The sequence below is a fragment of the Amblyomma americanum genome, chromosome 7 (assembly GCF_052857255.1).
Source record: "Amblyomma americanum isolate KBUSLIRL-KWMA chromosome 7, ASM5285725v1, whole genome shotgun sequence".
Classification (NCBI taxonomy): domain Eukaryota; kingdom Metazoa; phylum Arthropoda; class Arachnida; order Ixodida; family Ixodidae; genus Amblyomma; species Amblyomma americanum.
In genome coordinates, this window is record NC_135503.1 from 104,540,424 (window position 1) to 104,662,708 (window position 122,285).

The window sequence follows — 122,285 nt, forward strand, 5'->3', positions numbered from 1 at the left end:
AATCGTGTTCTCCGTTCATTTTTTCTGCTTGCCCCTAAATGGTTCTGCGCAGCTTGCCGCAAAGGGTTCACAATACAGGGTGTATTTTTTAGCTGCACCAAATTTTCACAAGAAGATGGCTCACGACACCACACTCATTTATGTAGCAGTTAGCTTACAGTGAATGATGGATCATCCACTCAATAAACGGGTGTTTGTGCACTTAGGCGGCTAACTCACAAAGCTAACTTAACTTTTTAATGTTGCGATAGGGAAAATAGGAGGGAAGCCTGGCCATGCACGTGTTTCTCTGTGAAATGAAAGGAAACATATTATTCCGAGTTCCACAGGTGAAAATTATTCAACCTACCCACCCTTAAAATATATTGCGACGGCAGAATAGCACCTCGACTTCACGGAAGAAGGCATTCTCAAGGTATCATATTGTCACTTTTCAACTGAATTTGATACCTTGAGATTCCTAGCATGCAAAGAAATTTCGGAGTGCAGATTTTTTATTAGTTTAAACAAAGACGCTAGACTCCACAACAATAGCTACAAAAAATATTCAAACTGCTGCCCATCTATAGCGACACACATCATTATTGCACCACGCACAGATCGTACTAACAGTTTTATGATCCCCGGCTGAATGACGGCACAAGCGGCAACAATCCCCCACTCAGTCCAGCTGCAACTAAACTTTTCGGCCCGAAAAAAAAAAAAGGTTCTTCTAATACTATGTCAAAAGAGAACCTTAAAACAGCAGATGGAATTAGTATTGATGTGAGCGCGTCTGCAACTTCTCTCAAAAATTGTTCTTCGAGCCGAAGCTCGAAAAAAGGCGCGCCGTTGTCAAGCCGCCTCCGTCGAAACGTGGCCGCCGCGGCCGTGTTCGAACACGGAACTCCGGCTCAGTAAGCGAGCACCCTGACCACTGAGCCACAACTGACGCCGTAAGAAGAGAAATAAAGGAGAGGGGAATACACGGTGATAGCGCCCGCAATTTCACAATGCCGCATCAGGACTGAAGGCGGAGACATCGAACTCCTAGTCGCTCTTTTGCCGACCAGTTTCGGATTGAAGAGAGTTGCGGAGGGGAAATAATTACGCCTCAAGAACCCGCAACATTTTTTTATTCCTTTTGTCTCACGCTCCCGCTAGTGCTTGCGAAGGTTTACCTTCAATTTCCCTATTGCAAAATTCATTTTAAAGTCGATATTTAAAATTTTAATTTAAGAAGTTTGGTTAAAGCCGCCTCATTATGGAAGTACCCGTTTTCAATTGGCTAACTGAAGAAAAAAGGTGGTAATGTGAGAGGTCTTTCATGAAAATTTGGTACATCTAAAAAGAAGAGACACTGCATGAGCTTCAGCCTTGTGCGGAAAATTCTCAGTAGTAACCGAAGGCGATAAAAAGCAGGCTGTTCGCACCTATATGTGTACGCCGTGACTGAAAGATATTGAAATTATGTGTCAAGCGATTTTCATGTAAGAAACGCTGGCAGTACGAACCGAGTACTGCAGACAGTCGCTGTTCCTTACCGGCTTTCCCTGCGCCGCTTCTAGTATCTACCGTGCCCGTTCCGGAGCCGTCGTTTCGGTGTGGACGACGCAACTCTGGAACGCTTCCTGAGCAGCTTGCTGCTCGCGGAGCTGCAGGACCTGGGAACGCAGGCGTTGGGCCTTGTGTACGAAGCGCCTATCACCCTCGAAGGCCTCCAGGTCCGAGTCCGCTGATCCCGCCGTGGGGCCGCAGTGGGAAGTGCTGGCGACGCTGAAGCTGGCTTGCGGCGTCTAGGGCAGTAACGGTAAAATATTTTTTGTTTGGTTGGCTTTCTCTGCAGCTATTGAAGAATAGATTTAAATATCAATCATAGACAACTTCTCAGAGCCACCAGTGATTGCTCGTGCGTCATCCGAGAGAGGGAGTATATATCGTCCAAACAAACTCTAAATAATGCATAAATACATTTCTTTACACATTACCAGAGGGACGTTTTAAACATGCCAGAAATTGTAGAGAATTGTAGAGTAAGGAATTATAGACAATGAATTTGTAGAGGAGAGCAGCGATGCCATGCACGGGGCGCCCAGGTTTGAGAAGCTACAGGTGCCATTCGTGGGCTATCGCGTCAGTGTGGAATCATTTCCTCATTGCAGGTGTCGCGCGTTATCGTCCGGTGCGTTTAGAACATTTGAAATTTCGCCCACCCCGCGGAGAGAAGTGAGGGAGATCGCTGTGTCGGACACTTTACATGAATGGCAGCGTACAATCATTGTCGAAATACAATGGCGCATCCTAAAGAGCGAACACTGCCTGGCCCACGTTGCCCTAATTTCCTAGTAGAACTTTTTACACAAGTTGCTGCCTTGAGCGTGATAGCGTTAAGGAGCTCGTGGGGTCAAAAATACGGGGTTGTCGTCGGCGCCGTCAGCCTTGAGCGAAATATCGACGAAATTTGCGCTGAGAAGCAACCTAGGAGGCAAGTGGTCCGCCTAAGTCGTATAGCCTTGTGCAACTTACGCAACCTGCCCACCGTAGTGTGAGTAAACTGCGCACCGTGGCAGGTACGTGTTATTTAATGAATGCTGGGGAAGAGCAACCTCTTGCAACCATTGGAGGCCGTACAATACCTTCTTCTATGTTGCAGAACCGCAAATTATTTTATGGACATTTATGCTGGCGGAGACCGTCGAGAAAGCTGTTTTTAGATGCATTGCGACTATATCCATTTGTACGGTCATGCTCAATATTGTTTTTAACGAACCTAGACCGAACATTTCTTTAGTTTGCGCTTCAGAGTACAAGACACCTTACATATTAGATGAAGACCAAATAATACGACTGAGCAGGTAGACGCAAAGCTTAACCATTCATGCCCTCCGGGCTTGCTGTTTTCTGAAGAGAGCTCCGACACCATAGCTTGTCCCTTGAATGTCAAACCGCACCTGCAACAATTAACTTTAATGCATCAGGTTACGCTTGCCGCCGCACAGAAACGCAGTCCGCAATTCTTATTTAGGAAAATGGACGCGTATCTCGAGAATCAGCGGGTGAAATGTGTTACGAGTGGCCGAGATAAACAACAAAGACGCTACCAACACGAACGAGATTTACAGGTACAGGGGTGACCTTTGGTACCAAGTCCATGCTACCGCAGATCTGAGCCGCTCCGTTTCGCTGGGTGTTCCTCACATCTTCGTCCAACTTGATACGGCGCATGCGCACAGCTGTTGCAGCTAGGTTTCGCCGGCGCGACGCGCCGCCGGCAGCAGCAGCTGCTCCGCACCACGTGACCAACCACGTGGCAGTGGCGGCGCCGCCATCGCCACGGCGCCGCCACACTGAAGGCTCGAAATGCTGCCTTAACGTAGCTATCGCTACAAAAAGGCGAGCACGGGTGCCTCGAGCCGCTGGCATCCCCCTTTAACTCCGGGCCACTCAGGCAGGTACACGCCATTGGTAGAAATCCGAAAGCGGTCCGAGGCCCTTTGTCACGGACGAGGCACCAGAGACGAGGCCGGGCCACAACCTGCCGATCTGATTTTCTTCCTACTCGACAACTTTCGCTTCTCGCGGCAGCCACCGCCAGGGCAGCCTTCTGCTGAAGCCAATGCCGAGCATCCTGTGCTTCGTGAGACAGCTGAGGGTAAGTTACTCGCTGGAGGAGTCGCCTCATCCCGCTGGGTGATCAGCACCGGTAGTAGTCAGTCTTTACTTTTTATTACACTTGATATTAATGCAAGGTCATGTTTATCCATTCCCCTCACTCTGCGCAGACACTCGGAAATTCTAAAAGCGTGGCTTTACTTCAAGTAAAGGACGCCACACCTTGCTTTGTAGCATATATGGTGAACAAGTGGCAAGAAAGATACCATTGTTCAAAACACAAATTGAGCAACGGTTGCGGGAGGGCACCACATTGTACTAGCCGCTGTTTCGACAAAAGGATTTGTCTTTGTGCTCAGACGAAGAGAAGTCGTCTGCTAGAAACAATGGCTGAAAGCCGCTGAGGCTTCCCCACGCCTCTTGTCTAGTCTTCGTCTGTGACGTTCCTTACTCGAAATTCTCTATAAAATGCCCACAAAACTAGCACCTCTTTCCACTAAGAATGTTGCAGACTACAAATGACTTGTTTCATACCTTCTGTCCACTTGCGCTTCCTCCTCCTGATGCTGGGAAGAAGGCGACGCAGCGGTGACTGCCACATCCCACCAGGCCCCTTCCGGGCCGGTGTGCTGCTCAGGCCGCCGCATGTCACGCATCGGCGTCCTCTGGCAAAGATTCAGGCGCTGGAAGCCCGGGAACGGACCCGGGCCTACGTAGCGTGTTACATCCCTGATGGCATCAAGGTTCCAGGAACTCGTCAGGGTGCTGTTGCGGTAGTTTCGGGCCTCGCGGTTATCCGTGGCGAGTAGGCTGAAGTCAGTCGCGTCGCTGGTGCACCCGAGCATCCCTCTTTGTCCTTCAAGCACACTTGAGGGCAAACTGGGAGCAGACTGGCAAGCCTCGGCAGCTCTTGCCTTCTCCAATTCAGTCCGCTGTCAGAGCCGCCACCGTTGTGGCGTTGTGGCTACTAATCTCTCGCTCGAGACGTTCGGAAGGTCTCGTGCGCTTCCGCGACCAACTTCTTTCTTTTCTTCGGTGAGATTGCTGAATGCTTGCGATGTTTAAGCAGAGAGAATTGATATATCCGTATTATTACGGCGAGTGTACACAGATATGTGTACAGGGAGGTTAGAGCCAGTGGCCTGTGCCATCAACGCACCTCACGCTCAAGTCTGCAAGAGCGTTGCTGCTGTTGTTATGCTCTCGGAAATATAGATATGTGCGCATGTTTATTTGCCTAACAAGGAAGAATTGAGTCGCTAATTATTGCGATGATTCTGGGTGGAGAAAAAAGAAGGGTAACAATGTTTCAACGATAACTAAACGACAGCCTAGGGAGAGAGGGGAAGGATGAGTAATGAAAAGACCGCTGCGTCACGTCTCCGTCATCCTTAGTGTGCATAATCACTTCATCATTGTCCTATTGGCCCCTGGACCTCACAATACTACTTGGAGCCCCTGCTGTGGGACCCCATTTGAAACCAACGCCGCTCGCGTCCCGTTGAACCAAGGCCCTTTAGGTCTCAAGGTCTTGACAGCCGACCAGGGCCGCGTGCCACTCCTCTCTGGTGGCGTTGGGGAAGAGCGGGCAGATTGGTTTGATTAGGATGCCCAAAGCATGTGGAAGGTGTCTGCCACCTCCCCACAGAACTGGCACGCGCCATCAAAGGATCGATTGAAATGCTTAAGCACCTCCAAGGCACAGTATAGTGTTGGTGAGAAGTTTGATGAGGAGGCGCTCGTCAGGGCGATCCAGTCCCTTAAAAGGAGCCGGGTAGCGCCGGTGCTCCTCCTTTTAGTAATCGGTGATGGGTTTTAATATAAGGGCCATACTGTCTGATTGGGTGTAGGCTTGCAAGGACAGGGAGATAGGCCGGGGAGAGAGTGCGCGGGCGGACTGCTCGTTTCGCTGGAGTCCCTGGTGACCGGATGCACAATTCAGGTTAGGCGTAGTTGGTTCTACGTATTGGCAGCTAGATTGGAGTATGCGCAGGGAAAGTGTGGGAGCCCATCCCAGCTCATAGTTCCGACAGGCCCCTCGCGAGTCGGTGATAATGTGTTGCTGTTTGGGATTAGTGACAGCCCGAGCAATGGCGATCTCCTCCGTGTGTGTTGCGCTGTAGGCTTTGAAAGTGAGCCTGTTAACAGTGTTTTGAAGCGAAAAGCTTCACTACGCCAGCTTTTCCAGCCGTCAGCGAGGCCGCAAGTTGATCTTGGATGTAGCTAGAGGTCACGGTGGCCGCAAGTTTCACCTTGAATGTAGGTAGAGGTCAAGCTATGAGCATAACTCGTGGTAGTAAGGTTCGGCACATGACGTCAGCTACAACAGCGACACCAGCGGCTGTTACGCCATCTAGACATTTAACTTTGACCCTGACTTTTGACCTTTGACATTTGGCCATGCCCTCCGGTCAAGCGGGAAAGCGTCTGCCGGCATCGCATGCGCAGGTCATGAAGCGGGTTCTGCATAAAAAGCCGGTGCACTTTGATGCCGTCAGCCGAACGCTAGGTGTGATCGATGCGACCCCTGCCGTGGAGACCGACATTCTAACCGCACCCGTAAGGGAGCGAAAATCAAATGAAAATTGCTTTTAAGGAAAGGTACCCGACCGCGGCGGCTGCGTTTTTATGGAGGCAAAACGCTATGGCGCCCGTGTGCTGTGCGATGTCAGTGCACGTTGAAGATTCCCAGGTGGTCAACATTATTCCACAGCCCTCCACTATGGCACCTCTTCTTTTATTATTTCACTCCCTCATTTATCCCTTCTCTTCCGGCACGGTTCAGGTGTCCGCCGATATAAGAGACAGATACTGCGCCATTTCCTTTCCCCCAAAACAATTTTTATTACTATTAGGAAAAACGAATTACGCCTATCTCACACATCTCGATGGACACCCGAACCACGCCCAAAAGGGAAGGAAAATGAAATGAAGTGGGTTTCAAGGAGTTCCTGGGTTCGAACCCGACCGCGGTGGCAGCGTTTCGATGGGGGCAAAACGCATAGGCGCCCGCGTTCTGTGCGATGTCAGTGCACGTTAATGATCCCCGGGGTGGTCGAAATTATTCTGGAGCCCTCCACATGGCACCTGTCTCTTCCTTTCTTCTTTCAGCCCGACAAGCGTGGTGGGTTACGATGCAAAGACGCCTTGCGGCTGGCGAACGCATTCGTGACCATTCGAATATTGTATTCGACTCCCTACCTCCACCTGCGGAAACAGCAAGACGATGCCCTCGAGGTCATCCTCCGCAAAATCCTGAAATGAGCTCTGGACCTCCCAGTCTCTACGTCTACCAGCCACCTCATGGCGCTGGGGATGGTGAACACTTTCAGGGAGCTTCGGGAGGCCCACCTCAACAACCAATACACTCGTCTCACAAAAACACGGGCGGGTCGCCGCCTTCTAGCCTGTCTTCACATCCAGCACACCCAATTCACAGAGGAGAGATGCCGCCTTTCCGTACACTGGAGACGCGCCCTCCACGTGCGACCTCTCCCCACCAACATGTCCAAAGAGGACCATAATGGCAGGCGCCTGGCGTAGGCGCAAGCCTCGGACCGGTATTGTGGGAGCAAACCAGGAGTCTTCTACGTGGACCCCTCCGGCCCGGACCCCAGGGGATGGTACACGGCCGCGGTCGTCCGCGAGGGCAAAACAGTAGAGGCCTTACTTTCCATTCCCAGTCAGCAGGTCATGCAGAAGAGGTTGCCATCGCCCTGGCAGCCTCCGACTCCTCCTCCAAATGCATAATCACCGACTCGCGAGGGGCTTGCCGAAACGTCGAGCAAGGGTGGGCTACTCCCCTGGCTTATCGCATCTACCAAAATTGTAGCCGAGACTCGGATCCTGCGCACCGATCTCTCGTTTGGGCTCCATGTCACCAAGGCTTCCGCGGAAACGAAGCAGCCGATGCCGCTGCCCGCGCGCTCTCTCTCCGGGAATTTCCCACGGAGCCCGGCGCTGACCAGGGGCTAGATTACGTAACTGTCAATTACGAAAATTGTCAAAAACTTGTCACAAAGGTGCCAATAAGCCTCGCTCCTATTGGTCGGTTGTGGCCAGCGGCCATATCGGTTTTTTGCGTCATGGGTGGCTGTTGATGACGTCACGGATATGACAGAAGTGATGACGTTGCACACCTAATTATGCAGGCGTTTATTGACAGTTTATTGTCACAGTTTTGAGGCTGTCAATTTGACCGTTGAGGTTGTGACAAAAAATGGCGGTGGTGTACGCAGCGATACGACTAAGGCGGATGCTTTGGCGCGATCAACGGCGAAGGAGGGCGCACGAAGACGCGTTTGACTTGCCGGACGAGCTGTTTCGATGCCTTTTTTGACTGGAGAAGCTGACTGTGGAGTGGTTGTGCGACGAACTCGCCGATGAACTGGGAGGTTTGCGTACGAGTGCACTGTCGGTGCGGCGGCAGCTGCTGTGGGCACTGAGGTTCTTTGCCACGGGCGGCTTTCAGGCTGCCGTTGGTAGCGAGGCGCACGTCGGCATCGCACAACCGACGATAAGCAAATGCGTGCGGCAGGTATTGGAGGCAATTTGTAAAGTTAGTGCGCAGAAGGGGTGGGTTCCGTCGTCACCTCTTTGACACACAGCTACATATAAATAAGACACGCTTATAAGCTGGCAAAGCACTTTATTTTCCCCAGCTAATGGCACTTCGTGGTCGTCTTCTGTTTCCAAAGGGGAAAGAAACAAACAACCACTCGTAACATACTGCAACGCCTCACCTTTAGGCATTTTTGTCATCGATCGAAGGAGCCGAACAACACAGACTTCAACAAGTTGTCTTCGTCGATTTCGTACCAAGCGCTTCTTGCAAATTCGCTCGGTAGTCACGTAGCCTTCACTGCATTCGTTGAAATTTTCTGTGCACTTAGGTCAACCGCATAGTAGCTCGATTCCAGACGCCTCGCAAAAAAACAATAACACGACGTGAAACAGCTGCTTCTGTGCAAAGCGGCCTTTTTACTGCCGTCAGCACACCCCCGCGGCACCGAAAGTTACCCACCAGTTAATTTAATAGCACAACTTCGAACGCTTTTTGTTTTGCTTAATATTTTCGAACTTTAAACACAATGTTTTGACAAAATAAAATATTAGTTATTTTCATCATTGCTTATTTCTTATTTCTTTTTACAAAAAATTAAGCAGACGGCCCCTCGAATGCTCTCAGGGCGCTGCTCTGCTGTAATTGGCTGATTCCTCGTTGTGTTACGTAGTGACGTCTCATCGTGACGTCATTTTGACGTCACTGTCAATAACTTGTGACAGAATTTGTCACAGTTGCGTAATCTAGCCCCTGGACTCCGATTTCAATCCGGTTTACACTTTTAAGGAAATATGCGATCATTACAAATTAACGCACCAAAAGCATTTCGATCCTCAATTCGGCAGGCGGTGCTCAAACTGTGGGGAGGTGTCTGACACCTACCACATGGTGTGGGCCTGCCAGCAGGACCCATCCCTACCCCCTATTCCAAACCCTACCCGAGAGGTCTGGGAGGCGACCCTGTTCGGCTGCTGCACCCTCGAGGCCCAAAGGGCCTTAAAGCAGTGCGCCCGGGCTGCGGCAACCGCCAAGGGGTGCCTGACTAGGCATCCCACCTGGTGGTTGTAAGGCCGTGACCCTTCAGGTCATGACCCCAACACCTCTCTCTAAGATTAATAAATCTTTCTCCACCTTCTTTATCCCTGCCCTTACAGTGCGGTAAGGAAATTACAGGAAATCGCTCAGACAGATACTGAGCCATTTCCATACCCCCAAAACCAATGCCAGGAAACGAAATGACGCCTGTCTGACCTACATGTCGGTGGAAACCCGAACAACGCCGTAAGGCAAGGAAAGTGAAAAGAAATTTGGTTTAAAGAAAAGAGAGCTAGACAAAGACAAACGGAAAGACAGGGAGGTTAACTAGGCAGCGCCCGGTATGTTACCCTCCACGTGGGAAGTTGACCGGAGGGAGAGATGGAAAGGGGAGAGTAGTAGAAAACATTTATTCCAAAAAGGTAAAGGGGAGAGAACAAAGGGAGATGAACACTTTTCCACATGTCCGTTGGCCATTACTTGCAGGGTACAGATAGCACACACTGATAGTTCACAACCTTGCACTCAGTCCCGAGTCCTTCAAGAACTTGGAAAGGGCCTTCAAAGCTGTCCTTTGCGATGAAGACTTACTCCAAAGGCTCAGAAACTTGGCTTCGGTAAGGGGCCAAGGATCTAAACGGCGGAGTGTTGCAGCCAGGAGTGCACGCTCACGCTGAAACCGAGGGCAGTTACAAAGAAGGTGTTCTATAGTTTTGGCGCACCCACACATCTCACACGCAGGAGAGTCTGCCATTGCGATTAAGTGGGAGCCGGCATTTGTGAACGCCACTCCCAGCCACAGGCGACACAACAGCGTAGCACCACAGCGGGAGAGGCCGGACGGAGGACTGAGTTGAAGTAAGGGGTCTAGGCGGTGGTGGTGGTAGTGGTTTTATTAAAAATAATAGTAAACAGAAGGAAACGATTTTTGCTAGCCCCGGCATCTGCCATCGATACTGAAGCACCTGAGCTGGGGCAGCGGAAATAAAGGATAGCAGGCACAATGGAGAAATGAAAGAGGTGAGGGGAAAGGAAGAGAGGATAGGGGGAGAAGTAATATGTACAAACTATTTACACAATAAGAAATGTGTCCAGGTTGTGCGCGTGATTAGTTCATTTTAGAGGAATTAAATCCCACACACGCACAGCACTGCGTTGGTTACAACTGGAGTAGGGCGTCCAGTTATTAATCGTTCAAGGTAGAACTCGCGGAGCGTTCGGTTACTGCGTGTAACTACCTGACGGAGAACAGACGGGACGTCAAGCCCGTGTGTTCGAGGAATGCACAGAGGCTCACCAAAGTTCGGTCACGAGTGCGCGCACTGCCCTGCGGCCACAATAGCGCCTTGATGGAGTCTGATAGTATGCCCTGCGCCCTATAGGCCGCGAGCATATCGCGACGAGCAACGGCGAACGCGGTACAGCGAAGGAACAGGTGTTCTAGTGTTTCCACTGCACCGCATCCGTCACACACATCACTCGTCGCGATTCCGTGACGCACCCGTCGTTCCCCGGGCCACGCGCAGCCAATGCGCGCGCGGAGGATCATTAGACGGCATGTAGAGTTGCCAGTGGAAGACCATGACGCTAAAAGCTCTCTTCGGCCGAGAATTCGCAGATGTCTTGCTGCGTCGGCTCTTGTCAACGGTATCTGAACAATGTTGGCACTGCCGTGAGCCGCTCGAGCTGCACCGTCAGCTGCATCGTTTCCGATAATGCCAGAGTGTCCAGGTATCCACTGGAAGACGATGTCATGACCCTGGAGATGTCTTAATTCAGGTACGAGTTGATCGTGATCACCATGGCGCAAAGCAGAATTAAGACACTGTAAGGCTGTTCTTGAGTCAAAAAACACAGCCCATTTGTGGGGTGTTTGTGCACCGATGTACTGAACATCCGCACGAAGAGCGGCCATTGACCTGGTGGAGGTTGTCCGATGCGAAGTTTGCTGGATAATACTGGTCTGTCTCGCAGGAATGACCACGGCGTAGGTTGAACTTGTACCTGAGACCGAAACATCTGTATACACATGAGTGCGGTCACTATATGCGGCGTGGAGTAGGTAGAGTGTCAACTGTTCAATGGCCGGCGTCGATAAGTTCGATTTTTTCGTTATGCCCGGAATTGTAAGCCGCACACATGGTTCCCGAAGACACCACAGCGCAGAGGAAGGCCATGCTGCCGGAGTGAACTGCGATGGGACGGACGACTGGTGGGCTGCTATAACCTTTGAAAACGCTGCGTGTGGGCTTTGATCCGCCAATGACACAAGGTGGTACTGGGGAATCCTTGTTAGATGCCGTATGTGGATCCGCAGGGTGCCAAGGGTTATATGCGTCGAGAGTGAGTAGTACTGGGCGATTTCCATGGTAGCAACTGTTAATGCGCTGCGAGGGAGACCCAGGCGTGCGGGGAAGATGAAGACGAATACGTTGTTCGATCTACTGTCGCCTCAGCTCTGTTTCTTTAGCTAATTTTGCCTAATTTACCTAGTTTTATTTGAATATTAGAGGACGGCAGCATCTTCAAGGCGGTACTGTCGCTATGGGAATAATACGGCTGCTCTGGCGCCGGCAAGCCTAAAGGGACCACGCCAATCAAAGGAGGCTGGCTCGGAAGATGCGGCCATGGCTTCCCAGGCTGTGGAGCGACCAGAACAATGAGACGAACACCCGTCCAGCGAGACCTCATCGCTTAGTGGGAATGAGTCAACGATCGTGGACGGTGTCACCACTTCGGGCACTTCTGCGTGCATTCCCAGAAACCCTTTGAGCGTGTGGGGGTAGCGGTCGCGGTCACAAAGGAGATGCCCTCGACTCAGTGTGGCAAGCTCAGCCGGAGACCAGCTACCAAGTGACAAGGGAGTTGGTCGTTTGGTGCCCAGCTTTCGCCGGTCGCAAGCCAGAGAATGGGTAGGAGCCAAAGGTTCACAAAACAAAACAAAGTTTATACAGCTAGGAGACGATACAGAGGAAGTTACAATCACTCGTACGAGCACATACAAAGTGATTCACAAATACAATGCAACTCATGCAAAGTCACAATAGAGAGAGATACACATCAACAAAATCTTTGCACCTAAAGTAGAGATAAATAAACAAAACACAATTTGTTCACTGGGCACTGAAACAGTCCGACGACCTGAGGAGCTCGACGGGGCCGTCCCGCAGGTTGGCGCACGTTGCCTCGCTGGTCCGTCGCTGGGCGAGTGGTGTTCTCCCGGGAGTCGAGCGGGCGCGCTTCTCGGAAGATTAAACGGCGGCTCGGGCTAACAGACAGCGTCGTAGAGTGGCAGCGGCAAGGAAGAGACGTCAAAGTCCAAAGGAGCAGGCGGAGGGAAAACCGAGGCAGCTCAGTTAGGGAATGCGGCCAGGGGTTGTGAGTCGAGTGGCGCCGGAGCTTCTTAGTCGGGAACAGCAGCGCAGAGTCGGCGGGACCTCCAAGACAAAATACGCCATCAGGCCCTTCTTGAAATCGGCGTAAATGTCAGGGCCAGGAGGCGGCTACCACAGCTTTGCCAGGAGACCGGGTGGGAGTTCGCGGTTGGCGTGCTGATAGCACAGCAGCTGGCTGGACACGTCGTGAACGTGAAAATGGGAGACCAGCAGGCCCCGCCGCGGTGGCTCAGTGGTTAGGGCGCTTGACTACTGATCCGGAGTTCCCGGGTTCGAACCCGACCGCGGCGGCTGCGTTTTTATGGAGGAAAAACGCTAAGGCGCCCGTGTGCTGTGCGATGTCAGTGCACGTTAAAGATCCCCAGGTGGTCGAAATTATTCCGGAGCCCTCCACTACGGCACCTCTCTCTCTTCCTTTCTTCTTTCACTCCCTCCTTTATTCCTTTCCTTACGGTGCGGTTCAGGTGTCCAACGATATATGAGAAAGATACTGCGCCATTTCCTTTCCCCCCAAAACCAATTATTATTTATTAGTCCATCAGCGCCAGCCACAAAACGGGTCCCTGGCATCGAACACTGGCAGGCCGGGCAGCCGAGAAAGGAAAGAGCGCAGATACAGCTGGAGGAGTTCACCGCGTGCGATGGTAGGCGCGTACATGCCGGCGAGAAGAAGCTGCCGAAGGCCTGGTGCGAACAGCGGACGTGCAGCGACAAGGCCAAGTGGAGGAACAGGACGGGCAGGAGCCCAGAGCAGGTGGGAGCGGCGTTAGGTGCGTCGGGGTTGTCGTCCAGAGTCACCAGATGTGGAAGGTAGTCCACATTTATTTCAGTCCCGGTAGCCGCGGCTGATATGCCGGCGGAGCGGGCTGTTGACGTTGCTCGCCAGGCCCGTTGCCGAAAGCGTTCTGATCAGCCCGAGCGAACCCTTCATCAGCGCCACTGTCGATGCCAGCGCCGCTACAAAGCTTTCCTGTGCCGGTAGCACCTAAGCAACACAGATGGAATGTAGGTGTGGGGGAAAGTTTTTGCGAACAGTTCGTATTTCGTGTACGACCACGAAAAACTGTCCCCAACACAGGCAGCTCTTCAAGCTAAATATCTTACTGATTATAGGATATCATTATTTCTTTACCTGGTCGCCCAACGCAAGCTCGGAAACCACCTGCTGTCAAGCTGAAGGATGTGCGGGGGTTGCTGCGCCGCCAATGCCGGCTTCCTTGGATGCGCGTTGCGGGGCCCACTTCACCGGGCGAAGATCAATCACCTCTCGGAGCTCGGGGCACGTGACGCCAGTACGCGGCGTTGGACAGAAAGTGCCTGCCGCCCCAGAAGGCCTCTGGGTCCGAGCACGTGAAGCCCTTCGCGGCGCTGGTGTAGGCGGCATGGGCACCAGCATTATTCTGTTGAGGCAGCTATAGAACAGTAATGTCAAAAGGGGAAGCTTATCAAACGTATAACGACAATAAACGTCAATTTCGGCCTAGACAAGGACAGCAGGAGTGTTCGAATGATTTAGGCTAAATTGCACGTTTTCTCCATGTTCTGAAGAATTAAGCTTCAGGTCGAATCAGGATTAGTTAACTAAGATGCAGTTTAAATTCAGAGCTTATGGTTTGTGCCACAGACAAACACGCTGCTGGAGTGTCCCAGCGCGCGTATAGTACAGGGTGGGTGGTAGTGGTGGTGAAAACTATTATTAATCATAGAGAGAGGTGTTGGGGGTCGTGACCTGAAGGGTCACGCCCTTAGAACCACTAAATGGGATGCCTAGTCAAGCACCTCATTGGCGGTTGCCGCAGCCCGGGCGCGCTGCGTTAAGGCCCTTTGGGCCTCGAGGGTGCAGCAGCCGGACAGGGTCGCCTCCCAGTTCTCTCGGGTGGGGCTTGGGATAGGGGGTAGGGATGCGTTCTGCTGGCAGGCCCACACCATGTGGTAGGTGTCAAACACCTCCCCACAGTGTGAGCACCGCCCGTCGAATTGAGGATCGAAATGCTTTAGAGTTGCCGGGCACATGCATCGTGTTAGTGAGCAGGCGCAGGAGTACCCGCTCGTTGGCCTTCCCCAGACCTTTGCACGGGGTAGAAAGTGTTTGGTGCGTGGATTTGTAATAATGGTATGTTTCCTTGAAAGTGTAAACCGGATTGAAATCAGAGTCCTGGTCAGCGTTGGGTCCCGTTGGAAATGCCCATAGAGAGAGCGCGCGGACGGCGGCATCGGCTGCTTCGATTCCGCGGAGGCCTTGGTGACCTGGAGCCCAAACGAGAGATCGGTCTACAATTTTGGTAGATGTGATAAGCCAGGGGAGTAGCCCATCCTTGCTCGACGTTTCGACAAGCCCCTCGCGAGTCGGTGATTATATATTTGGAGGAGGAATCTGAGGCATCCAGGGCGATGGCAACCTCTTCTGCGTGAATTGCTGACTGGGCCTTGAAAATAAGGCTGTCTACTGTTTTGTCCTCGTGGACGACCGCGGCCGTGTACCAACCCCTGGGGTCCGGGCCGGAGGCGTTCACGTAGAAGACTCCTGGTTTGCTCCCAAAATGGCGGTGCAAGGCTTCCGCCCGCGCCAGGCGCCTGCCCTTATGGTCCTCTTTGGACATGTTGGTAGGGAGAGGCCGCACGTGGAGGGCGTGTCTTCAGTGTGGGGACGATGGTTGTGAAATGTTATGGTGCAAGCCATCTGAGACTAAAGAGCGCCATACGCAAGGTGTTTTCGTTTTCTCAAGTTGGGGTCAAAGACCAATTTCCGAAGCATTTCACCCCCCCCCCCCCCGATAAAAAATGTGGGAGTGGCTTATCTCATCTATGGCAGGGTATACGTAGCGAGAGCTGTAGATCTCCGTTGGTTATGCATGTTGTCGAATTTTTTGTTGTGACTAAAATGTTAAGCATTGAAGAAGTATTCGGTCGCCAAAAAATAAGGAAACATTATTAAGTAATAACCATGAATAGCAGCACAATTAAGGAATCACGATATTTCAATAAGATCAATATTATTGCTTGATTACTGCTTTCATTATGAACACATTTCGAAAGCACTTATTTCTAGACCTTTGAAACGGTTAAGCTTGCATAACGAATATAAAAAAATGGCGTAACCAGAGCTCCCATGAACCGCGGATTTGTCAGGCTTGAAAACAACCATCTTCGTTTATTACGCACGCCTCGCTAAATATGGCATCGCACGGCTTGTCGCAAACAAGTCGTAAATATAAGTTGAACCCATTTGCGTTAGACTGCAACCTGGCAGTTATCGAGAGCGAAAGTCAACAAGTGCGGTGTACTAGCAGAGACGCCGTGACCTAAGGATTTCTACGAAAATCACTGGAAAATTAAATATAGCTTTTTGCGGAAAGGGAACAGCGCATTAGCTGTCTCGTGTATCGGCGGACACCTGAACCGCGCCATAAGGGAAGCAATAAAGGAGGAAGTGAAAGAAGAAAGGAAGGAAGAGGTGCCGTAGTGGAGGGCTCCGGAATAATTTCGACCACCAGGGGATCTTTAACGCGCAATGACATCGCACAGCACACGGGCGCCTTTGCGTTTCGCCTCCGTGTGCTGTGCGTCAGTGCACGTCAAAGGAAATGGCGCAGTAATTCTCATCTCGGTGGACACCCGAACCGCACTGTAATAGAGAGAGAGAGACAGAGAAAACTTTATTGCCGCAAAAGAAGGGTTGCTGGATTCTTATCAGAAGGGCCAGGTGAGCTGATAACTGGCGGCGACGTTTCCGGCGCACTAGATGGCTTCCGCCTGTACGGCGGGGTCCGAGCTGTGCAGCACTTCTTCCCAGGCTTCTGGTGAGGGTGTTTCTATAAGAGCTTTGGGAGAAGGATCCTCCGGGCAGTCCCATAGCATATGATCTCGGGTGGCAGTGCTAACGCAGTGGATGCAGGTGGGGTCTGTGAGGTAGGGGTAGATGTGGGCGTACATGTGCCATGGTTTCAAGTAAGAATGGGTTTGGTCTTCTCCAAGCCTCCTCTTGGTTTTTGGAGAGTGGTTTGTGCGGGGGAGGCAAGATTCTGATAGGGAGCTTGAAGAATTAGGTAATGTCGTGGTAAGAAATTGCTGCCTCCAACTCGGGTCCCCCGGGACGAAAGCCCACCGCTCGGCCGACAAAACCTCGAGGGTGTTAAAGGGCTGCTTCGTTCCCTGGGTTCCCTGAATGGGCAGCAGTCCATACCAGTTCTATCTCTCGTTCTAGTCTACTATTTTTAGAATTTTTGTAGCCGTTCTAGTCTAACATTTTTAGAATGTTTGTAGCAGTTAGTTGTATTCTACCGCGCAAGTTGCGTATGACATTCTTTGGATCACTGACAATCATGTCAGCGTCATTATTGGCTATGGCCAAGGCTATGGCCGCTGCGTCCGCTTGACCCGAGTAGTTGACCGAGATCGAGGCCACAGAGATGCGCTCGCTTCTTCCTGCGATAATTTTGGATGCGGAGATGGCGAAGGCCCCTCGATTTAAATTATAATCGGCTACATCGGTGTATACTGCTCTAGTATGATTGAGGTACTTTCTATGCAGGGCCCACGCTCTGGCTCGTCTTCTGCCATCGTGTAAACCCGGTAGATTATTTTTGGGGAGCGGTTTGATGACTAGTTTGTCGCGCACTCCTCGTTGTAGAGGGCCCGCTCGGTTAGACATGGGGTCAGAGTTTACGCCTATTTGATCTGGAGTCTCTCTTCCCGCTGTAGTGTTGGTCAGTCTTTAGATTTGCATCACCTTGTGCGCAGTGATGAGCTCTACTACTGTGTTGTGTGTACCCAAGGATAAAAATTTGTCCGTGGGTGTGCATCTAGGAAGCCCTAGACCAGCTTTATGAGCTTGTTTGAGTAACATGTTTAATGCCTCGACGCCCACCTTAAATATTTTGTGGTATGGTAGAGTATATAGTATAAGCGCTAGTAGCAGTGTTTCCTGGTCGTGTGTATCGATAGTCTGTGTTTTTGTTAGTGTTGTTAGTTTTGGGCGCAAGTGTTTGTGTCACGTAGGGAGTAATAAATGTGTGGGTACACCTGTCGCCTAGTTCATTTTTTTCGGTCTAAGTGTTCTCCGGGGAGATCAGTGACAAAGATAAGTGGCGAGCCTGTGCCAGGATTCATTTCCCTCTTTTTCTTTTTGCTTTGTCTTTGATTTTTCCGATCTTTCGACAGCAGAAAGTGGATTTGGCAAAAACGTTAGAGCTGGCGCTCAACCTAGGGTTAAGCAAGGAAAAGGCGATGCGTCTTTGTGACGAGGAGAAAGAAGAGACCAAAAGGCAGAGTGGAAAGGGCGCAAGCACGCGCAGATGCTCACGAAGCAGAAGAGCGGGAGGCTAGAAGAGCTCTTAATAATAATAATTGGTTTTTGGGGAAAGGAAAAGGCGCAGTGTCTGTCTCATATATCGTTGGACACCTGAACCGCGCCGTAAGGGAAAATATAGAGGGGAAGTGAAAGAAGAAATGAAGAATGAGGTGCCGCAGTGGAGGGCTTCAGAATAATTTCGACCACCTCGGGATCTTTAAAGTGCACTGACATCGCACAGCACACGGGCGCCTTAGCGTTTTGCCTCCATAAAAACGCGGCCGCCGCGGTCGTGTTCGAACCTGGGATCTCCGGATCAGTAGTCGAGCGCCCTAACCACTGAGCCACCGCGGCGGCTAGAAGAGCTCTCGAGGCAGAACAGGAGAAAAGAAGGATACAATGGGAGAAGAAGTTTCTTTTTTGGAAACAGGCACAAGTCGCGGGAGGATATGAGGAGATAACTGATAATGATCAGCGTTCCTTGTGGGTACAGAATATCCTAGACCGGCCGGAGTTTGCCCAAGAAAGCTGATTGCTTTTTTTGATGACAAAAGAGATGATCTGGATGCATACCTGCTACCATTCGAGCAGATAGCTTTGGGGCAAGGCTGGGAGCGTAGTGAATGGGCCACGACATTGAGCATGTGTTTAGTCGGGGACGCACTGAATGTGTTTTGGAGCATGCCTGCCGCTGATTCCATGGACTATGAGAAAGTCAAGAATGCACTCCTCCAAAGATTCGAGCTTACGGCAGAAGGTTTTCGCGAGAGATTTCGCACCACGAAACCCGAGAATTCTTAAAGCGCTGAGCAGTCTTCCTGTAGGCTAACCAACTATTTCGATGGTGGCTTGATATTCCAAACGCAGATAAGAGTTTTGAAGGGACGCGTGACAAGCTGGTGACAGAGCAGTTTTTAGCATGTTGCAGTCCAAAGCTAGCGCTATTCCTCAAAAAGAAAGAAAGTTGTGTCCATTGGAAGAGTTTGCCGACACTGCAGACCAATTCCTCGAGGCTCAAGGGCTGAGAAATATGAGTAAGGCAAAGGAGGAAGTACAAAAGGTCCTAGAAACAGGTGCGACAAAACCAAGAGCCTATGGCGTTGTATCTAAGGCGCCAGTAAGGTGTTTCCTCTGTGGCAAGGTGAGACACTGTGCAGTTGACTGTCGGACTAGTAGCGTTGCCCAAATGACAGCTTGTGTGTCCAGGTTGTAAGAGGAGTTGTCATACTTTGGATGAGTGCCGATACAGAAAGCAGGACCGAGCTGCATGTGTTGTCGACTCTGGGGTAGAACTTGTCACGCCACCCGAAGTTCCACAGCTGAAGGGAGAGCAAACGCCGCTGGAAAATGAGGCGGTGAGTGGAACACCCAAGTCGAAAGCAGCAATGCAGGTGGTGGTTGGGCAAATAGGGGACCGTCCTATATTGGTGCTTAGAGACAGCGGAGATCAACACAGTCTTGGTTCGGAGAATCCTGGTGAAGGACGAGGATCTTACAGGGGAGGCGTCGGCCGTCACTCTTGTAGTTAGCACAGTCAGGTACCTTCCTGAAGCCAGGATTCTAGTCTCCACGCCATATTATACTGGACAGGTAGTGGTAAAATGCGGAGAGCAACCTACCTACGATCTCATCTTGGGAAACATTACGGGTGCAAGAAGTGTCGAAGACCCCGATCCCGAGTGGGGGATGCTCGACGTTGAAAAAAAAAACCAAAGGAGGAAAGGCCCTCGTCGGCAGTGGAGACAAGAGTTCAAACGACAGCCCAAGCAACGCAGCGTCCGTTCTGTACTCCCGTTACGATGTGTCTGAGCATAACACCGGGCGAAATTGCAATTAAGCAAAGAGAATACCCGAGCCTCACAGCCTGCTTCGAAAGAGTCGGGGAAAAAGCGGAAAGAAAGAGGAGTAGTACGTCATTCGAATATCAATTGGTAAATGGTCTTCTGCACAGGGAATGCATATTTAGCTCAGGAAGGCGGGTACAACAGCTGATGTTACCGAAAGATGTGAGAGAGACAGTGTTACGCTTAGGACATGACGCCATTATGGCCAGACTCCAGGGTGTTCAAAAATCGGTGTCTAGGATCCCAGAGCAGTTCTCTCCAGGTGTCCAGAGTGACGTTAAACGCTTTGTTCGCTCATATGACGTGTGCCAGCGCACAGTTCCAAAGGGATGAGTTTGTCCCGTACCTCTGGGCAAGATGCTAGCCATCGACCTACCGTTTCAAACAGTGGCTATTGACGTTGTGGGCCCAATATCTCCTGCATCCGCCAGTTGACGTGGCCACTCCTTATCTTGACGCTATTCCACTGAAGACTATTGACATTATTGAAGTGGCGGAGGGTCTGGTGGAGATGTTCTCGCGTTATAGGTTCCCGAAAGAAATTCTGAGTGACCGGGGTTCGAACTTCACGTCGTCGGAACTAATGAAGGAGGTTAACCGTCTTTTGTCAGTAAGGCAGTTGCTAACAACGCCATACCATCCCATGTGTAATGGGCTTGTAGAGCGGTTCAAAAGCACCCTCAAAAATATGATCAAGAAAATGTGTCAGGAGAGACCTGCGGATTGTGATAGATATCTCCCAGCTTTTCAGACCAGACTGCCCCTGGTGCGGCAGTACGCCCACACTCTATCACATCACCTGGGAATGCAAGAGAAACATAGCATTCCACAATCAACAAACACCGAGTGCGGAGCAATGGGAGAGCTGTCTCTTCAGCAGCGAGCTTGAGGTCCAGAGGGCCTTGGTAAAGCACGCAACTGAAGCGGCACAACTCAGTGGAGCCCTGGACTGAGGGCCCACTCTTGCTTGAAGACTCAAGTCGCCAGCACCCAAGCAAGACGACCAGGAAGTCTTCATCCCCGCGAACCTCTTGGAAAGAAATAAAAGTTTTCTCTCTCTCTCTCTCTCCCAGCTTTTTTGTTCGTTTACCGCGAAGTACCGCAAATGAGTCTTGGTTTCTTGCCCTTCTTTATGTTGTATGGGAGAACCGTTAGAGGTCCACTTACAGTACTCAAGAAACTGTGGGCCAATAAAGAGATTGCGTCAGATCTCAAGACAACATACACACACTTTATTGAGCTGCGGGACAAGTTGTAGGAAACACGCAGGCTTGAACATCGGGGTCTGGAAAGGGCGCGAAAACGCTATAAGGGCTACTATGACAAGAAAGCCACTCACAGGAATTTGAATCCGGGCGACAGGGTTCTCGTCCTGCTACTCACGGATCATAATAAGTTACTGATGCAATGGAAGGGTCCTTACCTTGTGACGAAGAAGAAAAATGACATGGATTATGAGATATTGATAGATTACACTAAGGTTTTCCATGTAAATATTTTGAAGAAATACGAAGAAAGAGGTCTCGTACGGCGGTACGCCCCCAAGGTAGCATGCTCGGTAGTGACAGAGGAGGGGAGTTGTGACGTTGCCGAGGCGCCCTCGTGCGGTGAAAAGTGTAGGATGGGGATAAGACACTAATGAACCCCAATTTGTATGAAGACAGACGGTCACAGCTCTACTCCAAATCAGGGGGGAGGTGTTTTCAGATGTGCGGGGCAAAACGGAGGTGATATGTTGCAAGTTAGACCTCTCTACAGATATATGCCAGAGCGACTGAGCTACCGCGGTGGGCCCACAATGGACTGCTTCCGGGATAGAAAGTGATTTTAGAAGTTTCCGCTATGAATTAAGACATCATATACTTGCACAGTGGGCTAGGGTGCAGTAGATTACGTGCATGGTGGTTACAGCGTTCGGCTGTTGAGCATGCGCTCAAGGTTTCTAACCTGGTTGAGGCAGCCGATTCATCATTCAGGTGAAATGAGAATCCGTTTTTTTTTTCAGTTTACATTTAAAGCGTGCCATAGCGGTCAAAAAAAATCTAGGGGCATTAGAATCCAATGAATCCATTAGCAATGACACGTGGTGTAATAAATTTTGTTTCTTCGTTTGGTCTCTATTTTTGGCTTGTTATAAAAAAAAAACAACCGCTATAAAGAATGCAGCTGTTAGTCTCGGTCTCTGCTTACTGTTGTGTGCTCTCCATCGCGCTGTTCTGACTGAAGACAATATGAGAGACCACTCTGGCGAGCTCGGAGACTGGTAAAAGCGAGGAGTTACAATCTTAAGAGCAAACGTATCAAATATCAGTGGTGTTTGACTCGGAGGTTGCATTGTTACGCTGCTAAGAAAACGCAAGCAATATTGTGCGCATATGGTTTTCTGGGTTCTGATTTGCCTCCTTTGAAAGCTGATTGGAAATGTGTGAGAGAAAACTGGCAAAGGCTTGATTTTTATGCTTGCAACAGTTATTCGTGCCCCTACGCGTTTGCCAACAAACCATGCCTTATTCTAGGGCGGCTAGCGATGGTGTTCATGTGCAGGAGGACCGCGTATCTGTCCGCACTTAACACTATGTAAATACAGCTCTTATCGGAATACATAAACAATCTTAAACACATAAAATACATCAAACTGCCCGTATTTTGCCTTATATAACTCTGAAGAAGTCATTTGTTTTCATCATTGCGCACTGAACTGACAAGAAAATTTGCTTTCGCCATCCGGAAGTCTTTAGAAACCCTACGTGCCCTTCGCAAAGGACGTACAGTCGGAACAAAACTTCGTGGACCCCTAATTTTCTAAACGAAGCCGATAGTTCTATCATTAACCGGTGCTTTTAGACCACACTTATGAAGTTTTGGAAGCCAAAATTCTGTTTTCTCGCTCCTTCAAGTGTGGTTTCTAGCCGGCGGCTAATAACAGAGCTATCGGCTTCGTTTGTATAGCACGCAGTCCAGAGACTTTTGTCCCCGACTATGATAAATGTGGGAGCAAAAAAATATTGTTCTTGGCTTACGACAAGTCGCCGACTTGATGCAAATTTGGAAGAATCCGAGGAAAACTATCATGCCGAACACAACAACGAGCAGATTTTATGAGCTAGGCTCCTTTATTTTGAGGAAAGTCATGGGGTGTTGACATTGTGGGTCGAATATTGGAAGCTCAGCTTCCAGTCCAGCTCACATTTCTTGTTAGCGTTGAAGCCACGACCAATGTTCAATGTTGATGATGAGCTAAGCTAGGCAGCGCTGCTTGAATGCTTGGGGCATGTACTCGATGGTGAGTACACGGGACAAATGAGCTACCGCCCAGTCTGCGGACACACTGTCGGTGGGTGATGCTGTGATCGGATGTTTCTATAGTAGCGTCTACACGTATTTTGCGCACTCAAAAATGCGTGGTGGAGCATCAAAATCAATGCGTTTAGAACTAACTCGCACTTGGTTCACTTTTCTTGTCACACAAAACATACACGCAAATTTATCCAGGCAGAGTACAGCGTTCTTGCAGCACACGCTGATGCACGAGAGGACATGATAGCGAAAGTATGAAGTCTTAGAGCTGGTCAAGAGCAATTTCAGCTTATTTTCTACTTAAGATGCCGGGGCCTATAGTATCGTTCACACTTGCAGGGAACATTGAATTTTATTTGTTCTTCGATTTATTTGCAATTACTCGTAACGCTGTCGAACATGACTTCAGCGAGCAACATCTTTCTACATTACACAGGCGACTAAAAGAAAACCACTAATGTCGAAGACGTTCTCGTTAAGTTCACGTGCATATACAATGCATGCATGCGACATAATGAACGATGCACCCCGTGTACATGATGAATAATCATTGCATTACTGATTGGAAATGATGTCTTTATCGAAGCCCTCCAGAAAGGCGTTTTTTCTAAACGCACGACCGACTAGCGGATCGTACCAGCCTGTGCTTTTGAATAAATTAGCACGTTGAAGGCGTACTTAGAGGCTTGAAAGAGGATAAGGTGTTCCCTCCAAGTGTGCAGCGTACTATGCTAACCTAACATTCAAGCTGCTTTAGAACGCTATCATTATCAGTCTGTGCTGGTCGCAAAACAGGCCTCGGGAGAGAGAGAGGGAGCTGCCCTCTTTCTGGTGCAGCCAAGTGGGGCGCACACATGGAGGCGTGACACCACCGCAAATGGCGCAGCGACCGCAGCCATGGCTCTCGTCGTTGTCGGTGCCAGGTTAGTCCTAGCTGTGCACGCACTGGCAGGCGTTCCGGACCGCGCAGTCGGCCGAGATAAGCTTGTCGCCGTGGGCCAGGAGGCAGCGACGCCGGCACTCGCTTGGCTCGCACGCTGCAAAGGAAAACGGGGGAGAAGGCGACAAAAGCCTCCATTTACACAGTCTCCAAAACCAAAGACTCTCCACGGCGCTCGAATTTCACTAGTTCTGTTTTGTCACCTGTGACTTGTAGGGTCACCTTTGCATTTATTGTTTTGTTTTATTTTCTCAATACAGCATCCACATCATCTGTAACGCATGTGGGCCCTGTGGGCCATAAAGCAACGAAAACTATCGGCGCTGCAAGTTTTCAGGAATGACCGCCAGCCATTTTCAGACAGGATTTAAAAAAAATAAAATGTGCGTTCATGTGCGCGCCATAGCGCGAATTTCTTTCCAACCCCGCAGGATAGCGCTGGCATGCAGCTCGCCCGCAGCTTCCGTGCTCCGTTTGCTTCTGTCCGAGGCGACGCATAAAAAGAAGAACCGACAGGGCACGCGACTGTTGTGAGAAGCGATTATTCACATGTAGTAATCTAAAGATGTTAAAATGCAAAAATGGTTTCGGTCAGATGCGTGAATGATGGATTTTTTTTTTTTGGGGGGGGGGGGGGCGGACGAAAAGGAAGCGGTGCTTGGGCGATAGCTATAATCCGCCCGTTTATGACAGAAAAAGAAGTTTTAGCTCATTTGAAAGAAAAATGTATTTGCGTTTCATCGGTATGCATTGTTCATAGTAGTAGTTGATAGTAAGAGTAGAGCGAAAAAAAATCTATAAGACTATACTTGCCTTCGGCTTGCGTTCTTGCGGTGCAGTGTTTCGGAAAAAAACTAAGGCACCAAGAAGAGGCCGGCTGCTGCAGCGTTTAAATAGAATGTTACTTCCGGTACGGACGTACCTACCAAGTTTTGGCTGCAATGGGCAGTTATTTATAACTGGCCGTCTAAAAAAGATCGAAAATGACAAAATATGAAGCATATTAGAGTCATAATAGGTTTATGTCTCACTGACAGAACAGATCCATATTCAGCACATAAGTGAATATTTCTTAAAGTGGACAAAAGTGCTCGTAGCTGCACGTAGGGATTTAGGTTTCTTGTTCGAAGTCAACCGATATCGGGGAGGTCTGGTCACTTGTGAAAAACGTAAACTATAGAACTACTATGTGCAGTTCAGTAAAGTTTTGCACACTTAACGAAATATAAGCATGGCACGTTGGTGCCAAATATGCATATGTTTGTCAATTAGAAAGGAAGCTATTATGTTTCTATTATGCCTCACGTTTATCCCTTTTGATCTTTTTTAGATCTCTGGTTTTTCAGATCTTTATAGCTATCCACTGGAGCCAAAAATCGCAGCGAACGTACCGAGATCGACATTTAAATTAAAGGCTACAGAAACAGCCCTCTTTTTGGAGGAGTAGGTTTTTCCGAGACAGTGCACTGAAGTAGCCAAGTCGAACAAATGTATTGTTCACTCCACTCGTACCAGCAATTATTGATACTAACAATGCATGCCAATAAAACGTAAATAAATTTATCTTTCTAATGAGCTAAATCTAATTTTTCTACCATAAACAATAGGACTGTTGCGATCGCGAAAGCATTGTGAAAAATGGCCAGTGGCCGCCCAAGCGTGGTACCCACGCCTTAACTGTCAGAGAAAAAAAATATTTGTCCAGGGCTCTAATTTGTTGGCATAAATTACCGGAATTTGTGAATTTAAGAAATAGTGAAATTCTTTACTTGCGATTTCTAGCGTCTTAGCTATATCTCGTAATCCTATCAACAACATTTGTTTGGTGCACCTTAAGGCGCCCAAAACTGAGGTCGTACAGTTCTCTGTGAGGTGGCTGCCAGTATTTCATTACTGTGAGTCTAGGAAAGTTTCAAGAACTACTGTTACAATAGCACGTCCCATGCAATAAATGAATCTTATTTTGTTGTCTTTATGGGCTCTAAGAATTACAATTCGCTAAATGTATTGTCTGCATTTTTACTAAGATACTAAGCTGTTTCCTGCTTCTAGCCGGTTTAAATAAAAGATACGCATAAATTGGTAGTTTGCTGCCACAAGACGCAGTGACACAGCAATTACGGCGACTAGCGCGGGACAGAACTCGTAGCCTCTATAGGCACCTAGGGCTTCTCGAAAGCGGCCTTTTCGAACTCTCTCCTTCTTGCCGCAGTGACACCCCCGCACTGAACTGTTATTCGTCTTGGCCCTGTTGCGGGCAATTATCAAAGGTAATGATGCACAGCAAGTAGCAGGCGTACCGGACTGTCTCAAATTCTACTTTTCGTGTTACCACATATACAGAAGAATTATTTCACAGCCTTATTGCTATGGGACAACACCCCGACATGTACTTAACATTAATCTCCTTCAGGAACTTTTAGGAAAGAACTGTTCTCTATTTTACTCGATTTATAACAAGGTTCCAGAGATAAGAGATAAATAACGGTTGTGAAGCTTCCCTTTAGTTATGTGAAGATGTTAACGTATGCACCTTATTATTTGTTCAGATCTTTTTATGTGTTCATTGACAGTAGGTCACTTTTAGCTTTGTGATGTTGGACTTTCTGCCCCACATCACATGACAATATGGCGCTAACTAATAGTTGAATAGGCACTCCATGTTAAATTGCATTTTGGGACTCACGCTTGTTGAAGACGCATCTGCAGTTATCTCCCTGGCACCCAGCACTGATGACCTGCTGGCCCGGATTGTTCTTGCGGCACATCTGAAGGCACAACGATGGACTACACGCTGTAAAGACAAGAAGAAGGAATTAGTCCACTTCCACGGAAGCGTGCTAACGCGTACGGCGTGCGCAACAATGCAGCCTGTATTTGAATGAAGTTATTATTGTTACTACAAGCAGTAACTACCGCTTACCGCAGACATACGCTGGTGAAAAAAGCATGGCAGTTTCGGCAGTAGTTTTACAACAACGCCTGCCTACGAAAAGTTTCCTGCGGTGAATGTTGGCGGCGTCTAGATGGGAGGTCATTATCGAAGACACCGCATTCGCTCACTGGCAGAAGTGTACAATGAAGGACCAGCTAGAGACGCATATTGAAAGCAGCTTAGCGTAGACATACAGAACGTGCACAGAACACAAGAGACCGCACGCCACTAGCGCTCACTTTCAACCGAACATTTATTCGAGCCTCGACCCAGACGAATAAAATAATGTGCATGCGGTGGCTTCCCACGTAAAATGCACATTGTACACTTATCAAAGAGGCATGACATGAATTTGCTCAGTGAAGTAGCACAAGTTAATTAACAGAAATACAGAGTGCACAATAGAGCGCCAAGCAAAGCTGAGTGGAGGAAAAAAAGGAAGTGCACCAATTCATTCCATTCCAGGCTCTTTTAAATGAGTAAACGTTGTCTTCTTAAATACATATACCGAAACTAGTGTGCATATCTGAATCGCACAGCTCCATAAGGGCGCCTCTAAAACCCATCTTTTCTCGCTTAGCGGGCGGTTGCCTACGTTTTATGCTTGACTGGGGAGCATTGTGACGTGGCTCGAATGGGAGTGGCACGGCATGTGCGTTTCTTCTTTTAACTGCATGCTCGCAGAAATGTTCAGTTGAAAGTTCGTGGCGTGTGTAACTCTGTCTGTGTCCCGCGTGTGTGCACTAAGCCGTTTTCCAAACGCTCGCTGGCCTCTCAGTGTCGCCCAGTTGCATCTAAGCAACGCCGTCGTCATATCGGTGGCCGCCATGTCAGCCATATCACACGCACGCAAGGCCGCACGCACGCTGGTTGCCTGCTTTTACAAAAACTTGCTCTGCAAGGTTTTCGCAGCTGTCCTGTAAAAAGATTTCTCTCCGCAAGCGTATACATATATACGGTGAGGAACAGGATGGATACCGTTTGTTTAGGCATACTATAATTCCATACCTTCAGTAGTGGAGTGTAATAGAATAAACACGAAATTCCTGAAATTCATTAAAATGTCATAAACCGGCCGCATATTTTCAACAAGTGTTTATGAATTTACGGTCGGAAGAGGCGTTCTCTTCTGTTCAGTAGGGATCGATGCATTGGGATGAGTTAAATGATATACACTGCCTTAAGGAGTAAGTAATATACATTCCACAATACTCTGCGAGTTAAGGGAACGTGCCATAGAGATTGAGCAATTGTATGGTGTAATAACACGAAGTGCATAGTCTCACGCTTCTGAACTCTCTGAACTTATTATCATCATCATCAGCCTGACTACGCCCACTGCAGGACGAAGGCCTCTCCCATATCTATCCAATTAACCCTATCTTGTGCCATCTACGGCCACGCTATCCCTGCAAACTTCTTAATCTCCCCCACCCACCTAACTTTTTGCCGCCCTCTGCTACGCTTCCCTTCATTTAGAATCGAGTCTGTTATCCTTAAACACCATAAGGAGCTTAAGGAGTCCGAACTAGCGCAGCCCAATCACAGTCCTCCATTTCTAACCACTGAACTCTCTGGGAATGAAATTCACGTTTCAATTAGTGCAATTCTTCATACTTACCTTCTGTGACTTCGCATTTGCAGGCATTCGCCTGGCAACTGGAAGAATTCAGTCTGTCGCCGAAGCGCTCCCGGCACATCTTAACACACTGTCTCTGGTCGCAAAACGCTGCAGTGAAGGATCAGAAAGAACATCGATGTTCATGACACATCGTAGACAGCGGCGGCACTGCGGGTAATGCAGTTAGTGCTTACGGCTGTAACTGTGAACAAATTTGCTGTTTTTGTGCTATATTATAAAAAAACTTAAACGGTGCCATGAAAGCGAGAAGCTGGTTCTTGCCAAAGACGCATTAAATGTTTTGGATGTGTGGGCCAAATGTGTGGTGCCCAAACAATCTATCCAGATAGTTTACTGAATTTGGCCGTTTACCTGTTATAATTTTCCTATAACCTTGATCGGGAAGAAAACGAACTTGAAACTTGAGAATACTGATCTTAAAGCCGAAGTTTTAATCGTTAATTTGGAACTAGTCAGTGCTGAATGCGCGTCGTTTTGTTAGGAACCGATTAGCTCCCGCCTGCTTGGAGGTAACCCTGAAAATGTGCTAAACATATTAACGACTCGCGTGCTACTGCAAATAAACAGGTTCTCCGCATTTTTATGAACAAATATAGGCGAAAATAATTTTATTTTGCCAGTGTATCTTCCAAAACTGCTATACCTTCTGGTTTCTTCATTAGCAAAAATTGACAGACGATTACGGAGTCGGCAATGCGCCCGGTAAGCCGCTATACATCCAGGCTATTGCGTCTCCGCTACGCTAAAGTTCTCTAATAAGAACCTTACCTACGTTTTTACCCTGAATTCTGATTCAAATTGTGCGTATGATTGATACGTAACAAAGAAATTACAGCCAACCTTTTTTCTAACGGTAGGCACCCACACTAGCATTTGGCGTCAAGAGTGAGCGAAATTGTAGCCGTTGCGCCAAGTGCAATCGTTACCAGACCAATTTCCGCCCGCGTATAAAAAACATGTCTTAAGTCATGTGCCAGTGATAATACAAAGAGACATTTGCCTTCCCTCGCAAAATCAGCTGTCAGAGCCTCCTAGTAGGGCGTAAACCATGCCTGTGTTGCATGCAGCTGCGCGGTGTGCCGGAGATTTCGTATTCAGGACAATCGGTTTTTTTGTCTTCTTCAACTAGACGTTTAATTACGGTCGCAGGTGGACAAGGCAGCAAGGAACGTTTATCATTGGGGACACGGGGTGGGATATAAGTGAGCAGTGCGCTCAGAGAGCGAGCCATTTGAATCGGAAAGATGCGCGCGTGAAGGGCAGGTTATGAGGACTTCCGTCAGATGGCACCACCAAGAGATTTCGCGTACGGAGCCTCAATACCGGCAATACCGTCTCGATATTAGGCACCGCCAATACTGCTGGCAAGGAGGTACTTTTGTTTCGTTTAACTTCGTTCTTGCAGAATAAAGGCATTTTCACAAAGATGTCAAAGGACGCTGCCATAATAGGCAGTGGACTGTGGGATGTCCATGACACAATCTACGATGTGGAACTGGAAAGAGCGAAGCTCTCCACTATATTCCGAAGGCGTCAAATTTCGCACTGTCTTTACGCCGCAGACACGAGCGTGGACATATCGCCACAGCGTAGAGCCCAATCGTTTTCATTCCGGGCCATGCTGTGCGGTTCGCTATGCATCGCCCGCCTTCTAAATCTCTTGAAGTAGCGAGTGCTCATCGCTCCGAAAGTTAGACGAGTTCCACTGATGCTACAAGAGCACAATGCACGGAACAGATGCACAGCTTTTGGTATTTTTACTTTTGACAAAGGCTACAAACGTGATTCGCGGCTTACGCAAAGTGCGTAGTAAAGCAGCAGTCTGCTCCGTCAATATGAAAGACATTTCTCACAAGGAGTAGAAAAGACCGTAATAGGAATTGTTTGAGGAGATTTTCTGCTTCGTTATCCCAGTTCAGGAGTTCACAGGCTTCAACAAGTGGGCCCTGATGTGCAACGCTCGAGATGGGCGCACAAAAGGGCATTCAGCGTCAGCATGCCACGTGCAGAAACAATTCTCAAATTTTGTGTCTACATTCTACCGCACTTACCAAAATTGAGGTTTGAGCCCGTGCCCGCTGTAAAAAGAAGACAGTAAGAAAACATAAATGAAACAAAATACATAAATGGCGATGTGTTCAAAGCATGTGTTTGCAATCATTCGCATTCGCAAAGGCTCTATGAAAACATTTAAATAGACAGTTTCGCACAAGATATTGGCGTTTTCTCCTGGCAAAATTGTTTGTTTTTTTAGCTGAAAACTTGCACGCTTTGTGAAAACAATATTTTTTCGGTAAATGCTATGTATATTTTTCGTGTTTATGTGTTGCGTATTCGAAAAGAATTTGCCGATTACTTTACAAAGAGTAGAGTTTGCTCCTGTCGAACGAAGTTTAGTATGGGTACTAACACGGCGATAAGGATGGTGCCTTCACTCTATGTTAAACGCCATATAAGGAGCGAAATTGCTACTCCACTTACGAATATTTGAAACTGAAAGAAATTTTTTGTGCATGCTATTTTATTAAAATACTCAGTTGGGCTTACACATATAGTCATCTCTCTTTTAAATACGAAAGTGTGGGGGCACGTTGCGAAGGTGTATACGAAAGTCTCTCAGGCGTTCGCGGTTCGTTCGCTAGTTTTGCATTAAACAACTCAGTCTGTACCAAACTAAACGCTGAGCATCTATCTGTTGACGCCGCAATGACGAACTTATAGACTTCAGTTGACTCTTAAGAGCTCATAAGCTTGTTCGGCTCGTAGCTTATGCATATGCTATTGTGGTTTCTTCCCTGGGCTCATATCCAGTTACTTCATTCTTACTGAGGCAGTGCAGATGGACGCCGAATTGATCCCACCCGCGGCAAGCATGTCAACCGGAAACTTACTCGTTAACGTTCTCAGCTCATTCCATCTTTCCCTCTCTTCTGCCACTTTCCTTACTTTCTTTTTCTTATTTCGCAGGGCTCCTTCGCCACCTAGGTGTTGTACACGCTGTCAGCATTCGACGGTAACGGCGAATCCGGCGCTGATCTCGGCGCTGATCTGCTCGCCATACGTCTTAATAAACCTTTATGGCTTTTGTTTCCTTTTTTTGGTTGGCATGAAATCCCTCAGAACGAATTCAGCATGCCTTTACGGTTGCTATTTCAGTGCAAGTTCCTCTTGTGATTATAAGAGTAACTTGCCTTGGAGAATGACGTCACGATGCTTGTCCTCCAACAGGGATCACTGAATTAAATACCTTTTTTCTTGCGTGATATAAGCTTGTGGTTCAGTAGTCTGAAGATCACCCCAGCCCCTGGTATGTTTTGACGTTTATGTGGAAAAATTTTCAGCTTGATGAATGCGATAGTAAATGCCTAGGCTGAAAGTTTTGCACAGCTTTCAAAGGGTGCCATCAGTTAGGGCGAAGTATTGTCACCGAAACAAGTGTCTTAGCTGGGCCTCAATTTTGTGACACGAGTCTTATCTAAGACGGAAGTGTCGGGCAGTGGGCGCCCACGTCACACACTTTACGCGTCAAAATGTTGTCAACTATAGGTGTTTGGGGCTAAAGTATGATAAGGCAGATTTCTAGTGCCGAAGGTAGCTTTAAAGACTACTTACTGAAACCGGTAACGGTGGGAGGAGGCGTAGCTGGAAATAGAAATCAGTAGAAGCCAAATGTCAGTGAGCGCTGCCTGTGGCCGCACTAAAGAGAAATCTGAACTTGTCTTTTTACCGCGGGAACTCAATCTACACGTTCCGAGGATTCTTAGAAATTCCGAGTTATGGTCCTGTGTGGCTGAATTGGCTATCTTAAATCAGATTAAACGTTCCGGCTCCGCCTTTTTTTTTTTTAACTGAGCGTGGTAGGTAGGCGGAGTCAACCAACGCGTCAGCCAGTCCCGTGGCGGCTTCGCTTTCGCTTTTATTTTGTTTTTAGGTTTCTGTGAATAAACAGTTTCATTCGCAGAATATATAACCGCAAATTAGTCCCACGGAAATAAAAATACACGTGGACTCTGATTTACGTATCACTCCGCCGAAGCCAGAGCGACAAGGCGCCGAGGGACTGGTTGACGCGTTGGTTGACTCTGCCTACCTGCCGCGTTGAGTTTAAAAAAAAAGGCGGGAGCCGGAACGTTTAATCCGATTTAAGATAGGCAAATCGGCCACACAGGACAATAATTCGGAGTTTCTAAGGATGCCCGGAACGTGTAGATAGAGTTCCCGCGGTAAAAAGACAAGTTCAGATGCCTCTTCGCACCTTTAACTCAGTTGACAATATTTAAAATATTCCCCCTTCCCTCTCGCACCCCTCCCCCCCTCCGGCCTTGCCCGAAGCAAGGAACTGAATTTTTAACAATATTTGATTTTGCATTTTAGTCGTTGGTTCCCCCTCTGCTTCCTGAATACCACGGAAAGCAAATAACACTCCTGGTAAGTTTTAAAGGAACACTGACCACAAACTGAAGTTGGCTTCTGCCACTGAGTTACTCGTTTCTAATAAAAAAAGAAGCTACCTTCAACGAAAACGGAGCTTTAACGAGCTAAAAGTGGCCGAAATATAATGTACTGGCCCAACCAGAAATTTTTCACGGCAAACAGCGATGACGTCATTACAGTTTATGCACGGGTCTTTGAGGCTAAGCTACGCTGCCATTTAATTCTAAGCAGTGATCATGGAGTCCTTTTTGGTACTGACATCACGAGTTTGAATTGAGTGGCGGAGAAAAAATGCTTCAGTTTTTAATCCGATTTCTTTAATTAAGCAATAAAGCGATATCTTGCTGCCGAGCAAGCGGCAAAACTGTTACAAAGCCCAAACAATTGATTTGTACTGAGACAAAAAATTGGGTGGATTTGTTCTCCGGGTCCTTTTTACTCAAAACCCCAACGTTACAGAATTACAGAAAAATGTATTACGGTGATAATCGCCTGAAAAGAGGAACCCCTATTTTTGCTTTTCTTTATGTGACCGCTATAGTTATATACACGCAGCTTTTTTCGCACTGTACGATGGAGTGGTGAAATGGCTCCTCTCAGTTATGCGCGTCATAACTACATTGAATACAGCCGGTTTCGCAGTGGACATGCACGAAGTTTTGAGAACGAAGTTTACGAGGGCGTGCTCAATATTATCCGCAGAAGAGAAGTGTCGAGGAGGAGCAAGTATATGTGCCATATTACTTGAGGAGAAGAAGAAGAAGAAGGAGCAAGTACACGAGGTTTTCTTTTGAACAGGTACTGCAGTGACGTCGCAACTTGCTATTCGTACGGAGCGTTTGATGAGAGGAACGACACAATTGGAGGAGCACTTTGAATGCAGTAAAAGACGAAAGTTACATCAGAAACTAGGCGCCTCCATTTACGAGCTGTGTTCTGCTGAATCTAGTGTCACCAGTTCGTATAGACATTGAATGAATGATATGATACGGTCATTTTGCGGTGAAAAATGCAATACCCTCTTTAGCCAGAATTCGCATGCACCTGTTTGTTAGCCTGAGACATCCGCTAAAATGTTCTTCGGTATAATCGTAAATCCACGCGGATAGAGAACTTCCCAGGAGACGCGTCTTGTCCACTTAACCGGTTTCTTTTATCAACTAAAAAGGGCATTTGAAAGCACGCATTAAAGAAATATTGAAAAACAGGCGGGCTCATTTTTTCATTTCACATGAGTAATTTGCGCTTCGTGAAGAGGAGAAAAGAAACAACGTAAATACAATGATACTACCACTTCACTCATACTTTTTTCACAGGCTGAGATGAGTTGACATTTAGTACGCGTAGTTACGTTCCTTTCCATGCAAAACCACTGATGTCCAAGCTAGTCAAGCTCACTGGCAGCAACGGGCACAAGCTTTGAGCCAAGCATTACAAAACCCAGTCCCACATGTCCGCAGTGACAAGAATGGAACACGGCTGCTGAAAGACGTAGCAGAAATAAAACCACCCAATTAAGGCTCTTAAGGGCTAGTTGGTTTACGGAAGCCGACATGGTAAGTAGTCCTAAGTTTCTGTGTCTGTGACTTTTTGTTCTAGTTACCATGTCAGCTTCCATCTGGTTAGTCTGGAGTTTTGTACTAGTTGACTCTCGTTTGTTCTTTTGCTTTCATGCTAAACAGCAACAAGTTTTACAGCATTCTTCAAGCCACAAGGCCTCTTTCGTTCGAACAGAACTCGTCACGTAAGCGCGGTATGCTTACGTGATTAAGTTCTAATTTAGGGATTTGAATGTTCAACAAAGAGGGCAATTCTTCTAATTATATTTCGAAAATTTTACAGAGTGCGCGTTCGAGAAGTAACGGAAGAAGTATGCAGATACATAAAAGTAATGAAAGAAACGTAGTCGCGCTCACTAGGGCTGCTAAACAGTCAAACCCTTACAGAGGTTTCTTTACATAGTCTATAGAGTGTCCATAGACTTCAGTCTATAAAGGCTATAGGCCGTACATGGACAAATGATGAAGAATATTCTGTAGGCAATACAAATCTTATAAACAGCCTATAGAAAATCTATGGATTTAGTCATACACTTTTAGCAGACTTTTGTCTATAGAGAGTCTACAGACTATGAATAGACAAAAAGCAATATCTATAGGGAGGCAATACAGTCTATGAGGAGTCTACAGACTATCTATAGACCAATTTTATAAAAAGTATGTCCCGCGTAGCAACTTTATATGTAATAGTTTCTTGTGATGGTGGGCTGACCGGGGAGATGACATTAAAAAAATGCGTAATGACTCGTACGTGACAAATTGAGCAAATCCTACTCACTTGTCCGGGTTGCAGGTCGGAATGTCGCTGAAAGCAAACAATTTGTGTTAGCATTAGTGAATGTGCGTTGGTACTGCAGCGTTAAAGAAATCCTTTAAACGCGCTCAAAACTCATCCCATCTATAGGTGCAAATTTTCTCAAGAAAGATGGAAACGGGAGAATAAACTAATTTATGCATTTCACAGGCTGCATTTCGATGAAAGAGAAAACAAAAGCCCCGTGTGTTCAGTGATTTAAGCGCGCGCCAAAAAAATCTGGGTTGTCTAAATTAATTAGAAGCCCTCCACTACTCCGTTCCTCATAGCTCATGTGTCACTTCAGGACGTTAAAACCCACAATCTAGAATTTACTCTCAATAAGATTGCGTTCATGAATTACGCCGTTTTATACTAAACAGAAGAACAAAATTTCAGTGGCAATTGATGAAATATTTTTCAGTCCGGAGAGAAGCAGAGGAAGCTTGTGCCAAAAGTTGCTCAGAGTTTCTTGATATTTTATGAACGACCTGCTACGAAACGGAGCTTCAGCTGGCCTAATTGAAAAAGAAAAATACGCCAAATGCTTCGCTACTGCGTTTCGGCGGCAGCACATAGCAAATAACTGCGATCTAAAATTGCTACACACTACAAACTTGGAATTTAGTACAGCTACTTACAGAACTCCGTTCCAAAGGTGAGCGTTGCTGCAAATACAAGCGGAGATGGCCGGCATCAGCATTAGTCATTATAGGAGCAATCGAAGGGGCTGTGGCAAAGCTCAAGCTACAAGTTAAAAGAAAAAAAAAGGGTCTCGCAAGAGGCTAGAATTTGGCTTACGCAGCCATATGGCACATTACACAATCGCGCAGATATAGGAGGCTGAAAAAAGTTTGCAGGTATATCCTTATATATATCCACAAGAAAATCATTTTCTGTGGTTATGCTAGGCGTTGTTGGTGGTTTTAACTGGATGTTGCTCTGGAGTTATTTCACTGCTAGCATGCAGGATCCAAGGCTTGCTACTGGTATGTTTATTCAACTCTTTAAGGTGCTATGTAGTACACACCCCACAATTCTGGACAAAATAATTTTTGAGCTTGAAAGATTTTATGAACGCAGTTGTTTCAAATATTGTAAGATTTCACTATAACAATCAATATATCGGCATTTCACCTGTCGGCAGGCTTGCATTTTTTGGCTGCTAACGTTTTTGCTATCGACAACACCGTTCGCTTATGGTTTTCGATGACAGTCTTACCTGCTCGAAGACTTTAAAAGAGAGATTTTGGTACACATCGGAATAATTGACCACTACCTCAATATTTCCATAACACTGCCTTACAAATTTTTATGTATTAAAAATTTTTCTCCAATAATGTTGGACATGATAACTGTGCTCAAGTGTGCTACATTGCAGTGATATTTTTGTTTCACGTGAATTTTCTCTCGTTTCGTTAAATGGGCGTTTTTTGTGCTAATTAGCAACCGCAGAAAGGTAACATTTCACAAAACAGTCAGCTTAGTGGCAGATTATTCGCCATTTTGATACACATATTTGGCAGCTAATAAAATTATTTTTTTCCGTATCTGAAGCGTCATGCTCATCGTCTACAAAAAAGTGACTCCAGAATACCGGGGGTGATTCTTAAAGAAATCCCATGATTTCGATGTTAACATTTTAGACCATTGTGGCACTTTGTACGGAATATGGTACATACATGCCTCTGAAAAGTTAACGACTGGTGTTTTGCATTTGAAAACTGAAGAATTGGCTTTACGAGGTGTCGGTATACAATTTCGATTGACAAACTTCTCTTCTGAATAGAAATTATGAGCTACCCTTGCATACAGCAAAGCATTCCTCACTGTTTCCGGTCGACTCCATGCATATACAATATAGCAATAAGGCATATTACGAGGTTTAGTGTCATTCAGAAAGCATACAAAGCAACGCAGTGTTAGCTTTGCTTGAAGGAGCTGTGTTAAAACGTGTCAAGCTCCGGCAGGAAAGGTTAGCTGTTATTATGGCTATAGTTTTCTCACAGTTCAACTCTTTCTTTGAAGTTTCTGTAGCGGCGCTTTTATTGCAGCATGTGCAGAGTCGTCAAATTGGCAAGAAGGAGAATAACCAGCTGGTTCTTCGCTTCTCCTTCGGACCAGTTTACAATTAATGTGGACGAAACAGTGGTCAAGAAGACTGCCTTAGAACCATTTATTAACTTTCGTACTGATTATCAAAAATGAGAATAACCGTTGGCTCTCTGTCCTCGCTTGGTATATTCGGGCAGCGCCGACATACGTGACCAAAATCCATCCAGCTTTACAGAGTGTATTGCTGAAGTGCATACTTGAGTACTGGTGCTCTATTTTGTAGCGTTGCATTTCGTTTTCGTTTCGTTCGGTAGTGATGTGAATTCTGACCATCATGTGAATTATGTCGTGAATTTCGTCCTTCATAGCCTGACTCGCTTTAGGACGTTAAACACCATAAACCCAACCAAACCTGTGTCGTGAATTATGACAAAAGCAACAGGAGGTGGGGAACCTAACAGCCAATCAGACACGGCCGGCCTGAACGCGGCGCTGCCGCTAGCCACCCTACAACCACCGCATCCAGTCCGGCCGTGTGTGGATCCAGTCCGGTCGGGTGTGGATCGTATCGCATTTGTGAGGTGGGAATACCTGGACCAGCATGTCGTCATCTCCCACGGCTTACGCTGATAGGAGCAGCGACCAATGACAGAAATTCAGAAGAAAATAGAACGAAATTAAACGTTACGAAAACAGTCCCTGCAGAGGAAAGCACGGCGGTACATCCAAAATACCGACAGCATTGCTGCCTTCTGACACAATGAAAGCAATGCAGGAAGATAGAAGTTCCAAGAGGCTCACCAAACCGAGTCTGTGGTCTGGCTGTTGCTGAAAAAAAAAACAATTCAGTTACATGAAATTGCATGAATCAGACACCTTAAGCAAACATTAAGTTTCACTGCAACGACCTACACTTTTTATTATGCAGAGTGGTTTCTCTAGCGGGAGTTATTTAACGATACGTGGGTAAGCACATCGGTTGCTGGAACCACCATGAGTGGTATAAAAGCATCCATAATCTAGTTGGTTCTTGTCGAGCGTGCTGCGAAGTCATTTTCAGATTTTCCGCGTTTTGAAATGACTTTGGTGTGTTTTCAAGTATGCTTTAAGGCTGCTTTTACTAGGTGTTGCTTTAAAAGCGTAGTAGCTTAGTCGTGTTCAGTCAGTATTTTTGCAAATTTTTATAGAACCAATGACATGCTTTCAATATCCATAGAGTTTATAATATTCCTGATCATTTTGCTTTTTTTTTTGTGCATTCTATTCTGTTCCAACAATTCTCAATACGAGAGAAAGAAACAACGTAGTAAAAGTAGATTTGTGGCGCATGGGATGCGTTTCTCGCTTTAATTTACATGCGATACCAACCCAGTGCTTTCGTAGCTTTTTCTCAAATTGGAGCCTGTTGTAGGACCCCTCTGTAAATGTTTATGAGCGAGAGCTTGTTAAGCTTGCTGGCAAGCTCCTCGTCGTTTCCCCCGTGGTAAGGCAGAAGCAGTTGCACCAAGGTAAGGTAAGGTACGTTTTGGGCAGGTAGCAGGAATGGCAACAGTTGGAATGTTTTCAAATAAGGTAATATTTTAGGATGTGTTCTCGACATTTCGTGCCTTGTATTCCTACGGTGTTTAGTTTTTCTTTTATTACCACCCTGCGCTGCCGTTTGTTGCTTCACTCGGCAACTTCAGTTTCTTTTCCCTTCTTAATAAATAATAATTCATGACAAGCTTTGCTGACAAATGGACTTGTGAGATCCAATTACTGCTCTGAAACGCATTAAAGTATGGTAAATACGTCACGCCGCTGTCTGAGGCACGGCTAGAATTTAAGTTACGTCCAATTGAGCGATAAATAATGGCATTCACTTTCTATCGGAGTGGTGATAATTGTCATAGCTACTAAACTCTAGCGTCTATATTTATTCGGATAAACTGCCAATGTTCTTCATCCCTCATCTAAACTGCTCTCTTGACCTTCTCCCCCAATCCTCTAATCTTCCCTTACTTGCTTCTACTTTTTTAAAAATAGGTCGGCTTCCTCTCTGCTTCCTACCTGTAATGAACGAAATATAATTTATTTGTAAATTTTTCGGCATCAATATATTATACTCACTTGTAGTAAATGACGTTCCAGTGTTGAGGGCACTAGCCGGCACTGAAAAAGCAATAAAGAAATAGTGATGTAGGGTCAGTTCTCAACCATTACAGTAATTCACAGTGCTTATTGTAAAGGTTCAAGACGAAGTGCGTTCATGAAAAAAAAAATGTAGTGAAAAAAAGGACTGAGAAAGATGGACACACACAGCGCTACCTTTAACGTGCTAAATCACTTCGTGCAATCATCCAACAATTAAAGCCACTACTTGCAGCAACCAAGCAAAACGACTTGAACATCAGATGAAAAAAAAAAAAACGGTTTGTAGTCTCCACCGAAGTTTTTGAGGTAGCATTTTTTTTTACAGACATATATTCCTGCTCTGACATTACTAAGAAGACTAAATGCATTGCACTCTTTTTTAATTATTTTGCGTGGAGTTGGCACGGCTCAATTGACTGAATTTGATATTCATAGCGGTATATCATTCATTCTTGAGCGCGCAAAGACCGACTGCACTGTAGGAAATAAACGCGCAAATAAGTAAGCTGAGGAATTCCGGAATATAGCAGACTGCCGTAATGGCTGCAAGGCGCTTTGGTTATTCTAAGGTGTGCTTCCTGGTGCCTCGGCTTTTCCCGGATACATACTCTGACACTTTGAACGCCGCAGAACTTACGTCCGGGCTCAGTACTAACTTGCTACATTCTTTAGTTTTCACGGCGAGCCTTGTGCTCTGGAAGCGACCCTTAATATATTCCTCTGCGCAATTTAGTATTTGATTCTTAGAAAATAAGAGAGAACTGCCCAAAATGCAAACACAAACATTGTCTCGGCATCATATATACCACTGCTTTATTTAAATATTGATGAAAAATAAAAAACTGCTAGTTTGACAAATCTTCAGTGCAGACATATATTAGTGTGGGCAAAGAAAAATAAATGTAGAGACAGAAAGAAAAAACGAAAAATAATTTAGAACACCTCCGCCATCCAAGTACCAGTGGACAAATGACTTCACAAACGAAGGTGCTGCCCGCCGACGAAAATTATATTACGTTCTGATTTATCTGCTCCCATTACAGGCTTATTAGTGGAAGAGACTATTTATTTATTTATTTGAAATTCCTTACAGGCCCATTGGGCATTGTGTAAGGGGGGCGAAAAAAAGATATAATACAGTGCATTAATAACCAAAGGAAACAAAAGGAAACGTACGCGACGCAAAATAATTCACTACAATACAGGATAATGTGCTCACCGAACGTGGAAACAAAGCGCGATTAAGGCAAACACGGAAACATGGCAAGCAAACATAAGTAAGAAAACATCCGAATGGCACGAGTGTAGCAGCAAAGCAAAGAACAATAATAGACTTGAACGTAGGTGTGCTAAATGACGGTTTCAGTGAAATATGCGATGAGTTTAGAATGGAAAGATTCTAGATTAGACGCGGAAGCGATGTTGTCTGGCAGATCATTCCATAATCTGACGGCTCGTGGTAATGCAGATGAGTTAAAAGCCAATGTGTCACCATATATTCTTGCGAAACTAAACTGATTATATAATCTTTTCGACGTGCGGGATGAGACATCGAGTTGAAATGAGGTAGTTCTATTGAAGTGCGCATATTTGTGAAATAGTGTGAGGAGAGCGATGTCACGGCGCGTGCTTAATGATTGTAGAGAAAGATCTGTTTTAATCTGAGTGACGCTTGAGCGGCAGTTAATGTTTCGTGAAATGAATCGTGCTGCCCTGTTTTGGATAGATTCTAACGCGATGATCATGTTCTTATGATAGGGAGACCAAATGGGAGAAGCAAATTCAAGTTGTGGATGAACAAAAGTGAGGTATGCTAGTTTTCGAATATTAGATGGTGAATTTCGGAGATTACGGCGTAGGTATCCTAATGACTTTGAGGCACGGCACATATGGATGAGATATGGTATGACCATGAAAGATCTGAAGAAAAGTTAACGCCGAGGTATTTGTAATGTGATACGTGAGAGAGTAGATCATTTTGAATACGGTATGTATAGCTACTACAAAGCACGCGCGTTACATTTTGTCGGCGCATTGCTAACATAGGATTACTATCTAATCCACCATGAACTCGCCATAGCGCAAGTTAGAAAGGATAGATAAATTATTGAATCAAGAATACAGATCTTGAATTTCACGAAGGGCTCTATCCCGAAGGAAGTTACTTCGGTTAGTTTTATCGTTTGCTTACTCACATTCGCAAGTGACCTGCCCTTGATGTAGACAAAGTTCGTGAACTGAACAAAAACGATGAATGCTGTACAGCTGAAGACAACGCTAAGAGACAGCGGCATGTTTAACAGACAGAGACAGCGGCATGTACAGCTAAGAGACAGCGGCATGTTTAACGTTACGCAAAAAGAGGCACGGTATCTGATCTGGCGAAGAAGCTGATGCTTCAAAAAAAGTTCTGGAACACGGGCTCCAAGGACAGAGCAATCGCGGCGGACGTGGCGCGGTTATTTTGCATATAACCTGCCCGCACGATTCCAGAGGGCACGCAACGAGCGCCAGAGAGCGTCTGGAGCTCGGTCATCCTACTGACAGGGGTTGCGTAATGGTATCCGCACATCCTCGTTTCCGCGTGTCTGTTCGTGCGTGCGTGAGGAAAATCCAGACCCGAAGACAAAGGCGACGCAGCCATGCGGTCGCCGGCAGCGGCGGAGGAAAAAGGAAATAAAAAAATTGGTGCGGTCGCCAATCCTCCACGTGTTTCTCAATGGTCTTGCGAAAGGAGGCTGTCGCTGCAACCGGCGGATAAGCGTCGCGGGGAAAGGCGTCTTCGATGGGACGCACTCTACAGAGAAGTCCGAATGACATGCGCGCTCTTCCGGAGTTTTCTGGTGGAACGCAATAAATGAAGCAGACAATTTGACGCCATTAAGTTTGCCTTTCTTGCTTGTCGGCATCAGTGAAGCGAAAGAAAACAAATTCCGATATAGAAAGAAGCAGACATTGAGAAAAAAGCAACTCTCGATGAGAGTCCAGGGAATCAGTTGTGACCCGAAGTGCGCGTGCTACTTGCATCTGAAGGAGCCACCAGGGCCATGTGGCTCACTTGTTATACTGCTTTATTTGTTGGCCAATGGGTCTTCTTTGTCATTTGTTGTTGTTTAATGGACTCGCCCGGTTTCAACACGCGAGGCGTGCAGTGATACCAGGTACGTTTCATAAAACGCGGCTGGTCACGTCATCTGCCTGTTTTCCCCTTCCGTGACCAGCGCTGTTTGTGACATCACTTATCACGATTGCAAGGCGAGGCCGAGATTTCGCATCCCAGTAAGAGGAATTGAGGCATCTTGAGCGCGGTCATCGAGAACGGGGAAGAATGATTGGTGTACCTGGGCTCAACTTGCGCCCAGCCGCCATCATGCGAACCCGTTCCTACAGCATCGGCTTTCAGCCGGAGTGAAAATGCTGGACTGGAGAGCAAGGTGATTTCTTTGCAGCATGTGACAAGGACTAAAATGATTTTTATTCTGCCTATGTATAAGTAACTTTCTTTTTTTGGGGCGGGGGAGGGGGGTAAATAAACTACAGAGCGACTTCTATGTCACCAAACCACTTAACCAGGTCTAATGTACAACTCTGTAGCGCAGGAGCGTCTAAACGATCGGCCAGTGTCATCATGAGAACAGACACTTGAACACCAACTCGGTCACTCGCTTGCAGACGAGTCACCGCTGAGGTGCATTCATAAGTCTACTGGCGTTCCCGGCGTGTTACATAGTGCGTATTTGTTTATATAACTTTCACTTTTTAATCACTTACTGTGCCCTCCTTTCCGGCCTCCCTGTGTATAGTGCACATGCTTGTTGTTTCCTCAGTAATCTAATCGCCACAGATCATTTTACCCGGGCGCGTAGTGAATTTCAGCTGGATGGTTCGTTTTTCGCCACATTCAGCTGTACTGAAGAAGGCAGAAAAAAGAACGGATAATTACACCGCACTCGCTGCCGGCCGTGTGGGGAGTCTCTCAATTTGCGCTATTTCGCGGTTATGCAGTAGGCGACGTGGATGTTACCACTTGACTTACGAACCCGGCAACCGGACTCGAACAGGCCAATTGCTGTATCAGCCGCTTAGAAATTGCTCACCATGATGAGGCACCATGACGTACCATACACTGCGGGCACGCGAGTGCACCCGAACGTGACCGCACGCAGTGTTCGAGAGTACAGTGCATGCGGTATGAGGGTATGCGAGTATGAATGCGCGAGAGTATCTGCATGCGTACACACGAGTGCAGAAACATCCGCCGAGCATAGATCAAGTACACGCAAGTCAAGCATGCTAGCGCACATGCAGCGTGAAGCGGACTGGCTAGTCAACATAACTGCATGCAAATACGGTCAATTGGGGATCTTGCGGAAGATGCAAGCCACTAAATGTTCGAAGAAACAAGACATATGTGCAGCCGTTCAGCAAGAGTAAAACCTGTTGCGCACCGAAAATGCGTCTCCTGGGTGGCGTAGGGACTGGAAAAGTGGTGCGGGCTGTGTTGATTGCATTGAAGGACCTCTCGGCAGCAGCTGTAACACATGATGTGAAAAAAAAGCGATGCTAGTGCTCTCATTACTCGGACAGTTATAACGTGAAAATCTATACTAAGAACTAATAGCTGGCAGGAACTTCATCTCTGATAAAATGATAGAGGCACTAGTTATTAAAGGCAATTAGACATGCGCAGTGAGTTCACTCAGCCTTTTTTAGTAAGTTATGTTCTCAAAAGCTCCCGACTCTCCTTTCTTACGCAGTGGCATTGTGGGAAGTTTGGTTTAGGGGTGTCTAACGACCCAAAGCGCCTCATGCTATGAGGGACGCCGTAGTCAAGGGCTCCGGAAATTTCAACCATCAGGTGTTCCTTAGCGTGCACTGACATAACACAGTACGCGGGCCTCTAGAATTTCGCCTTCATCAAAATGTGACCGCGTCAGCCGGTATCGAACCCGCGTATTTCGGGTCAGCAGGCGAGAGCCATAACCACTGAGCCCCTGCGGCGGCTTTTTGTGGAAAGTGTTGGGTTAAACATTTTGTGCACTGACACTGATAATATATCTAGAAGTCTTTACTATGCACCGTCTTTGCCAAAAGTAACCAAACCAAGTGGTTTTTTTTTTGTTGCCATGTACCTGGTCACGTATGACACCCCGCAAGCTGTAAATATGTGTAATGTCAAGAAAATCCCTTGTCTTAACCTTCCCACGCCTTTTGTCATGTAGGGGTACCCTAAGGTTTACACTATACGGCTGAGAAGCAAAATTCACTGCCTAGTTACGTTTAGCAACTGAAGTACCTTTTCACTTAGCTTCCATGTTGAAACTGAAGGAAGAAAACAAATGTCGACAGTAATTACCGTTGATGTCAGCGGCAAGAAAAGTTTTCAGTCGAACAGAGCGTAAGTGTGCGGTTTCTGAGCGATGGCCTACCCATGCGATTGCGCTGCACAATAATGATATGGCATAAAATGATGCGGTGTGGGATGGCATTGTATGTTAAGAAAAGCTCGTCACATTATTTTTTATAAAAACGAAGCCAGCTTTTGCCTGCACTACCATGCACATGCTTCACGCAGGATGCGTTTACGAACGCCGGCACAAGGAACTATGTCATAATGATCATGTGATGCCATTTCTCATGGCATACGGTAAATTTGCTAAACGCAGGCACCTGACATCACTCAGCCTGCTGTCATCATTATCTGGGCATACTTATCCTTCCGTCAGGACCATAAGAAATTAAAGCTTAAATGCAACCCGGCCTGAGGAGCTACAAACCTACAGCTCTACAGCTAACATCATCTTATGCAATTTTTATTTTATGCTTTAGATCTCTGAATCCCATGTGTTTAGTGAGTTTGCATGGTACTCTGCTCTTCCACAGAAAGCCGTGCATAAACAACCAATAATTTTTGGCATTTCGCCAGCAAGCACTGCTGCAACTTTATGCTTGCTCTGCTTACAGTACTTGAAACACCAAAAATGTAGATAACCGAACTCACGATGAGGAGCTGGCGTGGTGTTTATAGGGAAAAATGGCGCCGGTGGTCTCGTTGTGGCAACGGGACTCTGCGCACCTGATGGGCAACAAAAACGTCATCATAGTTAGACCCCAATGCAGCCTTGTAATGCTAATGGCTGCATGAGTGAAATAGAATATCAGTTATTTGTGTCGTTAGTATTGTGCTTTCTTGCGCTTGAATAGAGCGACATAGCTCAGTTTCCGATCAAGGGAAGCACCACATATGTTGCAGTGCGCGTTTAAGTAGGCTGTTGCAACAATCTGATACTGTGCTGTACGGGAAGAAAGCTGGAAAAGAAAGCCGCACAATTTATACAATATATAGGTATAGCGTTTACATCCATATCATTTACACTTACATTTTTATTAAATACAGCGAACAGTGAAGTGACAGAAGAACACTTTGAAGCATCAGCAAATATGACAAGGTTTCGACGTAGAAAGCATTAGGAGTTACATCAGAAAGTGGTTTAGAAGCACAGGTTGCAACGTTCTTATAAATTATTTAGTGCACCTGGAGCGGCACGACGCTATATCTCGAATTCGTGCTTTTAAATGTTAAGTTCTTCAAAGGATAAATTGTCTCCTGTGATCTATGGGAAGACAACAGCGGTCAGATAATTTGGCAGTATCTGAAGGATTTCGTATATGTGTAGAGTAAGAAGTGCTCATAAATTCAAGACCAATGCAATGTTTTTTCTCTGAAGAAACTATCTTGTGTGCAGGGTCAGATATCCAAGAAAATGTTTCCTTTTGCTACAGATAAAAAATGTCGTTTGATTTAGTGGTGCTGCCAAAATGAAAGAGTAATTTTTATGTATTAAGAATAAGACGCTCTAGGTTATATAATATAATTCACTGAGAAGTGATTGAGGTTGTTGGAAAAATTGTAAAGGAGATTCTTGCGAACCTGGTTTAGAAGAACTTCTCGAGAATTCCACGGAGTAAAAATTGGGTCGTTGGTAAGATGGATATGGGAGCTCTGCTCCGAATACTAAGCACGAAGGCTGACACAAAGTCTCAGCAGAAGGCAAAGTGTGTAGAAGGTAACAAGCTAGTTGATGCGTTAAGATCATCCATTATTCCACGGGGAATAAAAGGCATGAAAAATAAACGAACCACTGTATTGCTGGGACATACGCCAAGTTTTCTGCGTCGTCTAAGAATAGGCAAATCCGCTGAACTGCTGCAGACAAATTGTTAATCTGCGCCAGGCATAAAATGTCGTCGTTTTTTGGAAGCCTTCAGCGTCAATTCTGTCGATCATGAAGAAATGTGAAATATATGCAAGGACATGCGACCAGAGACGATGTGACCAACATATCACAGAAGTGGACGATGGGAGGTAAAGCGGTGTCATTGAACTCCTGGCATCGATAAATGAAGCGCCCAGTATGGCCTTTACTAAATTAATGTCGTTAAGTCGGGAAACGGACAGCACCGAACCGTTAAGAAGAAAACAATGATCGACAAGGCGGCTGGCAAAGCATGAGTATTTTTTTTCTTGTGTTCGATTGAAATGAATGGATGAAATGTAATTAAAATCGAATGGTACAGTCTAAACGCACACAAGCGCAACTTGAGTAACATAGGGCTTGCAACCGCAGCAACTCTAAAAGACCTTATATCGACAGTTGCAAGAACACTTCTCATTGAAACTTAAATGAAATTCTTACCACACGTGTTAACAATTTTCAGCTTTAATTACTTGGTGTATTTAACTAAACGTAAGACGTATCAACACAGAGTTTATTATTCATGCGTTCTTTTTTTACCATCTCGGCTGTGCAGAGCGATGCATTTTGAGAAATCGTTTCTTCATACAAATGACGTTCACATTCTGTAGCACACGTTCTGTGGTAAGTTGGTGCATAGCTTGAGTAGAAGAAGCGCACAAAAGACAGCACACAGACAAATAATAACGCAAGACAGGCGCTACTTGCAACTGTTTATTGAATTCAGGACCTGCTTATTTATAGCCAAGAGGTACCCTGGTAACGAAGCGGCAACATCAAAGCTCTAGAATTCGTCAGCCGAGCAGGGGAGGCGGAAGTTGCTGAGAGCTTCTGGAAGGACGGGCTCGTATCATATCACGACATTATTGACCATTTTAAATTAAAAGGATGATCTTTCCCCCTCAGGGCAGAACCTTAGATAAGGAGACCGCCTGGAGGCAACTACAGACGCGATCCTTGATGGCTCATTACTTACTGTCAAAATTCTATCCCGGTGATTACGACCTCAAATGTACACTAGGTGGCGAAATAGCCACTTACGATCACATATTCGTCATCATCAGCCCGACTACACCCACTGCAGGGCGAAGGCCTCTCCCATGTCTTTCCAATTAACCCTATCCTTGTAGAGACATATTGTGGAACTTAAAAATTCCTACCCTCGAGCAATGGGACGCCATATTGGTCAGCTCAGACATCGGCGTTCGAACCCGGGCTACTGAATGGGCAACTCAGGTCGCTGTCAGCCTTGTACTGATAGCCGTCTAGCACGGATCTGCATTCTGCATTTCCTGACGAAATAAATGTCTTTCAATCCAATGACAAAATAAAACGGGAAATATACTCACGTTGCGATGGTGGCGAGGAGTTTGCGGGGAAAAATGGCGTTGGTTGTCCCGCGCTGGAACCAGTGCCCTGTGAACCTGAAGAACACAGAAATATGCTGAGTCATCAGCCACAGGAAGACTTAATGTAACCTGCTGTATGTTCTCGAATATAGTAGAACCTCGTTATAACCAAGTGATTTATAACGAAATATTGGATATATCGAAGGAATGATGATTCCCCTTGGAAGCTCGGTCAACACGGGCTATAAAGAAGTTACGTTTATAACGAAGTAATCGCCGGCTCGTTCAGCTTCATTTTAACGAGATTCAATTGTTTAGTGACAAAGAGTTGGTAATTTTTTCACCAAAGAGATTTCGGGAGTACCAGTCATTTCAGACCCGTTTCTCGCGTCTAATGGTGAATTCCAATCGCAGGCCCGGAGCGGTCTGCACGCTCTGTGACAGAGCGCTTGAATCCGGCGCAGAGCGCGCGACCTGAAGTTGCGATTGGAGTACACTTGCTCTGGCCAGAGCATGCAGGCCAGAGCATGTAGAGCGCCGCTATCGCCGCTGAAAAAGAACGTCACGCAAACTTCCGGTCGGATCCGCCGATTTCTGCGGAGCAGTCCCGACTGCTCCACGGAGCAATCTCGGCTGCGCAACCGCTCTCTGTCTCCGATTGGAAGACGCGATCCGCGCCTCAGATCTGCGTTTGGAATACAGTTTCTCCGAAAAGAGCAGAAAACGTTGCTCCCGAAGTGCTCCAACTCTGCGATTGGAAGTCACCATAAGTTTCTTATCACGGTTTTTACTTAAAAAAAACAACAAAATGCGACATTAGATGACTTCATTAACGATCCAAGAGGGGAATCAACCGGGCCAGTTGGTGCATGACAAGAAAAATTCAAAGCGCTAAGGACGGGACAAAGTGAAAGAAGACAAACACACACGGAGACTCCTTACACTTTATCCCGTCCTTAGTGCTTTGAATTTTTCTTGTCAGTAACGATTTTTGTCAAGCCCATAATGTCGCTGCTTCCTTCTGCTGGCGTCTGTAGGAAAAGAACTGTTTGCAGGTTAACCGAGAGCTAGCAGGCGAAGCAATCCTTTTCAAACTCACTTTCTTCCGATGTCCTTCCATTGTCGAGCTATTTGTTCCAGTGAGGGTATGTGCCGACCAGCCTAAGCAGTAGAATTCGGCCTGACTAATCTGCACCAGGACCTCTACTTATAACCGTACTTACATTTATAACTCCTTCACAGACACGCACAGAGTATCCGAAAGACGTCTCGAAGTTGCTGACAGCTTCATACGATGTCCCCCCCCCTCCCCCCCTGAAGCGCCTTCAGTTTGTCTCGTCTCGTCCTCTGTCAGTGTGCTTAAGCGGTGGTTTTTAATACGATGGCTCACCACGAACTCGCCCAATCCTTAATTCTTCTAAAGTTCAATATACTCACGTTGGGATGGTGGCGAGGAGTTTATTGGAAAGAATGGCGTCGGTTGTTCTGCGGTGGCACCAGTGCCCTGTGAACCTAAACAACACAAAAATATGTTGCGTCATCAACCACTGGCTTGTTTACTGTAACGTGCTGTCTGTAATTAAATAGCTATGACGAGTTGACCATCCTTTCAGCATAAAGCTTTCCGGAGAACCAGACCCTTCATACCTTTCTCGAGTCTAAAATCCTTACTGCAAGTTTTTGTTAAAAATTTCAAAAAGAGAGATTCGATGACTGCAGCGACAAATTTCATCAAGCCTGTGACGTCCCTGGTTCGATCTGCTGGCCCGTCGAGGATGACGACTGGCGTTAGTATTACCGAAAGCCAGCTTCAGAAAATTCTCGAGACAGAGGAATTCGTTTCAAACACCTATTTTTTCCAACGTCCAGTTTTAACGCGAAAGCGGAAAAGATCTCGAGTCGCAGAAAAGCCGGTGTTTTTGGCCGTCAATGAGAAATACACGTCAAGTCCCCAGGAAAGCAACCTCGGTAGCAGGTGGGCCATCCGGTCATGTGGCCTTATGACGACATTACACCCTGCCTACCGGACTGTTAGCAAACATGGCCGCGGTGGCAGGTGACAGTTCAATTAATTATTGGTTGCGAGAGGTTGATCGGGTAGAGAAACCTGTGTTTGATGGCTGTGTTTGAAACAGCCACGTGCAGAGGCAGTGGATCACTTAACCGCTGCGCCACTGAGCCACTGCGCCACGAGTGGCATAAGGACTCCGAGCGTTCCATGAATGTAAAGTAGAGAATGGCCAATTCCGCATTTATGGACATTAAGCCATTAATGCTATCGCGTCACACCCTCAGGGCGGCGCCTAAGTGCCCCCTCCAGGTTTTTGCCACGCCATTCCTTCCTGCGAAATTATGTACCGACTGGTCAGAGTAGCCGCTGTCCTGAAGTTCATTTCTGTTGTGCAGAATTCGGGCTGACTAAATTGCAGCACAACTTTAACTCATAACACTACTTTAATCCTACACAGACGCGCACAGAGCGTCTGATAGGTGTTCCCATGTTGTTGGTAGCTTCTTATCCCCGCGTGCCTCATCCGACCACTACGAAGGCTACGCGATGCACGAGACAGGGCCTCCAAGCACAAGGTGGTCACTCGACCACAGGAAGAGCTAAGCGTTATCACGGGTCAGCATGAGCTCCTCATGAAGACTACACTGATAGCTCAAGGCACTTGCATGGCGTGGACACGTGACATGCTACCCCACCGACGCTGAGTAGGTTGATATGGTACATAGACAGCTGCGATGTTATGCACATCATATTATAGCTGCGCTCTAATGAGGTCCCTTACGGCGCGGTTCAGGTGTCCAACGATATTTGAGACAGATACTGCGCCATTTCCTTTCCCCAAAAAAACCAATTATTGAGGTCGATGTACTTCTGTACATGCGAGAAATCAAACAAGCAACACAATTTCAGGCTAACATGAATTATTCAGTGAAAATTTTACTCACGTTGTGATGGTGGCGAGGAGTTTATTGGAAAAAATGGAGTCGATTGTCCTGCGGTAGAACCAGTACCCTGTGAACCTAAACAACACAAAAATATGTCGCGTAATCAGCCGTTGGAAGGCTTACTGCAATGTGCTGTCTGTAAACGAACGGCTATATAACGAGTAGGACATCCTTTAAGCATAAACTTTGCGGAGAATCCCGTCCCCCACCCTCCCCCTCTTTTTAGAGCTAATTCCCGCGTCTAAATTCTTTACCGCAAGTTATTCGCGTAAAATATAAAAGACTGGCGCGAAAAATTCTCTTCAGTCTGTGACGTCACTTGCTTCTATCTGCTGGCTTGTAAAGGACGAGAACTGGCCTCCGAATTTTCGGGTGCCAGCATTCACTAAATTCTGGCCGAGATTTTGTTCCAAGAGCACCGACTCCCATAGCGTGAAGAAACACATATGGCCTTAGATGGCGCATTCTCGGGAGAACCCTGTGTCTGACTCACGGGGTCGATGCCCACCCCAATTTAGTTCTCAAGCCAGCAGGTAAAAACGCAAGTTCAGAGAATGACAGAGCGGCGGCAACGAATCGCGTATTAAGCATGGAATAAAGCGCCTAGTAGAACTTTCGCTGTAAAAGCATTGCTGCTATTAGTTACGGCCCATAATCTCTTCATGCACAGCAGCGCCTGATTCGCTATTTGTTATGAGGTTAGAAGACGTACTGCCAGGCTGGAAAGCGAGGCGTGGCGCAGGCTGCAGTGCTTGCAAAGTTGCAGGTCGAAGATTCGGCACAGTCCTCGCAGTCGTCGACCTCTGCGTTGTGAATCTTCGTGTCGTGGGTCGCTGGGTTGTGGGCCTCTGCGTCGTCGGTCTCTGCGTCGTTGGTCTCTGCGTCGTTGGTCTTTGCGTCGTTGGTCTTTGCGTCGTTGGTCTCTGGGTCGTCGGTCTCTGCGTCGTCAGTCTCTGCGTCGTCGGTCTCTGCGTCGTTGGTCTCTGCGTCGTCGGTCTCTGCGTCGTCAGTCTCTGGGTTGTAGCACGCGGCGGGGTGGGTCGTTTTGTCGTAGGCCGTGGGACGGTGGGCGGCAGAGTAGCAGGCCTTTGTGTCACCGGTCTTAAGGTGGTGATTCTTTGTGTCGTCGGTCGGAAAGCCCCCTGCCCTAGCGGAGGAGGCCGGAACGTTGCTGGCGGTGGTGGTGGGGGCGGTGGGGGACGGGGAGCTGCAGCGTGGACGAGGTTAGGATATGCAGAGAAGAGATAAAAACAACTCTGGCGAAGTACATGACTTGCGCTAGGCTTAGGTTGCGCAGCACTGGACCATGAATTATTAGAAGCAAAAGTAGCTTACACCGGCATTAGACTGTTTTTGTCCCCAATACAAGCGGAGCTCATGAGTAACAGGTGAATATTATTGCACACAAGTCGACACATAATTTAAGGCTTCCTTTAATGGTTGGCATAACGTGGTTGCTTGACTTAAAGGACTATGGACACTTAATATTTTTGCGCGTTTTCTTATGTCAAGCGATGCGTTAGACATTATAAAACATGGATTACCACGTGGTATTTGCTTGAAACCGCTAAATAATTTATAATTGAATTTCTTCTGTCCTGCTGTTTCCGTTTCATCGACCAAACGACGACTGGGACGTAGCTGATGTTTTGTTGACGTGAACCACTAGAAAAACAGTAATATAATAGCTGATAGGCAGTTTTAATAGACTACGACATTTAATCCAGCCTCTTCCAAGACCTGGAATGACAAAATATGGCCTATATATATATATATATATATATATATATATATATATATATATATATATATATATATATATATATATATATATATATATATATATATATATATATATATATATATATATATATATATATATATATATAGCCGCAATTATATAGCCGATTTTTTATGCCTCATGTTACATGAGCACCAACTACACGTCACAGTCATCGTTCGACTGATGAAACCGAAACCGAAGCAGCGTCAATAATAAATTAAATTACAAATTAGTTAGCGGCCGTACACGAACACCACAGGATGCTCCATGTATACGACTGTCTAACGCATCGTATGCAAGAAGAAAACACGCAAGCTAAAATTTGGTGTCTATAATTCTTTAAACAAAAGTTTATGAAAGCTATTGCGTTAGGAGTTATTCGGTAGTATCAGCACTGCGATTTGCAAAAACGGCAAAATTTCCAAACTGGCATAATTAGAAAGAGCCAGCGTTAATAATCTCCTGCGAATTTACATAAATGTAGCTACTATAGCCTTTTATTTGGCTACGGAAAGTGACACACTACACTGAAACAGCAATACAGTACTCTTGCAATACTATGCCATGGTACTAGGTGTTGAACGTTTGAAATGAAGAACACTAACATTTATTCGGGCAGCAGTTGGGAAGGTTATGTAACTATCATATATGACAACTGATGGTAGCCGCTGGCTGAAATATTCAGTAGACCAGTCCCAGCTTCTCCCCGAACAGATATCAGAAAAAAAAAATGTTTCTCTTAGGCTAGTCATCTTGACAGAAATGCCTTAGAGACGCGCGCTTGAACGAAACGCTTTTAGTGAACTTCTTCCGGAGGCACACGTTTGCAATTTAATAAACGATTTGAGCTTACCCCCAAAGCCCAAATCGTTTGCGCCGGATTAACTGCTCATGCGCAAACCGGACAGCAGCACCACAATTTACGCCCAACTGAAAGCGGCGAAAACTGGCGAAGTATTAATGCATAGTCCCAACCCGATCTTCTTAATGGTCCTTACTTGTGGGAGCTGCAAAGCGAGGCGCCGTCGTTGGGCTCGTAGCTGGACGAAAGAGAAAGGGAAACGCACAACATATTAATCTTCAAGCATCATTGAAGAAAGAGTATAATGTTTCCGAAGCGCCGTATCGTAACTTTCATCTCATGAAAGTGGAGTCGTCCATCTATAATCGTAGGAACTTACCTTGGTATCTGGGTTACTTGGCAGCATTCTGTTCTGTGAAAGTCGTGCGTGAAATTTCAGGACAGGAAACGAATTAATCCGTCTAAGTGCCGCCCTGTCTGAGTTTTTTCTTGTGTCCCTGCTTTCCGTCGCGCTTTCAAAAGAAAGAGCTCTTACTTGCACCATGCAGCGTCGGGTATATGGATAACCATGCCCGGATAATACCGCTTAGAAGTTACATTCAGAACTCATGTCAGGGGCGAAAAAGTGGGCATGGCTAGTTTTTCGGCGTTTTGTGTTCAGCGCGCTTCACACCCGTATAACTTAAGGCGACAGCTAGAAATATCTGGCCTTGGGGCAAGCGATAGGACACGAGGTCTAGAGCACTTCAGTGAAACGCGGTCCAGGAGTGACAGGACACCGATTAAAATTTCGATTAGAATTCTTCGTTATTCTTTGCTCAAGTCCGAATTTACCGAGATTAGTGGAAAAAGAAGCCCTAAACTAGGGACAGGTGCAAAGATAAAACGAGCGTAGCACACATCCACAGAGTATATTCACGCGCACCTCAGTAACAGAGAAAGGTAGAAACCACACCGGCCTTTGTATGGACCATTTTGCTAATGGTTCACTATGATGGAAACATCTATGCTTATCTAAAACTGAGATAACACACTGCTTATATTTCTTTGAGAAGGGAGTGGTGTAAACTGCCCTGCTTTTTTGCAGGATGTCGCATTGTGCAGCTTCGTGAGGCCTCAGTTTATCGTGAGCTTTGTTACCCAAGGTGCAGCCTAAACAAACGAAGTAGCAGATAGGGTGTTCTAAAGTCCGCACAGCTTTGGTGCCAAATTCCCCTGCTACAGGTTAAGTAATGGTGAATGACTGTAATGGAACAGGGACAGTTAAAAAAGCTGTCATTTATAATTTAAAAAAAAAAGAACCGATAACGTTGGTACACTTTCCAGCAGCTCAAATTTAGGACATACCAGAGAAAACGTGGTTGACAGGACGGGGACTGTACACCTAAGAAATTTTTTTTGCCCTGAAAAGTCACTAAGAAAGAAGCACTGTCGCAGGCACGGTCCAAAAGAAAAGAAGAAAACGACAAGAATGGTGATGAATTTATAGCACGAGTACCCATACTGACTTGATTATGGCAGTTACTGTGCAACACGCAGGGTTTTACTAGGCGTAAATAGCATAGCTGTGCAGCGCCTTCAGTTCGCAATGATTCTACATCACTAACTCGCGCGTCCGAGAAAAATAAAGCATTTTATTGATAAAAAAGTACTCTAAAAAAGTGCATTTGTAATAAGAGAGTGATTTATCGCTTGCATCCACCCAAGCGCAGCCATATGGCTAAGGAAAGGATCAATCCACTCTCGCCCTACCATACCCTAGCCGTCCCGGTTAGCTGAATTGGTAGAGCGACTGCTGCGGTGAAACGTTGGTCCGAGGTGCGAACCCCGGACCAGGAAGAATATTTCTTTAACTACGGATTTTCTGTGGAAGCTGCACAGCATTCCTTTGTATCCGTATGGATGCGCTTGGGTGGATGCCAATAGTAATTACTCCTTTATTACAAAGCTACTTCACCGCGAAGGATTCTCCGAAACATTTGACCAAAAAGGGCATTTGTACCTAACGTATATCAATACGTCAAAAACACGACACGCGCCTAGTACCCGAGGTTTTTTGTACTCCTCTCCAGTCTCTGAAAGGAGAGGCGAAAGCTATCAAGTTGGAAGGGGAAGAAATTTATGGTTGCAGGGACCGGAAATTATGAAGCGTTCTGTCTAGGCCTAAAATGCCACGGGAATGTAGGCACGCAAAGTGTCTACGTAGACTACGTAGACTACTTAGAAAAAAGAGGAAATTTTGGGAGCGATTCTGCCACCTTTTTCCTCGCTATTACGTGTTCAAGTCACAACAGCTTTATGACCGAGAGGCGATTTTCACAGAAGGCTACAATTAGATGTTATAACACACTGCTGTCATGAAGGGGATTTTTGTAGCTGGAAGGGCGTTTTACATTAGCAGTGAGGTATCCGGCTGAGACTGTCTTAAGCATAAGAGCTGTGACAAAACATCCTTGAAGGCCCCATTGTTGACCCGCCAGTGAGCCATTCACAACACCTATTGTTCGAAAGCACGTTGCGAGCTTCATGACAGCTCCTTTGTAGTTTCTTGTAGCGATGCACACTCAGATTAGGTAAGAACGAGGAACTTCTATTTTGTACTGCCTTACCTGGATCACAAATAAATGCCTGAAAATTACCAGTGGCGGTTATTTTCGCCCAGGATATGTTTTGTGGTAATGGTAGCGCTCAGTCTTCCTCTGTGCGTGGCTTTACTTGGTGTTTATTTCTGAGTGACCCTTATGCAGAATACTGTGTATTCCTTCTTTCTAAGGTGGAGTAAGGTATGACTGGGAGGGGTGGGGGAAAGAGAGGCAGAGGAGAGGGATTGCTGGCAGTAAGATGGCCAAATTTTCCTGCTTTCAAAATCAGGAAAAGTGGATACGGGAAGCATGGGCTCGTTGTGTCACACTAAAAAGAAAGAAAGGTGCTCTCACTCTGTTAGTCTATCATAATAGAAAAGAATCGAAAGAAATAGTTGTACCACTAGGCACTCCCTGCATTCTCTGCGCCAACATTCGTGCCCATCTGGACCACTTGACTACAGGCGGATATCCCGGCAAACCACGTCCCTTACGTCGCAAGCTGAGCTATTGTGAAATAGAGGTAAATAAAAAGCGGCTTTTCCCCATCAAAGGTTCCACTTTCAGCCGATGGCGTCGACCGATTCTCATTAACATGCTTGCATGATCGAATGCAGGGAGTGGCCTGACAGTGCAGAAGGAAGACTATCTCCGACAACCCCGGGAGGGGACTACCCCCTTTTATCTGCATCACAGCACGGTCACTCATGCAGGTTGATTTGAATCAGTTGAAGCCATTGGCTGGAATGGGGTCCTTTGACTGGGAAAAGCCGTTTTTTTTCTACTTGCATCCAGCTGCCGGCAGCATTGTTCTTGAGCAGGATTTTCTAAATATCGATACACAACGACACCAATACCAAAAAGTTTCGTGAATGTCCCTCATAGATCTAGTTTAAGCACAGTAGAAAGTGGCACCTCATACCTCAATTTACCCCTCCCTCTCCCCTACCCTGCTTTTCTTTACGATGACGACGTAATGTGCTTAGCGTGATGCATCAAGCATAGCCGCCGCCATTTGTGCGTTCGCTCTCATTTTCTCATAAAAGATTCCGCCTTTCTTGACACCCTACGTCCCAGTGCTGGTGCTTCCTGTATTCTATTCTAAGCCTAGTGGCGCTAAAAGACTAGAGGTTCCTAACAGAAGGAGTGGGTCATACTCTTTATGGGTCGGAGTAGTACACTGATTTTAAGGGTACCTTTTTTTAATGAGCCCTTGTCACTGACGTCTACTCCTCCGTTTGACTGACCGCTGACACTACTAGCGCGGAAGTTTCAATTCTTAGCGCCAGCGTAAGTTGTCCTTTTCGTCTCTGTGTTCCAAGCAAAGCGCTCCAAGCCTCAGCGTTCCTTCTTCCTGCGATGATCGCCTTTTCGTACGTTAGTCCTATCCGTGGGAACTTACTGCTAGTCGTCGCTTCATTTAAGCTCGACATTTTTCTTGCTTTTTGCACCTCTTTTTCGCTTTCTCAGGAACGTCAATATGTCCATTACTTACGGTTTCCAGTGAAGAAGGGTGGCCTTGTCACTGAAAAAAGAAAAAAAAGCGACCATTAAGAAAAGGGATAAAATCTGAGAGGCACGGTTTTTTATCGTAGTAGATTGCAGGGTTATGTTTTCCACGATTAACAGGTTCAAGAATTTCTTTATATTTAAAGAGGCCAGCGGTTTTCACTCACGTACCCTTAATTTCAATTTGAATCGACGAATACACGTTTAAGGTCAGCCGCACTTGCGCGAATTGCTATCACTTCTTTAAAAAATTTGATTACAAAAATTTGATTTGAAGTTCACGTATCCATAAAGACCCTGTAAGATACCGCCGTTTCTTTGAATGTGAAAGCGTATTTTTCATTTTTTAAAACTTTCCGTGCACCGCGAACAATTTTTTTGGTATGTGGCCAAAAATAACCAATACGGATCAAAAATGTGTTCAGTACTTACCAAGAACTGAAGGCGTCCTTCCTCCAGTAACAGCTGGAAGTGGATGGTAATGTTGAAACAATATTCTCGGCAGCGCAACAAGGGCTCTGTGGAAAACCAAAATCATCCCGCACGTACCCACTTACCGAATCGGTTGTCAGGTTTAGCTGAATCTGAAACATGGAAAGTAACATCCAGAAATGTTGCAAGAATGCAAAACGAGTTCAAACTAGTTGAATAAGAATGACAAATAAAGTAGTGAGGCTGGAGGGAAATCACGGTAGGTTACTTCGCTTCCTTGAAGCCGTCGATAATAGAACGATTGAAGGTAGGCGTGTGATTGAGCCCCGGAAACAACAGTACAGCTCAAAGTCTCGTAACACATCAAACCACTGACTTCATGAAGTCATTGCACTGACTTAAAGCCATCAAGCATTCGGTCCCGCTCTGCCGTCACTCAGGCCACCCTGGTCAAATTCACGCAGTCGGTGTCTACACTGGGCGGATTGTACCATTTTGGGATCCCTTCGCCAGGAGAACTTTGACTTGGACCACGAGGATTTCAGAAAGCCTCGTACCATTCGGTCACAGTTGCATACATACTATAAGGTGACTCTAAGTTGTGGTCGTTGCCGCGTGAAATTTACCCAGTCCTGAAAAACTCAAGTCGACACGATAAACTATCTAAGATTTATGCTTTCACAGGCAAAAATCTAAGGCTAATGAAAAATACCGCACTTATTGGTACTAACTTATTTTTCAAACTTTGCTAAGTACTCGGCATAGAGAAGTTTCGCGTCTGCTTTGAAAGAACAGGATATTATAACCTGCACGTCGTAGATTACACTAACCTCCGAAGTAAATCTACGACCGAGGCACGTTTTACCTTCCATTTTCATCTTCTTATTGAAAAAAAAAATTCGCAGCCAATCAAAACTTGTCCTTTCCTCACCGGTCTTCGGCTTTCAAGCGCATAGAGGAATGAGCACCTTTCCGACGAGCGAGAAAAAGGATGAAGTAACCGCACATTCGAAACAGTGCAGAAGAGCGCTTAACGCGTCCATTTTTAGGGCTGCGAATACAGGGCACATTCCCAAGGGTGGCAACAATTGGAACTGAGTGGTCACGTGAGCTACGCTATTGAATCGTTAGCATATCGCAATGAGCGAGTTTTACTGCGTTTAAATCACGGAAAATGCAAACTGAAGCGTAGAGTAGCGGACGGAATATAAAAAGCATGCTTCGGCAGTTACATTTTTTTGACACGCCATCTAGTGAAAAATAATGGATGCTTTATGCACATGCAAGTAATAGTTACTTCTGTTCTTTTACATGAAGGAAGCAGACATTTATTTTTCCGTTGCTCAACACAACAGAAGAAATTGAGCGCGGAAGCGTGGTTCATATCATCCTGTCCGCGACAGCACAATGCAAAAAGTCGCACAACATCGTCAAGAGCAGTGCCTTTGATTCGAACCGGCGGCCGCCATTCTGGAACCTGAGTGGTCCATCAGTACTAACTCGCGCGATAAAAAGACCTCGCGAAGTTCATTAATCCTTCTCAGAGCGATTTGGCACGAGAGAGCTCCATTCTTTCCCCGGTCAACGCGGGAAGCAAGCGCATGGCGACGCATCTGTTTCCATTACAGTGCCTCTTCCCCTTGGAGAATCGCCAAATTTTAGGACCCAAGGTGATCGTCTTGCTGCTCGAATCGGCGCCTGCAAACGCGAGCTTTCGTTCGCCTTCAAGTACATTAGAGATTTTCTGGCAACGAAAAGGCCCTGCTGAAAGGAGCAATTAGAGACACGCGACTAGGCAGTGGAGCCAGGAGCTGCGGCACCGCACACCGTTGCTTACAGACAACGGGGCAGCGTTGGACCCTCCAGAAGCCTCAGCAGGCACTAGGCTGTTAATCATCCTTGGATGGCCTCGACTTGGCTCTGCCACGTTCTGTCATTAACGGAGCTCACGCGTTTGCTTCCTCGGGGAATTCGCCATTTCCAGAGATATTGTATTGCTCTAGGGCGGGGTCTATGCATGATGAGGCAAACATTGACTTTGCCTGCGATTGTTTTGTACTCTAGGATCATGCCACTTGAGGACTAACGAAGTGCTACTGCTTGTTTGTGTAGCCCATTGTGCCACTTGGCGGTGCTGGCTGGGCACTTCTATTTTTCCTCCTGTTTGCTGCCCTATCAAATGCTTGTTTTTTCGTGAACAGCGCGCTAGGTGGTGTTAGCTGCGCCGCCACCACCAACGAAGGCTGCGGCAGCAATATTACCTCATGCAGGTTAAAAAAAATATATAACGTTGTTTAACACGTGTTAAGGGAACGTGACTTGTCGGAGCTATTGTTCATGGATTGTTGATTCTTTTGTAATTTCATGGTCGTCGGTGATTGCTCTGAGAGCTCATTAAAGAAATAAGCACTCGAAATTTCACTAAGAGTAGGCTTACGAATTCTTCATTCGTCTATTACACACGCGGAAGCATCCATGCCAACAACCAGTTGACGATGTTTTGCTACTGTGACAGGAATGGTCCACAAAAAACAAGAAGTCGAAGTAGACAGAATATATATTAAAAATGTATGATAATAATGGGACTTACTGAATCGGAAGTCAAATGGCGTTGACCCTACTGTAAAACAAAAAAAACAAGAAAAACATGAGAGACTCTTGTGAGATGAAAACACAGACACCTCCAATGTGTGTCCGATCGGTCGCAGCTACCGGGTACGCCACTGATGTGCAGAAGTAGCAAAAGGCTCTTTTAGTTTTAATTATTTCTAATTCGTTCATCTTGAGCATGTGATTTGAAACGTCCCGAATGCCGTGTCACGTGGTAATGACATGCGATGGGTTTTTCATAAGAAGGTAACATGTTCGCTGAAAGACGGGAGATGGTACACATGGAAGACATATGTAAAGCTATTATATGATGCGAACAAATTATGCAAAACTGTAATAAGGCTAAATCAGATTAAAGGTAACTGCATTAGGTTGCTAAATATTGGAAGTCACAAAATAAGCGCAGAAACTGCGCTCAGATCTACTCATGGCACACCACCTTTTTTTTTTTATTAGACCTATCTCTGGCTGCAGAGCCTGAAGAAAATGCCTTGAATCCATAAAAACCAAAAAATGCGGTACAAAATTTTGTACTCAGCTGGAATCGCAATGAAGAATATCTAACTACGATTTAATGGAAGCCTTCGCGACGATAAGTGAAAATTTAAGAATATTTATTTATGCGCTCTAAATAATTTATTTAATGGTTAATTGTAGTTACCCAAGTTAATTAGAGCTGCATTCACCATAATTTTTTTACAAAAGTATGAATATCACCACAATACTTGCATGTCGTTCAGGAACTTACTTTTCAGCGGATTCGGCGTAGCTGCAATAAAGCAAGAAAACATTAGTTATCGCAATGAGAAATAATTATGGAAAGGAAGCACTCTCTTGTCCAGCCAATCTTTGACTCTTTGGGTGCACACCTGCAGTAACAAATTATGCTGAAATGAAAGTATTTGTGTTTTTCTTGTCACAGAACGGAGGTTGAATCCATGACGTTGCCATTTGTCGAATTACAGGCATTTCCATTTTATTGTTTTGTGCTAAAAGTGCATGAAGGAACTTAAAAATCTCCGCTAAAGTGAAAGGTAAGTAAACCTGCCTAAGAGCTCAAAGACTGCTTTTGCTGCCCCCCGCTCCCCCCCCCCCCCCCCAAAAAAAAGAAAACACAGATAGGAAAAGAGAGAAAAGTAATATAAGATCATGAAGGAAAAAATTTCTTGCTGCCAAAAAATTCACAATCACAAACTTAACTACTTAACAACCACAGACTTAACTACTTAACAACCACGAACTTAACTACTTAACAACCACAAACTTTACTTACTGTGGTCTGTCGAATCCTTTGCCCTCGACAGCCGAGGCTCGAGCGATTCTCAAACCAACTCGTCTAACGCGCGATGGGCATTGAAAATATTACCCGATATTCTTAATTACGGACTGCACGACGGTGACCAGCATTTGATTATCCACCTTAGTGAGCTTGCTCTCATCTGGATTCCAAGTTTTAACATTTAACTTTCACATTTTTTTTTCATTTTTTTCATGCAATATATCTTCCCGCGACGAGAAGCTCACACGATTTCGAGTTCTGTCTCATACAGCAGAATGCTCGGTTGCTGGGTTCTCTCTCGGCCACCTGATACTAACAAAAGTTGTTTTGTAGATTGTGGCGCAGTAAGAGAAGTGAGCTCTAAACTTTATTTAAAGAATGGCGCATAGTGTCTGTAGTATTTGGCAACCACAGCACAATTTGTATTTTTTGGATCTAGACTGGGACCTCATGCATGTCCATTTTATGTTAGGTTCTGCGAGATGAACGCGGTACTGAATCTTTCTTTTAACAAAGAGTAAAATTTTTTATGGCATGACAAGACCAACACAGACATAAAAAAATCACAAATTTCATCCATTAACCGTAAGGTTTACCTCACGGTACGTGGAAAGCAAGCGAAAATACTCTTGAAGTTAAGTGACAGCAAAGCTTAGCACCTTGACACCGCTCACACAGTTTTAGCCGGATGATGATTTGAACTGATCGCATTTTATTTTCCTTACCGCACTTGAGAAGTCATTTTCTGTCCCAAAGTACGAAGGCCAAACATATATATTCCAGTGGATTAGCTGGTGTCGCTTTCCTAGCGTTACATCCAGATAATAAAGGGACATCATAATTGACTAGGGCGTACTGGAACTAAGTAAAGAAAGTATTCTCACTGAATTTTTCGAGCAATCCACGCCCTAGCGTGTTCCCAAATGCGTCACTTCCTTTTGCTGTGATGGCATCTGAAAAGAAGCACAGCATATTCACAGCAGTTAGTACACTTCCTCGTTGAAATTTAATTTCGCATTAGCAGCTCAGGGCACTTCTTGCTTTTTAAAACTTCAGCTGCCTCTGAGCTCTACGGCGAGCACATGGTCAATGGCTGTGTTCATAAATCAGCTACATTCTTTACTACATTTTTTTCTGTTGTTTACTTTAGGTGCCTGGACAAAAAAAAGGATAACAAATACCGAGGTGACGAATAACAGCAAGGTTCTGTTTGCGCGAATGCAGTGTTAAAGAAATGTATTGCGTTCACTTATTATAACTGCTATTCCGCGTTCATTTTATCGTGCCAGTGCAATCTTATTCTTAAACATTTTATATGCTCATCTCAGGGCTTGTAGTATATCGTAAATAATTATCTGTGAACTCCACTGAGTTCAAGTGTATCCTGTGCATTCCTTTTGCATAGACCACAAGCTCTAGATGGTCTGTGATCACGACATGAAGCAACTGCACTGTGAGGGTGTTGGCATCAGCATAGCGCGCAAGAAGTTACCCCAGTTTCTGAAGCGCTGGCAGCCCCCTGAATGTGACTCCGGTTGGTACAAAGAGACTACCGCATATTGTTCTTGCGGCATTTCTCATTTTAGTGCGCATACAAGGAGGTTGCAATAGATTGTGCGTTGCAGACTGCGTATTGCACGCGCACTGACCGGCACGTAGATTAAATACTACGTCACACAGCACGAGTATTTCTGGCCATCAAGAAAGCACAGCGCTAATGCTCTCTCTTGTTTCAGCGTAGGTAGAAATAAACGCGTACAGCCTTCGTGAAAAATATGCATCCCGCCGGGTTTGCTTCTGGACATTGGAGTGTTGCTCATTTTGTATCGGCGCCTGTCAGAGGTGTGAGGAACTCTCGTTTTTACCTGCCCGAAGCTTAAGACTTTCATGGGGTTCAGACAGGCTGTATGCGTGACTTAAAAGCGAACGCCTTGGTCCGAGTATTTTTTACAAAAGGCTCTACATTTTTATCTTCACTGCCACGCAGTAGGTGACAGGGCCTCGGTGATGTGAAATGCGGCCATTGTGATCATTTTTGTCGTGCAAAGCTCAAGAAAGCCTTCACTAACCGGTGCCAGATTCGTTGCGGGATCCTTCTCATGTCAGAACCTACAACATTTTTGGTAACCGCCCAGTGAGTGGCTCATAGGCAATGACGCTATGTTGCTGGGCGCATCATCGCAGTGCGTTCAAACTCGGGCACGGCGGCCGCATTTAGATGGAGGCGAAATGCAGAGTTTCGGATTGAAAGAAATGAAGAAGACAAAATAAAACTGCTCGGGGTTGCATGTGCTCGTTTAAGAAACCCAGGAGTCGAAATTATTCCAAAGTCCTCCCTAACGAATGCCCGTCACCTGATCACTCAGCTTTAGCGCGTTGAAGAAAATTAATTAAATGTTATTTTCTCATCTAAATGCAACCAAATCTTCACCATAGATAACGGATCGAATTTTAGACACACACGGGTAACAGCCGCAGTCGTCACGACAGATAACTTAGCGATAAGTCTTGGCGGAGAAAAATGCTTAGCATGCCGAGCGTTGGGCTCGGGACGCACCATCCGCTTCCTGTTTGCTGGCGACCTGCACCAGCCGCCGCCGCCCGTACCTATATACACGATCGTGAGCGTCGCGGTTCGGTTCGAGGACGCGGTGTGGGCAGCCGCGTGTGGAGGTTTCCGTCGCCCACAGCGGCGCCGAGTTCCGGCCGCGCGAGGGGCAGTCGAAAGCGGCCGGACGAGGCGCTAATATAGCAGATCACCTTGAGATGCTCGTCCGTCTGCTACGTCGCCGGCGCCCCACTTGAAACTACGGACTGTGCAGTGTGTAGACCACTTTGTTGTGGTTCCGGAGGCCGCCTCATCTAATGAGCCTGGCCTTTGATGGTATGCGGGTTCTAAGTTTCTATCGCTTTCTAGAGCGATCGCCTTTCCGCGTGATGGGGTAAGGTAGACAAGGGGAGGAAAAGAACTGGATAAGAATAGAAATGAATATACATAGTTGGCCAAAAGTCCCAGGCCACATCGTCAGCTTTTAAGCACAGCAGTGCGGCATGTGCGCAACACCTGAAGTTGAAAAATCTCGGGAAGGTGAGTAAGATTCTCATCATCTGCCCTGAGCACCATGGTAGCTTTGTCCCCAGGTCACAGTACCTGCTCGAAGGGAGACTCTGTGGCCTGGGGACTTATGGCCAACCTCGTACACGCACTCCAAACAGCAGGTGGAACGGAAGAATACCTGACAAGGCCCCTTTAGACATTTTACGCTGGAAACCCGCCGTCTGCAACAAATGTACTATCATGAACGGCAAGTTGTCTAATTCATTCGAGGAGCATCTGCCACAGTATCGTTGGCTGCTGTCCGCTCCCCTTGGACGCGAAATGTCCCTAAATTTAAGCAAAGGTGGCAAGCGAGAGATTAAGATGGAAGGACGAACATAAACGAAGCCGATCTGCCGCTGTAGAATGGTGAATCTGGTGAGTTTGTGCGAACATTTAATACGGGCCACCACCAATGACAATCATCAGCTCCCTCCCTCCCTCAGATCGAGTCCGGGTCTTCAGCTATATCACTTGCTGTGTGATGCCCGCTTAAAGAAGAGAAGGTTTTCGAATAAAATATGTGAGAGTGCTCATGTTACTAGGGTGTTCTTCTGCAAAAGCTCGCCTGAAGGCAAAAAAAAAACACGGTTTGACGTGCTCTGTGTTTTTGTAATCTGTTGATGTCTCACTGCAGCATGAGAAATGGTGATTGAATCGAAGCTCTTCTTTCCTGGAGTTAAAAATCCGCCCTGGTCGTCAAGCCACACAAAATTGGCAAATCGTAGTGCGCAAGCTTCGGCATTGATCGCAAAAAGACCCTTTTTTATTATCTTTCGCTTGTTGTTGTTTCAGCTGCACTTCCTAACTGTCTCCTAGCGCGTAGCGCGATCGACCTCAGACAGTGCCTCGATAAAAGCAAGCAAACGAACGTTTCTCGCTTAAAGCGGGTCACCGATAAGCACTTAACAGGTGACTCCCACGAACTTAAGCCGTTTGCCCTAACCTGCATGCACTCCACCAAATCCATTTGCGGATCGTGCGCGCGTGATACGGTCTTCTTCGCACTCGTGTTTACAAGAGCGACACGCAAGGTCAAGGTGGCCAGCCTCTGCGTCGCGCTTGCTCACCTTCTGCTTCAAAACTGCGCACGCATGTTCGTTCGCGCCTTGCGCGCTCGATGTTGCAACAGCAAGGTTGCTGCTGTAACAGAACCTTGTGCGTCGTGTTTCATCCGCAAACGTTCGCGCGCGAAGGGGGTGTCGATCTATTAGGCGCTTATCCCGATATCGGTTAAGGCCTCGGCGCGGTCTGGCTTAGTCGTGATCTTAGTAGCGAGAATATAACAACACGAACCCCGCCACTGCTGTGAGTAGAATACGAATGCTGTTGTTGAATTCTGCGTAGCCGGTCTGTAATAGGTCGGTAAATGCGCATTGAAGGCATATGGTAGGATAAATGGCTTATCTTGATTTCTACTTCATATCTCAACAATTACTGTTTGTTTTGCTCTTAAATTTTGCGTGTTGATTGAGAATGCTTTTTTCCTCAAGTGCGTGCGATGTTTTCACAGCAGCTTTTTTTATGCATCATAGTAATATTAAATATTAATTATTATTAATTATTAATTGGTTTTTTGGGGAAAGGAAATGGCGCAGTATCTGTCTCATATATCGTTGGACACCTGAACCGCGCCGTAAGGGAAGGGATAAAGGAGGGAGTGAAAGAAGAAAGGAAGAAGAGGTGCCGTAGTGGAGGGCACCGGAATAATTTCGACCACCTGGGGATCTTTAACGTGCACTGACATCGCACAGCACACGGGCGCCTTAGCGTTTTTCCTCCATAAAAACGCAGCCGCTGCTGTCGGGTTCGAACCCGGTAGTAATATTAGGAGAGAGTCAAATTTAGGCTGGGGCATACAATTTAGAAATTAAATGCAGTATGCCCATTAAATTTTGCACTCTGATTCCAGATGTAGGTGGCTTCTACTTGAGTCGCTAGGAAATACGAAAGGTTTCTACATTTATCTTACAAAAAAAAAAGAAAAACCATCGTCCTCACTTTCAAGATGCTCCTTAAAACCAAGGTTGCAGCTGGAACAAAACCTTATTCGTTGTGCTTAATACGCAAACGCTGGCTCGTAAAGAGGGTGCAAATCTATTACGCGCGCCTCCCAACATCGATTAAGGTCTCGGCGCGGCCTAGCTTCCTCGTGAACGCAGTGGCGCGAGTCTAACAACACGAACCGCGCCACAAGTGTGAGTTGAATAGGAATGTTGTTGACTTCTGCGTAACCTGTCTGTAATAGGCCGGTAAGTGCGCAGTAAGCTGGTCAGGCTGCGGACACCCGTATGCAAAAATCGGAAGACAGATTACGGAATGACAAATTAAAATTATTTACTTGAATAACTGTTCCCTTAATGCATGCAGAGAAAGGGCACTTCGAAGAAGCCGCGTAGTACCTTGCACACCGTACCACAAGGCTGAATACTGCCTCGTTGTGGCCAACCTTGAGAGCAACCTGTTTATTAGTGCCTGGATGAATGCATAATGTCTAGGGTTACAAAGGGATGGACTACCATCCTACGTTGCACAGTCAGTAATCCAAGAAATTTGCTCTTAGCCCTGCAGCATGTGTGATATAATGCGTGACTTTCTGGAAGTACCACTGCTTTCATGATTAACGTCAGCTGCAAAATAAAATTCAGTTCTCAAATTCCTAAAAAACTACTCTGCGCCTGATGATTCGCTAAATGGCCGATTCTCCTGAAAGTGGCATCTGTTTGTTTCCAGGCTAAGTGGGGCATCAGGTTTCGAGAGGCTGGCATTTTACGGACAGTGCAGGATACATCGTTGCATACAATAAGAACTTCGTTGTCATTTCAGTCATTATATCTTCGCTTAGTGCACGCATAGCGATGTCAAGCAAAGGATGGCGAAGGTGCAGTACATGAGGTCCACCGTTGATTTACATAAAATATACTCTCAGGACACTAAGAAAAGGAAGAATTTCGTACGAGACGAGCACTGAGTTTAACTTGTGCAACTAGACAAACATAAACGCTGTGATGCAATTACAACTCCTGAGTTTACAAAATGAATACGTAGAATTGTACCATACTTTAATTTCTAGCCGTAAATTTCAAGCTAAATGGAGCTTGTCTTATCATTTCCACCAGAAGGGAGACCAGGCTGGTGACAGTGAGAGAGAGCAAGTCGAAATTTGCGAGACCGCAACTGAGATGCCGCAAATACCATCGCAGCCACGCAAAACATTGAAAGAAAAAAAAATACTTCGCACAAAGAAAATGAAGAAAAGATGATGATGACAAAGATGTCGATGTGGTTATTTATGCAGCCAATAGCAGGCGTAATATGTTCTTCTACAGCACACAATAGCCGTAACGAGAGTTTAATGTCTGAGCAGAAATAAGGCACAAAATGTTCGATCAAACATTACGTGCGGAGCTTTAATCAGTAATAATAATTTGCTACAAGCTGAGAATAATGATGGGCAGCCAGCGAAAGTAAATGGAGTTGTGAAGCCGGGCTACAGAACTTCACAGTGCATACAAAGTCACACGGCTGTGCTATTAGCTGTAGTAACGACTTGCGGAAATTTGCATAATAATGATAGCGAAGCGGAGACACGTCAGAGTGTTAAAAAAGAATCTTTCTCACTTACTGATTTCGGATGGAGGCCGTGGAAGTCCTGCAATGAAAAGCAAGATGCCTTTATTTAAAGGAAAAGACACGTAGATAATCTGGACAACTCTGAAATAGGGAACGCACAGCAGCAACACTCAAGCAATCTCGTGCAATAGAATAGATAAGGTGTAGCGCTGACTATACATCCATAGTGGCCTTTATTCGGTCGAAACAAAAGCACAGTTCAAATGTTCTTCAGGGCTGTCGCATAACTTGTTCGCGTACTCTACGGATATGTGAGATTTATGGTTGTAAATGTATTTATTCTGGTTCCACTCCTAATTTATTTGGGAGTTACCATCAAGAGCTCCTTTTGTCACTAAATGGTGACTTAGAAACCAAGCACACGTACAACAAACAATGAAAGCCACAGGTCTAAGACAACTTATAGTTGACAACTATAGTAGACAACCACAGACAACTATACAGAAGACAACTACAGATAACTATACAGTAGACAACTTACAGACAACTATACCTGGGAGTACGTTATTTAGGTTTAACTGAACGTGCTCAGCGCGCATAACTGCGCTAATCAGACTGTCAGAACGGGAAACCTCCAGGTGCTGTTAAATCTACATAGGTATACCAGCCCATCGGTGTAAAGGCAGTTCGTTATACTAATAAACACTTAATGCAAAGAAATCAGGTTATAGAGTTTTCTCTTTTTTAGAACTTCGAGCCTGAAATTGCGTCATTGAGATTTGTGGCTACTGAGTACTTATCAATGCTACAAACAGTGCAAGCTGTTCAGCGCTACACTGATTCTAGTAAAAAGTGGGACTCTATTATTATATGAATAACTGCATACTATCACGGAAGATGGGGCGACAGTTCTCTGACAGACAGTATTCAGCAGGCGTAGACTAGGCGTGTTATCGCGGTGTTACCTAGGTACAAACGTCACGGGGTCAGTGGACACTCTCTTGATAATTTTGCACTAATGGTGATGGAATGCACGTCAGATTAGGAGTGGGCGATATCGCTAGTACTACCATTCATCGTCAGAGGTGAAGGCGAAGGGTATGCGAGTTTTTACCATCCACGAACATTTTTTTGCCAGCCTTGTCATCAGTAACGGTAGCCGTCATTTAAAAATAATATCACGAAACTAAAATATTATTATTACGGAACTAAAATCAATGTAGTAGTGTTCTTTGTCGCCTAGTCCTAGCAGGTCTGAAGCTTTGACCACTTAAGCCGAAAAAAATAACTAAGATGCGCCTGGTGTTGTCTCTTCGTGCCGTGGCAGGGCGAACAATCCGGGTGGTTTTCCTACACTCTGAAACCAAGGCGCCACGGTGGCTCAGTGGTTATGGTGCTCGGGTGCTCTCGAAAAAGACGCGGGTTAGATGCCCGTTGCGGCGGTCATATTTCGATGGAGGCGAAATGCTGGAGGCCCGTGTAATATGCGATGTCAGTGCCCGTTAAAGAACCTGAGGTGGTCGAAATTATTCGGAACCCTTCCACTCGACGTCCGCCATAGCCTGAGTGTTTTGGGAAGTTAAACCCCTAAATCAACCAACTTTGAAACCAAAGAAGCGAAGCCTGGTTGCAGGACTAAAGTGCGGCCGATTCCGTGAGTTGGCAGTGGTTACAGCTGAATCAACGTAGATGTCATAACACTAAATCTAATAATCTCATGAGATACTTGGTCCAACTGCAGAAAGTGTTCAAGATAGGCAGTCCCATCAGGAACATTTTGTGCTGAACTCTGTTCTCGGCGGGGAAACTCTTTCGCAATGCAGCTATACGGAGGGGAGGTGTGCCGGCTGCGTTGCTCCATATTGGTGCACTAAATATGCCAAATTAAGTATGAATACTAAAATGAATATGAAACTGAAAATCGAGCGCCTGCGTTTGAAGAAACACTGCAGAACGACATGACGGAGGTGAAGCAAACTTGCCCATACAGTGAGCTGTGCATGTGTACTTGTGTCCCGAATCTGCGTCACGCCTTACTGGTCACTTTGTTCGGAATGCTGCCGCACCAACTGAAATCTGTTTTCCGTCATGCTGTGTACTTTCTTTGGAATGCTGCAGCGCAAACTGAAGGCTGCATCCCGGCTACTGTGAACTTACTTCGGAATGTTGCCGCACTACCTCAGCCGTCTGTGTGCAGTAATGAAGTACAGGTACTAAGGCTGCATGGTTGCGTTACCCGACATCAATAATACTTCTTGCATCACATATCACGAAGCATCTACCGGTTTTGATTATTTTTCTTGCATCGGCAGGCGCTGAATACTACAGCCTCAATTTATCAGGGCGCATGGAATGCAGCGAAATGCAAACTTATTTAAATACCAGTGCGAGCCAAGTCGAGGGGCGTTCTATAAGCGAGCGCATGTACATGAAGATCTTTGTTTTACTGAAGGACACAATCGTAATCGCCCGACGCCTGTCAGCTGATTTAATCGCGGATTCCTCTCTCCCGTTTTCGCCCCATTTTTCTTAACGAGAGTAGAAAGTGAATACATGCTCTTATCTTAAATATACTGAGCAAGAAATCAAAATCTATTAAACGATAACGACAGCAGGATTTGGAAGAATTTCCAAATAAAACAGACGGCCTGGAATATTGAAAGCATGACGTTTGGGGGATCGAGGCGCATTATAATGAGGTATGCAAGAGTTGTTAAACTCAGTAAACTCACCCGAGAAGAATACGCCGTTGCTTTCTGAAATAAGAGAGAAACGAGGCGCATTAGTGCGAAAACAGGGTTACTTTTAAAGAACAATGCTTAGGTTAAAAAAAAACACATTTTTACTAAAAATGTCATAGGGCTCAAAGCAAAATGTATCAACAGAGGCTCAGTCTAAATAGCAAAAAAATTAGAAAACGATTTGCGGTGTGAATAACAGTTTGTTCTATAGAGAGGAAATTCTCCTGAGTGCAGTCCTCTCCTTAGCCAGCATTGCTAGGCACCAAGGAAAGTGGTGGGAGCTATGTCAGTACAGCAGGCCTGACGCAGACTAAGGTCACAACCGGTCATGACATGCACCTCCAGATGGCGATAAAAGATTTAAAAGGTTTTACGAAAAATTACAAGCTAATTCGGTAAAAATGTCTCCGGTGTAGGCAAATATGTAATTATAACTTTTCTTAACGAAGCTTTGTTTGAGGTTGCCTACTAGTGCACTCAACAAGGTAGACTAGGATGGGCGTGCAAAGGTGCCAAGATAAGGCAGTCGAGCGTTGTGTACCATTTAGGATCTAAAAGCTGCAAGTTAAAAGAACAGACCATCCGTTCTTGCGCTGCAGAGAACATCTTTCGCTTTACCGGACTGGTCGTCCGCCAATTAGTAGTTTTATTACGCGTAGTTTCTTGCGCCATCAAGAGTGTTTGCCATAGTGCACGGAACGCATTTTTAGCATATTATTTGACGTTTCGAGCAGAGAACGCTTAAAAAATACACGAGAAGCGCTTAGAAAATGCAAGAAAATGCATTCGTGTCACCGACATCACTGTGCGCATCTCTTCGTACACTGAAAACTCGTTGGAGTCTACACATTTAAAGACTCCTTCCAGTGATTAGGAACTAGTACAAATATTAAAGCGTGCGTAAAGCTTTTCTCCCGAATTAGCCCAGATATGTGACAAGGAACTGTCCAAACGAAGAGAGATAGGACGTCAGATTCTTCCCTCCTTACCTACGGCATTGAGCTTTTGGCCAGCGCTGAGTGCAGCGGTAAGGAGAAGAGTCAGAATGGAGGATAGACCTGCTTGGTGTTCACGACCAGCCATGGCTGCAAGGAAAAAAAATATGAAAGTAATCCTATTAATTAGAGCTTTTCACTTGTAGTTTTTGTTATAGTGCACACATCTAAGCTGGCCAAGTGGTTGAGCATCCGCCTCGCATGCGGGAGGTGCGGGGTTCGATCCCCAGTGCCGCCGGGTACCCACCGGTGATACAATGGGTACAAGCTTTCCCCTGGTCTGGTGCTCGGCTTATTTAGGGTGAAATGCTTGGAAAACGGGTCCTTGACCCCACCTTGAGAAAAAGAAAAATACCTTGTGTCATGGCGCTCTTTGGCCTTAGATGCCCTTGCGCCATAAAAATCCATAATCATAATCACACATCTAAGCGAATGTTTGGCTAAGTAGAGTCCACAATGTTATAATTGCACCGTATTACTGCCTTATCTTAGGCTCTTCCTTGTTTGTGGTTTAAGAGCGATGCGCATTTGAACGTTCCTAGCATAATTTCTGGCGATCCCAGGCAGTGCTTCAAGTTGTAGTTGATATCAGGTGGAAATTTCGAGCCTTTGAACGCACAGATACTGAGTGTACGGTTCACAAGCAAACCGGCGATTAAAGTTGCTAAAGTGAACTTGGGGAGTGGCTAGTAGTCCCCTTGCTTCAAACGCTTTCCTTTTATTATGCAAGCGTAAAATGTGCATATTGCCACGTTCATAACGTGCCTCTTCCTCCGTACGGCGCACCCCATACTTTCAGCTGATGCTGTGGCCTTTTTTTTATTTTAGCTCGTATCAAAACACTCAGTTTTGCCAGCAGCAAACGACCTCATCATTCTGCTTCGTGCGTATTCTCATCGGTGACATTTTACGGGACGGATGTCTCTTTTCTTTTAATATACGCAAGGAACGCCACGCAAGCGAAACAGAAAATAATATATGTCCTTTTTATTGTTCGCTTAAAAAAGCTAGAAGTCGATATGAAAACACCAATTAACAGGTTTTTTAAAAGCACGTGTAGAGAGGACACCGTAGGCCGACAGCGAGATTTTGCTTCCGTCAAGGTACACTCGGGCGATGGTTTAAACCTGCTCAGTCAAACTGCGGCCAATTTCAGTAGCGGTATTGCAAAGAGAATGATTTTGTTTTTCAAGTTCGCAAACGGGCTCTGGATGGTCCGCTTGCTTTCTGTCACTAACATCAGACCCGACAGGTGAAAACACATGGTAGGATGAAGTCGAGTTCTGCTGTCCACTAAGTCTGCACACCCGATGACAAACCCGTCACCAATACGAATGGACAACAAATAGCTCAGGTGAAATAGTAATTATCTAAATGAATTGAAAAACAAACAGAATCAAACAGAGTGGTTACTAGTGTGTAAACACGAGATTCAGTGACACCTGTTTGTGGTAGCAGTGAATTGAATTTCTCTTCGTCTCTGGCAGTGTGCGCGAGGCGTCACTATGCTGTCCGTCGTGACAGAATTGAGTTCGCACTTCTCAGCTTGATGCGATGCCATGGTGCTTTGCAGTGACGTCATGCGCGACGTCATTTCATGCGAATCAATCTGCGTAGCGTGTTGCGGTGGCATCACGCGTGACGCCTCTGGAAGCAGACCAATTAGCGACGTGTGGCGTTACGCCGACAACGTCAACGACAGCGCCGACGTCAACGCCGACACTGCAGAATCGGTAAACGTGCAAATAACAGCGAATGGTAAAAAAATAAACGGTGAATGAAATCACGATTTCTTTCACGACATGATGAAAAAACAAGAGGGGAGCAACTAGTAGGGTACACCATGAGACACTTCATCTTTCGTCATACGAAGCAACGAAATCAGAATAAACGTATTCTTCCAGTGTAAGGACTGAGCAAGAAAAGGAACACAAATTTCTCACGAGAAATAGTTTTTAGAAGGTGATCCTTTAAGCTCCTTTATTTTACTTTCGTCCTCTAAGACTTATTAGGCAATTGATGTATCGATCGCTTCGGAATTGATTAAAACACATAATTCTATAACAGTAGAGCGCAAACATGTAACCGTGCATAGGCATGAGCGTACCCTGCTATTAAATAAGATTATACTGACAGCCTGTTCCAGTTCGCTTCCGTTACTTAATCTTAAACTGATATTCGACAAGTGAAATCTCTCGTTGCACTAGTGCCTCGTACAGGATAGAACCGCACTTCTAGCCATTTTTAAAGCGTACGTACGCAAGGCATTGCTCAAAGGTCGGCCCTCATCGGTTAGAACAAACTAATCCCACTGCGCTGACACTACCGTAGCGGAAAAGGCAATCGCAATGACACAACGTCCATGTCTGTGCTGCTTGGTTCTACACTGGCATCCCGGAAGTCGGCCAAACCGAAAAACTGCAACACATAAAAACAAAAATTGCACCAAAAAGAAAAAAAAACTCGCTTAGAAGTCCTAGAGATAGCTGACGTGTTGAACCTTCACTGACGAATTACGGCAACAGTCGTGACGCGTAACACATGCGCGTAGATCCAGCTTCGGTCCATTCTTTTGCCCTCTCGTGCATGCATGAGACAACCCCGCCGGCCGCGTGCAGTGGAGGACGCCGCAGTAATCACTCGTTTCCCGCTGTCCCGCCAGAAGCGAAAACCAGTCTCGTCTTGTTATTTTACTTCGCCCCCGTGAAACACACCACCCAGCGGCAAGAGGCAAAGCGAACAAACACGAACGGGACAAGAGCCGAGTTGGATCACTTGCGACGCCTGTGGATGTCCGCGGAATATACACGCTTGAATTGCAACGCCAGCATTTGTGCGAAGGTGCTCGCCCGCCTGGCGCTGAACTGACCGATCACCTGGTCGCGCGGAAGGAGATAAGTTTGCAACGGCGAGCAGAAGACCAATTCGCCGCGCTTTTCTCGGAGTGAGCTGGACGGTTTACGCTTACGAGTGGCACCGCGCTGTAGGTTTTGAATTAGTTCGAGCGGACACTCGACACCCTTCGCTTGGCGCATTGGCATCCGGCTGACACGCGGGCTTCGGAAGTGTCTGCCGAAAACATTAAGGTGAAAAAGATATAGCTCTGTGGAATCTAGTTCCGTGCTGCTCACGCAACAGGGGCGGTGATGCGTTGGTAGACCTGCTCTATAAGAGGGGTTGCGCCGCTTCTCTTTGGGATATTGAGTTCACTTCGTTTTCCTTTCATTTTTACGGCTTTTCCGTTTTCTGCTTTTAAGTGATATTGACTGTAAGCCGTAAATTCAAGTATTCGCGTTTCGCACGGCATTATTCAGGTGGCTTGTTTTAACAAAGTGGCTTGTTGAGCGAGTTGGTTATGCATTTAACAAAACCACGCTCGAAGACACGGACAGAAGGGTGAGACACACGCGCACAATGTGCTGAGATATGCCTACATCGAGTTAACTTAAACCCTGGAGACGGAGCATTGCGCCTGAATTCTATTAAATAAAATACACATTGCGGATTTATTGTCGCGAAGTTACACATGCACTATGACGAACGGCGTAGTGGAGAGTTCGGAATTTGTAGTGACCGTATGGAGGAGGGGGCGGGGGGAGGGGGATGGTTCTTTAACGTTCATTTACGTCCCGCATTACACTAGCGTTTTTGTAATTTCGCCTTCTTCGAAACGTTCGGATCAGCAGCCGAACGCCAAAGCCATGGAGCCCTGGCGGTGGGTAACTCTTTTCAGTTATAGGAACAAGCGGGCCATAAACCGAGAAAACAGTATAAAAATGCAAGTGAAGGCGACGGCGAGTGTACCCAGAATGAAGGTGCCAATTTCTTCAACCTTAAACAATACCAGTGCATTCGTATGGGTGATCCGAAAACGAAACTTGCCTCGCCCCACTATCAAGTTGTGGCGCCCCGCTATCAACCTTTCAAAACGACAAAGCATTCTAGAATGCCGCGTGAAGGCCTGCCGATAATGTGATCCCGACTTGGCAGATGGTGCACGCAAAAGCGTGCGTGACAAGCATAACGCTGCACCTTCTACCGCAGAGCAAAGACTTTTATAACTGATAGGAAGCGCCTAATAAATTTCACACATACATGTCAACGCCCTTTAAAACTCCTGAGAATCGGAAATGAAAAATATGTACCATGTCTTCGACAACGGAATCGCAGGCGCGGCATCCGCGTACAAAGGTTTAATGGCATAAAAAAGGCCCCTGTCTGCTACTTTAAGAACCTGTTCTGTATGGCCAATGTCATTTCTCTCTTCATAAGAAGCCCTCAAAAAGGTAGGAACCACTACGAGCGTTTCCTGCGGTGACTTTCACAAAAGTCACGCGCATGTCATCAAGGGATAAGCACTCGTATGAGTGCTTCTCCACACATAAGCAGTCGTTTGCGCAACGAGAGGGCTCCAACCTTCCTTTACATTTCGGGAATTTCACAATTTTCTTCGTATTAAACATCACTGAACTCACAACCAAAGAATAGAAGCGCATCAAAATTTATCCCAGACTTGTTTCAGAACCAAAATGATTTTACCTTCAACATTAAAAAAATGATGACGCAGTTTATATTCCGCGTCTCAGGAGCGCCGTCTTTATTTGAGAGCTGGGGTGCACCTCAACCGGCATTGCGTTCCTGCTTCCACATTTACCGACGCTTATTTCAAGATTATTTTACGAGCTGGCAATACCCAGAGTTGAGCTGTCATACGCGTTATGCCGCAGTGTAAGTTGCCTGTAAATGTTTGCTTGGAATCTCCTCGGATAAAATGGTTTTAGTAGTTGCATGGTCGTTCAGCTGTTCGATAATCAGGTCGGCCTGTGCAGCTGTGTTTGTAACGTTCCCGTTAACCTATTTTAGAAAAATGCAGTTGTAATCGGTGTAGTCAGTGGAAAACATCGGACATGAAATTGAGAGAGATCATGGGAGCATTTTACAATGGTGAGGCGTTAATTCGTTTTGTCGATGTGTACGTTACCTGTTAACCAGAACTTGTCTGCATGAGTACTGAAGCACTTAACATGGCGTTATGAATCTTTAGATATTCACTCATGGGGTAAGCGTCAGGTAGTTGAAGGCTACACCTCAGTTGGATGACTTCCTATGCACCTATACTTTGTCAGTATCCCAGGTAAAAATTGATGACACACAGACTACTAGCTGTGCGCTATGTCACCAATCTCGACCATTTGGTAGCGGGGTAATAACTTGGAACATTCCAGTCTGGGCCCAAGTTCTTCGCCATACAGCATCAGCCCTCATAAATCCACTTTCATACAAGGAATGCGAGGTCGGCCTTACGCATGCAGCAAGCGGTGTATAGCCTGGGCTCGCAACGCTTGCAAACACGTGCTCTTTGTGCATCACTAGAGACAAATGTGCGAGAAACAGGCCGTACGCTAATGAGAAAGAAAGCCATTGACTTCTTTTCAGAATGAAGGCGAACTTTTCGCGAAAAAAAAAGCGCTGTTTGCAAACAATAAAGGTCGATATGTGCGGAAATGACCGTATACTCGTGGCAAAAGATATGTAAGAAGTGTAAGATATGTCAGAATGAGTAACCGTCATCATCATCATCATCTGAACAATGTGGAATGCAGAACAGAGACCTCTTCCGATGATCTTCAATCAATCTTGACTTTTGCCAGCTGCTGCCACCTCCTCCCCGCAAATCTCCTGATCTCATCCTTCCACATGACTCTACCAAATGCTGCTACATTTTCCTTACTAAAAAAAAGCTAAAAAAATTTTGTAAAGTGAAACTACACAAACTTCCCGCACTACTGACACGGAAAATCATCAGTAATACTCTTACCTGACTTCTGTAATACTATGGCACAAATTACATCGTACTTCGGGGAGCACAACTTTCGTGAGCGCCGGTACGCTGTCACCGCGAACATTGCGCCCGTGTGACGTAGCTCACTCCTCTGCCTCCACGGGAAGTGTTTTGTATACTATCTGCTCAACTCATGGGAAGCCCTGTTGCTTTTGCACACCTCGCTAACAACGCCTGGGATGTGCTGCTTGACACTTATTCGTTGGATTGCAAGCCTGCTGTCGCACAACACAACCTTTGTGGTGAAGGCGGGGCTGTCGGGAAGCAATCTGTTATCTATTTAACGGCTTTGCTGCTGGTTGTTTTCCCCGCTACCCGGCACCTTCCAGCCTCCCGCTTGACGTAAAGGTTCGCAATCGTGTCGTTCCAGCGTCGTTAGTAAAAGCTGCTCGATAATGATGCGACGCGGTGATCAACGCTTCCTCTTTGATAACCGCTTCATATTCGTGTTCGCCTGCTTTTGCGTTCGCAAACTGCTTAGCCAACTCGGTCATTGATCCTACCAATTGCTGTTTCTAACGTTGCGCACCAAAGACAGAATATGACAGAATGAAAGCCACTTCGTTCTATACTGTCAGTTACTATACGACAGAACTTCGCGTCGAGTTCGCGGCAAAATGCACGTCAAAACACACGCCCGCGCTGCATAGCTTCAGGATTATGCAAGACGAGCGCTCTATCCTGTTTTGCAAAAATGGTTGCTGCAATGGTCACCGCTCTAAAAGAAAGCACCAGCCTTCTGAGTCCGCTGTACCAGCAGTGAGCCATCACCAGCACTTCTCTCGTGCTGTATTCCTTCTTGTCCTTAGCCGCCTTGTTGCACTCCTGCCAAAAATAAACAATTTTCAGTTCGACTTCTAACTGATCCTCTCCTCCTCCAGCCAAACTCATGGCCTTTCCAGGTACACTTGAGGTAAGTAACACTGCATGCTTACACGGCGCGGATCTATAGTGAGCGCTCGGGCAGTCGGCGGGAATAAATTTTTGCAGTATTCGCAACCGGCCATCCATGTGTATGTTTGAATTTAAAAAAATGGAGGGGACACTTAACCTCCGCCATATTTATTTATTTATGACGCGATAGCGTAATGGGTAATTCATATATATGCAGAAGGTCGTTCTTTACGTTCATAGATACCTCGTAATCCTCCTACCCCACCTGGCTCTCACAAGCCCCCACCGGTGGCAGGCCTCTCCTGTTCCATTAAAGTTATTCTCCTCCTCCTCCACTGCGACAGGAGTGGTATGAGAAAACCACATAATTTATGAATGTAAAGTACAGCACGACCATTTCCGCATGTATGGGCATGTAGGCAGACCCTGGCCATCAGAGAAGCAATGTTTGCGGGGCAGAAATCTCTAATGCTATCGCATAGTAGTCTTAAGGGTAGGCTGAGCTTCATGTCATGGTGACAGAAAGAACAGTGTCCGTGTCTGCAGAGTGATTCGCGGAGAGAACACCAGACCACTGAAGGGACTCATTAACGCTATCGAGTCATACCCTTACGGTGCAGCTCACACGTCCCCTCAAATTTTATTTTCTTAGTAAACATGAGTTGCCCTCAAACGCGCTCTCTAAACACAATGAAGAACCTTGGTACGATGCAAAGGAAGCCGCAGTTTTAAGACCTACTAAGGGCTTTACGCAGTTACCGTTTACATTTTTTCCTTACAATACTAAAAAGAAACGAAAGCACAGATACTGGCAAAGCATTCTGTGCGGCACCTGCTTTGGAGGCCGGTGTACGTACCCCGTTTACCGAAAGTAACCGAGCAACAGGTTTTTGCTTCCGAACCGTATAACGCAGCCTTTACAGCACCCCTAAAGATCGGAAGGTCTCAAAACGTGAGGCCAAGGGTTTGCTTTACTTTACACAAATGCAGGGCTTAAGGGCTGTCATAAGTGTTTCACTGCGTGGCTAAGAAACAAACCATGGTTGCCCGGTTACTTTTGGCAAAGATGGTACATGCGACCGCTTGCACCGTTTCAAACAACGGTGCTTCCATTCGCTGCGTTCTGAGGACGTCCCGTCAGTGTGCACTTGTTACGAAACGACTCCTGAAGAAGCACCCTGCGGGGGCGTCCGCGAAGTCTGCGTGCATAGAGTGAATTGTGGCACCACGACAGCATGCCGGAGAGACCCAGCCACACTATAAACGCAGCGCTTGCGTTTCAGCCGTGTACTTGGGTGGCTTCCGCAATAAATTGAAAATTGGTTGTTGGGGAATGGAAATGGCACAGTATCTGTCTCGCATCTCGGCGGACACCTGCTACACCATTTCCTTTCCCCAACGAATTTTCATTTTCTTGCGGAAGCCACCTAAGTACACGGCTGAAACGCAAACACTGCGTTTATAGTGGGTCTGTCCGGCAAGCTGTCTTCAAAGCGGTGTCCCAATTGGCTCATGCAAAAAACTTTGGGGGTTACTTAAGTGCACCTTGAGAGTAAGAACTTGGGGGACACTTAAGTACACCTTAAGAGTAAAAACTTGGAGGACACTTAAGTGCATCTTGAGAGTATGATGCGATAGCATAAAGGGTCCCTAGGTTGGTTTGGGGTCCATTGGTGCACCCTTTAGGAGACATCGAGACGCTTTTTGCCATAACGTACGCTTTGCTACACATGATCGTTGATATAAATTGATGGTGCCAATTGTTGAGCTTAATTAACTGAGCGTTTATGTAATGTAATTAGCATACTGCGTGATGTGATGTGCTCGCTCAAAGTCATCGATATATCGTACTGGAAGTACGTTCCTCTGTGGAGTAGAGGTGGCGTGCCCGGCCCTCAACCCGAGGGATAGCAGTTCAGTTCCGCTTAACCATTTTTTTTCTTTTCAGCGAAACGGCTTTTCTGCCTGAGCACCCTCTCGACCGATCAGGGTTTCTGCAATCACGCCGACGCCTGGCTTTCCACCGAAAAGGACCTTTAAAAGAGTATCGGCCCGGAACATTTTGTACTGTGTTGGGTACAGTGCGCCAAGGTTTATAATGCTCCTATAAGCCTCACACACCCTGCTTGTGCGCCCCCCCCCCCCTTTCTTGCCACTTTTTTCTGTATTCCTACTCCCTCTGCCCCCTCCTCATATTGCCGGGCTTTATAGCGAAGATTCTCGTGGATGCTGTTAGGCAGTTAGTGTATAGCGGGCGGAATTTACTCTTCGTATAAACTCATGCGTGAGCACACACACAGCATGTCAGCGAGAAGCGCGCGCCTTGCGATTGCAAGTGTGATTTTGTTCGATGTCCTCTTGCGTGCCTGCGTTCAACCTCAAACAGACGTTGCAGCGTTTCGCAAGCCACACAGCGAGCGTAGGCGAATGTGGAATCAAGCGCAAGACTGCTTCGTGACCGACTGCCTCGTGCTGCTGACAGCGGACGTCACAATAGCCAAGGTCAGAGCCAGACACAAAACCTTCTTGAACGCCAACAGCTGCGTGGATTCTCCCCGGTTACGTGCCGACCGCTCTACTTTGTGCCCATCTAGCTGCATTTTTTTGTGAGAGACCGAGATACGAATGTCTTCTACCTGCGGTGCGTTGATGCAGTTGTATACAATTCCGAGGCTACACAGGGTCATGGATAGTAGAAACGAAAACAGTACTGCGCTAAGAGACGTGGGCAAAGAGAAGGACGTAAGAAGGACGAGCGCTAACTAAAAACTAAAATTTATTGTGAAGGCCGCGTAAAATATACAGTTAACCTAAGGGAAAACCGCATATGCGTAAGACAATGCACACCCATGTTAACACTACCGTCGCGGGTCGCGTGGCAAAAAATATTACGCCTCTCTTTAAAATGCGTTACAGATGGCTGGCTCACATATTCCATGCTTCCTTTTCTGCTGACATAAGCCTCCATTAATACCCTAGTGAAACTATTCTTGTGACGACCCAAAGCGGTAATGTCAGCAAAACGTGGCTGGTTCCTCCATTTTTCACATTTCTTGTTATTCGAAGCAGTGCGCATTCGCATGAAAAGCTCGCCATTCGTTCCAGAAGTCTCGATGGTGCCTTTCGGCGCTGGGCGGTCCGCAACATTTGCGTTAGCGCATTATTCTGGTCGAGTGCATTTAAATGGAGGAATTGGAGGAATCTGTGGCACTCTGAAAGACGGTTAATGAGGATTTTTGTCCGGGCTAGTTGCTTCATTGTTCGACGGATTAGCACAGTGATATAAAACCAGGACGCAGAAGAAGGCGCGCAAGGCAGGCGGCACCCCTCCTGTCTTGCGTTCATTCTTTTTGTGTCCGTGTTCCTTAGCGCTGTGTCAATCCTTCAAGATGAGAGGCGGATGTTTGAAATTTTCTTAAAATGCCGTGAGACACTGTAGTTTCATTTTTCCGTTGGAACAGTCCACAACTCTATGAATTCAAGTTCGCGTTCTCTGGAAACGCGTCTTGGCCAAAAAAGTTTTCAGCATGTCTGGTTCCGTGGCTCCAGCCACTCAAACCTTACTGTGACATGGCGAAAAATATCGCTGATACAAGATGTGCAAGAGTGTCAGCGGGAAGGGCTCACGGAGAAGTGTTCTGAGTGAAAACTTTCTTAAAGCAGAGGACAATGAGGTCGATCATAAGTGATAGGAAATATAGGCATTCCAACAACAACAGTGTCCTGCCCTAAGATATAACAGAATCTTTTTCGAGAAACACGCCAGCAGGAACAGTTGGTGGTAGCTTTTGTTTTTATTATTTCCATCCATATTTCTGTGCAATCCAGGCAGATATCACTTAATGCATGTGTTTGTGCTTGCAGAGTCTTAGTCAGAATTCTTCAGGCCAAAGATTCGCATAATGGAGCCATCACGGCATAATTCCAGGCCAAATATCCTTAAAATGCAAGAAGAAGATTTATTCTCGCGACAGAAAAGCTTGCTGCTTGACGCGTACTTCGAATACTCCGTTACGTAGAGCGTCCAAGAAACATTCATTCCACTACAAGTGAACGCTATGGAGTGGAGGCTTCTGCCGGGAGGTGCACTTAACCCGGTTTGGAGGTTTAGTGGCTGCACAATTCGGCCGCTGAGCCCAAGGTCACGGCATCGAAACCCGGCAGCGGAGCAAGCATTTCGACGAAGGCGAAATGCAGAAACGTCAGCGCATGCGCAATGCGATTCAGTGCTCGTTAAATAACCAGAGGTACCTAAATTAATCGAAAGCCTTCCGCAACGGCGTCTCTCACATAACAAACGTAGCGCATGTATACATGTACGCTTCAGCCTTCAACAACCTTACAAATCGATATACAGGCGTGACGACTCCACTACGTGTTGTAAAAATGACGGCGCTACTCCATCCTTTCTCGTAACGCCTGCATAACCCAGCCCAAAAACGCAAAAATAAATCTTCGATGTTGAAAAAATTATTGTTCTATTATTTCGGGACTTTACTTTTCATAAGATCAAAAATTCTTGCAGTAACGCAAAATTTCCTGTAGTATTGCATAGGCGTCTTCGTAAAACCCGCCGCGATGGCTCAGTGGTTAGGGCGCTCGTCTACTGAGACAGAGTACCCGAGTTCGAACCCGACCGCGGCGGCCGTGTTTCAATGGAGGCGAAACGCAAAAGGCGCCAGTGTGCTGCACAATTTCTGGCTTATCGCATCTATCAAAATTGCTGCCGAGATTCGGATCCTGCGCACCGATCACTCGTTTGGGCTCCAGATCACCAAGGCCTCCGCGGAAACGACGCAGCGGACGCCGCCGCCCGCGCGCTCTCTCTCCGGGCATTTCTCACGGGACCCAACGCTGACCAGGACTCCGATTTAAATCCGGTTTACACTTTTAATGAAATATGCGATTATTACAAATCCACGCACCGAATTCTTCCCACCCCGTGCAAAGGGCTGGGGAAGGCCAATGAGCGGGTACTCCTGCACCTGCTTACTAACACGATGCTGTGCCCGGCAAGTCTAAAGCATATCGATTCTCAATTCGACGGGCGGTGCTCGCACTGCGGGTAGGCGTCTGACACCTACCACATGGTGTGGGCCTGCCAGCAGAACCCATCCCTACACCTATCCCAAACCCCACCCGAGAGGACTGGGAGGCGACCCTGTCCGGCTGCTGCACCCTCGAGGCCCAAAGAGCCTTAACGCAGCGCGCCCGGGCTGCGGCAACCGACAATGGGGTGCCTGGCTAGGCATCCCTCCTAGTGGTTGTAAGGGCGTGATCCTTCAGGTCACGACCCCCAACACTTTTCTGTATCTTTAATAAATGTTTTCACCGCCACCACCCAGTGCGCTGTACGATGGCAGTGCACGTTAAAGATCCCCAGGTAGTCGAATTAAATCTGGAGACCTCCACTACGGCACCTCTTTCTTACTTTCTTCTTTCACTCCCTCCTTTCTCTCTTCTCTTACGGCGCGGTTCGGGTGTCCACCGAGATAAGTGAGACAGTTACTGCGTCATTTCCTTTCCTCAACGCCAATTTTCATTTCATTTTCATTTTATATCGTCACAACCGAACTGGCTCTGTTACTGCAATAGCAACCAATGGATGCGGCAGGAAATGCTGTGGTTATGACACGAGTGAGTGAGTGAAAACATTTATTGATTTCCAAAGGGATTCGCGGATCGAAGGCTCCGTCGTCTTCGTGCTTGCGCCGGCGACTAGAGCCTTCTTTCAGCAAGGGTGGGCCCCTATTCCAAGGCTCCACTGAGTCGTGCTGCACCGGTCGCGTGCTCTATAAAGGCCCTCTGGGCCGTGAGCTCGCTGCTGGTGAGACGACAAAATTTTTGTCGCAATGCGGGACTACCCTTGTCATTTTCGAGCGGGCTATGTGGCGTCCGTGCACTTACGGAGAGTGATGAAAGAGGTTTTCCCGCCAAAAGCTTACTTCTCTGTCGCTTGTTATGGCAGAGACGAAAACAAATTGACGCCTTGCGTGGCAGCATAAGGAAGGGGAAAGTTGCATGAACTTGGCGGTTCTTAAATCGCTCCACGCGCGCTAGAAATCGCTCATGGTCTATAAACTTTACACCTACATGGATCACAGATTCTCAGTCAGGCAAGCAGGGGAATATGGAAAGGTATCGCGGTTTGTTCTCATCACGGTAAGTTCCTTTTATCGTTCGCGAACCAGCATACAACTCTAACTGCAAAAAAGATGCGAGCAAACTATGCTTCTCTGTGCGCAATCTCCTCCGCCTTTACGCACCCCCGCCCCATACCTCAACATAGCGCAGGCCGCACACAGCGACGGCTACAAACTCGGACTGCTCCATACCCCGATACCCTGACCAATTCCCCTCGTCGTGCAAACTTTTCGGCAAACCAGGAGACTTTATACACACCCTGCTCACATGCCCCACCTTCCCTCATCCCCTATCACCGACCGTGGAGGAGTCTTACTGGGACGCTTATGACCGCAACTTCCCCTCAAGACCAGCGCCGGCTCATCTCCAGCGCTCTTAGAAGGATTGCTTTACAAGGGCTATACTTCCCGTTGAAGGGGTGCCTCCTCACAGTGAGGGAACATCCAAGCTCCATTTAGGGGGCTTCGCCTCCACCATCTACATCATCGTTGGCAATAAAAGTTTCCACCCCCGCCACCTCCCCCTTCCAGATTCTCAGTTTCTTGCAAACATGAATTCCAACGAACTACCCGCAATTTCACGTCCAACATTTCTGCACAAAATTTTTTGAATATTGTAGAACTGTTAAATACTGGTATAAAATATTGAAGGTCATGGTCCATTATTCTGATATGTAGCAAAATAGCGTAAGTTTCAATTATGTGAACTGCCTGCTCCAGGGCATCCTCTACTTGGCCGTCCTTAGCAGTGGTTACCCACAGGGTGATGTCCTCCGCGTATAAGGTGTGCTGCAGCCCCGGCAAGGCGGCGAGTTTGGGGGGCACTGTATTGAGTACAAGGTTAAAGAGGAAAGGCGGTTAAAGACTAAAGAGGAAAGGCAACAAAGAGGAAAGAGATATCCATACTTTATGCCCTTCCTTGGCACTATAAAGTGACCACGATTGATGTGGCGAATGGAACTATGCCCACGCTCTCCCTTCCTTTTTTCTGTCCTAACGCTTTATTGCACGCCTGACGTCTCAGCACTTGGAAGAAGCTGCATACGATATTTTGGATGCTTGTAGGATCATCGACCGAGGGCCATAACATCTGCAGATTTTTATGGGACATAAAAAATTGAGCGAATTTTTGTTTCCCTGGGACAATAAACCGAGGCTTCAATCCAGTTAGTCATCGTCAGAGCGCGCGGGCGTCCGTTTGACGACACTCTAGCGTTCCGCACTGGCGCGCCGTTTCGTTTTATCTCCTATTGTGAATGTGCACGTATAGAATGTGGCCAATGAGTTCTCGAGAAGTGTCTTCAGGCTGTTACGAAATCTCCACGCACAGATGGCGGTGGCCTGCTGCGCCGCACCCAGCAGTGAGATGACCACACCTGGGTCACAGTGGCCTATCAAGAGAGGATCCACTGCGATAATGGCTGCCGTTTGCTGCGTCGGGAACTCCAAGCGGCCGGTTGAGCAAGAAAGCACGAAAATTGCTCCCATTTGGGATGCGTTTGAGCAAGGGTCACATGGAGAACAATGCCTCCAGATGCCCAGGAGGAGTGGACGAGGGAAGAGCGTGACCTCTGCCAGATGGCAATACAAAATGAGGCAACATCCTCTTCGTTTTCCTACCCTGTTTGTTTTGGGGGCGAGGGGGGGGGGGTGATGAACGACCATCGGTTGATAGGGGGGAGTCGGAGTTGAAAGGCACACGGCCAATATTGGAGGTGGGTGATAACAAATGCTACCAATGGTGAGTTTACTAAGCCTTCTAGGCAGGTTGCATGCTTACTTGCAACGGTAGCTGCCATGAGGCCAAGTGGTATTAAATGAAAAGTACAGCCACGAGTCCCAATTTTTTTGTCCCGAGCGGTGCGATAGTATTGGAACTTTTAAGCCTCTTAGTTTTTCTGATCCTTGAAGTTATGTCTGTGCCGCTGACTTCGCATGCGTTGTGTCGGGCTCGAGCGCATACGTTTTGCGCTCGCCGTAAAATACTGTGCCCTTGTTAAGAATGAATTTGTAAATGATGCTTGATACCTGACCGTGACCAAAAAGATAAAATATATCTGTTTAACACGAAAACTAAGGACCGTCTCTTGCTAAGTTATAAAAAGCAAATAAACTGTTTCAAACTTTAGGGTCTTATCTGTGCGGCCGATGACATTGCTTACTGCGTGCTCTTAGAAGCGTTCGCTGCAAGAAGAAGCACCAAGATAGAAATAAACTTTCGCTACACTCATCTAGGGATAGAAGGTCATGAGAAGCCCTTTTGTTGCGGAGGTCACCGGATGAACGATGTTGCCATTTCACACTAGCAATTTGATTCTTCTTTTCCTTACGGTATTTCTGATCGAAAAAACTTTTTCTAAAAATACAAAGTGACAACTGCAGTGCTCTATTCGCACCTTCTGCAGTAATTTGATGTGTGAGGCTTCCGTAAAGTTTCAATAAAAAAAAACAATTCAGCGCACAGATTCGTGATGATGTTATTTGCAATGTGGATAGAGGAAACCGATTCACAAACAAAACAGTGGCAGCATTTCGCTCGAGTCTGCAGTCTGCGCTGTATTTTCCATATAGGTTGCTGTAACTTTAAAACCTCTCCTGTTTACAAATTCCTTCGCGTTGCTGAATTCGATATAAGATTTGTAGATGCAGTCAACAAGAAACCCAAGGCTATTACTAACCCTCTACGACTGAAAAGTCGACTAGCCCACCCAAGTTAGTCCTTGACATTTGGACATCAAAACAAACTGCGCCGAGATAACTGAAGGAAGAACCTGTAAGAGGGGAAAAGTAAATGGTCTCATTGTTGGCAGTATGCGTACGCGTAATAAACAGACGTGCTAGCGAGGGGCACGAGGAAAACTTCCAGGCGTCCGGCGGCGGTGAAAATTACTCCCCTCAAGTGAGTCGCGCGTGAAACCGAGTAAGGAATGAGAGTCGACAAAAGCAGTGTCGCAACGCGGGCAGCGCGCTGTTGTTGACAGAGACGGGCGGCACACAGAGAGGAGATCTGCGTAGGAGGACGGCGCAGAGCTTGCAATTTAAGCGTTGACTATGCGCGCGTCAAATGAAGTGGACACTGCTAGCGGACGTATGCATGGGACACATCCCACGCAGGTGCTACGCCGGAATGTGTGGGTGGGTCTCTCTAGGTAGCGCTGGATATAAAAAAGACAAGGCAGAAGTGGCAGGAGCTGGGAAAAAGAAAGGAAATGACGTCACCAGGGTGCATTGGAAAGAAAAATTGAGTCATTGCAGAGAGAAATACTAATGAAATACTAACAAGAAAAGAGACTGTTCACTGTGTCGCCTGAAACATTTCACTAAGAGCATTAGAGAAGGTGCTATCACGTGCTTATCTAGGGAACACTCGTATTAGTCCCAAGGACACAAGGGCTTTTTAGTGCGATATAGTGAGTTGCTTGCGCCGCTGCATTTAAAATAAGCTTGCAAAAAAGTATTCAGACCATAAAACTTAACAGATGAAGATAAACAAAATAAAAAATGACGGAAAGTACAGTTCACGCACCTGCTAACTTTAATTTCTTACAAAATAAGAAATTCCCAGATCATCCTATAAAATCAACCTCACAAAAAGGATTCTAGCCACCTCCATTCGTGGTTGCTTCGCACTGATTGTTGAGATGACGCAGCACGTTTAGTCTGAATGTAATAAGCGCAACATGACGAGACCGGAGAGAGAGGTTAAAAGTGAGCCTTCTAGCTACGTCCAAGCCAGGTCGAAATGAAGACAATCTCGATGGTTCCTAGTCGCTCGAGTGCAGTTAAAAAATTTGCACGTTCATATGACTTGCGCCGCTTCGTTATAAGGAACTACGATTCGCCGAAAGGACAAAGTCTACATGAGCGTTTCCACAGATTGTGAGCGCGTCCGGTGCGCTATCGCTAACGTGGCATATTAGTGCATACGCGACAGTAGAAATATTTTTTGACTCGATGGCCTTAAAAACGAACTCCATCGAGCTACACTGCAACGAAGCCGATAAAAACGGTACCCGGCGCATAAGAAAAACCGCCCTATCTCTAACAGACAATGCGCAATGTCCATGATCGGCATCGGACAAGCTGCGTTCACCTCACAGCAAGAGGCAGTCCCAGTGATTTCCAATCACTCCGCTATTGCGCCGTGCAGGGCCACCATGTCACAGAATAAAGGAGTGTGTTCAATTTACCTTCAAATACATTATTCCATCCTAAAAAGCCGTCGGTTATACGCCCTCTGTATGACAGGGACCACGTGTTGACCATCTTCTATAGCGGAAAGCAAGTAGAAATGTTCTAGAGGAACCACTCTAAAGCGTATCCACTTATTGCTTTCCGCTATAGGAGATGGTCAACACGTTTACGTCTTTTTCCAATCCTTACTGCGTTGTTTATGTATTAATGTTCCAGCTACCATTATCCTCTGCTATAGCTTATGCTAAGAACGCTTCGAACATTTTCGTAAGACTCCATTTAATGTCCTGCACTTGAGTGCCTGGTGGGATAGCCACAGACCGAATGGTTTTCTTCTGGGAAATATTGATATGCTGCTCTTGATTATATGTGGCGTCGCTTTTCTCTCTTCCATTGCAAAACAAAACTTTCATGATAGTTCTTCTTTATTCCGTCGCGGTGGCTCAGTGGTTAAGGCGCTCGGCTATTGATCCGGAGTACCCGGGTACTAACCCGACCGCGGCGGCCGCGTTTCGATGGAGGTGAAACGCTAAGGCGCCCGTGTGCTGTGCGATGCCAGTGCACGTTAAAGATCCCCAGGTGTTCGAAATTATTCCAGAGCCGTCCACTACGGCACCTCTCTCTTCCTTTCTTCTCTCAGCTCCTCCTTTAATTGCCCCGCCGCGGTGGCTCAGTGGTTAGGGCGCTCGACTACTGATCCGGAGTTCCCGGGTTCGAACCCGACCACGGCGGCTGCGTTTTTATGGAGGAAAAACGCTAAGGCGCCCGTGTGCTGTGCGATGTCAGTGCACGTTAAAGATCCCCAGGTGGTCGAAATTATTCCGGAGCCCTCCACTACGACACCTCATTCTTCCTTTCTTCTTTCACTCCCTCCCTTATCCCTTCCCTTACGGCGCGGTTCAGGTGTCCAACGATATATGAAACAGATACTGCGCCATTTCCTTTCCCCAAAAACCAATTATTATTATTATTTATTCCTCCTTTAACCCTTCCCTTAAGGCGCGGTACAGTTGTCGACGGATATGTGAGACAGATACTGCGCCATTTCCTTTTCCCCAAAACCATTTTTCATTTTGCAACTTTAGGTTTGTTCTATATGCACTCTAACGTGTCCTTATTTTGTTATAGTATTCTCCTTGCGATTTATATTGTTTCTCTTCTCGAGCGAGGCAGGCACGCAACGTTGCAGCAATTTTTCGTAGCGATGGTTGCGGTGCTTTTCGAAGTATGGCGACAACTAAGAAGTTGAATCCAGAGCACGTTATGGCGCTGTATAAATGATAATGGGTTGTAAACCCCGGCGCTGCCTCTCCGTCGCCGATGTCAGTGTCTGGTTCGTATCTTAACGTTGTGCAACTTCAGGCTGCAAGTTGATAAACCAATGCATTTGTCAAAGTGAAACTAACGTCTTCTAAGAATTCAGGTTGCAAATTGACAAACCATGAACGCGCCCGCCGTTTCGGCAAGTAAACCAGCCGATAAGCGCGCTGATGAGTCATCGTATTACACATGTAGCAAAATTATGTTACACATTACGTTCACGCCGTGGTGTCCACCTTTCTTTGGATGACAAAGATGGGCGCTCCACTGCATGCGCTACAGATGCACCCTGCTTCACGAAGGGTCTGAGGCTATAATACCAATTACACTGACACATGGTTAAGTCTGAACACGGCTTTTGCGCTCCTGTTTGGTGCTAATTTCAGTGTAAACAGTTTAAGGCAAAAATGTAACCGTCCCCAATCTTAAACCGCTGTCTTTGATATCCAAACAGCGGCGAACACCTAGGGTGAAATGTGGAGGGCTGAGACTGACTGATGTTGCTGAGAAGAAGAACAAAAAGGAAAGTGCACGGGCCTGCCTACTGGCTCAAGCCGAGCCACGCTCGCTGCCACGTGCTGAAAGTAGGAGTGGGTAAATGATAGGAGAGTAAAGAGTGAAATAAAAGACGCGCCACGCTAATATGCTCCGGGCCGATCCCGGATGTAGTGCAATACCGGGGCGACCCGCACCAGAGTGCTTCACGCCAAGTACTCCGCCATGATCCAAAAATAAGTTTAATATCTTAGGTCCAACGACCCGCTGCAGATATTAATTAAACCAGGTATCAGATATGATACCTGTGGAGGGCTAAAGATTCTTGTTTTTTATATAGTTTCTGGCATGTGCTTGATAAGCGTGCGCTCTCTAAATGCAAAATTAACCAATGGAAGCACCCCGTGATTTCTTCGTGCAAGATTTGCTCATATGTGGACCTGGGAGCAAAGCCCTCTTAGTACTTGCAATGCCTTCGCTGATTCTTCTGTCTAGTCCCGGCGCTCACCTTGGAACAAGGAGGGCCTAGTGTGATATTTTGCGAAACTGTTTCATGTCTCATCTGGGTGCCTTCGAACTAAAATTGTGCCATTGAAGCTTCAACAAAGGTGTAGGATAATAATAATAATAATAATAATAATAATAATAATAATAATAATATTAATTGGTTTTTGGCGAAAGGACATGGCGCAGTATGTCTCATATATCGCTGGACACCTGAACGGAGCCGTAAAGGAAGGGATAAAGGAGGGAGTGAAAGAAGAAAAAGAAAAAGGTGCCGCAGTGGAGGGCTCCGAAATAATTTCGACCACCAGGGGATCCTTAACGTGCACTGACATCGCACAGCACACGGGCGCCGTATCGTTTTTCCTCCATAAAAAATTGTTCTAAACAAAATTTGGAGGACGCTAAAGCTTCGCCTTTAAGAGTGAGACGCGACAGCGAGTTGCAGCTTTGCCAAGGTGTGCAGGGAACGCCACTGCCCATTTGGCGCGACGCGTGACCCTTTGGACAATTTAAAGAAAGGACGTCTGTCTCACATAAATCTCGGTGCACACCCGAACCGGGCCGTAAGGGAAGAAAAATGAAATGAAAATTGGTTTTAAGGAAAGGAAATGACGCCTGTCACAATTCTCGCTGGACACACGTAACGCGCCGTAAGGGAAGGAAAATTCCTTCGCTTACGGCGCGGTTCAGGTCTCCACCGAGATGCGCCATTTTTCGCTCAAGGCCAACGACGCTGACGACACCGGCTCTTCTGCGACACGAGCTCCACAACGCTGTCGCGTTAAAAATGCCTCTCCGGTCACCAGTTGGCAACAATTGCAGGACGCTTAAACTTCGCCTTTAAGAGTGGAGCGCTGTCATGGAGTCCGCGGATTGTCATCGCCCGTTCTGCGCGACGCCTTGCCCGTTAGACAATTAGACAAATCGCTCGGAGTCTCTAGGAGGCCTCTCAAAACAGCCCATCCGCCGCCCAAAGAGATCACATATGGGCTGTAGTGAAGCTGCTCCCAGAATTGGCCGTTGTGCGTCTCCGTTGTAGTTGTGATTTTAGTGGAAAGGCGCAGCAATGGCCTCACATATCGGTGGACACCTCAACCACGCCGTGATGGAAGAAAGTTTGCAGTTGAAGAGAAAACACAGTAAGAGGGGCCGTGATGGAGGCCTGCGTCAACACTGGCGTCGCATTCGTTGAACACAACAGCCAGACGCGTACATCACAGGCGCTCGGGCAGTACGGGTTCCATGACATCGCAATGGTTAACACGCGCAGAAAACATGACCGCTGCCTGCCCGCCTGAAGCCGGAATGCGCCGCGAAGGGTTGCGCCCACCCCTCCCGCAGGGGCCCCCCGTAGGGGCGAAACCGTCGTGTTATCAGCGGACTCCGCGTTCGGACCAGTTGACGCCTTCAAAGGTTTCACCTGCAGGTCCTCCAAATTCATATCCACAACCCCTGTGCGATGTCAGCGCACGCTAACGAGCCCCAGGTCATCGAAATTACCGAAGCCCTCCATTAAAGGGACACTGAGGAGAACCCTATCAAAATTTTTTTGTTAGCAAAATCTGATAGTTCGGCATTTCGTGGCTTTGTTGCCGCTTGTCCGGCAGCGAAAGATGCATTTATTTCAAAGAAATTTGGATTCGAAGTTGCAAAAGTTTTTCCCGCCGCTCCGATTCAAACTCGAGAACTCTTATGACGACACGGAGAACTCTTATGACGTCACAGGACGGAGTGATGTGAAACGTGACGTAAACGGAGAATCCGTGATTTCTGGCGGCTAGCGGTGCGGTCTAGCAGCTGCCGAAATGAAAGCTACCGCCGCCGCACGTTGAAGGCATCTATCGGGGGTCGCTACCGTCGCTCTGTTTACGTTTGCACCGGCGTCTTGCCAGCGTTGCGATGGATCCCGTTCCCGAACCCGACGACGTAGTTCTCGCAAAATCTCCGGCCTGCATTTCAGCGACCTCAGCCCCATAGAGCGTGCGATGCTTTTGAGGGAGCACGGCTAGGTTAGGCGCCGGCGGGTCGTTTCCCACTTCCTCAGTGAGCAGCCGTTGCAAACTAAATATCATAATCCCAGTGCGGGGAGTCGCGAGGCGCCGGGACAAGGTCGGCGCGTTGCGCCCATCGGAGGCTGGCCGGGGCTTTGGGGCCAACGGATTGGGATTCCTTGAACGGCGCGGTTGCACGGGGCAGCAGGCGGCGTCGAGGCCCACGGTTGCAAGCGCCAAGTTATTTATTTTATTGCCAGAAAAAAAGGATAGGTGCTCAAGGGCGGTCGCGTTTAAAGTGGGCGCCTTGAAACTAAAGCCGACGCACGACGCTTCAACGGCTTCCGCTAGATCCAACGGGTCCACTGGATCGGGCTATCTCGCCCACTTGCATGTACTTTCATATGTGTACCGTGAATGGATCAAATTAGCCGAGAGCTCGAAAAGAACAGCTCCGCCCAACTGCCGAAGTTATTGAATTACGTCACAACGCGCACCTCCGCGCGGAGCCGAATCAGTCTGGCCGGGCCGGCGGCGGCTGGCGCACTCGGCGCTAAATATCGACATGCTCCAAGTATCCCCGCCAGTTCGGTCAGAGTGCGCCGAAGCCGCCGAACGCGTCGGCGGTCAAGCGCAGTGTAGGGTCGCGCTTTGGCCGACGTGACAACGCCGTGCATAAACGCGCCTTAACAGAGCCTGCGCTTAACCGCTAACCAATGTATTCGGTGGCGGCATCTATGGGAGCTACTGAAACCCCCCGCTCACTCACTGAATAAAAAAAAAAACCTATGCCGAGGTTCGGAATCGAACCAGGGCCTGTCATGTTTGAGGCGGGTACGCTACCACTCCGCCACAACGGCTCAAGCAGCGATTATCAATAAAGGCGCATCTAGTGAATGCACTCTTATGCAGAAGTCTCCGCGCTTTCGCTACGTATATCCAGGCCTAACAGAGCTAGGCCATCAGCAATGTTTCTGAGCTGCCTTGTACCTTGTCTCCCGTCCATAATAAATGATTTCCATTAAGTAGTTTGAAGTTGACCGGCACAGCCGGGAATGTTTCGCCGGGCGAGCGTGCGAATACACAAGGGCTGCCTTGTAGGATCACCGACCATCGTGCCATCATAGTTTTTCATCGACCGTGGCGATCATTTGAAAAGCCTTAACAGGCTCCTTCAAAGGTTAACTAGCACTTGAACCGGCACTTGGAGTTCCTCTTGCTGTTCGGCGCTTGTAAATCGAGGAGCGTCAAAAACAAAACCACGGGGCACGCAAAGCTCATATGCGCGAAGCGCCTTAACAAAACGAAACTCTACTGGCCGCCTGGGGTGCCGCCAAGCATCGGTTTTCTTTGCTTCCAACATTCAGGTTGCCTTTTGTCTGCCTTCTTTATGTGATAAAAATGCACTATCGGTTTTAAAACAAAATTTACTTTAATATTGAACTGCGCAATCTTCCTTTGTCAGCCTCAGAGATTCCCGCCGCATGTTGGAAGGAAAATTCCTCCAAGGTGGCGTCTCTTGTCCTACGACGTCACCACGCTTGTACTTGCGAGTTTGGCCTGTGGCGGCGATACCTGTATTTTGGTTCTTGCTATTTTCTACCTTACAAGAGCTTTGTTTTCAGTAAGAGCGGCGTTTTTGTGATCAGGAGCTGGTATTCTATCGATACAAGCCAACTTCAATTTCTCCTCAGTGTCCCTTTAATGCATCCCTCAGCCTTGAACCCCCATAAACCAAACCAAGCTATCGCTTTAAAATGAAAAATTATGCACACCGAGAATCGAATGGTAGCCCTGTCCGTACTCGCCGCGGTGGCTCAGTGTAACGTTAGGGCGCTCGGCTACTGATCGGGAGTATCCGGGTTCGAACCCGACTGCGGCGGCAGCATTTTTTATGGAGGCAAAAGGCAAAGGCGCCCGTGTGCTGTGTTTTATCAGTGCACGTTAAAGATCCCCAGGTGGTCGTAATTATTCCGGTCTCCACTACAGCACCTCTTTCTTCCTTTCTTCTTTCACTCCCTCCTTTATCTGTTTCCTTATGGCGCGGTTCAAGTGTCCGCCGTTATGTGGAACAGATACTGTGCCATTTCCTTTCTCCAAAAACCAATTTTCATTATTCCCTGCCCGTTCCATTCCTGTTCCAAAAGCGCTGTTCTATCGACCAAACCGTAAGTCGATTAGCCACAGTGATGAGACTGGAGATGATAACGCTACTGATGGAGTGATCACATCGTGTCGAGGGGAAAATTGTGTCTTTCGCGTTGGAGGAAGTTAGCGACTATTGCGATCGATATGAAATGGATGAGCAATGTGGGAAAGCCGACATTCACCGCAACTTCCAGCTATATTTTTTGAGGGGGGAGGAAATGGTGCAGTATCTGTCTCACACAACCGCGGACAGCTAAGCCGTGCCGTAAGAAGAGGGATAAAGGAGAGACTGAGAGAAGGAAGGAAGAAATAGGCGCCGTAGAGGAGAGCTCCGGTATAAATTCGACCACCTGGAGATCTCTAACCTGCACTGACATCGCACAGCACACGGGCGCCTTTGCGCTTCGCCTTCATCGAAACGCTCCCGCCACGGTCGAGTTTGACCCCGGGTACACCGGATCAGTAGCCGAGCGCCCTAGCCACTGAGCCACAACGGCGGGTAAGGCGTTTCCCCGTTACATGTGATTTTGGCTGCATGTTGCGCCACAATTCTTATTTTTTTATTCTGATATTTTAGAGTGCGATCGTTAAACCAAACAATCACTTCGATAGATAGATGAAATGCTCTTTGTGTATCTAGTAGATTCTGTAATTCACCCGACATACTCAGGATTTGGCGCCGCCACGGTATCGACGATGTCAAGATGAGGTGAGCTAAAACATCAAATCTTCTTCACACTAATCTCCAAAGGTCTGGAACGTGAAATGAGCTTTAGTGGTTGTAACAGACAGGCTGACTGAAGCGTCCGATCGAACGGCCACCTTGTCCAAGCGACACGTGTCTCTTCTCTTTGAAAAACACTAAAATTGGAATGCCCGTAGTACGGTATGAAAATGCTGTATATGTGCGCTACTGGCGAAGGGCACACCTAGTCCTGAAAGGGAGCTGAAAGGGAAGAATGGGCCACGTGTCTGTGCAGCCTCTGATACCTGATTGATGTAAATTTAGTGAGCATAGATATTGCCTTAACACCAAACAATTTCGACCACTTGGTCACTAAAGATTGCAACGAAGAGAACTAGAACTTGGATGTTAAACGTCTGGTGCCCTTAATGCCACTTGCCTTACATTTTTCAGGCATACGTTCCGAACAGCACGACCTATTTACCGGCCCGTACGCTTTGATTTACTCTGTCTCGGCCGAGTGTCGAAGGGCGACTGGCAAGTTATCTTGCAAATATGAGATCTCCGTTACTCTTGAATTTACAGCTGCTTTCCTTGATTAATATAACTGATGACAACTCTAGGCGGTTGTAGCTTGCGTGGCTCTGCTGTTGACAGACAACCCAGGTGGCAAACCACTGAGTTGTCACGGTGCGTGTAAGTGTCGGTTCTTAAGAGCTGCAGTTCTGGAAATCTACTAAAACTAATTCAAAACTCGAAACCAACTCCGGAGTGAACATATTCGCTGCTTTGTCGACACCTAGCTAGCAGTAACTGCCACTATTAAAATTGACCTTATGGACTCTGGATTCATACTGTGTCTATGTCATTGCAAAGAGCGAAAGCACAAACGCAGAATAAGCCTGACAAGCTGAATAAGATGAGGGCTGAATGCTGCCTTTATCTTACCTGCGGAAATCAAGTGTGTCTTCTTCTTACTCGCCAAGCGACGATTCTGGGAGTTCGAAGGCGAATCCCGACGTCGACGACAGGTCCGCAATCGAGAACTTCCAACGAGGAATTGACTCCCGGCACATTCACTGTTCCGCGCTGCTATGTACTTACGCAAGAGGCACGATGACGGCTCGTGTAAAATGACGCGGAAGGGCTGTCAGACTTTGCTGCTGGCACGATGACGTCTTAACGTAGGCCCATGCAACTGGAATGTGAAGATCGCTTCTTTGTCTTCTGCTGTATTCCTCGCCAGTACTCTGATAGTGAACCCGCACCCGCCGCTCGGGGTCCAACGCGGAGGATCTTGGCGTTGCTTGCCTTGTGGTCTCAGGCGCCGAGAGCAACGCGACCGCTGGATGCAGCGCTGCAGCGACTCTTAGCAGAAGCGGAGGCGGACCGATGCGTGAGCGCGTCTGCACGGCCTAGGTTTTTCGGCGAGTTCGGGTGGGCAAAGAAGGTGCGGGAGCGCGCCGAAGAAAGCGACGAGCACTCGAGCCGACGCCTTGTTTAGCCACGAGAAGAGAGACGCGTCGGCGATGCCGGCCCGGATTTGAATGGCGCGGTGCTGGGCGCGATGTGCGCTGAGGTGATGGGAAGGTATACAGGTAAGCGAGGGCACCGGTGTAACGGAGAACTGGGGGCGAGGGAAAAAGGTCCGCCGCCGCGAGACGGCGGGTGGGGAAGGCAGAAGGAAGGGGGCAAGGCCGCTCGACCTCTTCGTTCTCCGAGCCGAGCGGCCGTCGTTACACCCGTTCCGCGGGACTTGTTCTGTGCGTCTTCTTTCCTCTTTGCTGCTTCCTCTATCTTCCGTTGTTGGTTTTCGCTTTCCGTCTTCCCCTCTCCGCTGCTTCGCTCGCGGTGGCAGGGAGCGGAACGTTTAGACGGCAAGCGTCATCTCCTTGCCTTCTGTTTGTGGGTTTCGGTTTCGCCAGAGTCTGTCTGTGCGTCGATGGGATCTCCGCCATGATCGCCGACTCCTACCCGCTTACGTAAAGGACGAGACCCGTTGGAGGCGCGAACAGTGCTGCAGATCAGTCGTTTCGACAATGAGGGACGGAATCTGGGTTAGGAGTGCGAGAACACTGGTTTCGACCGCTGTTTAAATGCAAAGTTTCCTCGCCTGATGCTTACTCTCTCGCTCAGACTGGTGGTAATATATTTCGTGCGGACTCAACAATGAATTGGCGCCATTGCACTAAGTATAAAAAGCTGTAGCTAACTACGAGAACAAGTCAGTTCGTCAGGGATAAGAAGATGAATGCTATAGAAGCCGTGGCGAAAAAGGACATGAGCAGAACCTTAGGGGATCTGGGACGGGAGGCAAGACACCAGGAATGTGGCGCATGCTCATCATAGCCTCGGCCAAATATTGTTACCGCACATAACGGAGGGTGCGCGACGAATTCCCCTGTGAGAAGGAAAGAACATCCCTTGAGTTTGCGGCTACAGTGCCGCTGTCGAAGTCTCGGCCGCTGACGTCATAATACATGGCGCTGTAACGTCATAGCTCGAGGGCGCCTGGCGTTGGCCGCGAGAAGCCTCGCGTAATACGGATGTTGGTACGGACGGAGGTTGCTGAAGAAGTTTCCATGTCTTGTAAAAGAACAACAACAATAAAACGCTTGGACATCTTTCCCGAAAAATCATAAATTATGAAATTGGTTTTGGAAAATGGCACTTGTTCTCTTTGAGGAGAGAACCCAGGGAGGCCAAGCGCGCTGCGCTGCTGTAAGAACAGAGCCAAGCAGTGATGCCGGCACCTGGTCGAAACCCGTTCACGGAGTGCGTCTAGGGCCACCTACGAATGGCTCTGAAAGCTCTACGAACTATGTTGAATGCTTATACGCCCTTTCGAGGACGAGATAAATGTCTATTTCTTGTTCTGTAGTGTAGCGGAAGAATGATTTTTTCTTAGTGTATACGTTTGTGACCTACGTGTAAATGTTTTTTTTTTTAAAGGGATCTTCGAATTGTCTATTTAATGTATGGGCCTTGTGTATCAATGCGTATGAAAATAATTTTATTACGCAAGCGTTTTACTATCACAAGAAAGTAATTTGCATGGTTTCCAACTAGCTTCTAGCTACGGATCCAGATGTTGATGCAAACATGCCTCTGTAATGAACGTTTGAAAACAGAAAATTATAAATCAATCAATTAATCAATCAAAATATCGGTGCAACGTTTTATTGCGTAAACGCATGATATTTTTTCCCTTATATTAGAAACGAATTTGTTTTACAAATCATGACAGGCATGATAAGTTAGTCTTGTTGGGAGGGTTTGCAATCGCTATCATACCGGAAAAAATGCATGACTTCATTGCACAAAACAAGAATGTAGATGATTGAGGCCTGCTGTGAGTATCTCTGGCATCGCCTCCGTGGCGGCTATAGGCCGGATGAAACGCATCAAGATGGAAAAGTGAACTTGAAAGCAGAAATAAAATGGAAGAAAAATACAGGATATATGATGAAATACACAAATTAGCAGAGAAGGATGCATGGTCTATTCTGGGTTTTCATACCATGCAGCAGACGCCGAAGCACAATTTTTCAGGGATTCACATATGACCCTTATTTGGAGCGAAGCCTCTTTGCGTTCGATGCTGTCAGCGTTGACAAGCGTCTAGAATTCTCTCTGTACTGACCGAAGCAAGCCAGTCGTTGGCTGCTTTTTCTTGTCGCTGTGGCGCGCACCTGCGGTTCACTTGTCCTAAATCGGCGCCGGAAGCAGCGTGAAAACAGTGGTTCGCTCTTTTCCTGTGTGTGTCTCTCTCGCTCGTCCTATCATTTTCCTCGGCGTAACGTGCTATAGAATGTCTGCGACATCACCCATTGTTCCATCGCGGACAGTATCCTGGTATCAATGACCCTCACGGACATCCGATTCGCAAAGTTTGCCTCGCGGGAGCCTTCTTCGTGACGTCGCAGTATTTTACTCTGCTCCCTTGCACTGGCTGCTTCAAAAAAAAAAAGTCTGAAGTTTCTTTTATTATTTTTCACGCCTGAAGGTTCCAGTTTTGGGTCGTGAGAATCTACGGAATGAGCACGTACACAATGCGGGGGGGGGGGGGGGGGGGTCCAACTTTTCTTTTTTTCCCCCTCTGTATTCTGCTTTTCATGAGTCGCGCATTTACATTGTATGAGAGTTCCAGCTGTAAGGGCAACGGCGTCTCCTATTTTTGTCGCCAGAGCCACCGCGAGGGTAAGGACAAAGCTAGAAAGGAGAGAAGGTGCCAGTTTTTGCTCCGAGGATATAGACAAGGGTGGAAAGGAGGAAAGTGTGAAGAGGCCCCGCAGCACCGGTAAATAGCAAGCGCACGAAGAGCCCGAACGAGCTAAAGTAGTGGGAGCGTGTTGATTTCGGAGAGCCGTGCTAACGGGGTTCGGCGCGTTGGCGCCGATGTAGCGACTCGCTTCTGTCGCGTTTACGGCTGCATATCTTCCGTCAATATCGGAAGGCTTTGCCACAGCTGGCTGTAACAGGCGTTCGGAGGAATTCGAAACCGTATACCAGCTATAGATTACGGGAATAAACCGAAAGCAATATTCCCGAGGAAGCAACGTGTAAATAGTTGTCTTAGTAATGCAAGCTGTCGGGCAAGTTGGTTCATGACTGACTAAACCGTCAATGCGCACAACAAAGACAAGTACTAAACGCGTAAGGAACAGGACAAGCGCATTTTGTCGTGTTCCTTACGTGTTTCGACATATAAGCATGCGAAACAGAATGCTAGTAGATTTGTCAGCCGCTCGTCAATAGTAGCGATTAAGAAACAGCATTTTTTTATTTTCAAAGACACGGTGGAATTTCTGGCCTGCAAAAGCAGCAGGAAGGCTTGTAAGGCATTGCTCGGCAGATTACACCACAACATGACAGGAAAAAATAGGCTTCGAAAAGCACAATGAAAATTAGCAAGGAAGAATTTGCATTTAGAAGTATAAGGCCTTGTAAATTTGAAAACAGACAGTTTCTCGCGTCTCGCTGGAAAACCACGAGGTTTTTTTATGAAGCGACTCCATCTAGCTTGAAGGCAAGTTTTGAGTTAGGCCTTATTCGACTGGATATCTGGCTGCAGCAAATTAGTTACGTTGGTTTAAATGGCATGTGGGCGACTGAGGCTATATTGTGTCAAACAAAGTGCTGAAAAAGTGTGTTTTTACTTACGTTAAAACGTGTTTACTTTCAACAAATAAATTTTTGACACTGATATTTTATACACTTTTATAGGAGCGAAGAGTTCAAGGTAGCACTGGTCTCGAAGAAACAAGCAGGGTCCGTATTCCGAGTTTGTGCCATAATAAGAAGCCCCGCCGCGGTGGCTCAGTGGTTAGGGCGCTCGACTACTGATCCGGAGTTCCCGGGTTCGAACCCGACCGCGGCGGCTGCGTTTTTATGGAGGAAAAACGAAAACGCTAAGGCGCCCGTGTGCTGTACGATGTCAGTGCACGTTAAAGATCCCCAGGTGGTCGAAATTATTCCGGAGCCCTCCACTACGGACCTATTTGTTCCTCTCTTCTTTCACTTCCTCCTTTATCCCTTCCCTTACGGCGCGGTTCAGGTGTCCAACGATATATGAGACAGATAATGCGCCATTTCCTTTCCACCAAAAACCAATTATTATTATTATTATTATTATTATCATAATAAGAAGCGTCATAATCTGCCGCAACGGGCACACCTGATTGGGCGAAACGCCGGAAGCGGATGTGGTGGTTCGGATGCAATGAAAAGGGTCGAAAAAACCGGACGGTGACGTCAAACACAGCGTACGCAGCAGATGCTCGACAGCCAACATGGCGGCAGGTTCTGAAGTGGAGCCTCTCGCTTTGAAGTGAACTCGTCGATGTTACTGCATTTTTCGGCCCGTGAACTAGCTATAAACTGGGCACGGCACTTTCGCTTCGTCTTGTCTTGGCTACAACAAATTGGATGGACGATTAATTCGGCCTGTTTTTGATATCGTTGGACGATTCGGCAGCTCCTAGGTCTAACGAGCACCGGTTTGTTGCAGAAATTGTTCACTTCATTCAAACTGGATGGCGCCACTATCACCGAGTTATCTCGTCTGCGTATGTTGAACGATGTAACATAAAGCAGAATGACTCGAAGAATACTGGCGTTTACTTCGCGCAAACGTGCATTCCCTATTCTAGAGCTCTCTATTAGTTGAAGTGTCCTGTCTCATGATCGTGCCTGCATCATGATGCATCATGATCGTGTCTGTCATGATGATGATGTCTGCCAGCGTCAAACCACTCATACGCACGGATGGTCAGTCGCCAGCGACGCCCTGCTACCACGAAGTGTTTGACATGCCGGAGGTTGTTTTTTGATGCGGTGGTGTGGCTCTGCATCATTAAGCTCGCGAGTTAGCTTGCAAGTTAGTTTTAAGACGTCAATGGGCATGCGTGCACTTTGTACCATGGCGAACCTATGAAAACTTCGTCTGCGAACTCTCCCAACGCATATATCAAAGAAACACAGTAAGAAGATCATCCCTTTTATTTATTTGCAGTGCCTGCATAAAACGAATGAAAAAACGTAAATTAGCGTCTGCACAACCGTCCGATCAAAGCACCAATTTACATTCAGCGATGTTGCAGACGGCAAGTCCTCACGCACGGCGTCTTGATTCAGCCCGGCACGAAGCGCGCGCATTTGTGTAGCGAGTGAGTGCATGCCACAAATTTTCCTATCCGTTCCATTTTCTCCTCATGATAAATGTAAAACGCTTTGTTGTGCGATCAAGCTAGCTGCTTTTATTTACCATCGGCGATCGACGGCTGTAGGCGCCGCCTTCTGTCACTGAAAAGTCATGCGTAGTTGCGTAAAATATTTTCTTGTTTAAGTACACCTACAGCCTTTACGGTGTAAAAAACAGTGTCTGAACTATTGTTTATATTTGTTGAAGTCAGTTAGGTAAGGAAGCAGCTTTGATATTACCCCTTTACAGTGGAATCCGAAGCGCAACCGAACTTGTGGCTGAATGTTTCTACCGTCGCAATTGTCGCGTTCCATTTCTCGGCAAAGAGCAAAAGCGCCGCTGGACGTTTCGCTCGGCAACTGCGACGCAGTGATATCCTGCCGCCGCTCACGGTCGCAACTGAACCGACATTCGCTTCCGGTGTTTCGACCAATCAGGCGTGGCCGCTGCGGCAGATTATGGCGCTTTTTATTATGACACAAACTCGGCATGCGGTCCTTGGAAACTAAAACGTATCCTTTCGTTATGGAAGGATAGAAAATGTTTTCGTCCCGCTTACTGAGACATTACTGAGTCCATTAAGACTCTGGAGTTATCGCATGCTGATTTTTGTATTATCTCGAAAGCTTATCGGCAATACAAAAGATAACACAAGAACACCTCAAGGAAATGTTCTTGGGATCTCCTTTGTATTCGCCTTCCTGTGGTGACTTTTACCAGGTAAACTTTCAAATGCATTTTGTTTGAAAGTAATTGTTTTAGTCAGTTTCTAAGCTCCTCCTGTGTATATGACTCTTTCCGACTGTAAATATCATAATTTGCTACCAGTGTGCTCGTATGCGACCTCTCACCGATGTATGTATGTTTATTTTTTTCACATGGCTTTCACATAGGCCACTGGCAATTTCAAGCTATTTCCCTTAGCTTTTGGCCTGTGTCCTATTCTGAACATGTTTGCACATTTCAGAAATAAAGTGATTCTTCTTCTTCTTCAAAATGTTGTTTACCTTACTGTCGTATTTGATGTGGCGCTTTTCTTTCATTTTCTAGTCTTTACTTCCGATAGTTTTCACAGGGCATATTTTCAATAACTACACAGGAGATTAGCAAGCTATCTCAGGAGTCGAAAGATCTAGTTAAGAAACGTCAAGGCATGAACGCGCCTAACCACACAGATAAAGCAGAACTGGCTGAAAGGTAAAATTTATTCGATAAGCGGAATGTAAACGACATACGGAAGTACATCGCTTGGAAAAAGATAAAGAAACCATGGGTTACAAGAGAACTGTTCACAATGATAAAGGACAGAATCATCAGTATGAAATGTTCCTGAGAACATGTGCAAAACATGGGCTTCCTTTATTTCCAAAGTTCATAAACCGTTTAAACTCCTAGCTACGGCAAGTTAAAAATTCATATTGTCAGGAGCTCCTTTCAAGCGCCAGTTAAGGAGACCTGATATCGCCTGCAAAGCTTTGAACAGTGTCCTGATTCACCGTGCGATTAACTATCACAAAAACTATGCTATCAAGCGGCAACGAAATATCAGGGAGCGCACTGGCAGAAATATTTAACAAACATTTTCATAACACTGTTTCTTGATCTCAGCATCTTGGAAACACAAACTACCGCTTGTTATCGTAATTAGGTTAGTGAAACTATATTTTTTTCAAATTACCGATTCCAGTGAGGTTTTCAACGTGTGCATGTCAAACTGGTGCAGATAGAACCATTGAAACATGTCATCCTCAAAATTTATCCCTTTATTTCTCGAATCTACTGTATTACATTCTAAGGCGGAGTCTTTTCGAGCGAAATAACAGCTGTAAAATTTTGTGTAATTTGTAAAAGGGGTGGCAGAAATATATCATCAAATTGTCGATCGATTGCACTTTTTCCTGCATTTTCCAAAGGACTACAAAATGTTATTTCTTCCAAAAAGAGAAAGTTCTTTTGCCAAGCATAAGGTAGTATCTGGGTTTCGATTTGGTTACAGGACTGGTAAATCTACAGAAATAACCTTATCAACAATAAAATAGACTTTGAGCAATAATAATGGAAACTTGTAAACGCAGAGCATTTTCTGTGATTTCAGTAAGACTTTTGATTGCTTAAATGATACGATGCTCCTCGACAAACTCCAAATATACGGAATCGATGGTAAACCACCTAGATTGCTTGAAGGCTACCTCCAAAACAGAAGTTGGCCGGCGTCTGTGGATAATGAGATTTCATCCCTTTTTCCTATGAATGGTGGTGTCACACACGGCAATCTGGAGCTCCTTTTGTTTAATGCATAAATAAATGGCATCGTAAGTATAGATTCTTCCATTGATTTTTGTAATATACGCCGATAAGATCACATCGCTTCTCTTAGACCAAAAACATAACGATCTAATACTGGAAAGTAATGACCTGCTGACTGAATTGTCAAGGTAGCCAGTGATTAATAAAAAAATATAAATCATACAAAGAAAAAAGATATAATGTTCCGCGCAAGAAATAAACTGATAATCCCAAACTACATGCTCAACATCAAGACCGACAAATGTAAACTGTTGTAGAGCTCACGACTGTTGGAGTAATTTTTTGTGTTTTTTTTAAACTGGGGTGTCTACGCCGACCATCTCTGCAAAAATCTTTATTCCGTCTGCTCGCCCCTGTCGCGATGCCGTGACACTCTACCTTTTAAATATAAATTAGGAACATATTGAGCATTATTTTTGTCACCTTAACTACTGCACTTAAGTATGGGTCACTATAACTAAGTAAAACATAAATATGGTTCCTTTAATACGAAAGAAAATTGTTCCAATAACCGCCAAAGTTGATAACAGACTGCCTTCAAATATGCCTCCTAAGCACGTAACATATCCCGCGATGATCACTTTCATAATTTTTAGTTATTACAAAAAATGTATTTTTCGACGGCGTACTTTGCTGAGTTTTATTCTACTCTGCCTTATTTGGATGCGGGTCATCCTAACATTTACACAAGAACTGCTAGTACATGGGATATACCACATTTTCGCTCTACTTAAAAATGACAAATGTTGTCTTATGGCCCTGGTCGATGTTGTAAACACGTATAAATGTGCAACAGGGTATACCGCAACTGATATGCTAACATGCTTTGCTTAAATGGGGTGTATGTCTCCGCTTGCAGATACCTGAAAGTTTTCCTAGTTATTTCTAATATTTCTGTTTGAACATATGTAGGATCGTTTCAGTGTATTTTTGTTTATTTTGTTTCCTTTATTCAGACGATTGTTACACTCAGTAGGTATATGCGTAGAATGTTATCTTTATTGAATGTGGCTATTATATGTTTGACTGATTAGCAGATTTTCTCTATTACTCGTGCACTACTGCTTGCACTGGTATCGTCGAGACAGTCAAGCTCCACAGCTATAGCTTTTAGCCTGGAAACCCTCCAGTTGAGCGCGGAAAATAAACTTATTGACTTTGTACTAACAGAATTCAGCATGCCCCAAAGATCGGAGGTAGCGTGAGAGCAGCCAAGAGGAAACTAGGCATAGGCAGAAATCAGATGGAAACACTAAGAGATAAGATGAGCAATCTCATTACCAATATGGATGATATAGTTAAGGTAGCCAAGAAGGTCTACACAGATCTTTACAGTAGCCGAAATAATCAGGAAGATAATAACGAAAGCATTGATGCAGCGGAATTGGACATCCCGATAGAAACGAAAGAAGAAATGATGAAAGCCTAGCAAGCAATGCAGAGGACGAAAGCAGATAGTGTCGATCATGTGACTGAAGAACTGTTGAAGGACGAAGGGGAAATAATGCTTTAAATAAACTTATTACGCCATTTATACGCAGTGCCTAACGACCTCAAGAATACCAGGATATTTGAGGAGAGCTGACATAATCGCAATGCATAATAAACTGTATGCCAAGGAATTGAAAAATTACAGACCGATCAGCTTGCGGTCCGTTGCCTATAAGGTATTCACTAAGGTTTTTACGCAAGATGCTTTCGCAAGGTGTTTACTAATGTAGTCATTAACAGAATCTGAGAACTTTAGACTTCACTTGACCAAACAAACAGGTCTGCTTTCGAAAAGGCTACTCGCCTATAGACCATATTCATAGTCTCAGTCAGGTAATAGAAAAATGGCCAGAATATACCCAACCTCTGCATATAGGCGGCATTAATAACAAGAAAGCATCTGACCTCGCCGTCGGGGTGAGCCCTTGAATCGGTCGTGCCGGATACATACTGCTTCCATAAGCTCCGAGACAGAATGTCGCAATTGTAGAGTTGTGCCATAAAGGACAAGGGAATTGTGTAATGGATGGACCAGAGAATGTGTGAAATGTCCACTTGTCCAGGCTGCTCTATCAGTGAATGCAGTTAGGTGACATTTGCAGCCCTGGAAGCAAAAGAAAAAATCGAAACAAATAATTCTTTTCGACACGCGCTGGTAGTATAAAATTCCGCAATTGAAAACTTATCGCGCGACCTTGCGCTCAGGAAAGAAAAGCCGTAGCCATCGAGCCGTCCCAGGTAAAACGATTAAATATGGTTACGGGCTCAAAAAGGGACATACTTTCTTCGACGTCGCTGTATGACAGGTTGGGATGTCACCGAGAAATGTAAGCACACGGCAGCTGGCTTCTACGAGTTCCGCGATCTGCATCTGTTTTTCGCGGGCAAGGCTAAGAACAGAAACAACGGGCGAAAACTAATTGGCTGGATCCTCCTCCAGCACTGCCGCTCTTCCTGTTGCCTCGACATTACACCGTCGCTCTCCGTTCAGCACAAACACCTGGACACGCGGAAGTGGCGACTGCTGAGCCATTCGGCGCTGGTGGCGTCAAATAATTGGATGGAAGGGCTCGGCGAGTTCTCCCCCCCCCCCCCCCCCCTATTCTCCCCTCCACCCTCATTACCTCCTCTTCGTGATCCGGCACCTGACGACGGAATTGCGACACGTGGCTTCTCCGGCGTGCGAGCAAGCACCCCGGCGCCTCCTCCGCGATGTCCGTACCAGACGGTACGGAGCACACGGAGGGGCAATCACGTCAGCGGAGTGGGCGCAGCGGGAGGCCGCGCCCGGATCCGTTAGGACCACCGCGGAGCGACGACGCAGCGCGCCTTGTTTTCGCTTTTGTCTTCTTTGGCGTGGCCGCGCACAGCGGAGCTTTCACTTCGCTGTGCGCCGGCTCAGCTGCGTCACGGGCTGGCGCCGTTGTTTATGCCCGGATGAGTCCTTCTGCTCACGTACGCCGGACGTGCGGAATCTTATTTAAGACAGGCGCTCCTTTCACAACACGCCGCGGCCGTCGAGCGATGGTGTCCGTGGCCGAAAGGTGAGAGGATATAGCACGGACCTGAGAAGGTTGGCCCGTGGGGTGCGTTCTTGTACAAGTTCCGGAGAAACATGACGCCGTAAATCATCGTTGACGTCCGATCGCTGCGTCTGTTTCAGAGAAGTATCTCTTCCGGTTCCAAAGGTCAGGTGCTGTGAGTGCGCTGATTTATTTAGAGGTGGAGTTCTCCCTGACTGAGATCCGGATCCTAACAGTGCAAATTATAGACCAATGCCACTCTTCCTTATTTAAAAAGGTCCGGGATTGAGCCGCTCTTGGCGAAGGGTAAGGAGGGTAGTGGCGAAGGTGGTACAATACGATTATCAAACGACGCATCTTTGGTTACGGGGTTGCTAGGGCTGACAAAAATTGCAGCCACTTGAGCGTTGCTGCTCTGGCTGTAAAATACAGCACTAGTTTGTGCTTCTGCGACCACCGACACTGTAGCATTGAAAAAAAAGCAAAAATTCAACGAGGGTTGAAGTCTCGAAGTCGTAGACAGTCGAGACCATTCAGTATATGTCGAATGCCGTGGACTGTGCACCTCCCTCACAGCCATTGAAATGTCGAAGGTTGAAGTGAATGGGGAAGGGGGGGGGGGGTTAAATATAGGCAGTTTTTGCCTTATAAGTGAAATAAGGAGTTGCAGAGGGCCATTTAACACCACACAAAACGCGCTAAACCCGGTTTTTGATTTCATAATGCAAGCATTGTGCGACAAGAAAAAAGATCAAGTTGACACTTTAATAGCGAGGCAGCCATTGCTCTAAGACGTGAAACCATGACATCCAGGACTTAAATATTTCCACCACAAGAACAGACCGAGTGCGAACAAAAAAAAGCTCACTTTTGCAATACGAAAATGTGATTTTCCTTCGATAAAAAAATCTGCCAGTTACCACTGCCTCTTGTTGGTTTCAGTTTGAAATGGATAAAGGAAAGCAATTAACATTACATTGCTTCTCGTTATGCGGTTCCTCGAGAGATCACTGTATACGTCATTATCGCGCCAGAAGAACGAAAGCGCGTAGAGAAAACTATGAAACCCTCTATAAGTTCTCAGCAACCTTTGTTCCTATTCAAGATTCACAAGAAAATAGTTAAGACGAGCACGAGACCCTAACTTATTTTATAATTAGCATATTGAATTAAATTAAATGCACAAACCTGACCGAGGCTGCGCCCTGAAACAAAAGAAGTGACGGAGCGCCAGTTAGCCTGGAAGAATCTCAATCTGAGAATGGGAGAAAACGAGGTAATTAACTACACGGAGAATGGGATAGACAAAATTCGAGTAAACTGCAAGGAAACTGTGATTGAAAAGCCGCAAGAATTGTTTAATGCACTGGAAACACTCGTAGACGAAACTCAAATGCCAGAAAGCGGGAGAGGAAAAAATGAAATAATATGGAATGACAACAGAGATAGCGCCGACATTGAATTATGTGGAGGACATCGAATAGTCTTGGTAGAGATTATATGGCAGTTGCAAGCAACGACAGTAAATACCGAAAAAGCTACTACTGGGGCTAGTTGGAAATGCATCCTTGAAGGTATTGGTGAGCGCTATCAAAATACGCTTCGCCGCCTTGTGTGTTCGTCCCTTTCCGAATTTTTATAGCGCTCACCAGCACCTTCAAGGAGTAAATACCGAGTTAGGTACGAAAAAATAAGTTCCTAGGATAGCTTTAAAGTGCGAACTGGGGATGAAGTATGCCAAGGCAGAGAATAGACTGTCATGTATATACTTTCTGGACATTCACAGTCCGCACAACCACATAAATACGCATGACCACATAAAAGGTACTATGATAAATCCAAACATGAAAAAATAGCACACATCAAAACACCATAGGAAAGCAGCACGGCGGCAGAACAGCACCGTGAGAAAACATCAGTCGAAAAGAAATGCACAGGCGATCATAGGATGGGAAACGACAGAAACTGAGGAGGGATTTATTGCATTGATGCAGTGGAAATGTGACAGCACTCTTCTTCCAGTAGCCAGTCTATTCTAGTTTTGATTCTATGGAAATTATGATTGTATTTCAATCCTTAGTCCATTGTTTTTCACGCCCCAATCTAGTGCAACGGTGATTCTTTTCCAATTACGACTACGCAACGACACAAAATGCTTTACATTATTGGATCGCTGCGAGTCCTCATACAAGCACCGGCCCAGTGGCGCTGCGGTTAAGCAATGCACCACTGCACTGGCTCTTTCAAGCACAGCCGACGGTGGAGATTGTGAGACCCAATTTGCCCTTCCCAAGCAATACGGGAAGGTATAGCTCCCACAGGCTTCATTTTTTTCAGACGTACTTCATGAGGTTCTACATTTTGCGCGTAGGCCAGCTATTGTCTCAGTCCATTTCTCAGTCATTTTATATTTCGCTGTGTCATTCTGCGTTTGTCGTCTTTCTTCTGTCTCCTACAAGTGGACAGGAAGACAGGGAGAGGGGACGGTTGACAAGTGGCAGGTAGAGAGAGGCAAATTCCCATAAATATCACCCAGAAGGCGGAGGTTTCACACGGACGCCTACGCCGACGGGCAGTGGCTTACGCGTCTGGAGCTCTGACAAGTGCGGAGCAACGGTATTCTCAGATAGAAAAAGAGGCCCTTGCCCTTGTACTTGGCTGTGAGAAGTTCTCTTACTTCATTTATGGTCGGTCGCTGCTACTTGAAAGCGACCACAGGCCACTCATTGATATTGCCAAGAAAGCTATTGCCGATATGCCACCCAGGGTGCAACGTGTTTTCTACGATTTCTGAAGTATGATTACAACTTGCTGTTTGTTCCCGGAAAACAGATGGAGTTGGCGGACATGTTACTGACAGCACCGGGCATTGGCGACGTCACTGCGGTGGACACCGACGACGTCGAAGCTCATGCCATCAGCGTCGTGGTAGCACTTGTGAGTGAAAAGACGACGGCTCGACTAGCACAGGAGACCGCGTCGGATCCATACCTCAAGGTTGTACTGCAGCATATTACGGAAGGAAAACCTATCACAGGCCAGCTTAAACCCTTGGCTTCTGAGCTTTAAGTGATTAACGGAATATTACTGAAAGGCATCAAGGTTGTGGTTCCGGCAGGCATGCGGCCAGAAATTCTAAAACGAGTGCATGAGGGTCATTTCGGTACAACTAAATGCAAATCAAGAGCAAGACAGCTGGTATACTGGCCAGGCCTCGACTGTGATATTGAAACTCTGATCCAAAAATGAGCAGTTTGTAGACACTACGCCTACAGCCAGCCGTCAGAACCACTACTGATGCGTCCGACCCCGAATCGCGCATGGTTCCGCATTTGAGTCGATATATTCCAGTACGCAAGGAGATACAACTCGTGTGCGTACGACGCCACGTCGAACTAAGTCGAGTTGCTGCACAGGACCACGACTGCTTCGGTAATCGAGAAGCTAGGTGAAATCTTTGCAAGATACGGCATTCCCGTCGAGATATGCGCGTATAACGGGCCTCAGTTTTCTAGTCGCGAATTCGCTTAGTTCGCGAAAGCGTACGACTTCCTTCACGTCACGTCGAGTCCGCAGTTTTCAAGTTCAATGGGCTGGCCGAAAAAGGAGTGCAAATTATCGAAAGAAATTTAAAGAAAACTTCTGATGCTAACGAGGACTTCTGGCTTGGTGTACTGGCTTACAGGGCAACCCCCTGGACTACGGTCGGTCTCCGGGAGAGCTTCCTCAGGGACGCCGCCTGCAGACCCCACTGCTTCACCTTCGCGAAGAGCCAATCGTGGAGGTGAGGAAGCACAAACAGACAAGCATCAATCGCTCATCCCCCTTGCGCCTGATCAAGGATGACGTGGTACGCGTAAAGAAGGGCTCATGGTCACGCAAGGCCAGAGTGCTAGCACCAGCAGGGCCGAGGTCATATGTTCAGACGGCAGACGATAAGCTGCTACGGCGAAACCGCCGACTCTTGCTGAGAACGAAGGAGTAGTTCCACGCAAAGCATCAGGAGGATGAATCGCGTGACAACTCTGATGATGATGCCAGCACATCGGCTGATCCTCATCTGTCGTCTACAAACGGGCCATTGCCTGCGATAGCATTCAGGCCACCGCCGCTAAACCTGAGAAGATCGAAGAGGCAAGTTAGACCACCGCAACGCTTGGGCTACACGAGTTTTTCGAGTGAACTATTCATTGAGGAGGGGGATGTATCATACCTGATTGTACGCGCTTTTATCTTTGCTTCCGAGCACACATGTGCCGATGTTTCCTTTCCTGATAACAATACCCTCTCGCCCAACGTGGCTATATATACCCGAAGCGGCGTCCCTCCAGGGTCCAAGGACATGCTCGATGAGCATGGGGCCACCCTGTGGAAGTCCTAAAGCACTTAAAAGTGTCTTGCGATGATTGTTGAAGACTTGGCAGTGGGAGATCAAATGTGGAAGATCCTCGGGCACATCACATGCGGGGCACAGAAAGCTACTTGATGCATCAATTTTATGTAAATAGGATTTAGTGAATGCAACGTCCAGGCGAATTCGATGGAGGCAATTTTGACCACGTCTATGTATATTGCGTGGCATGCGGAAGTCACAAGTAGGGTCGATACGTAGAAGAGAAGGGTATATATTAATGCTGTGGATCACACCACAAAGAGCGTTGCGTCTGCCAGGATTTTGTAGCTAAAAGCCTCGCGCTAGCACTGCGAGAAAAGGGTACAGGTAGGAGCAAGGTGGTGTCGGCATGCCCCGACCTCGCAGCACCGTCAGCGCGATCGTTGCCTGCAAGGGCACAGTGAGCGGGTAACCACTGCAACACAACACGAGGGCCAAGCTCACGGACCTCGGAGTAGAATCTGTTTACGTCATCGACGATCAACTCTTGAAGGCTTCCTGGTGACTTTATAGATTGTAATGCAGCCCAAGAGTCACTGAAAATAATCCACGCTGTTGGTGCTTGTTGGAGAATGTAAATGCTGCTAGCGGAGCAGCCAGCTCGGTAGCAGTAGTCGATGTGCCGTGACTGAGTAACGCCGAAATTGTGGTGCGCGTTGACGGAACCCAAACGCCAATCGCTGATGCGACGGATGTGACAGAGCCATCAGTGTAGATGTGAAGGTGCGCACTTTAGCATCCATAAATGTGTTCAAGAGCAAAATATTTAAGTGAAGGACCGGGGGTGTTTGTTTTTATTTTGATGCAAGGAACCGTTGTCTTGATTTCCTATGCTGTGGACGTCCAAGGTGGGGAGGAGGTCGTGATAGGGCGCTGGTAGTGTGGTGGGAGAAGGTCGGAAACTTCCTCTATGCAGTGCGCTGCGAATGGATGGTGAAGTACACGAGCCACGAACCGCGTCTGGGCACGAAGCAACTCCTGGGTTAGCAGTACTGATGCAGATAGACGTCTGCTCTCTGCTAGAGTACCCACTGTGGAGGTGTTCATGGGAAGGCCGAGACAGATTTTCAAGGCCTTTGCTTGCATAGCTTCAAGGAGTTTGATATTTGTTTGTGAGATACCCTGAAGAGCTGGAAGACAAGCGTAGGAGGCCTTCACAGAGCGCACCATACAGCCGTAGTAATAAAGGTGTAGAACAGCCTTTTCTGCTGGTGGAGAGCATACGAAAGATAAAGGCGTAAGAGCAGAGCTTGATTTTAAGCTGCGGTACATGTGGGGACGATGGCAGAGGCCTGTCAAATGTCACCCCTAGGAATTTATCACTTGGGACGTATGGCATTAGGGTACTAGCAACTTTCAGCACGTAGCGTTAAGATCGCGCCTCGAAAATGCAATTGCTGAGCTTTTATCTGTTGATATTACGAGACCGCGCTTACTTCAAAACTATTCGATGCAGCCTATTGCCCTCTTTATTCGGGCATGCACAATGCGCCTGTTTCTTCCGGAACACCATATACAGCAAACACAGCAAACATAGACCGCTCTGTTTTGCTGCGTTTGATGCAATTTCTGAGGGCAGTAACGTTCTCAATGCTGCTGCGTCCTTTTCGGAAACCAGATATGTCTGAAGGGTAAATGCTCCTGTTCGTCAGGTCCCAGCTAAGGCGGGAGTGTACCATTTTCTCCATCAGTTTTCCGACGCAGCTTAGAAGCGCAATAGGATGGTAACCGTTTAAGTCAATTGATGGTTTTCCAGGCTTGAGGATATGTATCACACACGCACGCTTCCAACACGTTTCAAGGCTGCCGGTCTCCCAGGAGGTGTTATAAACTGCGAGCAGCTGAACCTTGGCCTTACTTCTCAGGCGAGAAAAGGGCAGTGTAGCTTACACTGTCCCGTCGTGGGCGCGATTTTTTATTGGTAGCTGCCAAACCCGCATAAAGTTCTTCCATAGTGAACGGATCATCTAGGAGGGAGTAATAGGTTGAAGGGGTAAAGCTTTGGAGAGGCAATGACACCGATATAGCTGTTAATCGAGCAATGATCTTACAACAGAAATCCTCCGCTGCATCGAGACGAGAAATATTCGCATTTACAGCTACGCAGTCAAAATGATTTAGTGGGGCAAGCTGACTACTGAGGCTGCGTACAATGCTCCATACCTTGGAAAGACTTCTTCTGGGATCAATGTTTCTGGGATCAAGCTTCGCACAACAGGATCGCCATTCCCGTCTTGCCAGCTTGTCCAAATGACGTTGAACTTGTTTCTGTGCTCGCCTAGCAACCCTGATGTCTTCTCTATAATTTGTTCTGCGTGCTCGTCTCATATTCAGCATGTGCAGTTGAGTGCACTTTTAATAGATTTGTAACCTTAGTGCTGGACGTTTTAGCACGTGCTACAGCAGCGATGAAACTTTCATAATTTAGGTTTGAGAGGTCCACTTTTTCAACTGTGTTAGCGAAAACTTCCCATTCCGTGTAGCGCACCACACGCCGCTGTGAACTTAATAAAACACCACTAACCTCTATGTACGTAGGTAGACGGTCGCTTCCATGAGATTCGATGTCAACACTCCAGGTTGTTAAAGACGACAGATGACCAGAAACTATCGAAATGTCAAGGGCACAGGATCTTGTACCTTGATAAAAAGTTGCCTGGCCGTTGTTAAGATAAGTGAAATTGTTGCACTGTGCGAAATCAAGTAACTGTAGTCCTCTGGCTGTTGATCCGATGCCTGCCCAAACAGGATAATGTGCGTTGAAATATGCCGTTATGATGTGCGGTGCAGGGGTACTGCGTACGATATCCTGAAGACGGTCGACGTGAAAGTTGACATGGGGGGGTATGTACCCAACGATCACTGTGAAGGATAGGTTCATGATCTTGACGATGGCTGCAAGATATTCATTCCGTGGGTCGGTAGATATGGGTTGTGGAATGCAGGTGCCGTCTTTCCGAACAGCTAAAAGAAATTAGCTGATATCAGCACCTGTCATCGAGTTCAGAATGGTATAGCCTGAAAGACGGATAGTACTACGCAGACGGGATTCTGAGATGGCAATGATCGGGAAATGGTGGTTCGAAACAAACTGTCGGAAATCAGACAGTCGTGGACGAAGGCTGCAGGCATTCCATTGGAAGATGGTGACCTTGTTACGGATGCTTTGCACCCTAGGGAGAGTAGCTGGTCTATTCAGTGCTACCGCCATTGTGTAAGAAGAAGTGCAATTAAATCAAGGATCATTAGGATGGCCTTCGCCATCGGCGTGGAGTGTGGTGCAAGGAAAGCGCGGACAGCCTCAACAAGCGAGCACAGTAGGGAACTGGTACTATCGAAGTTTTGGCGAATATATCCTTCGCGCGGTTGGTTCCAGGTTGCATACTGCGGCTGCCGTGGCGTGTTCACTTTTGTACTCGCTACAGGAGGTGGCTCAAAATTTTGGCGCGGGGGGAGGGGAGGAAACTCAACCACGTCCTCAATGCGCAGGGGGCTGGCTTTGTCTTTGTTTGGCGATTTTGGAGTTTTCTCCCCCGGCGATGAATTTTTCCTGCGGCGACTTCCCTGGATTTGGTTTTGCTCAAGCAGAACAGTTTTGGCTGACTTATAGTCTGTAGTGTTTGAGTTCTGAACCTGTAGATAACTTTCTCCTTTCGGTAGGCAGTGCAGCGGAAAAACGTCGCCTCATGCTGCTTACTGCAGTTAGGACAAAGGGGGTTATCACTTGCACTTTCATTTCGGTCCTGACTGCCACCACAACGAGAGCAGCGCAACGCAAGTCGGCAAACGCTAGCCACATGGCCGAAACGTTGACATCTGGTGCATTTCCGTGGTATTTGAGTGCACTCGTACGCACGGTGCCTTGTATATCCGAGAATAACGTATGGTGGAGCAGATTCGGTCGCAAATACAATGCGGATATTTCGTGAGTTTCCAAGTCGGCGGACGGATTTAATCGCAGCTCTCTGTAGCAGTGCTGAGTAGATAACTGATTGAGAAAGTTCCAGGGCAGACACCCTTAATGACACCCACGCCGCAGTTGCTGGGGCGAGGCTCGTAGGCTTGAACTGCAAGTCCAGCTATGCTTGTTACTTTGAAGAGGCGTTCAGTTGCGTGCGCAATACGGGTGTCAACTGCCAGAAGGTCTAGGCGCTCGTTGGGACGAACTTGAAGAACGCTGTCTGGAGACACAGATTCTAAACCTTGTCTCAATGATAGTGGATTAAAGCAGGTAATGCGTCAGGGTGTTTCGTGTTTTTATACTGTGTATACACCTGTGGCGTGTGGTGTGCTCCTGGTTTCGTCAGGTGTGCTTTAACTTCGACCCCTTGAGAATTTCTGCGGAAGCTGTCCCTGCTGCACATGTGTGGTCGGCAACTTTGTTTACTTGGCTATTCACGAGCATTTTTACTTCTGTAGGCATTCGCTGGGGCCATTCATATCTGCTTTATGTTGGTAGCCTACCTTCACCCAGTATTCGGCCACTGTAAGCTGTAAAGGCTGGGCAGCTCGGCTGGCGAAGTTACCAGATCGGCTTTTTACGAACGGTCTATCTTGTGGACAACATTTTGTTCCCCTGGGTGACGAAACAAATGAAGCAATCAAAAGTGCCTTGCATACAGTCGTAAACATCCATGGATGTGTTCTGGTCGTGGAAGCCATGAATTCCATTTTTTTTAATACATGTTCGTACACTTGTTAAGTAACGCCATGCAGTTTTTTCGAGGCGTGCGGTCACCGTCATGTTATTATGCAATGCTGAGTTTTCGTTTTTTTTGCGCGCTGTATTTTCATTCGCTAGTCTTACGCGTGCACGTTTATCACATGCTGCTGTTTCGTTTCCATAATGTAAGAAGAATAGCTAGAATGCATATCCGAGAGATGTGAGTGTCGACGATGAGAGCACAGACCTACAAGGCAAATTGCGGAAACAGCATAGTTCATGTGACAAGGTAACGTTTAGGCAGCCATCATTTCGGTCGTGAATGATAGGCATTTTTCGAAAGTTTCAAAACATCCTAAATGCACAGGTTCTGCACTGCGTTCGAATGCACTTTACCTTCCGAATGAGCAGCTACTGTTCATGTCGCCCGGCTCCAATACGCAGCATATTCCGAAAGCACGATAATATATGCGGAACATTTGGATGAAACGGAGAGATGTCTACTTTTCCGTGTTCTAGAGCGAAGGTAAAACAATTTAGTTGCGATTCCGGTTCCTCGAGATTGTGGAGCTAATCCCACGGCAAGGCCACCAATTCTTTGTGCTAAGAGCGACGCGAGCATCATTGTGTAACGCGAGTACATTCATCTTCACATCTATGTAAACAAACCTTCACTCCAGCACTTAACAAGCAATTTGTCGCGCCAAAAAATATCTAGTGGTCGACGGAATCCAAGGAAAGACTCAGAGACGCAACATTTCATAAATATCTTGCTTTACTTAGGTTTATTATCTGTTTTTGTTCGCCTCTTTTTTTGGAACAAGTGCACTTCAACGCTGCGTATTTCAATCACGTATAACCTTGTGCCAATTACAGAAACTCCGCATCGCATCTATTTAGCCCTTGAAAGGGATAAAAGTTGGATGGTCATTTGTTGCTAACCGTACCGCCACAGTACGAGTCCTGCTGTCAGCATAATGAGCGCTTGCTTTGGAGGTCGCAAGTGCGAAAGCGACCGCATTTTTAATGACTCGAGTAAAGCAAGAAACGAACTGTCTTATGTACTCTAACCCATTGAGGCGCATTCAAAGGCACTTTCATTTTCAGCAATCGCCTTCTTCAGCCACCCGTTTTACGCAAGAAAGAAGACCCTCTCGACGAGCGGTTAACAATCGAAGCTCGTTAGTCTTCACGCATTGTGCGCTGCGCCGTCCGCATCGCCGTTTCTTTCATTTGGAGACGCTTCCTCGTCGAAGTCCTTTATTTAGGTCGGCCAATTAAGGCCCGGTTGGGCGAAAGGGAGAGCTCTGCGAACACTGCGCTTTACCACCTCCCCGTACGGGCCTTAAGGGGGACATAAAATAACAATAAACTGCCGCATGTGCGCATGCGCACATATACAGTCACGCACGCACACACGCGCGCACAAGCCCACAAACGGAACCCTATTACAGCTCCTTTCTCGGGGAGCACAAAGAGCTTCTCCTGTTTCACGGACACGGCGGCGGTCTAAGGAAGCCACCCACGCACGCTAAGACGTGAGTGCCGCACCATCGTAGTCCCGGGCACCGTTCGCTCGTCCTTAGCGCCATTAATTAGGCGTGATTCACCCAACGCACGTAGCTAGCGACGCGCTCCGGCAGAATCGGCGCTCGCGGCGCCACCGTACCCGTCACCTCAACCCACGGAAGGGAGCGGGTCGTAGGAGGACATAGCCAGTGCAAGAGACGCTGCGATGCACTGCGCCCCTCCACACCCCCTCACCCCGCTTCCCGTGACCCCGCACAGTTACGGCGGGCGCCGTTTTTGTCTCTTTCATGTAGATGATTGGAGGCGCAAGCGGGGCCGCTTCGTGCCAAGGTTGTTCCGGCCTTGTTCCATCCTTTTTACTGCCACGCAGAACTTCTGGTTTTCTTGCTGTTCCCCTGCGTGCACGAACACCGGTCGGCAGTGAAACGAGGTGCCGTCGGGCGTGTGCTAGCTCGCGTGCCGGCGTTACGCGACACCTGAAGGGCACGTGAGGTCCGGGAAGATGCATTTTTGGTCGCAGGACCTTGTGTGTGACTAGTCGAAAGACAATGGCGATGCTGTGTGCAGGGAAAGACACCAAAGAGCTCGAGGCCCGAAGTATTTAATGGGATTAACCTTGCCCATTATGGAAATGTATATGGCAATCAATTTGCGGTCAGGGCTTCTACCGCCAACAGTGTACACGCATAATCACGTAGAAAGAGCTGTGCGTTACACGTGATGGCGTGCCATCAGAGAAGAGGTGAAAGGCGGTGCCGCTCTTTTCGGTAGCACCTTCTAACAATAGAGAACTTGAAGGAATAAAGATCCCCACGGAGTCTGACGTGGTCATGGCATGGTCCCAATAAAATAGTAAATCATCTGACCGAGCATCCATCCTCTACTGCTAAGTGTAATGACAAAGCGAGTGGCATTTTCTGAGCGCATGCGGCGGATTATGGCTGAAAGCTTTACTCTCCCTACCTCACTTGTGGCCCGACTCACCTGTTGAAATGTCACTGACACATTTTGATACGACATTTAGATACTAATGGTGCTGCTTATAAATGTTATCTGCAAGATAAAAAATAATAGCGATTGTCGAAGATCAGACAAACAGGCTTGTCGGCACTCCTGTTCCTCGCACCTGTTCAGTAATCGCAGTTTTCCCTCTTGTAAGAAATTATAAGCAAGTTTGTGGCAGGTGTGTGATGAGAACAGCTTGAGTTGATCTTAAATGGGATTGCATGTGAGTATTATTATCGCTGAACTGCTTGCAACAATTTATATCCGTGAAGTGCGTATGCTTCAGTTAGTATTTAGACACTTGTCGTATTTCGGAACTCTTTCTTTTTTCTGAGCTCCTTAAGCAAAACTAGAAGCAGTCTATTTATTATATTATCAGTTACCTGAAGTCTACGAGGACATCATTTTTGATCGGTCAGATTATAACTAGCGCTTAATGTTTTCGGTGAAATAGATATACGCCAAGTTATTGTTATGAGAAACCCGGTTTCAACCCAGGTAGCATTGCGCGCAGAATTCTCTAAAATTGATAACAAAATAACAGCATTTTGCACAGGCGAAAACTTCATCGCGACGCGGCACACATGCACGAGGAATGCGATGAGTACAGCGGTTGGGGGGAGGGAGGAAGGGAGGATATGTTACCTCGGGCCTTCCACAGCGCAGAAGCGGGTACACTGTGCCTGTGTTAAGGTATACATGCCTAAGTGCTTTAGCCCCAGAGTGATGTTTACAATAGCTGCGGTAACAAAGCCGAATAATGGAGCACCGGATACTATATACTGTGCTTGTACGGCCAAATGATATTGAATGATTCATGGATAGGAACCGGTTCTGCGTCCTTTTCATTCTAATGCCGCGTCATGCCGCACGGCATGACACGGAATTAAAATGAAAATGCAGGGACATTCTCAAGTGCAAATCTTGGTGAGTATATTCCTGACTGTGTAAACGATAGGAGCGGAAATGCAGGTACTAAGTCGCCGAAAGATAACGGGAACAATCAAGCCTGTGCTATGCTCGGTTCGCTTGTGTACAGCTTTTCATGTCTTTGCTTTGAGGTTCGACTGCAGGAAAGATATGAGCAATTTCTGCGGTGATCAACCCATCGGCACCGCATTGGGGCTCTCAAGCGATATTGTGCTTTGAAGTAGGAGCCGATGTGCGAAGTTAAAACGCGGCAAAATAACACATAACTCCAAAGTTTCCGTGGTGAATAAAATATGGCACTTTAAAAAATATTACCTGGCCCGAGAGGCACGACGAATAGAGCCTCTGTAAACATGAAATTGCAGTCATAACACCATTGCATTTTAATCGCATACTGCGCTGATATCCGCTCCGGGCATGCAGCGAGAAAAATTGAGCGTCTCCAGCACGAATGAAGAAACAGCAAAATATAATTAACCCAGCTTTGCAGAAAAATGAACATTACCTGCGCCTGCCTGACAGACCAAACAACCCTAATATCTGTATCTGGGGTGAGTTGGCCGCACTCTGCAATCAACGTACGAGGAACACAAAACTTGCGCATGCATCGAACTCGACGCGCGGTCAAGTCATCGCTAATGTTTCGTGTGAGCACAATAAATGAGATACTGTCGTGCGCGGCGAAGCTGGTTTACGCGTGGTCGTTTGTGGGTGCGTGTCTAGAACAGGAAGCACTTTAATCATAGCTCGCTCCGAAATGAATGCGCGCTGCTTGAAAATAACAGTTAGCTTGTATTGGTAAGTGGCAGGGTACTCCATCATTAGGTCAGTAGGGATATATACCTTTCAGCCTTGGACAACTCACATCTGGGCCTTGCAAGTACTGAAACTATGTTTTTTGCCATTTAATTTCCAAACTGCCCGCTAACGTAAGTTTTCTGCATTTAAAAATACCTGATCACGATGCGCCTGAAAACAACATGAAACAGGAAACCAACGCGAAGAAGAAGTGGAACCTTTAACATCCGTTCGTATAAAACCAGGCTGTGTG

The 122,285-nt window shown here is 46.7% G+C and overlaps 1 protein-coding gene across 5 annotated transcripts; it reads right to left on the reverse strand.

Moving 5' to 3' along the window:
- Window positions 1-22,809: 22,809 nt before the first annotated feature.
- On the reverse strand, window positions 22,810-98,262 carry LOC144099447 (uncharacterized). 5 transcript variants are annotated; one of them, XM_077632746.1, is made up of 26 exons: window positions 97,638-98,262; window positions 72,465-72,560; window positions 71,467-71,490; window positions 68,787-68,813; window positions 62,949-63,017; window positions 61,534-61,554; window positions 60,766-60,795; window positions 58,301-58,327; window positions 58,176-58,208; window positions 57,730-57,759; window positions 53,849-53,890; window positions 51,780-52,274; window positions 51,068-51,142; window positions 49,550-49,624; window positions 48,113-48,187; window positions 45,509-45,583; window positions 43,956-44,039; window positions 39,484-39,525; window positions 38,176-38,202; window positions 35,961-35,987; window positions 35,305-35,331; window positions 32,146-32,175; window positions 30,585-30,611; window positions 28,513-28,620; window positions 26,643-26,750; window positions 22,810-24,053 (listed from the first exon to the last, which is right to left on the reverse strand). In XM_077632746.1, exons 2-26 carry the CDS (start codon window positions 72,556-72,558, stop codon window positions 23,947-23,949), a joined length of 1,779 nt encoding a protein of 592 aa, XP_077488872.1. In that variant the 5' UTR covers window positions 72,559-72,560; window positions 97,638-98,262; the 3' UTR covers window positions 22,810-23,946. The 5 variants fall into 5 exon arrangements, with proteins under 5 accessions (XP_077488872.1, XP_077488876.1, XP_077488874.1 ...); XM_077632750.1 differs by lacking the exon at window positions 51,780-52,274; XM_077632748.1 differs by lacking the exon at window positions 43,956-44,039.
- Between the last annotated feature and the right edge of the window lie 24,023 nt (window positions 98,263-122,285).

Bases quoted from the DNA above. Each gene is read 5' to 3' on its own strand.
- LOC144099447 (XM_077632746.1), bottom strand. From the start codon at position 72,558: ATGGCTGGTCGTGAACACCAAGCAGGTCTATCCTCCATTCTGACTCTT. The intron at 49,625-51,067 runs GTGAGTAAAATT...TGTGTTGTTTAG, and splicing joins CTCCTCGCCACCATCACAAC to GTTCACAGGGCACTGGTGCC. The intron at 45,584-48,112 runs GTGAGTATATTT...GTTGCCCATCAG, and splicing joins CTCCTCGCCACCATCGCAAC to GTGCGCAGAGTCCCGTTGCC.